Source organism: Panulirus ornatus, chromosome 18, assembly GCF_036320965.1.
Source record: "Panulirus ornatus isolate Po-2019 chromosome 18, ASM3632096v1, whole genome shotgun sequence".
NCBI classification, from domain to species: domain Eukaryota; kingdom Metazoa; phylum Arthropoda; class Malacostraca; order Decapoda; family Palinuridae; genus Panulirus; species Panulirus ornatus.
The window spans coordinates 24,381,183-24,525,361 of NC_092241.1; the positions used below are offsets into that span (position 1 = coordinate 24,381,183).

Sequence of the window (144,179 nt, forward strand, 5' to 3'; positions counted from 1 at the left end):
TTGGAGGTGGAAAGATGGAGTGAAAAAGATTTTGAGTGATTGGGGCCTGAACATGCAGGAGGGTGAAAGGCGTGCAAGGAATAGAGTGAATTGGAACGATGTGGTATACCAGGGTCGATGTGCTGTCAATGGATTGAACTAGGGCATGTGAAGCGTCTGGGGTACACCATGGAAAGTTCTGTGGGGCCTGGATGTGGAAAGGAGCTGTGGTTTCGGTGCATTATTACATGACAGCTAGAGACTGAGTGTGAATGAATGTGGCCTTTGTTGTCTTTTCCTAGAGCTACCTCGCACACATGAGGGGGGAGGGGGTTGTTATTTCACGTGTGGCGGGGTGGCGATGGAAATGAATATAGGCAGACAGTATGAATTATGTATGTGTGTATATATGTAAATGTCTGTGTGTGTATATATATGTAGAGGTTGAGATGTATAGGTATGTATATTTGCGTGTGTGGACGTGTATGTATAAACATGTGTATGTGGGTGGGTTGGGCCATTCTTTCATTTGTTTCCTTGCGCTACATAGCTAACGCGGGAGACAGCTACAAAGCAAGATAAATAAATAAATAAAATATTCTAGAGAAAAATGACTAAAACTGCTAGTTAATGATGTATTTTAGGTAATAAAGAATTCTCTTTCTAAATTAGAATATAATTCAATGAAAGGCTTCTTTACCTTAACTGATGACCTAAAACATACTGTAACACATTCAAGAGCTGACAGACAGCATAAGATATGAAGCAAAATGTCAGGAAAGAAATATGGAAGTGCGAGTGCAGTTAAATTTCTTAAGAATGGGGGTAATTGTGTCATTAAGTTGTTAGTTAGGCTTTTTATGTCCATATGAAGAATGATAAGGTGCCTGAGGAGTGGCAGAATGCATATATAGTACTATTGTACAAAGGCAAGGGGGATAAAGATGAGTGTTTAAAATATAGAGGTATAAGTCTGCTCAGTGTATCTGTATCTGGTAAGTTGTATGGGAGGCTCATGACCCAGAGCATGGCAGCATGCAGAGAGCATCAAGACCAGAGGGGATCAATGTGGTTTCAGGAGTGGTGAAGGATGTATGGATTAGCATTTATGGATCTAGAGAAAGAATACAATAGGTTGGATAGAAATTTATTGTGGAAACACGGTGTTGTATATGATGTGGGAGAAAAGCTATCAGTAGCGAGGAGTTTTTATCAGGAGAGTCCAGTGTGTGGCTCAGTAGGTAGGACAGGAGGGCCAGTACTTTCAAAAATAAATGTATCTTACTGAAAAGCTTATTTACCTTAGATATCCCTGGGGATAGGGGAGAAAGAATACTTCTCACACATTCCCTGCAAGTTGTAGAAGGCAACTAAAGGGGACGGGAGCGGGGGGATAGAAACCCTCATCTCCTTGTATTCTAACTTTTTAAAAGAGGAAACAGAAGAAGGAGTCATGTGGGGAGTGCTCATCCCCTTCAAAGGCTCAGATTGGGGTGTCTAAATGTGTGAGGATGTAACCAAGATGAGAAAAAAGGTGAGATAGGTAGTATGTTTGAGGAAAGAAACCTGAATGCTTTGGCTCTGAGTGAAACGGAGCCCAAGGGTAAAGGGGGAGAGTGGTTTGGGAATGTTTTCGGAGTAAAGTCAGGGTTTGTGAGAGGATAAGAGCAAGGGAAGGAGTAGCACTACACCTGAAGCAGGAGTTGTGGGAGTATGTGATAGAGTGTAAGAAAGTAAACTCTAGATTGATATGGGTAAAACTGAAAGTTGATGGAGAGAGATGGGTGATTATTGGTGCATATGCACCTGGGCATGAGAAGAAAGATCATGAGAGGCAAGTGTTTTGGGAGCAGCTGAGTGAGTGTGTTAGCAGCCTTGATGCACAAGACCAGGTTATAGTGATGGGTGATTTGAATGCAAAGGTGAGTAATGTGGCAGTTGAGGGAATAATTGGTGTAAATGGGGTGTTCAGTGTTGTAAATGGAAATGGTGAAGAGCTTGTAGATTTGCGTGCTGAAAAAGGACTGGTGATTGGGAGTACCTGGTTTAAAAAGAGAGATATACATAAGTATACGTACATAAGTAGGAGAGATAGCCAGAGAGTGTTATTGGATTATGTGTGAATTGATAGGCACGTGAAAGAGAGACTTTTGGATGTTAATGTGCTGATAGGGACAACTGGAGGGATGTCTGATCATTATCTTGTGGAGGCGAATGTGAAGATCTGTAGATGTTTTCAGAAAAGAAGAATGTTGGGGTGAAAAGAGTGGTAAGAGTAAGTGAGCTTGGTAAGGAGACTTGTGTGAGGAAGTACCAGGAGAAATTGAGTGCAGAATGGAAAAAGGTGAGCAAATGATGTAAGGGGAGTGGGGGAGGAATGGGATGTATTTAAGGAAGCAGTGATGAGTTGCGCAAAAGATGCCTGTGGCATGAGAAAGGAGGGAAGTGGGCAGATTAGAAAGGGTAGTGAGTGGTGGGATGAAGAAGTAAGATTGTTAGTGAAAGAGAATAGAGAGGCATTTGGATGATTTTTGAAGGGATATAGTGCAAATGACCGGGAGATGTATAAAAGAAGGAGGCAGGAGGTCAAGAGAAAGTTGCAAGAGGTGAAAAAGAGGGCAAATGAGAGTTGGGGTGAGAGAGTATCATTAAATTTCAGGGAGGATAAAAAGATGTTTTGGAAGGAGGTAAAAAAAGTGCATAAGACAAGAGAACAAATGGGAACATCAGTGAAGGGGGCTAATGGGGAGGTAATAATAAGTGGTGGTGAAGTGAGAAGGAGATGGAGTGAGTATTTTGAAGGTTTGCCGAATGTGTTTGATGATAGAGTGGCAGATATAGGGTGTTTTGGTAGAGATGGTGCGAGAAGTGAGAGAGTTAGGAAGAATGGTTTGGTAAACAGAGAAGAGGTAGTGGAAGCTCTGCAGAAGACGAAAATCAGCAAGGCGGCAGGTTTGGATGGTACTGCAATGGAATTTACTAAAAAAGAGGGTGACTGTGTTGTTGACTGGTTGGTAAGGATATTCAATGCACATATGGTTCATGGTGAAGAGCCTGAGGATTGGCAGAATGCATGCATAGTGCCACTGTACAAAGACAAAGGGGATAAAGGTGAGTGTTCACATTACAGAGGTATAAGTTAACTGTTGAGTATTCCCGGGAAATCATATGGGAGGGTATTGACTGAGAGGGTAAAGGCATGTACATAGTATCAAATTGGGGAAGAGCAGAGTGGTTTCAGAAGTGGGAGAGGATATGTGGATCAGGTGTTTGCTTTGATGAATGTATGTCAGAAAAACTTAAAAAACAGATGGATTTGTATGTAGCATTTATGGATCTGGAGAGGGGATATGATAGGGGTTTACAGAGATGCTTTTTGGAAGGTATTAAGAGTATATGGTGTGGGAGGTAAGTTGCTACAAGCAGCAAAAAGTATTTATCGAGGATGTAAGGCATGTGTACGAGTAGGAAGAGAGGAAAGTGATTGGTCACCAGTGAATGTCGGTTTGCAGCAGGGTGCGTGATGTATCCATGGTTGTTAAATCTGTTTATAGATGGGGTGGTTAGCAAAGTGAATGCAAGAGTTTTGGAGAGGGGGCAAGTAAGCTGTCAGTTGTGGATGAGAGGGCTTAGGAAGCGAGTCAGTTGTTGTTCGCTGATGATACAGCACTGGTGGCTGATTCAGGTGAGAAACTGCAGAGGTTGGTGACTGAGTTTGGTAAAGTGTGTGAGAGGAGAAAGTTAAGAGTAAATGTGAATAAGAGCAATGTTATCATGTTCAGTAGGGTTGAGTGGCAAGTTAATTGGGAGGTAAGTTTGAATGGAGAAAAACTGGAGGAAGTAAAGTGTTTTAGATATCTGGGAGTGGACTTAACAGCAGACAGAACCATGGAAGTGGAAGTGAGTCACAGGGTGGGTGAGGGGGTGAAGGTTCTGGGAGCACTGAAAAATACGTGGAAGGTGAGAACGTTATCAAGGAGCAAAAATGGGTAAGTTTGAAGAAATAGTGGTTCCAACAATGTTATATGGTTGCAAGACATGGGCTGTAGATAGCGTTGTGCGGAGGAGGGTGGATGTGTTGGAAATGAAATGCTTGAGGACAATATGTAGTGTGAGGTGGTTTGATCGACCAAGTAATGAAAGGGTAAGAAAGATGCGTGGTAATAAAAGAGTGCGGTTGAGAGAACAGGAGAGGGTGTATTGAAATGGTTTGGACACATGGAGAGAATGAGTGAGGAAAGATTGACCAAGAGGATATATATGTTAGAGGTGGAGGGAACATGGTGGAAAGATGGGATGAAAAAGATTTTGAGTGATCGTGGCCTGAATATACAGGAGGGTGAAAGGGTGCAAGGAATAGAGTGAATTGGAATGATGTGGTATAATGGGGTCGATGTACTGTCAATGGATTGAAGCAGAGCATGTGAAGCATCTGGGGTAAACCATGGAAAGGTCTGTGGGGCTTGGATGTGGAAAGGAAGCTGTGGTTTTGGTGCATTACACCCGACAGCTAGAGACTGAGTGTGAACGAATGTGACCTTTTTGTCTTTTCCGGGCGCTACCTCGCTGGAGGGAGGGAGGGGGGGGATGCTGTTTCCTGTGTGGTGGGGTAGCAATGGGAATGGATGAAGGCAGCAAGTGTGAATATGTACATGTGTATATATGTATATGTCTGTATATTTATATGTATGTATACATTAAAATGTAAATATATGTATATGTGCATGTATGGGCATTTATGTATATATATGTGTATATGAGTGGTTGGACCATTCTTCGTTTGTTTCCTTGTGCTACCTTGCTGACACAGGAAACAGTGATTAAGAATAATAAATGAATAAACAAATAAATATAACAATGAAAAACTTCTTTATCTTGCATGATAATCTAGAATAATCTACCATGCTTCATAGGGCCAACAGATAGTGCAAAATGCAAATCAAAATTGAATAAATGTACAGAATCAATTATTTCAAAGCTTAATTTTAGGACCTAAAATTCCCCAAAAATATTCACACCCTAGAATGATACTTAACAAAAAAAAATATGACCAGATCTGAGATTTTGAATGAAATTTAGAAAAATAGGAAATTATTTTTTTTTTTATTTTGCTTTGTCGCTGTCTCCCATGTTTGCGAGGTAGCACAAGGAAACAGACGAAAGAAATGGCCCAACCCAACCCCATACACATACATATACATACACGTCCACACACGCAAATATACGTACCTATACATCTCAATGTACACATATATATACACACACAGACACTTACATATATACCCATGCACACAATTCACACTGCCTTTATTCATTCCCATCGCCACCTCGCCACACATGGAATACCATAACCCTTCCCCCTCATGTGTGCGAGGTAGCGCTAGGAAAAGACAACAAAGGCCCCATTCGTTCACACTCAGTCTCTAGCTGTCAGGCAATAATGCCCGAAACCACAGCTCCCTTTCCACATCCAGGCCCCACACAACTTTCCATGGTTTACCCCAGATACTTCACATGCCCTGATTCAATCCACTGACAGCACATCAACCCCAGTATACCACATAGATCCAATTCACTCTATTCCTTGCCCGCCTTTCACCCTCCTGCATGTTCAGGCCCTGATCACTCAAAATCTTTTTCACTCCATCTTTCCACCTCCAATTTGGTCTCCCACTTCTCCTCGTTCCCTCCATCTCCGACACATATATCCTCTTGGTCAATCTTTCCTCACTCATTCTCTCCATGTGCCCAAACCATTTCAAAACACCCTCTTCTGCTCTCTAAACCACGCTCTTTTTATTTCCACACATCTCTCTTACCCTTACATTACTTACTCGATCAAACCACCTCACACCACACATTGTCCTCAAACATCTCATTTCCAGCACATCCACCCTCCTCCGCACAACTCTATCCATAGCACACGCCTTGCAACCATACAACATTGTTGGAACCACTATTCCTTCAAACATACCCATTTTTGCTTTCCGAGATAATGTTCTCGACTTCCAAACATTCTTCAAGGCCCCCAGAATTTTCGCCCCCTCCCCCACCCTATGATTCACTTCCGCTTCCATGGTTCCATCCGCTGCCAGATCCACTCCCAGATATCTAAAACACTTTACTTCCTCCAGTTTTTCTCCGTTCAAACTTACCTCCCAATTGACTCGACCCTCAACCCTACTGTACCTAATAACCATGCTCTTATTCACATTTACTCTTGACTTTCTTCTTTCACACACTTTACCAAACTCAGTCACCAGCTTCTGCAGTTTCTCACATGAATCAGCCACCAGCGCTGTATCATCAGCGAACAACAACTGTCTCACTTCCCAAGCTCTCTCATCCACAACAGACTTCATACTTGCCCCTCTTTCCAAAACTCTTGCATTCACCTCCCTAACAACCCATCCATAAACAAATTAAACAACCATGGAGACATCACACACCCCTGCCGCAAACCTACATTCACTGAGAACCAATCACTTTCCTCTCTTCCTACACGTACACATGCCTTACATCCTCGATAAAAACTTTTCACTGCTTCTAACAACTTGCCTCCCACACCATATATTCTTAATACCTTCCACAGAGCATCTCTATCAACTCTATCATATGCCTTCTCCAGATCCATAAATGCTACATACAAATCCATTTGCTTTTCTAAGTATTTCTCTCATACATTCTTCAAAGCAAACACCTGATCCACACATCCTCTACCACTTCTGAAACCACACTGCTCTTTCCCAATCTGATGCTCTGTACATGCCTTCACCCTCTCAATCAATACCCTTCCATATAATTTAGCAGGAATACTCAACAAACTTATACCTCTGTAATTTGAGCACTCACTCTTATCCCCTTTGCCTTTGTACAATGGCACTATGCACGCATTCCGCTAATCCTCAGGCACCTCACCATGAGTCATATATACATTAAATAACCTTACCAACCAGTCAACAATACAGTCACCCCCTTTTTTAATAGATTCCATTGCAATACCATCCAAACCTGAGGCTTTCATCTTCCGCAAAGCTTTTACTACCTCTTCTCTGTTTACCAAATCATTTTCCCTAACCCTCTCACTTTGCACACCACCTCGACGAAAACACCCTATATCTGCCACTCTATCATCAAACACATTCAACAAACCTTCAAAATACTCACTCCATCTCCTTCTCACATTACCACTACTCGTTATCACCTCCCCATTAGCGCCCTTCACTGAAGTTCCCATTTGCTCCCTTGTCTTACGCACTTTATTTACCTCCTTCCAGAACATCTTTTTATTCTCCCTAAAATTTAATGATACTCTCTCACCCCAACTCTCATTTGCCCTCTTTTTCACCTCTTGCACCTTTCTCTTGACCTCCTGTCTCTTTCTTTTATACATCTCCCACTCAATTGCATTTTCTCCCTGCAAAAATCGTCCAAATGCCTCTCTCTTCTCTTTCACTAATAATCTTACTTCTTCATCCCACCACTCACTACCCTTTCTAATCAACCCACCTCCCACGCTTCTCATGCCACAAGCATCTTTTGCGCAATCCATCACTGATTCCCAAAATATATCCCATTCCTCCCCCACTCCCCTTACTTCCATTGCTCTTACCTTTTTCCATTCTGTACTCAGTCTCTCCTGGTACTTCCTCACACAAGTCTCCTTCCCAAGCTCACTTACTCTCACCACCCTCTTCACCCCAACATTCACTCTTCTTTTCTGAAAACCCATACAAATCTTCATCTTAGCCTCCACAAGATAATGATCAGACATCCCTCCAGTTGCACCTCTCAGCACATTAACATCCAAAAGTCTCTCGCGCACCTGTCAATTAACACGTAATCCAATAACGCTCTCTGGCCATCTCTCCTACTTACATACGTATACTTATGTATATCTCGCTTTTTAAACCAGGTATTCCCAATCACCAGTCCTTTTTCAGCACATAAATCTACAAGCTCTTCACCATTTCCATTTACAACACTGAACACCCCATGTATACCAATTATTCCCTCAACTGCCACAATACAAAATTTGCACAATTTTTAAACCAAAACCCTTTTTCTTTTAAGAATGAAATATAGATTAATGAAAGGCTTCTTTAATCTAAATAATAATAATAATAAAAAAAAAATATTCTAGAATACTTCCTAAGGCCAACAACAAGTAATATGAAGCAAGTTATTATGAAATACATTCATTGTAATTTTTTGAAAGTTTGATTTCAGAACTTTTTCTTTCTTCATGTTGAAGGATCTGGTCATGGACAAAAATCCACATCAAGGTCAGGCCTTAATTGAAATACAGAGAGAATCATGAAATGGAAAAAACAAAGGAAAATATCTATGAATTTTTGAGAAAGTGGAAAGCCTGTCTTTTGAAACGTGCTAGATCATAGTTATTGGGAAAGACATGAGAGGGTAGAATTCCAGAGCTTCGATGTATAGGGAAAGAAGCAGGAATCAAAATGACCCACCCTTGAGTTGCTGATGACCACACAATAGTCATGTAATGCAACAGCTTGCCAAGTATTGCGTGGTCTAGTTTGCAGTGTGAGAACACAAGCAGCCAGCTTTTAGGAGCAAAAACCAAAGTAATACTTATAGAAGAGTGAACCAACATTGTGGCATAGGGCTAGTGGGGTCAAGTTTGGAAGTTGTCAAGTAAGGATGCAGAACTAGAACCATCCCAAATGTGAAAGCAGTACTCAATACAAGGAGTTTTTGAGAGAGAGATGGGCAGAAACTGTCTTGGAGGGATTAAACGTAAGATTATGTGTACCCCACTGAGATATCCTGTCCAAGACTGAGTTTATTGAGGAAGCTTTGTCAAGATGAAATGCAGATTGAGTAGGAGAAGAGGGAGCAGAATTGAAGGATGTGGATGAATGCAGTGTTGAGTCATCAGCATTTGAGTTCATTGGATTATTTGTGGAGGAAAGGAAATTGTTGAAAAAAAAAAATGTGTAGGGACAGGACAGAACCTTGAGGGACACTGCTGTTGATGGAGATAAGATTAGATGCTGAACTATCAACAACCACAGAGAAAGACTGGATAGAGAGGAAGATAGATATGGAGTTAAGTGAGGGAGGGAAGCCAAAAGAGGGGAGCTTAAAGATGAGGCCCATGAATCTTATCTAGCATGAAAAATGTGCTGTGCACTGAGATTTTAGAGCAAATCCAGCTTTTAAAGAATAATGACTAAAATAATTAAGGAAATTTTTCAGGCCTAAACATTTTTTCTTTTGAAATTCAAATATAAGTTAATGAAAGGTTTCTTTACTTTAAGTGATTACCTGAAACATCATAATTCTATGTAGGACTGACAGATGGTGTGTCAAACAAAACATTATGATTGACGTTATGTATCTAATCATTTCAAAATCAATATGACTAACTGGTTCCAAAACATAATTTTCTCCCTAGAATGTTATTCATCACAAAAAATATGACATATTGAGAAATGAAAGCACATGTATATTTCAAGAATGATAGTAGAAAATGCCAGCTAATGTTCACTCATGCCAGCATGAAGAACATTACATATGATACACTAGTTGGAAGAACTGTGATGCTCAAGTTGGATATGTGGTAAAAGAGGGCAGTACAAGAGCTGAGATGAAATGGGAAATGAAAAAGAGACTTCAATAAATTCTGTGGTAATGTTGACTGTGAAATGGAATTCAGTAGCCAGGAATGAAGGCTTTGTGCTGAGAGGTTTTGTGAAATTTACAAAGGAGTAAAGGCATGTGTACCCCAAGCCTCTAATACAGAGGGAATGGTAAGAAAGGGGAAGGAATGGTCCAATAAAAGATGTCACAAAGCAAAGGGTCTTCAAGGTAAGAAAAAAAGAGCAAAGTAATTTTGAAGGAGGGAAAAACTTCAAAACTATTCAGTAAATTTGTTAGTTAAGGAACAGCAAATAGCAGCAAACAGCAAGGGATTCTGAGGGAAAATTAGTTCAGGATGATGAACGATAGGTGAACTGATCAATAACTTCAAAATTGTTTTAACAATGGAAGACATCACAGCCCCAAAACCTGTGAAGTAGAATGGAGAGGGGGTTTTGGAAATCAATGAGATATCTAGAAACGATGTTAACAGAATAGTAGAAGGACAACCCATTCAAGGCTCATGGTCCTGATAAAATTATATCATATGTGCTACAGATGTGTAAAGATTTGCTTGATAGATTACCTGAATTATTTTTCAAGATGTCACTGGAGAAAGGCACAGTGCCAAGGGAATGGGAAATTGGCAAACATCATACTTATATAAAAGAAAGGAGACTGGGACCAGGTACTAACTAGAGAACGGTCTCACTAACAAGTTTGGTGTGGAAGGTTTTGGAGAGCACTATTAGAAAGCAAGTGGATGACCTTCCACAAAGAAGAAATTTCTTGAGTGAAAGACAGCTTCAGTAAACATTTCAACCAAAACTTGCAAATTAAAGTCATCGCAAGGTTATTGAAGAACTGGACAGCAAACTTCCCATTATACACAGACCACTGCTAATGTTGAAATAATAAAAATACTATATCAAAAAAGGAGCTGTGGTTTCGGTGCATTATTACATGACAGCTAGAGACTGAGTGTGAACGAATGGGGCCTTTGTTGTCTTTTCCTAGTGCTACCTCGCACACATGAGGGGGGAGGGGGTTGTTATTCCATGTGTGGCGAGGTGGCGATGGGAATAAATAAAGGCAGACGGTATGAATTATGTACATTTCCATATATGTATATGTCTGTGTGTGTATATATATGTATACATTGAGAAGTATAGGTATGTATATTTGCGTGTGTGGACGTGTATGTATATACATGTGTATGTGGGTGGGTTGGGCCATTCTTTCGTCTGTTTCCTTGCGCTACCTTGCTAATGCAGGAGACAGCGACAAAGCAAAATAAATAAATAAAATATTAAAAAAAGTGTTTCAATAAATGACCTAAACTTAAGTCATGAAACCTTTAATTTCATGAGCACTAATTTGACATTATGAGTATTTACTTCTCTCATCACTTAGCTTGATATTTACCATCTTGGTGATGTGCCCTTTGAGTTTCTGTTTGTTTTGTTTTCCATCTCTTTCCCCTTTGGTCCTTTTATGTAGTATCATTTATATATTGTCAACCAACCTATAGCTTTCCTTAAATCATTCATTAAATCATGTTCTCTCCTGTTTATGTATATTAATCTATTTCATTTATTATACTTTGTCGCTGTCTCCTGCGTTAGTGAGGGAGCGCAAGGAAACAGATGAAAGAATGGCCCAACCCACTCACATACACATGTATATACATACATGTCCACACCCACACATATACATACCTATACATTTCAACGTATACATACATATACATACACAGACATATACATGTATACACATGTACATAATTCATACTTGCTGCCTTTATTCATTCCCACTGCCATCCCGCCACACATGAAATGACACCCTCCTCCCTACCACATGCATGCAAGGTAGTGCTAGGAAAAGACAGCAAAGGCCACATTCGTTCACACTCGGTCTCTAGCTGTCATGTATAATGCACTGAAACCACAGCTCCCTTTCCACATCCGGGCCCCACAAAACTTTTCATGGTTTACCCAAGATGCTTTACATGCCCTGGTTCAATCCATTGACAGCACGTCGATCCCAGTATACCACACTGTTCTAATTGACTCTATTCCTTAAACGCCTTTCACCCTCCTGCGTATTAAGGCCCCAATTGCTCAAAATCTTTTCACCCCATCCTTCCACCTCCAATTTGGTCTTCCACTTCTCCTCGTTCTCTCCACCTCTGACAAATATATTCTCTGTCAATCTTTCCTCACTCATTCTCTCCATGTTTATACATATGTAAGTGATATCAAAATATTGAAAAATAATTTTTTTGTCTTCTGATCCTTTGATTCTACTCCTTTCAATGATATTAGCAAAATATCTTAATACAGTTTTCCTAACTCCTTTATCAGTGTTTGCTTGATATTACTATAAAAAGACTTGAGGCTAGTACTGCTCCTCATAGCACCTCTGATACATTTTTTTCAGGCATGGTTCAGTTTGCTAAAATTATATTCTGAATTTCTTTCAGAGAAAATTCTTAATCTATATTCCTACTTCACATTCAATGATTTTTCATTAACTCTATAATCATTCTGTGGTTTGACTTGTAAAATGCCTTAGTAAAGTCAAGAAAAACTATGTTCATCTTTTTCCTTGTATTAAGATTCACGGATGCTACTGTTATGAATCCCCGTCCTTTATGGACAGGAATTAGAGAAGACTCTTCTGCTAAGACCACCCCCTTGATGGAAATTCCCTGAGGGAATGGGCATCAGATAAATATAGATATATAGTCAGACAGATAGTGATGTGGCAGTAGTTGAGTATGCAGTTTCCCCTTGCCAAATCCATGCTGGCCTTCAATTCTGTATCATTCTATTTCCCTTTCAAATATCTTTTTTAAGTGATATGCCTAGGGTAGGGGAGAAAGAATTCTACCTCCATATTCCCTGTATGTTGAACAAGTGACTAAAGGGGCTACAGCAGGGGACTGGAAAACCCCTTTCCTGTATTTCAATTCTAAAGGATGGTACAGAAGGAGCCAAGCAGAGAGTGCTCATCCTCCTCAAAGGCTCAAGATAGGGTGTCTAAATGTGTCTGGATGTAAACAAGATGAGAAGAGTGGAGAGATAGGAAGCATGCTTGAGAAAAAAAAACCTGGATGTTCTGGCTCCAAGTGAAATAAAGCTCAAAGGTAAATGGGAGGAATACTTTGGAAATGTCTTTGGAGTAAGTCAGGGGATGGTGAGAAGTCAATAGCTATGGAAGGAGCAGCACTACTCTTGAAGCAGGAGTTGTGGAAATATGTGAAAGTGTTAGGAAGTAAATTCTAGACTGATATGGATAAAATGAAAGCTCATGGTGAGAGACAGGCGAGTATTAATGGTTATGCACCTGAGCATAAGAAAAATCATGAGAAGAAAGTGTTTTGGGAGCAGCTGAGTGAGTGTGTCGACAATTTTGATGTATAAGACCAGGTATCAGAGATGGGTGATTTGAATGCCAAGGTGTGTAATGTGGCAACTGATGGTGAAATTGGGCAACATCATGCCTTCAGTATTAGGAATGGCAATGGATAACAGCTTGTAGAGCTGTGTGCTGAATAAGGACTGGTGATTGGGAATACCTGATTGAAAAAGAACAACACACAACAGTATATGTATGTGAGTAGAAGAGATGATCAACGGGCATCATTGGATTACATATTAATTGACAGGCATGTAAAAGAAAGACTTTTGGGTGTAAATGAGCTGAATGGGTTGGCTGGTGGGATGTCTTATCACTATCTTGTGAAGGCAATAGTGAAGCTTTGTAGAGGTTCTCAGAAAAGAGGAAACAATGTCCATGAGAAGGGAGTGATGACAACAAGGGAGCTTGGAAATAAGACTTGTGTGAAGAAATACTAAGAGAGATAAAGTGTAGAATGGCAGAAGGTGTGAATAATGAAGCAAGGTAGTGGGTGAGGAATGAGAGGTATTTAGGGAAGCAATGCTTGCATGTGTGTGAGATGCACATGGCACGCAAAAGGCAGGCATATTAGAAAGGGTAGTGAGTGATAGGATGAAGAAGCAAAGTTGCTAGTGAAAGAGAAAAGAGAGGCATTTAGGCAGTACTGACTGGGAAGGAGCGCAATTAATTGGGGATGTAAAAGAGAGTGGCACAAGGTCAAGAGGAAAGTGCAGGGTTTGCAAAAAAGGGCATATGACAGTTGGGGTGAGTATCAGTAAACTTCAGAGAGAATAAAATGTTTTGGGAAGAAGTTAATAATGTATGAAAAACATGTGAACAAGTAAAAACATCAGAAGGGGGCAAAAGGGGAAGTGGTAATAGGTAATGATTAATTGAGGAGATGGGCTGAGTATTTTGAAGGATTGTTAAATAAGTGTGATGATAGAGTGGCAGATATAGGGTGTTTGGGTTATGGCGGTATCCTAAATGAGTCATGGAGAATGGTTTAGAGAAAAGACATGAGATGGTGAAAGCCTTACATACGATGAAATGTGATAAGACGGAGTTAATGGAATTGCAGTTAAATTTGTTAAGAAAGGGTGTCATTGTGTTGCCAATTGCTTGATAAGGATTTTCAATGTGTGAGGACTTGCAGAATACATGCATAGTGCTAATGTATAAAGGCAAATGCGATAAAGGTGAATGTTCAAACTAAATAGGTGTAAGTATGTTGAGTGTATCTGTTTAGTTGTATGGAGGTTATTGATTGAGAAGGTGAAGTCATATACAGAACATCAGATTGGGGAGAAGCTTTTAGGTTTCAGAAGTGGTAGGGGGTGTGTGGATCAGGTGTTTGCTTTAAAGAATGTGTGAGAAATATTTAGAGAAACAGATGAATTTGTACGTGTTATTTATGGAGTAGCATACGAGAGGGTTGATAGACATGCCTTGTGGAAGGTCTTAAGAATATAAGGTGTGAGGAAAGTTGTGAGAAATTGAGGGAAATATTTTAAGGGTGTATGGCATGTGTTTGAGGAATGGTTCCAAGTGAAGGTTGGTTTACCACAGGGGTTTGTAATGTCACCATAGTTGTTTCCTTTGTTTTTGGATGAGACAATGAGGGAGGTAAATGCAAGAGTCTTGGAGAGAGGAGTGAGTATGCAGTCTGTGGGGGATGAGAGGGCCTGGGTAGTGAGTCTGTTGTTGTTTGCTGATGATAAAACACTGGTGGCAGATTTCAATGAGAAACTGCAAATGTTGATGGCTGAGTCTGAAAGATTGTCTGAATGGAAAAAGTTGGGAGTAAATATGAATAAAAGCAAGGTTATTAGGTTTAGCAGGCTTGAGATAGGTTAATTGGGGTGTGAGTTTGAAAGTAGAAAACTTGGAGGAATAAAAGTGTTTTAGATACCTGGGAGTGGACATGGCAGTGAATAGAATCATGGAAGCAGGTATGAGTCATAAAGATGGGTAAGGAGGCAGAGGTTCTAGGAGCAGTGAAGAATGTGTGGAAAGGGAATGTTATCTAGGAGGGCAAAAATGGGTGTGTTTGAAGGTCTGGTAGTCCCACCAATATCATAATGATGCAAAGCATGGGCTGTAGATAAGGCTGTGGAGGGAAACGTGAATGTGTTGAAAATGAAATGTTTTGAGGACAATGTGTGGTGCGAGGTGGTTTGATTAAGTAATGAAAGGGTAAGAGAGTTCAGCAGTGATAAAAAGAGTGTGGCTGAGTGAGCTGAAAAGGGTGTGCTGAAATGGTTTGGACGTATGGAGAGAGTAGTGAGAAAAGGTTGACAAAGAGGATATATGTGTCAGGAGTGAAGGGAACAAGGAGATCAGGGAGACCAAACTGGACATGGAAAGATGGAATCAAAAAGATTTTGAGCACTTGGGGCCTGAACAAGTTGGAGGGTGAAAAGAATGCAAGATATAAATCAAATTGGAATGATGTGGCATACTGGGGTTGATATGCTGTCAGTGGACTGAACCAAGGCATGTGAAGTGTCTGAGGTAAACCTCAGAAAGGTCTGTGAGGTCCTGGTTGGGGAAAGGGAGCTGTGGTTTCAGTGCAGTACATGACAATCAGATATTTGATGTGAATGCATGTGGTCTTTCTTCGTCTATTCCAGACACTACCTCGCTAATGTGGGAAATGGTGATCAAGTATGAAAAAAAATCAAGCTGATTGGTCTAAACTATGATGATGTTTGCAAGACTATATCTAATCAGATGTGCTTTTGTCAACTTTGTCATTTTCAAGGAGATGGCTGGAATTTTATTTGGTCCTGGGGCTGAATTCTCTTTTAAGTTGATCTGTTGCCTTGTATGTGACATTTCCCAATATCTCAGTACCTATGACTGCATTTCCCTCCTGTTAATTAAACAGTTTATCATCTATCTAAGGCTTTTTGAGTGCTAAACACAAAAGAATAAGGGCCTCATTTGTGAACATGCCCTCTAGCTGTCACATGTAATGAAATGAAACTAGTGACCACCATCTACAGCCAAGCCCCACAGGATATCACTATTACTTGGTTTACACATGGTTTCATATAAAGATTACCAACTTACAACGTAGCTTTCAGTCTGGGCTCACAAGTCATATACATACTCAACTTTGATAACCCTTTTAGTGAAATATTACATATCATTTGTTGAACTAGCTTTCCTGTTAATCAAATACCCTGTTGGATGCAAATGAAATCCTTTGGAAGCATCATTAAAATATTATATTTCTAAAAATGACAAAATATTTCAAATGATGACCTTTCAATCACTAATAAAAAAGAAATAAAAAAGAATTAAATTCATGGGTACTAATACCATCTGACTTTACTGAGAAAAAAAAGACAAAATAATTCTATGAAATCAAAGAATAACTGGAATTCATAAAGAGAAACATGGCAAAGTCTTATAAAAACAATACTATATATGAGATATTCACACACTATGTTCATATACTGCCTACACTAATGCCAAGGTACATGGGATGGATGTGCTGTAGGTGCCAACTTGAAGTATCTTGCTGTGCGTTGTCCAGTGGCTGTTGCTCCTAACTGTTGAGAACCTCCCCCTGAGTTTCCTGCTTCTGTCTCAATAGCATCACCACGAAGGGTTGAGATACACTTCCAGATGTCCAGATAATTCGCTGAGGGCAAAGTATCTTATCAAGGATTTATGAAATTACTACTGAAAATAGCTGACAATAATACAGGTGATCTTATTCTTATGCCTATTTGCTTATCCCTTCAATGTGAAGTACATCAGGAATAATTGATAAACTGCCTCATCATTACCACATGTCTAATCTATAATTCAATAAAACCAGTGCCTACCATCATCCACTGCCATACCTTAAAGACTACTGTAATTCCAGGTTTTACCATAACTGCTTCACATGAACTAGTTCAGCCTTCTGACAATATGAAGCCCCCATATACCATGTTGATTCAATTCATTCTATCCCATGCACACCTCTCATCCTCCAGAACGTTCAGGCCCTAATACCCAAAAGCCTCCTTCTCCCCCGTCTTTCCGTCTCCTCCTCAGTCTCCCCAAAGTCAGGACCCTTTAAACTGGGAAAAAAGTATGAAAATAACCTGAAGGAAATATGCAGGATGTTACATAGAAATTCCAATTGGGTATTCACATAAAAATGCAAGGACAAATCAGATGATTAACTGTTTAACTAACATGATGAAAATGTACTTAGAGATACCAAGATATTGGTAGATGACATAATCAGAGCAATCAGAAAAAAATCAAGTTTGGGGCTAGATGGAATCCTTGTCAATGTGCAACTGTACAAGGGGGAAAGTAGTCAAACCCAATTACTGTATTAGCTCATTACAATTACACATATGAAAGTTGAATGCAGAGAAAGAGAACACACATTGTTTCTAAAGCCTTCAGATAAACTAGACCATAGGATGTGTCTAGAGAAAGTAGCTAAACATAACATTAAAGGTAATATGGGAAGATGAATCAGAGTTCTCATCTAACAGAAACTTAAAAGAAGTAGCAAACAGAACCATGCCTGAGAATGATGTTCTATGTGGGATACCACAAGGAATGACTGCTAGTCTCTTTAGTCTTTACAATAAAAATATAAGACATCAGCAGCAAAGTAAAAGAAAGAATTGAAAGGAGATTTGTAAATGACACGAGAACAAGCAAACTGATTGAATCAGAAGCTAATAAAAAAAAAGTAAAAAGACTTAGGCATGATTTATAAATCGGCAGCAGTAAACATGATGGAATTTCAAAATGACAGGTTTGAGAAAACAAACCATGGAACATGTGAGAATACCAGTACCTAATAAATGCCAATCAGAGAAAGCAATTGAAAGTATTACAAATGATAAAAAAGTATGCATCATCATGAATTAGAAAACCAAGAAAACCATAATTTGAGAACATATGGAGAAAATAGCATTATCAAGCTAAGTAATTTTACAAAATGAGAGAAACTATTAATAAAACTGTTTAATGTATACATAAGAAGCATCAACATAACCAAAGGAAATACAAAAAAATTAAAGAGAATTCAAAGGCACTTAACAAGCAAAACAGAGGGAATGGTAAATGTAAACTACCATGAAAGGTTGAAAGATGTGGAATTCTATAGCCCTCATTTTCTCTCATCCACTCTCTAGCTGTTGTGTAATTACCAATTTGTACTGAATGGGGAGGGAATTTTACACATGTGGGGCCCTATATTGTAAATATTCCGATCATATAACTTAAATATATGTATGCCATCTGCACTGACCATGTCCAATCATTTCAATCCATTCATCCACCAATCTTATACTATAAAAATCCTTCTTAAATCTTTTTTAACAACTTTCTTTGCTTAATCAAATGTTATATCACTTGGTTGCTCTATCTTTAAACCTCTCTAAGAATGTCTATGTCATTGATCTGTTTCATTGATCTCTATCAACTCTATCATGTGCCTTCTCCCGATCCATAAATGCTACATAGAAATCCATTTGTTTTTCTAAGTATTTCTCACACACATTCTTCAAAGCAAACACCTGATCCACACATCCTCTACCACTTCTGAAACCACACTGCTCTTCCCCAATCTGATGCTCTGTACATGCCTTCACCCCTCAATCAATACCCTCCCACATAATTTACCAGGAATACTCAACAAATTTATACCTCTGTAATTTGAGCACTCACTCTTATCCCCTTTGCCTTTGTACAATGGCACTATGCAAGCATTCTGCCAATCCTCAGGCACCTCACCATGAATCATACATACATTAAATAACCTTACCAACCAGTCAACAATACAGTCACCCCCTTTTTTTAATAAATTCCACTGCAATACCATCCAAACCTGCTGCCTTGCCGGCTTTCATCTTCCATAAAGCTTTTACTACCTCTTCTCTATTTAAATCAATTTAACAAAGAATAATAGAAAAAACAGAGCGTATCTGGTTCAAAAGACATTTTCCTTGAAAAGTCATCTATACTTGAAATGATAACATATGTGTTATAATGCTTCCACTGGCCGACATACACCACAAATTTTGATGCAAATTGTCATGAAACTTTTAACCTTGTAATCATATACATGTTTAATCACAGGAATTAATGACCCCTAAACAATATTTCAGCCTAAGAGCCATATCTGTCATTAAGAATATGTGACATAATGAGGGTTTGAAGAAAATAAATTTTCCAAAGAAAAAATGCACGTACGTGGTGGCTGATTCATGTGAGAAACTGCAGAAGCTGGTGACTGAGTTTGGTAAAGTGTGTGGAAGAAGAAAGTTAAGAGTAAATGTGAATAAGAGCAAGATTATTAGGTACAGTAGGGTTGAGGGTCAAGTCAATTGGGAGGTGAGTTTGAATGGAGAAAAACTGGAGGAAGTGAAGTGTTTTAGATATCTGGGAGTGGATCTGGCAGCGGATGGAACCATGGAAGCGGAAGTGGATCATAGGGTGGGGGAGGGGGCGAAAATTCTGGGGGCCTTGAAGAATGTGTGGAAGTCGAGAACATTATCTCGGAAAGCAAAAATGGGTATGTTTGAAGGAATAGTGGTTCCAACAATGTTGTATGGTTGCGAGGCGTGGGCTATGGATAGAGTTGTGCGCAGGAGGATGGATGTGCTGGAAATTAGATGTTTGAGGACAATGTGTGGTGTGAGGTGGTTTGATCGAGTGAGTAACGTAAGGGTAAGAGAGATGTGTGGAAATAAAAAGAGCGTGGTTGAGAGAGCAGAAGAGGGTGTTTTGAAGTGGTTTGGGCACATGGAGAGAATGAGTGAGGAAAGATTGACCAAGAGGATATATGTGTCGGAGGTGGAGGGAACGAGGAGAAGAGGGAGACCAAATTGGAGGTGGAAAGATGGAGTGAAAAAGATTTTGTGTGATCGGGGCCTGGACATGCAGGAGGGTGAAAGGAGGGCAAGGAATAGAGTGAATTGGAGTGATGTGGTATACCGGGGTTGACGTGCTGTCAGTGGATTGAATCAAGGCATGTGAAGCGTCTGGGGTAAACCATGGAAAGCTGTGTAGGTATGTATATTTGCATGTGTGGACGTATGTATATACATGTGTATGGGGGGGGGTTGGGCCATTTCTTTCGTCTGTTTCCTTGCGCTACCTCGCAGACGCGGGAGACAGCGACAAAGTATAATAAAAAAATAAAAACGTCTTAGTTCAGGGTAATTTCTTGGCCAAAAGACTTTTTGTTTCAAAATCGAAGTATATCATAATTAAGTCTTTTTTGCTTGAAGGGATAATGTAAAATATACCATAATGCTTCCTGTAAAGGACAGTTACCAAATAAATATGAAGCGAATTCTCATATTTTCAATCCTGTGATTATTCAAATTTAAAATTTGAAGACATAATGGCCCTTAAACAAAATTTCAGGCCCAGAGTCATGTTCACATTTGTTATAATGAAGCTTTTAAGCAAATCTATTTCCTGAATAAATATAGTAAAAAATACAGATGACAGTTCAGTAACATTCATGCAAAAAACATTTTGCTCAGAACTAAAATGTACTATTATGAAAGTCTTTTATACTGAAAATGATAGAGTTCACTGTTGGATGATGCTTCCTGTGGCCAACAGACACTAAAAATTAAGAAGCAAAATTCTTATGAATTCCATTATCAATATATTGCATAATTTCAAGACTTACCAGCCTTAGCTAAACATTTAGAGCCAAGGAAATGCATTCAGTAAGAGGAATAGGTGTCATACCGAAGTGTTGAAGAAAATCTATCTTCCAAAGCAAAGCAGTAAATTGCAAGTAAATGAACAAGTTCAAGGGATTTTTAGGCAATACAAGTCAATTGGGAGGTAAGTTTGAATGGAGAAAAACTGGAGGAAGTAAAGTGTTTTAGATATCTGGGAGTGGATCTGACAGCGGATGAAACCATGGAAGCGGAAGTAAATCATAGGGTGGGGGAGGGGGCGAAAATCCTGGGAGCCTTGAAGAATATGTGGAAGTCAAGAACATTATCTCGGAAAGCAAAAATGGCTATGTTTGAAGGAATAGTGGTTCCAACAATGTTGTATGGTTGCGAGGCGTGGGCTATGGATAGAGTTGTGCGCAGGAGGGTGGATGTGCTGGAAATGAGATGTTTGAGGACAATATGTGGTGTGAAGTGGTTTGATCGAGTAAGTAATGTAAGAGAGATGTGTGGGAATAAAAAAAGTGTGGTTGAGAGAGCAGAAAAGGGTGTTTTGAAATGGTTTGGGAACATGGAGAGAATGAGTGAGGAAAGATTGACCAAGAGGATATATGTGTCGGAGGTGGAGGGAACGAGGAGAAGTGGGAGACCAAATTGGAGGTGGAAAGATTGAGTGAAAAAGATTTTGAGTGATCGGGGCCTGAACATGCAGGAGGGTGAAAGGCGGGCAAAGAATAGAGTGAATTGGATCGATGTGGTATACCGGGGTCGACGTGCTGTCAATGGATTGAACTAGGGCATGTGAAGCGTCTGGGGTAAACCATGGAAAGTTCTGTGGGGCTTGGATGTGGAAAGGGAGCTGTGGTTTTGGGCATTATTGCATGACATCTGGAGACTGAGTGTGAGCGAATGGGGCCTTTGTTGTCTTTTCCTGGCGCTGCCTCGCACACATGAGGGGGGAGGGGGATGTTATTCCTTGTGTGGCGGGGTGGCGATGGGGGTGAGTAGGGGCAGACAGTGTGAATTGTGTACATGTGTGTATATGTGTGTGTCTGTATGTGTATATATGTGTGTACGTTGGGATGTGTGGGTGTGTATGTTTGTGTGTGTGGACGTGTGTGTGTGTGCATGTGTGTGGGGGTGGGTTGGGCCATTTCTTTTGTCTGTTTCCTTGCACTACCTCGCAGGCGTGGGAGACAGCGACAAAGCAAAATAAATAAATATAACATCTTTTTTGTTACAAAACTGTAATACAATATAATGAAAGTCTTCCACACTTGAAATCATAGGTAACAGGTAGTTGTTGGTAGGCAGCCAATGACCAGGGAGGTATATTACCAGCACTATCTGCCTGGGTATCAGAAGGGTTAGTGATGGCTGTGTAGTGAGCCAGCACTTCAGTGGTTGTCAAGTTGTACTCTTCTGACCCAGGTAGCTGTCTTTTTTTTCTACCTCACCCACACGTGCACTACAGGAATTTTGTCCACAAACATACAAAATCTCCTGGTCATACATAACACTTGTCAACACTTAACTCACACAGCTCATTCTTCGTAACTCCTTTTGGCAAACTGGTAGGAGCAATAGTAGGTACGAACATTTAGGTAGAAGCATTAAGTAGAAAATTAAGGAACAGTTGTAGGCAAGAACATTCTGTAGGAGCATTAGGTAGAAGTAGTTAGTTGAAACATTTGGTAGGAGCCTCTGCTAACACTGCACTAGACTTGCCTTCTGCCAGTGGCCTGTTAAGGGTGAGGCACTAAAGGCTGAGTGGCACTGGAGTTCACTAGTTATGGAAACTTTATTGCCTTGGTCACTCCCATGAGACAGTTACAGATTGGAATAGGCATCAGAGCTACACATAAATAGATAGATAGATAGATAGACAGATGAAGTAAAATATATCAAATGCTCCCACTAACTGAAAAATAGCAAATAAATATGAAGGAATTCTCACATCTTTTTTTAATCTGTACTCATTTAAATGCTTAATCTTAGGATTTAATGGCCTGTAAACAATACTTAAGCCCCCAAATCATATTCACCATGAAGACTAGGTGTTATACTGAGACTGTGAAAGAAATCTATTTTCTAAAAAGAGGAACTAATGCAAAAAAGAATTTTTGGTCAAAGATCTTTACTTCAAAATTGAAATATAATGTAATGAAAGTCCTCTATACTTGGCATGATAACATAAAATATGTTGCAATGCTTCCACTGGCTGACTGATAGCAAAAAAATCAGAATATTCTCATACAATTTTTCAATCCTTGGAATCATTTCAGTGCTTAATTACAAAACTTATTGGCCCCTAAAAAAATTTCAGCCCCAAAACTGAAGAATACATGTTATACTGATATTCTGTAGAAAATCAAATTTCAGACAGAATTACTGTTAAACAACATAAAGAGAATCTTCTATACTTGGCATAATAATGTAAAATATGTCATTATGCTTCCCACAGCCAACATATATGACATACATATATTGTTAATTCTCAGGAGATTTATTAGTCCTGCAATCATTTTCATGTTTAATTACAGGACTTAATAGCCCTTAAAGAATATTTCAGCCAGAGAAACATATCCAGCATGAATAATAGGTATGATACTGATGTTTTGAAGCAAGCCTATGGACCTGATGGCATCCATCCCCATGAAGTGAAAGAGAGTGCCTCCAAACTTGCACCTGTGCTTGCTCGTCTTTTCTGTTTCTTTGTAAAAACAAGAGCTTTTCCTTTTCCTTGGAAGCATGCATTGGTACACTCCATCCCAAAGAAGGGTAACCATTCTTATCCCTCTAACTCTCATCCAAAGTTGTCGAATCCCTCTTCAACTACCATATCTACAGATGTCTTGAATCTCACTCTTCTCTGATCACCAGCCTGGCTTCCATAAGGCAGGATGTACTGGTGATAGTCTTTCCTATCTCACTAATGTCTGGTCATCATCCCTGAAAAGTTTTGGGGAATCCAATGTAATTGTCCTTCATATATCCAAGGCTTTTGACATGGTGAGACACTGGGGTTTCATCTAAAAGCTCCTCTCTTTTGGCTTTCCTCCCTCACTTTTCCCCATCGTATTTAGCTTCCACTCATGTCAATCTATCTCTATGGTTCCTGATGGATCAGCCTCTTCCCCTTTTTCCACTAACAGTGGTCTTCCTCAAGGTTCTGTCCTATCTTCTACATTTTTTTTTCCTTTCTATCAATGATTTCCTTCCTTCTACAAATAACCACATGCACTCTTATACTGATGACTTAACACTAAATTCCTCCAAATCCTTCAATTCTGCTACTTATTCTCTCACTCAATCTGCATCTTGTTCCAACACAACCTTCTCAATAAACTCAAACTTGGAGTATTGCTATCACATCTGGGTTAGTTCTAGCTATGGATCTTTACTTGATAAAGTTGAGACAAAAGCATCCTGACTTATCAACTTGACCCACTTGCACTATGCCACAATGTTGGTTCACTTTCCTTCTTTCATAGGCATTACTTTCGTTTTTGGTTCTGAGACCTGGCTGCTTGTGTGCTTCACCCCTAGTTATACCATGTAATACTTGGCAAGTTGCAACTTCACATGATTACCGTGGCTGTCGGCAACTCAAGGTTGAACCATTTTGGAAATAGTTTCTTTACTTACACCTCGAAGCATTGGAACTCTCTACCATCTCATGTTTTTACCAATAACTATGTATGACCCAGAACTTTTTAATATGACAGGTTTTTCACTTCCTCCAAACTCTGTAAATACTTTTCCTAGTCTCTTCTTTTTCCCTTTCCTTAACCTCTTTACATTCCAATTAAGGTATAACTTTGATGTGGACTCTTTGTCTGTGACTGGAGCCTCCAACAAAAGAAAAAAAAGAAAAAAATCTATTTTTCTGAAGGAACATAGTAAAAATGTAGGTAATAGTTTTGAGTAATTATTTTTAAGAGAAAACACATTTTATTTCAAAACTGAATACAATGTAATGAAAGTCCTCTATACTTGATATAATAATGTAAAATATGTCATTATGCTTCCCACAGCCAACATATATGACATACATATATTGTTAATTCTCAGGAGATTTATTAGTCCTGCAATCATTTTCATGTTTAATTACAGGACTTATTACCCCAAAACAATATTTCCACTCTGGACTTGTAATGAGCATGAAAAACAGGCTTTATGCTGAGATTATCAAGCAAACCTTTTTTGAGAAAAATGCTGAAAATTGAAGGTAATAATTCTTTAGCACACAGAAATTGTCCTAAAATTGAATTATAATATAATGAAAGGTTTCTATACTCTAAACAATCAAGGAAAATATCTCATAATACTTTTCTGGCCGACAGTTATCGAATAAGTATAATACAAACGGTCCATGTCACATAATCTTTAAAACATATAATCACATAAATGTTTAGATATAGGAATCACTAACCCCAAAACAATATTTCCACTCTGGACTTGTAATGAGCATGAAAAACAGGCTTTATGCTGAGATTATCAAGCAAACCTTTTTTGAGAAAAATGCTGAAAATTGAAGGTAATAATTCTTTAGCACACAGAAATTGTCCTAAAATTGAATTATAATATAATGAAAGGTTTCTATACTCTAAACAATCAAGGAAAATATCTCATAATACTTTTCTGGCCGACAGTTATCGAATAAGTATAATACAAACGGTCCATGTCACATAATCTTTAAAACATATAATCACATAAATGTTTAGATATAGGAATCACTAACCCCAAAACAATATTTCCACTCTGGACTTGTAATGAGCATGAAAAACAGGCTTTATGCTGAGATTATCAAGCAAACCTTTTTTGAGAAAAATGCTGAAAATTGAAGGTAATAATTCTTTAGCACACAGAAATTGTCCTAAAATTGAATTATAATATAATGAAAGGTTTCTATACTCTAAACAATCAAGGAAAATATCTCATAATACTTTTCTGGCCGACAGTTATCGAATAAGTATAATACAAACGGTCCATGTCACATAATCTTTAAAACATATAATCACATAAATGTTTAGATATAGGAATCACTAACCCCAAAACAATATTTCCACTCTGGACTTGTAATGAGCATGAAAAACAGGCTTTATGCTGAGATTATCAAGCAAACCTTTTTTGAGAAAAATGCTGAAAATTGAAGGTAATAATTCTTTAGCACACAGAAATTGTCCTAAAATTGAATTATAATATAATGAAAGGTTGCTATACTCTAAATGATCATGGAAAATATCTCATAATACTTTTCTGGCCGACAGTTATCGAATAAGTATAATACAAACGGTCATGTCACATAATCTTTAAAACATATAATCACATAAATGTTTAGATATAGGAATCACTAACCCCAAACAATATTTCCACTCTGGACTTGTAATGAGCATGAAAAACAGGCTTTATGCTGAGATTATCAAGCAAACCTTTTTTGAGAAAAATGCTGAAAATTGAAGGTAATAATTCTTTAGCACACAGAAATTGTCCTAAAATTGAATTATAATATAATGAAAGGTTTCTATACTCTAAACAATCAAGGAAAATATCTCATAATACTTTTCTGGCCGACAGTTATCGAATAAGTATAATACAAACGGTCATGTCACATAATCTTTAAAACATATAATCACATAAATGTTTAGATATAGGAATCACTAACCCCAAACAATATTTCCACTCTGGACTTGTAATGAGCATGAAAAACAGGCTTTATGCTGAGATTATCAAGCAAACCTTTTTTGAGAAAAATGCTGAAAATTGAAGGTAATAATTCTTTAGCACACAGAAATTGTCCTAAAATTGAATTATAATATAATGAAAGGTTTCTATACTCTAAACAATCAAGGAAAATATCTCATAATGCTTCCTCCGACTGACAGATACCGGATAAATATGATGCGGTCACAAAGTATTCTAAACGTGACCAGCTAAATACATAGCTACAGGCCCCCAAACAATAATTCAACTAAGCATTCATACTGAGTTTGAAAAAAAAGCTTTATACTGACATCTTAAGCAAATCAATTCTGACAAGAAAAATGCAAAAATGAATGCAAGAGGATTTTTTTGTCCAAAAAAAATTTTCGTTTTAAAATTCAAATGTAACACAATGAAAGGCTTCTATGCTCCAAACAATAACTGAAAATGTCACATAATATCTCCTCTGGCAGACAGATACCCAATATATACGATGTGAATAGTAACAATATCTTTTAAATATGTAATCATGTAAATGGTTAAAAACAGAACATAATGGCCAGCACTAACTGCCTGGGTATCAAGAAGGTGATGGCAGTGGAGTAACCCAGCACTTCAGTGGTCATCAAGTTGCACTCCTCTGACCCAGGTAGCTGTCTTTTCTTTCTGCCTCACCTTTATTTGGACTGCTAGCATTCTGTCCACAATCATATAATCACTCCTTGTCATATATAACACTTAAGAACACAACTCAGTTCATGCTTCATAACTCTAGATTTTCCCAAGGAGAGCATTATATGCAACCCCTGTCTTTTGGTAAAATGGTAAGAGCAATAAATAAAAGTAGTAGGTGGGAACATCTAGGCAAGAGCATTAGGTAAAAATAGTAGGTAGGAATATTGGACAGAAACATTAAGTAAATGTAGTCATTATTAACATTCGGAGGGAGACTGCAAACACTGCACTAGAGTTACCCTCTGCCTGCTTAGGGTGAGGCACTAGATGCAAATATGCAGTAATGGAGTTCACTAGCTGTGGAAAGTATTGCCATGGCCACTCCCCTGAAGGAATTCCGGGTGGGGACGTGTCAGAGATACGGACTGATAGATAGAATTGCCCCAAAACAATATCTAAACCCGAGATTTGTTCTGAGCATGAAAAAGAGGCTTTTATACTTAGATTTTTAAACAAATCTATTTCATCACGAAAAATGCCACATATGGAAGGGTATATTCTGGGTAGTTTTTAGTCAATGGAGAATAATTTTGTTTCAAATTGAAATGAAACATATCAAAAGCCTTTTGTTCTCTAAACAATCATCGAAAAAATCTAAATTTTGGTTGCAGGACTTAATGTTCCACAAATGCTATTTCAATTCTGGATTCACAGACTGTTAAAATTGAACTATATCAAAAGTCTTTTGTTCTCTAAACAATCATCGAAAATATCTCATAATGCTTCCTCTGGTTGATAGATACCTTATAAATATGATACAAATATTCACAAAATATCTAAAATATATAATCATTCAAATGCTTAGTTACAGGAATTTATTGCCCCCAAACAATATTTCAACTGTGGATTCATATTGAGCAGGAAAAACAGGCTTTATACTGAGATTTTTCAGCATATCTATTCCATCAAGAAAAATGCCAAAGACTGAAGGTGTTTTAGTCCAAAAAAATTATTCTTTTAAAACTGAAAGATAATACAATGACAAGCATCTATACTCACAACAAGCATGGAAAATATCCCATAAATACCTCCTCCAACCAACAAATACCCAATAAATATGATGCAAAGGGTCACAAAATCTTTAAAGCATGTAATGATAGTTACAGAAATTAATGGCCCCCAAACAATAACAACTCTGGATTTGTATTGCACATGAAAAATATGCTTTGAATACTGAGATTTTCAAACAAATCTATTCCATCAAAAAATGCAAAAAACTGAAGGTAATATTGCTCAAGGTATAATTCAGTCCGTCCAAAAGAAAATTTTGTAGTTGAAAAATGCCGTAAAGAAAGGCTTCTATGCTGTAAAGAATCATGGAAAATATCTCAAACTGCTTTCTCTGGCTGACATATATCCAATAAACACTAAGCAAATAATCCCAAAATCTAAACAGGTGATCATATAAATGCTTAATCATGGGAAATACTGGCCTCAAAACAATATTCTAACCATGATCATGAAAAAAGTCTTTATTCTGAGATTTTTAACAAATCTATCCCTCAAAAAATGCCAGAAAATAGTATATAATGTAATGAAATATAACATAACAATACAATTTTTACATAAAAAAGTTTGTTTTAAAATGGAAATACAGGGTGAGTCAACATTCACCGTGCACCTCACATGGATGATGAGTATACTCAAAGAGTCTGTGTACAGTATTACTGATATATTTCCCAAATTTATTCAAGTTTGACAGATGTTTGAAATGGCAACCATGTGGCTGTAAAAACACATCTATTTATTTATTTTGCATTGTCGCTGTCTCTCGCATTAGTGAGGTAGCGCAAGGAAACAGACGAAAGAATGGCCCAACCCTCCCACACACACATGTATATACATACACGTCCACATACACAAATATACATACCTATACATCTCAACGTATACATATATATACACACACAGACATATACCTATATACACATGTACATAATTTATACTGTCTGCCTTTATTCATTCCCGTTGCCACCCTGCCACACATGAAATAACAACCCCCTCCCACCCCATGTGCGAGAGGTAGCGCTAGGAAAAGACAACAAAGGCCACATTCGTTCACACTCAGTCTCTAGCTGTCATGTAATAATGCACCAAAACCACAGCTCCCTTTCCACATCCAGGCCCCACAGAACTTTCCATGGTTTACCCCAGACACTTCACACTTTATCCTTGGGGATAGGGGTGAAAGAATACTTCCCACGCATTCCTCACGTGTCATAGAAGGCGACTAGAGGGGACGGGAGCGGGGTGCCAGAAATCCTCCCCTCCTTGTATTTTAACTTTCTAAAAATGGGAAACAGAAAGAGTCACGCGGGGAGTGCTCATCCTCCTCGTAGACTCAGATTGGGGTGTCTAAATGTGTGTGGATGTAACCAAGATGTGAAAAAAGGAGAGATAGGTAGTATGTTTGAGGAAAGGAACCTGGATGTTTTGGCTCTGAGTGAAACAAAGCTCAAGGGTAAAGGGGAAGAGTGGTTTCGGAATGTCTTGGGAGTAAAGTCAGGGGTTAGTGAGAGGACAAGAGCAAGGGAAGGAGTAGCAGTACTCCTGAAACAGGAGTTGTGGGAGTATGTGATAGAATGTAAGAAAGTTGATGGAGAGAGATGGGTGATTATTGGTGCATATGTACCTGGGCATGAGAAGAAAGATTACGAGAGGCAAGTGTTTTGGGAACAGCTGAATGAGTGTGTTAGTGGTTTTGATGCACAAGACCGGGTTATAGTGATGGGTGATTTGAATGCAAAGGTGAGTAATGTGGCAGTTGAGGGAATAACTGGTATACATGGGGTGTTTAGTGTTGTAAATGGAAATGGTGAAGAGCTTGTAGATTTATGTGCTGAAAAAGGACTGGTGATTCGGAATACCTGGTTTAAAAAGCGAGATATACGTAAGTATACGTATGTAAGTAGGAGAGATGGCCAGAGAGCGTTACTGGATTACGTGTTAATTGACAGGCGCGCGAAAGAGAGACTTTTGGATGTTAATGTGCTGAGAGGTGCAACTGGAGGGATGTCTGATCATTATCTTGTGGAGGCTAAGGTGAAGATTTGTATGGGTTTTCAGAAAAGAAGAGTGAATGTTGGGGTGAAGAGGGTGGTGAGAGTAAGTGAGCTTGGGAAGGAGACTTGTGTGAGGAAATACCAGGAGAGACTGAGTACAGAATGGAAAAAGGTGAGAACAATGGAAGTAAGGGGAGTGGGGGAGGAATGGGATGTATTTAGGGAATCAGTGATGGAGTGCGCAAAAGATGCTTGTGGCATGAGAAGCGTGGGAGGTGGCTTGATTAGAAAGGGTAGTGAGTGGTGGGATGAAGAAGTAAGATTATTAGTGAAAGAGAAGAGAGAGGCATTTGGACGATTTTTGCAGGGAAAAATGCAATTGAGTGGGAGATGTATAAAAGAAAGAGACAGGAGGTCAAGAGAAAGGTGCAAGAGGTGAAAAAGAGGGCAAATGAGAGTTGGGGTGAGAGAGTATCATTAAATTTTAGGGAGAATAAAAAGATGTTCTGGAAGGAGGTAAATAAAGTGCGTAAGACAAGGGAGCAAATGGGAACTTCAGTGAAGGGCCCTAATGGGGAGGTGATAACAAGTAGTGGTGATGTGAGAAGGAGATGAAGTGAGTATTTTGAAGGTTTGTTGAATGTGTTTGATGATAGAGTGGCAGATATAGGGTGTTTTGGTCAAGGTGGTGTGCAAAGTGAGAGGGTTAGGGAAAATGATTTGGTAAACAGAGAAGAGGTAGTAAAAGCTTTGCGGAAGATGAAAGCCGGCAAGGCAGCAGGTTTGGATGGTATTGCAGTGGAATCTATTAAAAAAGGGGGTGACTGTATTGTTGACTGGTTGGTAAGGCTATTTAATGTATATATGACTCATGGTGAGGTGCCTGAGGATTGGCAGAATGCTTGCATAGTGCCATTGTACAAAGGCAAAGGGGATAAGAGTGAATGCTCACATTACAGAGGTATAAGTTTGTTGACTATTCCTGGTAAATTATATGGGAGGGTATTGATTGAGAGGGTGAAGGCATGTACAGAGCATCAGATTGGGGAAGAGCAGTGTAGTTTCAGAAGTGGTAGAGGATGTGTGGATCAGGTGTTTGCTTTGAAGAATGTATGTGAGAAATACTTAGAAAAGCAAATGGATTTGTATGTAGCATTTATGGATCTGGAGAAGGCATATGATAGAATTGATAGAGATGCTCTGTGGAAGGTATTAAGAATATATGGTGTGGGAGGCAAGTTGTTAGAAGCAGTGAAAAGTTTTTATCGAGGATGTAAGGCATGTGTACGTGTGGGAAGAAGGAAAGTGATTGGTTCTCAGTGAATGTAAGTTTGCGGCAGGGGTGTGCGATGTCTCCATGGTTGTTTAATTTGTTTATGGATGGGGAAGTTAGGGAGGTGAATGCAAGAGTTTTGGAAAGAGGGGCAAGTATGAAGTCTGTTGTGGATGAGAGAGCTTGGGAAGTGAGTCAGTTGTTGTTCGCTGATGATGCAGCCCTGGTGGCTGATTCATGTGAGAAACTGCAGAAGCTGGTGACTGAGTTTGGTAAAGTGTGTGAAAGAAGAAAGTTAAGAGTAAATGTGAATAAAAGCAAGGTTATTAGGTACAGTAGGGTTGAGGGTCAAGTCAATTGGGAGGTAAGTTTGAATGGAGAAAAACTGGAGGAAGTAAAGTGTTTTAGATATCTGGGAGTGGATCTGGCAGCGGATGGAACCATGGAAGCGGAAGTGAATCATAGGGTGGGGGAGGGGGCGAAAATCTTGGGAGCCTTGAAGAATGTGTGGAAGTCGAGAACATTATCTCGGAAAGCAAAAATGGGTATGTTTGAAGGAATAGTGGTTCCAACAATGTTGTATGGTTGCGAGGCATGGGCTATGGATAGAGCTGTGCGCAGGAGGGTGGATGTGCTGGAAATGAGATGTTTGAGGACAATGTGTGGTGTGAGGTGGTTTGATCGAGTAAGTAATGTAAGGGTAAGAGAGATGTTTGGAAATAAAAAGAGCATGGTTGAGAGAGCAGAAGAGGGTGTTTTGAAATGGTTTGGGCACATGGAGAGAATGAGTGAGGAAAGATTGACAAAGAGGATATATGTGTCGGAGGTGGAGGGAACGAGAAGAAGTGGGAGACCAAATTGGAGGTAGAAAGATGGAGTGAAAAAGATTTTGAGTGATCTGGGCCTGAACATGCAGGAGGGTGAAAGGCGGGCAAGGAATAGAGTGAATTGGAGCAATGTGGCATACCGGGGTTGACGTGCTGTCAGTGGATTGAATCAGGGCATGTGAAGCGTCTGGGGTAAACCATGGAAAGTTGTGTGGGCCTGGATGAGGAGAGGGAGCTGTGGTTTCGGGCATTATTGCATGACAGCTAGAGACTGAGTGTGAACGAATGGGGCCTTTGTTGTCTTTTCCTAGCGCTACCTCGCACACATGAGGGGGGAGGGGGATGGTATTCCATATGTAGCAAGGTGGCGATGGGAATGAATAAAGGCAGACAGTGTGAATTGTGTGCATGGGTATACATGTATGTGTCTGTGTGTGTATATATATGTGTACATTGAGATGTATAGGTATGTATATTTGCGTGTGTGGACGTGTATGTATATAAATGTGTATGGGGGTGGGTTGGGCCATGTCTTTCGTCTGTTTCCTTGCGCTACCTCGCAAACGCGGGAGACAGCGACAAAGCAAAATAAATAAAAATAAATACTTCACACGTCCTGATTCAATCCATTGTCAGCACGTCGACCCGGTTTACCACATCGTTCCAATTCACTCTATTCCTTGCACGCCTTTCACCCTCCTGCATGTTCAGGCCCTGATCACTCAAAATCTATTTTACTCCATCTTTCCACCTCCAACTTGGTCTCCCACTTCTTGTTCCCTCCACCTCTGACACATATATCGTCTTTGTCAATCTTTCCTCTCTCATTCTCTCCATGTGACCAAACCATTTCAAAACACCCTCTTCTGCTCTCTCAACCACACTCTTTTCCTTACCACACATCTCTCTTACCTGTTCATTACTTACTCGATCAAACCACCTCACACCACATATTGTCCTCAAACATCTCATTTCCAGCACACCTACCCTCCTCCGCACAACTCTATCCACAGCCCATGCCTCGCAACCATACAACATTGTTGGAACCACTATTCCTTCAAACATACCCATATTTGCTTTCCAAGATAAAGTTCTCGACTTCCACACATTCTTCAACATATCTACGTGTCTTTATCTTGCTTGCAAAAACTTGTGACAAATAAATCACACAGATGTTCCTAATGAAATTTGCAATGTCTTGCTTCAATTCATGGAGAGTGTGAGCACTATCTTTGCAAATGGTGCCTTTCATTTCTCCTCACAGACAATAAATAGGTGAAAGACCTGGTAACCCGGGCAGCCAATTGTCCTTTGAAATTATTCTGTCCCTAAACACATTGCACTACAACAAAGAGTTGGAAGGGGGGGATCTTAATCACTGTGTGTGTGTCAAAAGTCAGGTACTCCATTGGTTGTAACAATTATACTGAGAATGTGGCAGTTTTACTGTTTGTAGTATGGGTGCACAATGACTCTTAGCTCATCCTGCATAACATAATGAAAGTCTTTTATACTTGAGAAGATGATGTAAAATATGTCATAATGCATCCCCTTGCTAACAGATACCAAAGAGATATGATGAGCATTCATCAGAATTTTTAATTCTACAATCATTTAAAAGTTTAATTACAGGAATTAATGGTCCCTTAACAATATTTCAGCCTCAGAGTTGTATGTAGCATGAAGAACAGGAGTTATACAAGTTGAGCATCCCTAATCCAAAAATCCAAAATCCTTCAAAATCCCAAACTTTTTGAGCAGTGACATGCAAAGCTCCAAACTCTGTTCTTCTGGCGATACATCTAATGCCCAAGTTTTACATTTAGTGCCTTAGCACATTTTTCAGTGACTTTTTGTATCTAGCACCAAACTTAGTGCTATTTCAATACATGAGGAAATTTGAACATTAATCAAAATATGTTAGTGATTTTGGAAGTTTCATCAAAAACTATTAAAAAAATGAGGAAAATAATACAAATATTGCACGTATCTTTAGTCATATGAACATTGTGATGTCAAAGCTTTGAAAAAGACAGAGTATGAAAAGCTTAAATGCAATACTAAGTATCAGGTATGGACTAAGAAAAAATGAAAACTGCTGTTATGATTATAAACTGCCTAAGGAAGTACTGAAAAACAATGGGTCATTGAAAGCATATGAGTCATCACAACCAGAACCAGGAGCCTCAAATAGACCACCACAGCCCTAGGAATAATGGTGAGTGTTTTGCTGTTAAAGCAGTCAGTCGTACCTAATATCAATAATTTGGCACATCAAAGAGCAGAAATAACTGGAAGAGCATTTTTTCCCTGTCAATTGAGCAAGTTAGGTGCCTTTTTAGCACTTTTTGGGAGTCAATCAAGTGCCATTTGAAATTTTGAGTTGGCATCTCTGGTGAGATGATGTTACAAGAGAAAAATTCCACACTTGATCTCACTTGCCCATGCCGGGCTCTGACACTATGTTGGTGCCAGTTTGTTACAAAGCATCGTCACCACTAGACCTATGTGCATTACTTACCATGTGTTTTGTTTATTCTCTGCTCTGTGGTACAGATATATTGTTAAAAATGTCAAAAAGGCCTGCAGATACCCCTATGGGGAACAGTGATAAGAAAAAGAGGAAGCATTTCTGTTTAGTTACAGAACAGAAAGTCAAGCTGTTGGAAAAACTGGAGAGAGGTGTAAGTGTGAAACATCTTACAAAAGAGTATGGTGTTCTAATGACCACCATCTGTGACATGAAGAAACGGAAGGATAAAATGTTGAAGTTCTAGGCTATGTGTATAAGGTGTATATGAAACATATATGGGTTTTGTGTTTAGACTTGGGTCCCATCCTCTAAGATATCTCACTGTGTATGTGCAAATATTCCAAAACATGAAAAAATCCAAAATCCAAAACACTTCTGGTCCCAAGCATTTCAGATAAGGGATACTCAACCTGTACTGAGTTTCTGAAGTAAATATATATTTAGAAGAAAAACAGCAACTTTTATGCCAAAAACATTTTGATTCAAAACTGAAATATGATGTAATGTAAGTCTTCTACAATCTATCCCTGACATATGACCAAGTTCTGTTCTGACTAAACGTTCACATCTTGATATAGACTTAAGTTGTATGTATATCAACATGGCATGTAGAATTAGTATACCTATACTCCATTCTTTTATCCTACTCAATATCTATCATGATTAATTCATTTTTTACTAACCAGCTTTATTGTGATTCTGTATTCTTTTTACCAGTTATCTAAGATTCTTTAGTTCATATTACATCATTATCATTTTTCACTTTATGCAAATTCTATTATGATTATCTCATTTTTGTTTACCCAGTTTTATGAACTGACTCTTTTTAAATCTCTCTCTAGTTTATCATAAAAAATTCTTTGGTTTATTTCTTCCCTTTTCTGTAGCTCCTTCGTCAGCACTTGCTGCTGCACCTGTGACTAGAATGTTGTGCAAACTGTATCTTCTTTTAAATCTACTGAACCAACCATGACATGCTGTGAATTTCTCAATGTAATCCTCACCCACTCGCTCCTTCAAAGTCTCAAAAAAGACTTCTACCCTTTGCCTAAATTCTTAGTAATCTAAGTGATACATATTTTTTAATTTGACCTTCCATTCACAATGTCAACAACTTTTCTAGTTTGTGGATGGGCTCTTATAGTTCCCTTTGTTATCATCGTAGACTTCGTACTTGCCAAAACTTTCACTGCTTCACGTATTTTCTCTTTTTCCTTTAAAATTGTGGAGACCATCGAATGGGACAACTGTAGATCATATGCCATCACATTAACTTTTTATCCTACTTCACACTGGGTGATTACCTTCATTTTCAATTCCAACACGAGTGTCTTCCTCGGTTTCTTATGCATGTAGCCATTAGCACTGATGGATGCCCGAACAAGCTTAATTCTTTTCTTTATGTGTATTCTTTAATTCAAGTTTTTTTCCGTATGTATACATGGCTGTAAGTCGCACAGATCATAAGTAGGTGATATACAGTATACTTAAAACAGTAACTATGCTGTAATGCATCCTTTAGCCAAAAGATGCCAATTTATATGAAAGGAATTCTCATGATGCTTTTTTTTTTCTTTTTTTTTTTTTTTTTTTTTTGCCGCTGTCTCCCGCGTTTGCGAGGTAGCGCAAGGAAACAGACGAAAGAAATGGCCCAACCCACCCCCATACACATGCCTTGATTCAATCCACTGACAGCACGTCAACCCCGGTATACCACATCGCTCCAATTCACTCTATTCTTTGCCCTCCTTTCACCCTCCTGCATGTTCAGGCCCCGATCACACAAAATCTTTTTCACTCCATCTTTCCACCTCCAATTTGGTCTCCCTCTTCTCCTCGTTCCCTCCACCTCCGACACATATATCCTCTTGGTCAATCTTTCCTCACTCATTCTCTCCATGTGGCCAAACCATTTCAAAACACCCTCTTCTGCTCTCTCAACTACGCTCTTTTTATTTCCACACATCTCTCTTACCCTTACTTTACTTACTCGATCAAACCACCTCACACCACACATTGTCCTCAAACATCTCATTTCCAGCACATCCATCCTCCTGCGCACAACTCTATCCATAGTCCACGCCTCGCAACCATACAACATTGTTGGAACCACTATTCCTTCAAACATACCCATTGTTGCTTTCCGAGATAATGTTCTCGACTTCCACACATTCTTCAAGGCCCCCAGAATTTTCGCCCCCTCCCCCACCCTATGATCCACTTCCACTTCCATGGTTCCATCCGCTGCCAGATCCACTCCCAGATATCTAAAACACTTCACTTCCTCCAGTTTTTCTCCATTCAAACTCACCTCCCAATTGAATTGACCCTCAACCCTACTGTACCTAATAACCTTGCTCTTATTCACATTTACTCTTAACTTTCTTCTTTCACACAATTTACCAAACTCAGTCACCAGCTTCTGCAGTTCCTCACATGAATCAGCCACCAGCGCTGTATCATCAGCGTACAACTGACTCACTTCCCAAGCTCTCTCATCTTTTTAATCTTACAATTATTCTGAGGTTTTAAAGCAAATCTATCTTCTGAAAATTCCAGACTTGTCACTAGACCACATTTTTGGCTCCATAATAGATGTTTTACTGACCTTTTGAAGGAAATCTATTTTTTGAGGAAAAATAGCAAAAACTATAAGGTAATTTTTAGGCTACAACACTTTTTGTTTCAAAATTGAACTATAATATAAAGAAAGTCTTCTATTGTTGAAATCCTACAATAAAATAAATCATAATGCTTCCTTTGGCCAAGATACCAAACAAATGTGAAGAGAATTCTCATGGAATCTTTCAATCCAGCAATCATTTACCTACCTACCTATATCTCTGATGTCTGTTCTCTCCAGGAACTCCCATCAAGAGGGTGGCCATTGTAAAAGTCTTCACTTATCCCTGTCCTTACATGCCTCCCTTGCATACACCATTCCATGCATTCTTCCACCCTTTCTTTCCCTTGAGTGCTCTTTCACTCCATTTCCCCATGTCACTGGTGGTCTTCCTCTCACATCAACCCGTTTCACTGTACTATCATATACTCTCCTTGTAAACTCCCCATCTTGCATTCTTTTCACATGCCCAAACCACCTCAAAGTTTATCATTTCATCCACTCCACCACAACAAAATTCATTCCCTTTGCATTCCCTGCCATACTACATCTCTCATACACCACCTCATTTCTTCATTCCAACTGGTCATTCCATATACGCCTCTTAAATAGCTCATTTCCACAACCTGGATTCCTGACTTCTGTGCCTCATTCCAAGTCAGGGTTGATAGGACTATACTGTCCCTTAAAACTTTCTTCACTCCTATACTTACACCTCTACTCTTCATCATTCTATTATGGGACCAAGTGACTTTCCTACCCTGTACTGCTCTCTCCCTTATCTCTCCTACTATAACACCACTACTATCAGTGCCGATATCTGTAATGCAGTTTAGAACACTTTATTCTTTCACTCTATATGGTTTTGCAAAATCTATCCTATCACTGTTTCTTTCTCAACACCATTAGTTTACCTCTATTCACATTTACCTTCAATCATCTATGCTTCCACATGTCATAAAACACACTTACAACCTTCTGCAACTCCTATTCATTCTCAGCAAACAATACAGTATCATCCCTCAACAGGCTTATCACTAACCACCATACCTCAACGCCTCACTCCGTCTCTGCACCTCCTTTCCCTAGGTTTGCTTTAACCTTTTTTTCACTCTAATTATATATATGTTAAAAAGTCACAGACATACATAGCCCTACCGCACACCTATAGGTATACCAAAACTTCTGCTCAACTCCCCATCCAATCTTATACAGGCATTTGCTAAGCTCTAGAAGGCTTTTACTCCATCCAAAAGTTGTCTCTCTACCCCATGTAGCATACCACTCGATTCTGTCATATGGTTTCTCAAGATCCATAAAACCTGCATGGAAAGCTTCTTACCTTTTGCTAGATACTTTTTCAGTTATTTTCACAACAAAAAACTGATACACACATTCCCTACATTTTGTAAAATCCCCTTTCTCCTCACTTATTCTGCATTTAGTCACTTCCATCACTATCAATCACCACTCTTTGATATACTTTTCCTGGTATAAACAAACTTATTCCCCTATAATGACTACATCCTTCACACCTTTTCCTTTGAATAAAGGAACAATAATAGCCTTCACTTACTTCTCAGGCACAATCTTCTCTTTCCATAATAAATAATATATCAAATGCATTCACTTTATCACACTTTCTCAACACTTCAGCATTCAACCATAATCCCACCCATCACAGGTGCTTTTCCTGCCTTCAGCCTTATTATCACCCTTTTTACCTCCCTTCTTTCTATAGGTCCATGCACTTGTATCCTTTTCCTTCCATACACCATACCTGTGCAAGTAACAACTGTTACCTCACCTTCTACATTCATCAGTTCTTCAAAATATTCTTTCCATCTTCCTTTCATTTCCTCATTTTGGTTCAGAAACTTCTAACATTAACATTTACACTCTTACATCCACCTTTTAGTTACAGGACTTAATGATCCCTGAATAATATTTCCGCCCCCGAATCACATCTAACATGAAGAATAGGTGCTACATAATGAGGTTTTCAAGCAAATTGATTTTCCGTGGAAAAACAGGAAATGCAGTTACTAACAGTTCAAGCAAATTTCTAGTTGAAAAAATCATTTTGTTTTGAAATAAAAATAAAATATAATGGAAGTCCCGTGTACTCTGAATTATAATGCATATTATCATTGCACTTTCTCTAGCCAAATGATACCAAAAAATATGAGAATGCTCATGATAATTTTTCAATATTCAAATCAATTCAATGCTTCATTACAGAACTTAATCACCCCTAACCAAATTTCAACCATAGTATCACATTCAGGGGGAAGAATAGATTCTGTATACAGTGAGGTTTTGAAACAAATCTATTTTCTAAAAAAAAAGATAATAGGTCAGGGTAATTCTTTGGTCAAAAAACTTTTTGTTTCAAGATTGAAATATACAGTAATGAAAGTCTTCTATATTTGAGACTGAAATATAAAGTAATGAAAGTCTTCTATATTTGAAGTGATTATGCAAAATATGTCATTATGCTTTCTCTCAGTGATAGATAGTATACCAAATAAATGTGAAGCAAATTCTCAGGACTTTTTTTTAAATCCTTTAACCAGTCTAAGAAATATAGCCAGCATGAAGAACAGATGCTATAATTAGCTTTTAAAGTAATTCCATTTCCAATGGAAATATGTAAGTAATATTCATGGTAATGTTTAGAACAAAAAACCTTTACTTTCAAAATTGAAATATAATGTAATGAAAGCATCCTGTACTTGAAATGATTTTGAAATATATGTAATGATTCCTCTGGTCAACAAACAGTAAATAAATATGAAGCAAATTTTTATAAATCTTATAAATCATTTTTCAATTCTGAAATTATTCAAACTTTTAATAATATGATTTAATGGATACTAAATATTATCAAAATCCTAAAACCATACTCAGCATAAAGAATAAGTAAGTGTAATTTTGAACGATATCTATTTTCCAAAGAAAAAATGCAGAGTAATTGTTTAGGAAAAAAACTGCTTCAAAATTGAAATGTAACATAATGACAGTCTGCTATACTTGAAATGACAATGCAAAATATATCACAATGGTTCTTGTGGCCTACAGATAACAAATAACTATGAAACGAATTCTCATGAATTTCTCAATCCTGTAATCAGTTAAATGTTTAATTTCTGGGTTTGGTGGGCCCTAAACAATATTTCAGCCCTAGAATTGTCATGATGATGAGATGCTACCCTGCTGTTCAGATCCAAATCTCATTTCAGAGGTAAATAGCAAAATTTGCAGGATCATAGTATTTTTTTGCCAAAAAAAATTCTGGTTTCAAAACCAAAATATCATTTACTGAAAGTCTTCTATACTTGAAGTGACAATGTAAAATATATCATAATGCTTCTTCTGGCCAAGAGATATCAAACAAATATAAAAAAAACTCTTGTAAAATTTTCAAATCTTACAATCACTTTAATGATTCATTTTTTTGTGAGTTAATGGCACCTAAATATTTCAGCCCTAGAATCATATTCAACATTAAGAATAACTGCTAAACTGAGGTTTAAAGCACATCATTTTTTGAAGAAAAACTGCAAAAAATTCAGAATAGCTCATGTTTATTTTTGAGTAAAAAGACTTTAAAATCAAATATTCTATTATCTATTTTGCTTTGTCGCTGTCTCCTGCGTTAGCAAGGTAGCACAAAGAAACAGACGAAAGAATGGCCGAACCCACTCACATACACATGTATATACATACACGTCCATACACGCAAATATACATACCTATACATCTCAATGTATACATACATATACACACACAGACATATACATATATACACATGTACATAATTCATACTGTCTGCCCTTATTCATTCCCATCGCTACCCTGCCACACATGAAATAACAACCCCCTACCCCCTCATGTGCACAAGGTAGCGCAGAGAAAAGACAACAAAGGCCCCATTCATTCACACTCAGTCTCTAGCTGTTATGTAATAATGCACCAAAACAACAGCTCCCTTTCCACATCCAGGCCCCACAGAACTTTCCATGGTTTACCCCAGACGCTTCACATGCCCTGGTTCAATCCATTGACAGCAGGTTGACCCCGGTTTACCACATCGTACCAATTCACTCTATTCCTTGCACGCCTTTCACCCTCCTGCATGTTCAGACCCCGATCACTCAAAATCTTTTTCACTCCATCTTTCCACCTCCAATGTGGTCTCCCACTTTGCCTCGTTCCCTCCACCTCTGACACATATATCCTCTTGGTCAATCTTTCCTCACTCATTCTCTCCATGTGACCAAATCATTTCAAAACACCCTCTTCCACTCTCTCAACCACACTCTTTTTATTACCACACATCTCTCTTACTCTATTATTACTTACTCGATCAAACCACCTCACACCACATATTGTCCTCAAACATCTCATTTCCAGCACATCCATCCTCCTGCGCAAAACTCCATCCATAGCCCACGCCTCGCAACCATTCAACATTGTTGGAACCACTATTCCTTCAAACATACCCATTTTACTTTCCGAGATAATGTTCTCGACTTCCACACATTCTTCAACACTCCCAGAATTTACGCCCCCTCCCCACCCTATGAGTCACTTCCATTTCCATGGTTCCATCTGCTGCCAAATCCACTCCCAGATATCTAAAACACTTCACTTCCTCCAGTTTTTCTCCATTCAAACTTATCTCCCAATTGGCTTGACCCTCAACCCTACTGTACCTAATAACCTTACTCTTATTCACATTTACTCTCAACTTTCTTCTTTCACACACTTTACCAAACTCAGTCACCAGCTTCTGCAGTTTCTCACATGAATCAGCCACCAGCGTTGTATCATCAGCGAATAACAACTGACTCACTTCCCAAGCTCTCTCATCCACAACAGACTGCATACTTGCCCCTCTTTCCAAAACCCTTGCATTCACCTCCCTAACAACCCCATCCATAAACAAATTAAACAACCGTGGAGATATCACACACCCCTGCCGCAAACCTACATTCACTGAGAACCAATCACTTTCCTCTCTTCCTACACATACACATGCCTTCCATCCTCGATAAAAACTTTTCACTGCTTCTAACAACTTGCCTTCCACACCATATATTCTTAATACCTTCCACAGAGCATCTCTATCAACTCTATCATATGCCTTCTCCAGATCCATAAATGCTACATACAAATCCATTTGCTTTTCTAAGTATTTCTCACATACATTCTTCAAAGCAAACACCTGATACCACACATCCTCTACCACTTCTGAAACCACACTGCTCTTCCCCAATCTGATGCTCTGTACATGCCTTCAACCTCTCAATCAATACCCTCCCATATAATTTCCCAGGAACACTCAATAAACTTTTACTTCTGTAATTTGAGCACTCACCTTTGTCCCATTTGCCTTTGTACAATGGCACTATGCAAGCATTTCGCCAATCTTCAGGCACCTCACCATGAATCATACATACATTAAATAACCTTACCAACCAGTCAACTCCATCCATGAATCAGTGCTGGTGGCTGATTCATGTGAGAAACTGCAGAAGCTGGTGACTGAGTTTGGTAAAGTGTGTGAAAGAAGAAAGTTAAGAGTAAATGTGAATAAGAGCAAGGTTATTAGGTACAGTAGGGTTGAGGGTCAAGTCAATTGGGAGGTAAGTTTGAATGGAGAGAGACTGCAGGAAGTAAAGTGTTTTAGATATCTGGGAGTGGATCTGGCAGCAGATGGAACCATGGAAGCGGAAGTGAATCATAGGGTGGGGGAGGGGCGAAAATCCTTGGAGCCTTGAAGAATGTGTGGAAGTCGAGAACATTATCTCAGAAAGCAAAAATGGGTATGTTTGAAGGAATAGTGGTTCCAACAATGTTGTATGGTTGCGAGGCATGGGCTATGGAGAGAGTTGTGCACAGGAGGGTGGATGTGCTGGAAATGAGATGTTTGAGGGCAATGTGTGGTGTGAGGTGGTTTGATCGAGTAAGTAATGTAAGGGTAAGAGAGATGTGTGGAAATAAAAAGAGTGTGGTTGAGAGAGCAGAAGAGGGTGTTTTGAAATGGTTTGGGCACATTCAGAGAATGAGTGAGGAAAGATTGACCAAGAGGATATATGTGTCAGAGGTGGAGGGAACGAGGAGAAGTGGGAGACCAAATTGGAGGTGGAAAGATGGAGTGAAAAAGATTTTGAGTGATTGGGGCCTGAACATGAAGGAGGGTGAAAGACTGGCAAGGAATAGAGTGAATTGGATCAATGTGGTATACCAGGGTTGACGTGCTGTCAGTGGATTGAATCAGGGCATGTGAAGCGTCTTGGGTAAACCATGGAAAGTTGTGTGGGGCCTGGATGTGGAAAGGGAGCTGTGGTTTCGGGCATTATTGCATGACAGCTAGAGACTGAGTGTGAACGAATGGGGCCTTTGTTGTCTTTTCCTAGCGCTACCTCACACACATGAGGGGGGAGGGGGATAGTATTCCATGTGTGGCGAGGTGGTGATGGGAATGAATAAAGGCAGACAGTGTGAATTGTGTGCATGGGTATATATGTATGTGTCTGTGTGTGTATATATATGTGTACATTGAGATGTATAGGTATGTATATTTGCGTGTGTGGACGTGTGTGTACATACATGTGTATGGGTGTGGGTCGGGCCATTTCTTTCGTCAGAGAATGGGGCCAGGTGAGGATATTCCCTCAAAGGCCCAGTTCTCTGTTCTTAACGCTACCTCAATAACGCGGGAAATGACGAGTAGTTTGAAAGAAAGAAAGAAATACATATATATATACATATATATATATATATATATATATATATATATATATATATATATATATATATATATATATATATATATATTTTTTTTTTTCAAACTATTCGCCATTTCCCGCATTAGCGAGGTAGCGTTAAGAACAGAGGACTGGGCCTTTTTTGGAATATCCTCACCTGGCCCCCTCTGTTCCTTCTTTTGGAAAAAAAAAAAAAGGAGAGGGGAGGATATCCAGCCCACCACTCCCTCCCCTTTTAGTCGCCTTCTACGACACGCAGGGAATACGTGGGAAGTATTCTTAATCCCCTATCCCCAAGGATAATATATATATATTTTTTTTTCTTTTTTTTTTTCTTTTTATACTTTGTCGCTGTCTCCCGCATTTGCGAGGTAGCGTAAGGAAACAGATGAAAGAAATGGCCCAACCCCACCCATACACATGTATATACATACGTCCACACACGCAAATATACATACCTACACAGCTTTCCATGGTTTACCCCAGACGCTTCACATGCCTTGATTCAATCCACCGACAGCATGTCAGCCCCGGTATACCACATCGCTCCAATTCACTCTATTCCTTGCCCTCCTTTCACCCTCCTGCATGTTCAGGCCCCGATCACACAAAATCTTTTTCACTCCATCTTTCCACCTCCAATTTGGTCTCCCTCTTCTCCTTGTTCCCTCCACCTCCGACACATATATCCTCTTGGTCAATCTTTCCTCACTCATCCTCTCCATGTGCCCAAACCACTTCAAAACACCCTCTTCTGCTCTCTCAACCACGCTCTTTTTATTTCCACACATCTCTCTTACCCTTACGTTACTCACTCGATCAAACCACCTCACACCACACATTGTCCTCAAACATCTCATTTCCAGCACATCCATCCTCCTGCGCACAGCTCTATCCATAGCCCACGCCTCGCAACCATACAACATTGTTGGAACCACTATTCCTTCAAACATACCCATTTTTGCTTTCCGAGATAATGTTCTCGACTTCCACACATTCTTCAAGGCTCCCAGAATTTTCGCCCCCTCCCCCACCCTATGATCCACTTCCGCTTCCATGGTTCCATCCGCTGCCAGATCCACTCCCAGATATCTAAAACACTTCACTTCCTCCAGTTTTTCTCCATTCAAACTCACCTCCCAATTGACTTGACCCTCAACCCTACTGTACCTAATAACCTTGCTCTTATTCACATTTACTCTTAACTTTCTTATTTCACACACTTTACCAAACTCAGTCACCAGCTTCTGCAGTTTCACACATGAATCAGCCACCAGCGCTGTGTCATCAGCGAACAACAACTGACTCACTTCCCAAGCTCTCTCATCCCCAACAGACTTCATACTTACCCCTCTTTCCAAAACTCTTGCATTTACCTCCCTAACAACCCCATCCATAAACAAATTAAACAACCATGGAGACATCACACACCCCTGCCGCAAACCTACATTCACTGAGAACCAATCACTTTCCTCTCTTCCTACACGTACACATGCCTTACATCCTCGATAAAAACTTTTCACTGCTTCTAACAACTTTCCTCCCACACCATATATTCTTAATACCTTCCACAGAGCATCTCTATCAACTCTATCATATGCCTTCTCCAGATCCATAAATGCTACATACAAATCCATTTGCTTTTCTAAGTATTTCTCACATACATTCTTCAAAGCAAACACCTGATCCACACATCCTCTACCACTTCTGAAACCACACTGCTCTTCCCCAATCTGATGCTCTGTACATGCCTTCACCCTCTCAATCAATACCCTCCCATATAATTTACCAGGGATACTCAACAAACTTATACCTCTGTAATTTGAGCACTCACTCTTATCCCCTTTGCCTTTGTACAATGGCACTATGCACGCATTCCGCCAATCCTCAGGCACCTCACCATGAGTCATACATACATTAAATAACCTTACCAACCAGTCAACAATACAGTCACCCCCTTTTTTAATAAATTCCACTGCAATACCATCCAAACCTGCTGCCTTGCCGGCTTTCATCTTCCGCAAAGCTTTCACTACCTCTTCTCTGTTTACCAAATCATTTTCCCTAACCCTCTCACTTTGCACACCACCTCGACCAAAACACCCCACATCTGCCACTCTATCATCAAACACATTCAACAAACCTTCGAAATACTCACTCCATCTCCTTCTCACATCACCACTACTTGTTATCACCTCCCCATTTCCGCCCTTCACTGAAGTTCCCATTTGCTCCCTTGTCTTACGCACTTTATTTACCTCCTTCCAGAACATCTTTTTATTCTCCCTAAAATTTAATGATACTCTCTCACCCCAACTCTCATTTGCCCTTTTTTTCACCTCTTGCACCTTTCTCTTGACCTCCTGTCTCTTTCTTTTATACATCTCCCACTCAGTTGCATTTTTTCCCTGCAAAAATCGTCCAAATGCCTCTCTCTTCTCTTTCACTAATACTCTTACTTCTTCATCCCACCACTCACTACCCTTTCTAATCAACCCACCTCCCACTCTTCTCATGCCACAAGCATCTTTTGCGCAATCCATCATTGATTCCCTAAATACATCCCATTCCTCCCCCACTCCCATTACTTCCATTGTTCTCACCTTTTTCCATTCTGTACTCAGTCTCTCCTGGTACTTCCTCACACAGGTCTCCTTCTCAAGCTCACTTACTCTCACCACCCTCTTCACCCCAACATTCACTCTTCTTTTCTGAAAACCCATACAAATCTTCACCTTAGCCTCCACAAGATAATGATCAGACATCCCTCCAGTTGCACGTCTCAGCACATTAACATCCAAAAGTCTCTCTTTCGCACGCCTGTCATTAACACGTAATCCAATAACGCTCTCTGGCCATCTCTCCTACTTACATAAGTATACTTATGTATATCTCGCTTTTTAAACCAGGTATTCCCAATCATCAGTCCTTTTTCAGCACATAAATCTACAAGCTCTTCACCATTTCCATTTACAACACTGAACACCCCATGTATAACAATTATTCCCTCAACTGCCACATTACTCACCTTTGCATTCAAATCACCCATCAATATAACCCGGTCTCGTGCATGAAAACCACTAACACACCCATTCAGCTGCTCCCAAAACACTTGCCTCTCTTGATCTTTCTTCTCATGCCCAGGTGCATAAGCACCAATAATCACCCACCTCTCTCCATCAACTTTCAGTTTTACCCATATTGATCAAGAATTTACTTTCTTACACTCTATCACATACTCCCACAACTCCTGTTTCAGGAGTATTGCTACTCCTTCCCTTGCTCTTGTCCTCTCACTAACCCCTGACTTTACTCCCCAGACATTCCCAAACCACTCTTCCCCTTTACCCTTGAGCTTCGTTTCACTCAGAGCCAAAACATCCAGGTTCCTTTCCTCAAACATACTACCTATCTCTCCTTTTTTCACATCTTGGTTACATCCACACACATTTAGGCACCCCACTCTGAGCCTTCGAGGAGGATGAGCACTCCCCGCGTGACTCCTTCTTCTGTTTCCCATTTTAGAAAGTTAATACAAGGAGGGGAGGATTTATATATATATATATATATATATATATATATATATATATATATATATATATATATATATATATATATATATATATTTTTTTTTTTTTTTCTTTGCTTTGTCGCTGTCTCCCGCGTTTGCGAGGTAGCGCAAGGAAACAGACGAAAGAAATGGCCCAACCCACCCCCATACACATGTATATACATACGTCCACACACGCAAATATACATACCTACACAGCTTTCCATGGATTACCCCAGATGCTTCACATGCCTTGATTCAATCCACTGACAGCACGTCAAACCCGGTATACCACATCGCTCCAATTCACTCTATTCCTTGCCCTCCTTTCACCCTCCTGCATGTTCGGGCCCCGATCACACAAAATCTTTTTCACTCCATCTTTCCACCTCCAATTTGGTCTCCCTCTTCTCCTCGTTCCCTCCACCTCCAACACGTATATCCTCTTGGTCAATCTTTCCTCACTCATTCTCTCCATGTGACCAAACCATTTCAAAACACCCTCTTCTGCTCTCTCAACCACGCTCTTTTTATTTCCACACATCTCTCTTACCCTTACGTTACTTACTCGATCAAACCACCTCACACCACACATTGTCCTCAAACATCTCATTTCCAGCACATCCATCCTCCTGCGCACAACTCTATCCATAGTCCACGCCTCACAACCATACAACATTGTTGGAACCACTATTCCTTCAAACATACCCATTTTTGCTTTCCGAGATAATGTTCTCGACTTCCACACATTCTTCAAGGCTCCCAGAATTTTCGCCCCCTCCCCCACCCTATGATCCACTTCCGCTTCCATGGTTCCATCCGCTGCCAGATCCACTCCTAGATATCTAAAACACTTCACTTCCTCCAGTTTTTCTCCATTCAAACTCACCTCCCAATTGACTTGACCCTCAACCCTACTGTACCTAATAACCTTGCTCTTATTCACATTTACTCTTAACTTTCTTGTTTCACACACTTTACCAAACTCAGTCACCAGCTATATATATATATATATATATATATATATATATATATATATATATATATGTATAGGGGATAGGGGAGAAAGAATACTTCCTACGCATTCCTCATGTGTCGTAGAAGGCAACTAAAGGGGACGGGAGCGGGGAGTCAGAAACCCTCCCCTCCTTGTATTTTAACTTTCTAAAAGGGGAAACAGAAGAAGGAGTCACGCGAGGAGTGCTCATCCTCCTCGAAGGCTCAGATTGGGGTGTCTAAATGTGTGTGGATGTAACCAAGATGAGAAAAAAGGAGAGATGGGTAGTATGTTTGAGGAAAGGAACCTGGATGTTTTGGCTCTGAGTGAAACGAAGCTCAAGGGTAAAGGGGAAGAGTGGTTTGGGAATGTCTTGGGAGTAAAGTCAGGGGTTAGTGAGAGGACAAGAGCAAGGGAAGGAGTAGCACTACTCCTGAATCAGGAGTTGTGGGAGTATGTGATAGAGTGTAAGAAAGTAAATTCTAGATTGATATGGGTAAAACTGAAAGTTGATGGAGAGAGATGGGTGATTATTGGTGCATATGCACCTGGGCATGAGAAGAAAGATCATGAGAGGCAAGTGTTTTGAGAGCAGCTGAATGAGTGTGTTAGTGGTTTTGATGCACGCGACTGGGTTATAGTAAAGGGTGATTTGAATGCAAAGGTGAGTAATGTGGCAGTTGAGGGAATAATTGGTATACATGGAGTGTTCAGTGTTGTAAATGGAAATGGTGAAGAGCTTGTAGATTTATGTGCTGAAAAAGGACCGGTGATTGGGAATACCTGGTTTAAAAAGCGAGATATACATAAGTATACATATGTAAGTAGGAGAGATGGCCAGAGAGCGTTATTGGATTATGTGTTAATTGATACACATGCGAAAGAGAGACTTTTGGATGTTAATGTGCTGAGAGGTGCAACTGGAGGGATGTCTGATCATTATCTTGTCGAGGCGAAGGTGAAGATTTGTGGGGGTTTTCAGAAAAGAAGAGAGAATGTTGGGGTGAAGAGAGTGGTGAGAGTAAGTGAGCTTGGGAAGGAGACTTGTGTGAGGAAGTACCAGGAGAGACTGAGTACAGAATGGAAAAAGGTGAGAACAAAGGAGGTAAGGGGAGTGGGGGGTTGGAATGGGATGTATTTAGGGAAGCAGTGATGGCTTGTGCAAAAGATGCTTGTGGCATGAGAAACGTGGGAAGTGGGTTGATTAGAAAAGGTAGTTAGTGGTGGGATGAAGAAGTAAGATTATTAGTGAAAGACAAGAGAGAGGCATTTGGACGATTTTTGCAGGGAAAAAATGCAAATGAGTGGGAGAGGTTTAAAGAAAGAGGCAGGAGGTCAAGAGAAAGGTGCAAGAGGTGAAAAAGAGGGCAGATGAGAGTTGGGGTGAGAGAGTATCATTAAATTTCAGGGAAAATAAAAAGATGTTTTGGAAGGAGGTCAATAAAGTGCGTAAGACAAGGGAGCAAATGGGAACTTCAGTGAAGGGGGCTAATGGGGAGGTGATAACAAGTAGTGTTGATGTTAGAAGGAGATGGAGTGAGTATTTTGAAGGTTTGTTGAATGTGTTTGATGATAGAGTGGCAGATATAGGGTGTTTTGGTCGAGGTGTGGTGCAAAGTGAGAGGGTTATGGAAAATGATTTGGTAAACAGAGAAAAAGTAGTAAAAGCTTTGCGGAAGATGAAAGCCGGCAAGGCAGCAGGTTTGGATGGTATTGCAGTGGAATTTATTAAAAAAGGAGGTGACTGTATTGTTGACTGGTTGGTAAGGTTATTTAATGTATGTATGATTAATAGTGAGGTGCCTCAGGATTGGCGGAATGCTTGCATAGTGCCATTGTACAAAGGCAAAGGGGATAAGAGTGAGTGCTCAAATTACAGAGGTATAAGTTTGTTGAGTATTCCTGGTAAATTATATGGGAGGGTATTGATTGAGAGGGTGAAGGCATGTACAGAGCATCAGATTGGGGAAGAGCAGTGTGGTTTCAGAAGTGGTAGAGGATGTGTGGATCAGGTGTTTGCTTTGAAGAATGTATGTGAGAAATACTTAGAAAAACAAATGGATTTGTATGTAGCATTTATGGATCTGGAGAAGGCATATGATAGAGTTGATAGATATGCTCTGAGGAAGGTTTTAAGGATATATGGTGTGGCAGGCAAGTTGTTAGAAGCAGTGAAAAGTTTTTATCGAGGCTGTAAGGCATGTGTACGTGTAGGAAGAGAGGAAAGTGATTGGTTCTCAGTGAATGTAGGTTTGCGGCAGGGGTGTGTGATGTCTCCGTGGTTGTTTAATTTGTTTATGGATAGGGTTGTTAGGGAGGTGAATGCAAGGGTTTTGGAAAGAGGGGAAAGGATGAAGTCTGTTGTGGATGAGAGAGCTTGGGAAGTGAGTCAGTTGTTGTTCGCTGATGATACAGCGCTGATGGCTGATTCATGTAAGAAACTGCAGAAGCTGGTGACTGAGTTTGGTAAAGTGTGTGAAAGAAGAAAGTTAAGAGTAAATGTGAATAAGAGCAAGGTCATTAGGTACAGTAGGGTTGAGGGTCAAGTCAATTGGGAGGTAAGTTTGAATGGAGAAAAACTGTTGGAAGTAAAGTGATCTGGGAGTGGATCTGGCAGCGGATGGAACCATGGAAGAGGAAGTGAATCATAGGGTGGGGGAGGGGGGGAAAATTCTGTGAGCCTTGAAGAATGTGTGGAAGTCGGGAACATTATCTCGGAAAGCAAAAATGGCTATGTTTGAAGGAATAGTGGTTCCAACAATGTTGTATGGTTACGAGGCGTGGGCTATGGATAGACTTGTGTGCAGGAGGGGGGATGTGCTGGAAATGAGATGTTTGAGGACAATATGTGGTGTGAGGTGGTTTGATCGAGTAAGTAATGTAAGGGTAAGAGAGACGTGTGGAAATAAAAACAGTGTGGTTGAGAGAGCGGAAGAGGGTGTTTTGAAATGGTTTGGGCACATGGAGAGAATGAGTGAGGAAAGATTGATCAAGAGGATATATGTGTCAGAGGTGGAGGGAACGAGGAGAAGTGGGAGACCAAATTGGAGATGGAAAGATGGAGTGAAAAAGATTTTGAGTGATCGGGGCCTGAAGATGCAGGAGGGTGAAAGGCATGCAAGGTATAGAGTGAATTGGAAAGATGTGGTATACTGGGGTCGACGTGCTGTCAATGGATTGAACCAGGGCATGTGAAGCGTCTGGGTTATACCATGGAAAGTTGTGTGCGGCCTGGATGTGGAAAGGGAGCTAAGGTTTCGGTGCAATATTACATGACAGCTAGAGACTGAGTGTGAACGAATGGGGCCTTTGGTGTCTTTTCCTAGTGCTACCTCGCACGTATGAGGGGGGAGGGGGTTGTTATTCCATGTGTGGCGAGGTGGCGATGGGAAAAAATAAAGGCAGACAGTGTGAATTGTGTGCATGGGTATATATGTATGTGTCTGTGTGTGTATATATATGTGTACATTGAGATGTATAGGTATGTATATTGTGCATTTGTGGACCATGAGTCATGCATACATTAAATAACCTTACCAACCAGTCAATAATACAGTCACCACCTTTTTTAATAAATTCCACTGCAATACCATCCAAATATATATATATATATATATATATATATATATATATATATATATATATATATATATATATATATATTTATTCATTTTGCTTTGTCGCTGTCTCCCGCGTTTCCGAGGTAGCGCAAGGAAACAGACGAAAGAAATGGCCAAACCCAACCCCATACACAATGTACACACACACACGCCCACACACGCAAATATACATACCTATACATCTCAATGTACACATATATATACACACACAGACACATACATATATACCCATGCACACAATTCACACTGTCTGCCCCTATTCACTCCCATCGCCACCTCGCCACACATGGAATACCATCCCCCTCCCCCCTCATGTGTGCGAGGTAGCACTAGGAAAAGACAACAAAGGCCCCATTCGTTCACACTCAGTCTCCAGCTGTCACGCAATAATGCCCGAAACCACAGCTCCCTTTCCACATCCAGGCCCCAAACAACTTTCCATGGTTTACCCCAGACGCTTCACATGCCCTGATTCAATCCACTGACAGCACGTCAACCCCGGTATACCACATCGATCCAATTCACTCTATTCCTTGCCCTCCTTTCACCCTCCTGCATGTTCAGGCCCCGATCACACAAAATCTTTTTCACTCCATCTTTCCAACTCCAATTTGGTCTCCCTCTTCTCCTCGTTCGCTCCACCTCCGACACATATATCCTCTTGGTCAATCTTTCCTCACTCATTCTCTCCATGTGCCCAAACCATTTCAAAACACCCTCTTCTGCTCTCTCAACCACGCTCTTTTTATTTCCACACATCTCTCTTACCCTTACATTACTTACTCGATCAAACCACCTCACACCACACATTGTCGTCAATCATCTCATTTCCAGCACATCCACCCTCCTGCGCACAACTCTATCCATAGCTCACGCCTCGCAACCATACAACATTGTTGGAACCACTATTCCTTCAAACATACCCATTTTTGCTTTCCGAGACAATGTTCTCGATTTCCACACATTCTTCAAGGCTCCCAGGATTTTCGCCCCCTCCCCCACCCTATGATTCACTTCCGCTTGCATGGTTCCATCCGCTGCCAGATCCACTCCCAGATATCTAAAACACCTTACTTCCTGCAGTCTCTCTCCATTCAAACTTACCTCCCAATTGACTTGACCCTCAACCCTACTGTGCCTAATAACCTTGCTCTTATTCACATTTACTCTTTACTTTCTTCTTTCACACACTTTACCAAACTCAGTCACCAGCTTCTGCAGTTTCTCACATGAATCAGCCACCAGCGCTGTATCAACAGCGAACAACAACTGACTCACTTCCCAAGCTCTCTCATCCACAACAGACTTCATACTTGCCCCTCTTTCCAAAACTCTTGTATTCACCTCCCTAACAACCCCATCCATAAACAAATTAAACAACCATGGAGACATCACACACCCCTGCCGCAAACCTACATTCACTGAGAACCAATCACTTTCCTCTCTTCCTACACGTACACATGCCTTACATCCTCGATAAAAACTTTTCACTGCTTCTAACAACTTGCCTCCCACACCATATATTCTTAATACCTTAATACCTTCCACAGAGTTTGGAGGTATTGCAGTGGAATTTATTAAAAAAAGGGGGTGACTATTCTTGACTGGTTGGTAAGGTTATTTAATGTATGTATGACTCATGGTGAGGTGCCTGAGGATTGGCGGAATGCGTGCATAGTGCCATTGTACAAAGGCAAAGGAGATAAGAGTGAGTGTTCAAATTACAGAGGCATAAGTTTGTTGAGTATTCCTGGTAAATTATATGGGAGGGTATTGATTGAGAGGGTGAAGACATGTACAGAGCATCAGACTGGGGAAGAGCAGTGTGGTTTCAGAAGTGGTAGAGGATGTGTGGATCAGGTGTTTGCTTTGAAGAATGAATATGAGAAATACTTAGAAAAGCAAATGGATTTGTATGCAGCATTTATGGATCTGGAGAAGGCATATGATAGAGTTGAGAGTAAGTGAGCTTGGGAAGGAGACTTGTGTGAGGAAGTACCAGGAGAGACTGAGTACAGAATGGAAAAAGGTGAGAAAAATGGAAGTAATGGAAGTGGGGGAGGAATGGGATGTATTTAGGGAATCAGTGATGGATTGCGCAAAAGATGCTTGTGGCATGAGAAGAGTGGGAGGTGGGTTGATTAAAAAGGGTAGTGAGTGGTGGGATGAAGAAGTAAGAGTATTAGTGAAAGAAAAGAGAGAGGCATTTGGACGATTTTTGCAGGGAAAAAATGAAATTGAGTGGGAGATGTATAAAAGAAAGAGACAGGAGGTCAAGAGAAAGGTGCAAGAGGTGAAAAAAAGGGCAAATGAGAGTTGGGGTGAGAGAGTATCATTAAATTTTAGGGAGAATAAAAAGATGTTCTGGAAGGAGGTAAATAAAGTGCGTAGACAAGGGAGCAAATGGGAACTTCAGTGAAGGGCGCAAATGGGGAGGTGATAACAAGTAGTGGTGATGTGAGAAGGAGATGAAGTGAGTATTTTGAAGGTTTGTTGAATGTGTTTGATGATAGAGTGGCAGATATAGGGTGTTTTGGTCGAGGTGGTGTGCAAAGTGAGAGGGTTAGGGAAAATGATTTGGTAAACAGAGAAGAGGTAGTAAAAGCTTTGCGGAAGATGAAAGCCGGCAAGGCAGCAGGTTTGGATGGTATTGCAGTGGAATTTATTAAAAAAGGGGGTGACTGTATTGTTGACTGGTTGGTAAGGTTATTTAATGTATGTATGACTCATGGTGAGGTGCCTGAGGATTGGCGGAATGCGTGCATAGTGCCATTGTATAAAGGCAAAGGGGATAAGAGTGAGTGCTCAAATTACAGAGGTATAAGTTTGTTGAGTATTCCTGGTAAATTATATGGGAGGATATTGATTGAGAGGGTGAAGGCATGTACAGAGCATCAGATTGGGGAAGAGCAGTGTGGTTTCAGAAGTGGTAGAGGATATGTGGATCAGGTGTTTGCTTTGAAGAATGTATGTGAGAAATACTTAGAAAAGCAAATGGATTTGTATGTAGCATTTATGGATCTGGAGAAGGCATATGATAGAGTTGATAGAGATGCTCTGTGGAAGGTATTAAGAATATATGGTGTGGGAGGAAAGTTGTTAGAAGCAATGAAAAGTTTTTATCGAGGATGTAAGGCATGTGTACGTGTAGGAAGAGAGGAAAGTGATTGGTTCTCAGTGAATGTAGGTTTGCGGCAGGGGTGTGTGATGTCTCCATGGTTGTTTAATTTGTTTATGGATGGGGTTATTAGGGAGGTGAATGCAAGAGTTTTGGAAAGAGGGGCAAGTATGAAGTCTGTTGGGGATGAGAGAGCTTGGGAAATGAGTCAGTTGTTGTTCGCTGATGATACAGCGCTGGTGGCTGATTCATGTGAGAAACTGCAGAAGCTGGTGACTGAGTTTGGTAAAGTGTGTGAAAGAAGAAAGTTAAGAGTAAATGTGAATAAGAGCAAGGTTATTAGGTACAGTAGTGTTGAGGGTCAAGTCAATTGGGAGGTGAGTTTGAATGGAGAAAAACTGGAGGAAGTGAAGTGTTTTAGATATGTGGGAGTGGATCTGGCAGCGGATGGAACCATGGAAGCGGAAGTGGATCATAGGGTGGGGGAGGGGGCGAAAATTCTGGGAGCCTTGAAGAATGTGTGGAAGTCGAGAACATTATCTCGGAAAGCAAAAATGGGTATGTCTGAAGGAATAGTGGTTCCAACAATGTTGTATGGTTGCGAGGCGTGGGCTATGGATAGAGTTGTGCGCAGGAGGATGGATGTGCTGGAAATGAGATGTTTGAGGACAATGTGTGGTGTGAGGTGGTTTGATCGAGTAAGTAACGTAAGGGAAAGAGAGATGTGTGGAAATAAAAAGAGCGTGGTTGAGAGAGCAGAAGAGGGTGTTTTGAAATGGGTCGGGCACATGGAGAGAATGAGTGAGGAAAGATTGACCAAGAGAATATATGTGTCGGAGGTGGAGGGAACGAGGAGAAGAGGGAGACCAAATTGGAGGTGGAAAGATGGAGTGAAAAAGATTTTGTGTGATCGGGGCCTGAACATGCAGGAGGGTGAAAGGAGGGCAAGGAATAGAGTGAATTGGAGCGATGTGGTATACCGGGGTTGACGTGCTGTCAGTGGATTGAATCAAGGCATGTGAAGCGTCTGGGGTAAACCATGGAAAGCTGTGTAGGTACGTATATTTGCGTGTGTGGACGTATGTATATACATGTGTATGGGGGGGGTTGGGCCATTTCTTTCGTCTGTTTCCTTGCGCTACCTCGCAAACGCGGGAGACAGCAACAAAGTATAATAAAAAAAAAAAATATATTACTTCCCACACATTCCTCATGTGTCGTAGAAGGCGACTAAAGGGGACGGGAGAAGGGGGCCAGAAACCCTCCCCTCCTTGTATTTTAACTTTCTAAAATGGGAAACATAAGAAGGAGTCACGCGAGGAGTGCTCATCCTCCTCGAAGGCTCAGATTGGGGTGTCTAAATGGTGTGGATGTAACCAAGATGAGAAACAAGGAGAGATAGGTAGTATGTTTGAGGAAAGGAACCTGGATGTTTTGGCTCTGAGTGAAACGAAGCTAAAGGGTAAAGGGGAAGAGTGGTTTGGGAATGTCTTGGGAATAAAGTCAGGGGTTAGTGAGAGGACAAGAGCAAGCGAAGGAGTTGCACTACTCCTGAATCAGGAGTTGTGGGAGTATGTGATAGAGTGTAAGAAAGTAAATTCTAGATTAATATGGGTAAAACTGAAAGTTGATGGAGAGAGATGGGTGATTACTGCTGCATATGCACCTGGGCATGAGAAGAAAGATCATGAGAGGCAAATGTTTTGGGAGCAGCTGAATGAGTGTGTTAGTGGTTTTGATGCACGAGACCGGGTTATAGTGATGGGTGATTTGAATGCAAAGGTGAGCAATGTGGCAGTTGAGGGAATAATTGGTATACATGGAGTGTTCAGTGTTGTAAATGGAAATGGTGAAGAGCTTGTAGATTTATGTGCTGAAAAAGGACTGGTGATTGGGAATACCCGGTTTAAAAAGCGAGATATACATAAGTATACATATGTAAGTAGGAGAGATGGCCAGAGAGTGTTATTGGATTACGTGTTAATTGATAGATGCACAAAAGAGAGACTTTTGGATGTTAATGTGCTGAGAGGTGCAACTGGAGGGATGTCTGATCATTATCTTGTGGAAGCGAAGGTGAAGATTTGTGGGCATTTTCAGAAAAGAAGAGAGAATGTTGGGGTGAGGAGAGTGGTGAGAGTAAGTGAGCTTGGGAAGGAGACTTGTGTGAGGAAGTACCAGGAGAGACTGAGTACAGAATGGGAAAAGGTGAGAACAAAGGAGGTAAGAGGAGTGGGGGAGAAATGGGATGTATTTAGGGAAGCAGTGATGGCTTGCACAAAAGATGCTTGTGGCATGAGAAGCATGGGAGGTGGGTTGATTAGAAAAGGTAGTGAGTGGTGGGATGAAGAAGTAAGAATATTAGTGAAAGAGAAGAGAGAGGCATTTGAACGATTTTTGCAGGGAAAAAATGCAAATGAGTAGGAGAGGTATAAAAGAAAGAGGCGGGAGGTCAAGAGAAAGGTGCAAGAGGTGAAAAAGAGGGCAAATGAGAGTTGGGGTGAGAGAGTATCATTAAATTTCAGGGAGAATAAAAAGATGTTCTGGAAGGAGGTAAATAAAGTGCGTAAGACAAGGGAGCAAATGGGAACTTCAGTGAAGAGGGCAAATGGGGAGGTGATAAGAAGTAGTGGTGATGTTAGAGGGAGATGGAGTGAGTATTTTGAAGGTTTGTTGAATGTGTTTGATGATAGAGTGGCAGATGTGGGGTGTCTTGGTCGAGGTGGTGTGCAAAGTGAGAGGGTTAGGGACAATGATTTGGTAAATAGAGAAGAGGTAGTAAAAGCTTTACGGAAGATGAAAGCCAGCAAAGCAGCAGGTGTGGATGGTATTGCAGTGGAATTTATTAAAAAAGGGGGTGACTGTGTTGTTGACTGGTTGGTAAGGTTATTTAATGTATGTATGATTAATGGTGAGGTGCCTGAGGATTGGCCGAATGCTTGCATAGTGCCATTGTACAAAGGCAAAGGGGATAAGAGTGAGTGCTCAAATTACAGAGGTATAAGTTTGTTGAGTATTCCTGGTAAATTATATGGGAGGGTATTGATTGAGAGGGTGAAGGCATGTACAGAGCATCAGATTGGGGAAGAGCAGTGTGGTTTCAGAAGTGGTAGAGGATGTGTGGATCAGGTGTTTGCTTTGAAGAATGTATGCGAGAAATACTTAGAAAAACAAATAGATTTGTATGTAGCATTTATGGATCTGGAGAAGGCATATGATAGAGTTGATAGAGATGCTCTGTGGAAGGTATTAAGAATATATGGTGAGGGAGGCAAGTTGTTAGAAGCAGTGAAAAGTTTTTATCGAGGATGTAAGGCATGTGTACGTGAATGAAGAGAGGAAAGTGATTGGTTCTCAGTGAATGTAGGTTTGCGGCAGGGGTGTGTGATGTCTCCATGGTTGTTTAATTTGTTTATGGATGGGGTTGTTAGGGAGGTGAATGCAAGAGTTTTGGAAAGAGGGGCAAGTATGCAGTCTGTTGTGAATGAGAGAGCTTGGGAAGTGAGTCAGTTGTTTTTCGCTGATGATACAGCGCCGGTGGCTGATTCATGTAAGAAACTGCAGAAGCTGGTGACTGAGTTTGGTAAAGTGTGTGAAAGAAGAAAGTTAAGAGTAAATGTGAATAAGAGCAAGGTTATTAGGTACAGTAGGGTTAAGGGTCAAGTCAATTGGGAGGTGAGTTTGAATGGAGAAAAACTGGAGGAAGTGAAGTGTTTTAGATATCTGGGAGTGGATCTGGCAGCGGATGGAAACATGGAAGCGGAAGTGGATCATAGGGTGGGGGAGGGGGCGAAAATTCTGGGGGCTTTGAAGAATGTGTGGAAGTCGAGAACATTATCTCGGAAAGCAAAAATGGGTATGTTTGAAGGAATAGTGGCTCCAACAATGTTGTATGGTTGCGAGGCGTGGGCTATGGATAGAGTTGTGCACAGGAGGATGGATGTGCTGGAAATGAGATGTTTGAGGACAATGTGTGGTGTGAGGTGGTTTGATCGAGTGAGTAACGTAAGGGTAAGAGAGATGTGTGGAAATAAAAAAGAGCGTGGTTGAGAGAGCAGAAGAGGGTGTTTTGAAGTGGTTTGGGCACATGGAGAGGATGAGTGAGGAAAGATTGACCAAGAGGATATATGTGTCGGAGGTGGAGGGAGCAAGGAGAAGAGGGAGACCAAATTGGAGGTGGAAAGATGGAGTGAAAAAGATTTTGTGTGATCGGGGCCTGAACATGCAGGAGGGTGAAAGGAGGGCAAGGAATAGAGTAAATTGGAGCGATGTGGTATACCGGGGTTGACGTGCTGTCAGTGGATTGAATCAAGGCATGTGAAGCGTCTGGGGTAAACCATGGAAAGCTGTGTAGGTATGTATATTTGCGTGTGTGGACGTATGTATATACATGTGTATGGGTGGGGTTGGGCCATTTCTTTCGTCTGTTTCCTTGCGCTACCTCGCAAACGCGGGAGACAGCGACAAAGTATAAAAAAAAAAAAATATATATATATATATATATATATATATATATATATATATATATATATATATATATATATATATATATATATCATCCATGGGGATAGGGGAGAAAGAATACTTCCCATGTATTCCCTGCGTGTCGTAGAAGGCGACTAAAAGGGGAGGGAGTGGGGGGATGGAAATCCTCCCCTCTTGTTTTTTTTTTTTTTTTAATTTTCCAAAAGAAGGAACAGAGAATTGGGCCAGGTGAGGGTATTCCCTCAAGGCCCAGTCCTCTGTTCTTAACGCTATCTCGCTAATGCGGGAAATGGCGAAGTTTGAAAAAAAAAAGATATATATATATATATATATATATATATATATATATATATATATATATATATATATATATATTTTTTTTTTTTTTTTTTATACTTTGTCGCTGTCTCCCGCGTTTGCGAGGTAGCGCAAGGAAACAGACGAAAGAAATGGCCCAACCCCCCCCATACACATGTACATACACACGTCCACACACACAAATATACATACCTACACAGCTTTCCATGGTTTACCCCGGACGCTTCACATGCCTTGATTCAATCCACTGACAGCACGTCAACCCCTGTATACCACATCGCTCCAATTCACTCTATTCCTTGCCCTCCTTTCACCCTCCTGCATGTTCAGGCCCCAATCACACAAAATCTTTTTCACTCCATCTTTCCACCTCCAATTTGGTCTCCCTCTTCTCCTCGTTCCCTCCACCTCCGACACATATATCCTCTTGGTCAATCTTTCCTCACTCATTCTCTCCATGTGCCCAAACCATTTTAAAACACCCTCTTCTGCTCTCTCAACCACGCTCTTTTTATTTCCACACATCTCTCTTACCCTTACGTTACTTACTCGATCAAACCACCTCACACCACACATTATCCTCAAACATCTCATTTCCAGCACATCCATCCTCCTGCGCACAACTCTATCCATAGCCCACGCCTCGCAACCATACAACATTGTTGGAACTACTATTCCTTCAAACATACCCATTTTTGCTTTCCGGGATAATGTTCTCGACTTCCACACATTTTTCAAGGCTCCCAAAATTTTCGCCCCCTCCCCCACCCTATGATCCACTTCCGCTTCCATGGTTCCATCCGCTGACAGATCCACTCCCAGATATCTAAAACACTTCACTTCCTCCAGTTTTTCACCATTCAAACTCACCTCCCAATTGACTTGACCCTCAACCCTACTGTACCTAATAACCTTGCTCTTATTCACATTTACTCTTAACTTTCTTCTTCCACACACTTTACCAAACTCCGTCACCAGCTTCTGCAGTTTCTCACATGAATCCGCCACCAGCGCTGTATCATCAGCGAACAACAACTGACTCACTTCCCAAGCTCTCTCATCCCCAACAGACTTCATACTTGCCCCTCTTTCCAAGACTCTTGCATATATATATATATATATATATATATATATATATATATATATATATATATATATATATATATATACACCAAGACATATACATATATACACATGTAGATAATTCATAATGTCTGGCCTTATTCATTCCTGTCGCCACCCCGCCACACATGAAATGATCGCCCCCTCCCCCCGCATTTGCGTGAGGTAGCACTAGGAAAAAACAACAAAGGCCATATTCGTTCACACTCAGTCTCTTGCTGTCATGTACAATTCACCACAACCACAGGCCCCACAAAACCTTCCATGGTTTACCCCAGATGCTTCACATGCCTTGGTTCAATCCATTGACAGCACGTCGACCCCAGTATACCACATCATTCCAATTCACTCTATTCCTTGTGTGCCTTTCACCCTCCTGCATGTTCAGGCCCCGATCACACAAAATCTTTTTCACTCCATCTTTCCACCTCCAATTTGGTCTCCCACTTCTCCTCGTTCCCTCCACCTCCGACACATATATCCTCTTTGTCAATCTTTCCTCACTCATTCTCTCCATGTGGCCAAACCATTTCAAAACACCCTCTTCTGCTCTCTCAACCACACTCGTTTTATTACCACACATCTCTCATCCTTTTATTACTTACTCGATCAAACCACCTCACACCACATATTGTCCTCAAACATCTTATTTCTAGCACAGCCACCTTCCCACAACTCTATCTATAGTCCAAGCCTCGCAACCATATAACCTTGTTGGAACTACTATTCCTTTAAACATACCCATTTTTGCTTTCCAAGATAACATTCTCGACTTACACACATTTTTCAATGCTCCCAGAACATTCGCCCCCTTCCCCACCCTATGGTTCACTTCTGCTTCCATGGTTCCATCTGCTGATAAATCCACTCCCAGGTATCTAAAACACTTCACTTCCTCCAGTTTTTCTCCATTCAAACTTACCTCCCAATTAACTTACCCCTCAACCCTATTGTACCTAATAATGTTGCTGTTATTCACATATATATATATACTATCCCTGGGGATAGTGGAGAAAGAATACTTCCTACGTATTTCCTGCACACTGTAAAAAGTGACTAAAAGGAGAGGGAGTGGGGGCTAGACATCCTCCCCTCCAGTTTTTACTTTTCCAAAAGAAGGAACAGAGAAGGGAGCCAAGTCAGAATTTTCCCTCTTAGCCTCAATCCTCTTCTTAACGCTATCTTGCTAATGCAGGAATTGGCAAATATATATGAAAGTATGCTTTTATCTATAGTATATCATACTTAATTGCTGTTTCCCTTGACAACGAGGTAGCACCAGGAAACAGACGAAGAATGGCCCATTTACCCACATATACATGTACATAACGCCCACATACGCACACATACATGCAGCAGGAGGTCAAGAGGAAGGTGCAATAGCTGAAAAAGAGGGCAAATGAGAGTTGGGGTAAAAAAGTATCAAACTTTAGGGAGAAAAAAATGTTTTGGAAGGAGGTAAATAACATAAGTACTAGGAGAACAAATGGGAACATCAGTGAAGTGGGCAAATGGGTAGGTAATAACAAGTAGTGATGAAGTGAAAAGGAGATGGAGAGAGTATTTTGAAGGTTTGTTGAATGTGTTTGATGATAAGAGTGGCAGATATAGGGTGTTTTGGTCAGGGTGGTGTATGAAGTGAGAGAGTCAGGGAGAATGGCTTGATAAGAAGAGAAGAGGTACAGAAAGCTTTGCGGAAGATGAAAGCCGGTGGGTTTGGATGGTACTGCAATGGAATCTATTAGAAAAGGGGAGCACTGTGTTGTTGATTGGTTGGTAAGGATATTCAGTGTATGTATGTATCATGGTGAAGCACCTGAGGACTGGCAAAATGCATGCATAGTGCCATTGTTTAAAGGCAAAGGGGATAAAGGTGTGTGTTCAAACTACAGAAGCATAAGTTTGTTAAGTATTCCTGGGAAATTATATGGGAGGGTATTGATTGAGAGGGTAAAGGCATGTACAGAGCATCAGATTGGGGAAGAGCAGTGTGGTTTCAAAAGTGATAGAGGATGTGTGGATCAGGTGTTTGCTTTGAAGAAAATACTTAGAAAAACAGATAGCTTTGTATGTAGCATTTATGGATCTGAAGAAGGCATATGATAGGATCAACAGAGATGCTTTGGGAAAGGATTTAAGAGTATATGGTGTGGGAGGTAAGTCGCCAGAAGTAGTGAAAAGTTTTTACCAAGGAAGTAAAGCATGTGCACGAGTAGGAAGATAGGAGAGTGATAGGTTCCCAGTGAATGTTGGCTTGTGGCAGGGGTGGGTGATGTCCTCCATGGTTAAGTTGTTTATGGATGGGGTGGTTAGGGGGGTAAATGCAAGAGTTTTAGAAAGAGGGGTGAGTATGCAGTCTGTTGTGGATGAGAGGGCCTGGGAAGTGAGTCAGATGTTGTTTGCTGATGATACAGCTTTGGGGGCTGATTTGGGTAAGAAACTGCAGAGGTTGGTGACTGAGTTTGGTAAAGTGTAAGATAGGAAAAAGTTGAAAGTAAATGTGAATAAGAGCAAGGTCATTAGGTTCAGTAGAGGCTTCAAGGGAACCAAGGGTGTTTCATGTTTGTACTGTTGTCGAGATCTCAGGTTTGTCTGTAGGTTGTATCATCGTTACCTTCAAGTCTCTGCCACACTTTTTGGGCTTCTTCCTTTAGGTATGAGCTGACTGTAAATGTCACACAGCTTAGGCACCAAAACACCAGGGTCCATTCTTTTTTACAGTTCTACTTTATCTTGGATCAATATGGACTGGTATTTAGTAACATTTGACACCACAACTGATGCTCTCATATGTCTTAGAAGCCATGACTAGGGTTAAATTTAAGCAAAATAAGCCTGGCAGTCTAATGGCTGCGGTAATTTCAAGTTTCCTCATGTAATTTTGTCTGGACTAAAGGAGGTGCTGAGCCATCAGTTGCCGAATATTCGGTGGTGTACCTGTAACTACCTATCTGTACAATATGGTAGGAAATTCTACACCCTCTGGGTTCCATTTCTTGAACTTTCTTTACTGTTATAAAGCTTTCTAAACTTATGTGTACTCTCTGCATTCATAGTCTACTCAGCTCATTCATTCATTCATCCCCAACTCAAATGTCATATCATGACTGGAAAAACCATGCAATAACAAAAAGTTATGATTATCAGGAAAAATATTCAAGAGGATTCGTACAATTTTTCCACTCTCATATGCCATGTTTAACCCAACTTTGTCCACATTTCACTTACTCAAGAATAAATTCTTCCCAATACATATCCACCAACTTAAAATATAATCTTAGTTCAAAGGAACATCAAAGATTTCACAACCATACCTTTCCAGAGGCGAACACAACCATCATCTCCAGAAGACGCAAGAATAGTGCCTGTCACATTCCAGCAAACACGCCACACAGTAGACCCATGGTCATCAAACTGTCCTACTTGGCGTACTTCAAAGGAGGATAAACTGCTTTGGTTCTGTGTCAAATCTTGCCTGTGGAAATAATAAAAGATTCATCTATAGTATACATGACTGTATAAATGGAAATAAAAAAGGGTTGACTAACAACAAAAAGATACCTTTGACCCTTTGAAGCACATTCTTTATGCTAGACTCCTTAATAGCCATCCACCATATGGGGCACTTAGAATGGTCGTAGCAAGTGTACCACATTCAAATTTTGAGAGAAAAAATGTCAAATTTTAAGAAAGTAAACATCCATAACACTGACACAGACTGATAAACTTTGATGAATTTGATCTTTATTCTGTGGTATTTGGTTACAGAATATTGAAATGATAAAAGAGAAAAGACAATATCTTCCAACACTACACAACAATAATAAGCAAGCCCAGCATTCCTTTTTTGCTTTAATTCTTTATTTTCTTTCTTTTCCACTGCTCTACATTCCACTTTCTCTTTTAATAAAGCCTGATACATAAACTACACTGCATTTCAGCATCACTTATTTTCTACACTTAAACTAGAGAATTATTGAAAAAAAATAGCAAGCATAATCACAGTACAAATGGACAAACACAAGTGATGGGTGTAAGACTGGCTTAGGTGGCTTGGTATGATACTCATTGGCTAAAATGATTGGTTTGGTACTCATTGGCTATAACAGTCACAGCCCTGCTGCTGTGAAGCTCACTAGTCCTACCTCTGGTGGGCTTCATGCTGGTTTGCTCCTGAATATTGCATTTCTTAACCAAGCACATGGTTGATAATCTGCACTAAAACCACTAAAATTCCAACAGACAATGATGAGCTAGGTATAAAGTGCACTGCCACTGGAAAGAAGAAGGCCAAGCAATTTTGGCATCAGAGAAAATGGACTTTAGGCTAATGGTTTGCTCATCAATGTCTACAAAGCTGTTTGAAATACATCAATGAGGTAGGCAAACATGTGACTAATAATGAACAGGTGTTACCAGGCTACGCCTCCTTGAGATTACACCACCTGCAAAAAGTCACCTTTGGCGAGGCTGCATCATTGTAAAATTTCATCAAAGCAAACTTCAGTCAAATGGGATCTACATACCCTTGCAACTGGAAGCAGTGCAGCCTTGGGCTGCAGGATCCTTTAGAAAGAGGTCCTAAGTAACACTAGGACTCTTTCATAGAAACTGAATGTGGGGTACTTAGATAAAAAAAAAAAAATCAGGAACATAAAATAACTATAATTTGTCCAGAGGAGCGATACAAAAAAAACTATTCAAAAATGCCTGCTGTAATCATCAAACAAACCACAAATTCTTGTGCTCCCCTTTTTGACACTGAGCTGCCAAGATCCCACTGCTCAGTTGTCACACGTTCACAAAAGGTGTCAGGAGGTGACCTAACCCTTAAAGTATGATGTTCCACAAGTACTTACAGGGAGACTTGTTTTATCAATCATGCTTTCTATTAAATGTCATTTTAAAAAAATAATGTTCTGGGTTAAATTTCAATAAAATACCATGATATAAAGGGGGTACACAATGTCCAACTATGATAGCTGGCTGGGATCATCAGCTAAACCCCAAAATATCTTATCTACTTACACTATGTCGCAGGAGAAATGTCCAGGTGGAAACGCATACTACATCTTCCAACTTTAATGATCTCTAGGTACCTGAGATCATTGCAGTCTAATTACAGTTGCAGATGAAATACAGCACTTATACAAGCTCCTTGGGATTGAGAGAATAATTTTCCTCAAATGTGGTCAGAAAAATTAAGACTGTATAGCAAGCATAGTTTGCCCAGGGTGAATGTCCATACAGCATACGTACTTAAACTTAACTGGATAACTAGCAAATTCATGCCCTTATCTACTCACTCCTGTAAGGGACTGAAGGGCTTCTGACCAACAGGCCACAGACCTTTAGACTCATAATAAGCAGAAGTTTCTACAACTACAAATACAGAGAATGGCAGAATGCCACTGTTCACTGATATAATCACTCACCACCATTATCCCTTTTCATAACTTCTATATTACTGGCATAACCTTCCCCACAACAATAACATATTTCCTGGAAACATATCACTCTGGCAGCCAGCATTTTCTACCCTGTCAATGAAATAGAGGAATTACTGACAAGGGTGTGTGGGGGGGTAGTCACTGTGCATCTGGAAAATACCTTGGTGTATCTACTGATGGGAGCCAGAGAAGACTAGCTTTTTATAGTATACAAGTATCAATAATATAGAATATTTCTCCAAAAATAACTAATGCAGGCAATAATTTATCAGTGAATTTTCACCTAAATATTCTGCTCTGAGTGAAGATGATGGATGCGAGGGGGTTGTTGCTGCTGTTGTATGTTTACCTCTTACTAACAAGTTGTACATTTGTAGTGGCCTTAGCAAACAAATTTTTTGTTAATCAAGAAATACTAAACAGTGTGCTTAATGACAGCCTGCATCACTGCCCAGCAATTGGGTTGAATTTCTACAAATGCAACATATGTCATCAACCAGCGAATGAGTGAGATTTAATGCAAAAGGGTTAATAATGAAACCTCAAAAAATAAGATTCATGATTTTACATAAACCAAAAAATAAGATTCGTGATTTTACATAAAGTTGTAACTAAAGCACAAAGTAAAATGTAAACCACTCTGTAAACAGTTTAGCTAAAACTCAAAGTATTTTGTTAGCTTCCCAATAAACTGGCAAGAAAAGATAATGTTTACCTTTCAAGGAACAGGGGTTTTCATCACAAGAAACAAACAATAAGTGAAACACAAAATCTCCCAATCCACTGATCAAGGAAGGAGTTTTAAGCAACATGACAGAGAAAGATCCAAACATGAACAGGATCCTAACATGAAGTTGGCCTTTGGCAACTGTAAACCTGAATGTTGAATGCTCCTGCTGGCTGATGTAGATTCTGGATACCAATGGTTTTCAGAATAACCCAGTTTCATAAGCATTAAGCACTTCTGGTTTTCAATCATTGTCCTCAATAATTTTTCCAAGCTCAACAAGAAAGAGATCTGCTGCTTTGTGGTCATCTGATGCAGAATTCACTGTAAACTTTATATGAAGGTCAAAGTACTTTCTAAAATCAAACCAGTCACTACAAAATAAAATTACTTTGGATGGTTCTCCTTTCTTGTCACACATGGCTGTCTCCAATTTTTGTGACCTTTCACAAATAACTGGGCTAATGAGTGGTGCCCCTTTCTGACTCTGACCTTTGATACATGTGTTCAACAGAGTTTGTTTTATTTACCTAAACATCCTGCACTGACACCCTTTTGGTGGTAAGGCTAGCACTAACCACAGTAGTAACACGTGCCCTGATGCTATCTTTGTTTTCCTGATGACAAAAAATAAATTCAATTACACTGTATTTCCAACCAAATATGTTCATGTGAGCACCACCATAGATGTGGTTCAGTATCTCAATTTTCTTAGTTAAAGTCATAGTTTCACATTTCTTCTCAATTCTTTTTCTCTTCTTAGCACTTCCATCAGGACTACTAATGTGGTTGTGGTACAGCTTCCAAAAACTTATCATGGCAGGTATAAGAACAACAAGCTGCAGCACAAATACAGCTACGCTGTGTCTAGTTTCCATGTAATTATCAATTCATAATTATCTATTTTTACTGTATGAGGAAGAAGTTATAAGCTCATGATGCCCCATCTCTTAAACATTCTCTAATATCAAACACCTTAATTTTACATATTTTGTCTACATTAGCTATATCCTTAGTCATTCTATTCCATTCATCCACTACTCTCATACTATAAAAGTATGTCTAAATCTTTTTAACACTTTTCTTGCTTAATTTTATGTTATGACCTCTAGGTGCTCTATTCTAAAATCTCTTGAAGAATTCTTCATTGTCCACATCATTGCTCTCTTTCAAAACATACCTCACTCTTCTCCCATCAAAGGTGTACAAATTAAAAACCTATAACCTTTCCCTAATATTCAACTCTCTTAATTCTGGTATCATCTTTGCTGACCCACTCTGAAAATTTTCTCTAAGCTCTTTGTGCTTCTTTTGGTGCAGTAACAAAACTTGAGTACCACATTCATGTTTTGGACTTATTTAGGATATGAACACCTTCATAAACATTTCTTTATCCACATACTCTAAAGCTATTTCAATATTTGCCAGCAGACAGTTTGTCTCTCTAATCATTCTTCTAACATAGGACTCTGGTGACAGTTTAGGGATGATGTCATCTCCTAAGTCCTTCACACAAAGAATCCTGAAGCTAATTTCTTGTTAGATAATAATGATGTTGAGGGCTTTCACTGTATCCTATCTTCATCACTTCACATTTGCTCAGATTCATTATCATCAATCAAGTACAGTCACTTAACTAAAGACATGAAGGTTCACAGGTAAACTCATGGCTCTCATAATCTAATCATGATTATATCAGAACTGCTCTGAATCGTGAGCAAAACTAAGTGCCTTGCTCTGGTAACAGAGCTGAGCTGGTGATGGTGAGGAGGTGAATGCTACAGACTTACCAGTGCTACCTCATGCAACGCAGCTGCATCCCATGTGCTGTGGAGCTCCAGTGCAAGATATGCCCCTGACTGACTTCAGTGTTAGGTAAGTGGGTCAATCTTTCGTTAACAGGACTCTGTTGTACATATGCCATCAGGACCTGGTGGGTTCATCATACATGAACATTCCTGTGTCCTAGAGATTGTTTCAGTCCTCTTTCAATGATTTACTGCAATATTTCACCAACTCCAACCTGGTTTTAATGCATCCCAGGTAGGTTAAGTTAGGTGTGTTTGGTTAGGTCACTTTATATATTTGATTCACTTAAACCATGCACATATGTTGCACCTATCCCGAGTATATCACTTCCACATGCTACAGTTCACAGCACAGCAGATTATGTATTAATTGATAGGTGCGTAAAAGAGAGACTTTTGGATGTAAATGTAATGAGGGGCAGTTGGTGGAATGTCTGATCACCATCTTATGGAGGCGAGGGTGAAGATTTGTAGGGGTTTTTGAAAAAGAGAAGAGAGTGGTGAAAGTAAGCAAGCATGGAATGGAGACTTGCACAAAGAAATACCAGGTGAGATTGGGTGTGGAATGGCAGAAGGCGAGAGCAAATGAATTGAGGGGGAGTGGGTGAGGAATGGGAAGTATTTAGGGATGCAGTGATGAAATGTGCAAGAGATGCAAGTGGCATGCATAAGGCGTGAGATGGGCAGATCAAAAAGGGTAGAGAGAGGTAAGATGAAGAAGTAAAGTTGCTAGTGAAAGAGAAAAGAATGACATTTGGTTGGTACCTACAAGAAAGGAGTGCAATTGATTGGGAGATATATAAGAGAAAATGGCAGGAGGTTAAGAAGAGGGTGCAGGGGTAGAGAAAGAGGGCAAATGAGAGCTGGGGTGAGAGTAGCATTAAACTTTTTGTAGAATAAAAAGATGCTTTGGAAGCAGGTAAACAATGTGCAAAACAAAAGAGAACAAATGGGAATATCAATGAAAGGGGCAAAAGGGGAAATGGTAATGAGTAGTGATGGAGTGAAGAGGAGATGGAGTGAGAATTTTGAAGGATTACTAATGTGTTTGATGACAGAGTGGCAGATGTAAGGTGTTTTGGTCAAGGTGGTATGCAAAGTGAGAGTCACAGAGAGTGGTATGGCGAATAGAGAAGAGGTGGTGAAAGCCTTGCAGAAGATGAAATCCAGCAATGCAACGAGAATAGGTGGTATTGCAGTTGAATATATTGAGAAAGGGAGTGACTGTGTTGTTGACTGGTTGGTAAGAATATTCATGGTACATATGGATCACTGTATAAAGGCAAAGGGTAAAAACGTAAGTGTTCAAACTAGAGAGGGATGTTTGTCGAGTATACCTGGATAATGGCATGGGAGGGTACAGATTGAGAGGGTGAAAGTATGTACTGAGTATCAGAGTGGAGAGTAGCAGTATGGTTTCTGAAGTAGTAGAGGTTGTGTGGATCAGGTCTTTGCTTTGAAGAATGTGTGTGAGAAACACTTAGAAAAAGAGATGGATTTGTATTCGACATTTATGGATCTGGAAAAGGCATATGATAGGGTTGATAGAGATGCTTTGTGGAAGGTTTTAAGAGTATATGGTGTGGAATGTAAGCTGCTAGAAGCAGAGAAGTTTTTATCAAAAGAGCAACAATTGTGTACAAGTAGGAAGAGAGGAGAGTCATTGGTTCCCCGTGAAGGTTGGTCTAAGGCAGGGGTGTGTGATGTACCCATGGTTGTTTAATTTGTTTATGGATGGGGTGGTTAGGGAGGTAAATGCAAGATTTTTGGAGAGAGGGGCAAGTATGCAGTGCAGTATGACATTTATGGATCTGGAAAAGGCATATGATAGGGTTGATAGAAATGCTTTGTGGAAGGTTTTAAGAGTATATGGTGTGGAATGTAAGCTGCTAGAAGTAGAGAAGTTTTTATCAAAGGAGCAATGCATGTGTACAGGTAGGAAGAGAGGAGAGTAATTGGTTCCCCGTGAGGGTTGGTCTAAAGCAGGGGTGTGTGATGTACACATGGTTGTTTAATTTGTTTATGGATGGGGTGGTTAGGGAGGTAAATGCAAGATTTTTGGAGAGAGGAGCAAGTATGCAGTCTTGGTGATGAGAGGGCCTGGGAAGTGAGTTAGTTGTTGTTCACTGATGATGCAGCACTGGTGGCTGATTCGAGTGAGAAATGGCAAAAGTTGGTGACCGGGTTTGGAAAAGAGCGAGAAAGGAGAAAGTTGAGAGTAAATGTGAATAAGAACAAGGTTATTAGGTTCAGCAGGGTTGAGGGACAAGTTAACTGGGATGTAAGTTTGAGCGGAGAAAAACTGGAGGAAGTGAAGTGTTTTAGACATCTGGGAGTAACCTTTCCAATGAAATGGAACCATGGAAGCGGAAGTGAGTCATAGGGCGGGGGAGGGGTCAAAGGTTCTGGGAGCGATGATGAATGTGTGGAAGGAAAGAGCATTATCTTGGAGAGCAAAAATGGGTATGTTTGAAGGAAAAGTAGTTCCAACAATATCATATGGTTGTAAGGAGGAGGGTGGACGTATTGGAAATAATATATTTGAGGACAATATGTGGTGTGAAGTGGGTTGATTCAGTAAGTAATGAAAGGGTAAGAGAGATGTGTGAATACAAAAAGAGTGTGATTGAGAGAGCAGAAGAGGGTGTGTTGAGATGGTTTGGACATATGGAGGGAATTTGTCTCCATTCAAACTTACATCCCAATTAACTTGTCCCTCAACCCTACTGAACCTAATAACCTTCCTCTTGTTCACATTTACTCTCAAGTTTCTCCTTTCACATACTTTTCCAAACTCGGTCACCAACTTCTGCAGTTTCTCACTCGAATCAGCCACCAGACCTGTATCATCGGTGAACAACAAATGACTCACTTCCCAGGTCATCTCATCCTCAACAGACTGCATACTTGCCCCTCTCTCCAAAACTCTTGCATTCACCTCCCTAACAACCCTATCCATAAACAAAGTAAACAACCAAGGGGACATCACACACCCTGGCCGCAGAATGACATTCAGTGGGAACCAATCATTCTCCTCTCTCCCTACTTGTGCATATGCCTTACATCCTTGATAACAACTTTTCACTGCTTCTAGTAACTTACTACCACTCTATATGCTCTTAAAACCTTCCACAAAGCATCTCTATCAAACCTATCATATGTCTTCTTCAGATCCATAAATGCTACATACAAATCCATTTGTTTTTCTAAGTATTTCTCACATACATTCTTCAAAGCAAACACCTGATCCACACATCCTCTACCACTTCTGAAACCACACTGCTCTTCCCCAATCTGATGATCTGTACATGCCTTTACCCTCTGGATCAATACCCCCCCATATAATTTCCCAGGAATACTCAACAAACTTAAGTATGCATTCCACCGATCCTTAGGCACTTCACCATGATCCATACATACACTGAATATTCTTATCAAACAATCAACAACACAGTCACCCCTTTATCAATAAATTCCACTGCAATGCCATCCAAACCTGCCACCTGCCAGATTTCATCTTCCACAAAGCTTTCACTACCTTGTCTCTTTTACCAAACCATTCTCTATGACCTTCTCGCTTTGCACACCACCCCGGCCAAAACACCCTACATCTGCCACTCTATCATCAAACACATTCAACAAACCTTCAAAATACCCACTCCATCTCCTTCTCACTTCATCACTACTTGTTATTACCAATCCACTTGCCCCTTCAATGATGTTTTATTACCTCTCCATTTGCCCCCTTCACCAATGTTCCCATCTGTTCTCTTGTTTTATGCAGGTTATTTACCTCCTTCCAAAGCATCTTTTTATCCTCCCTATATTTTTATGATACTCTCTCACCCCTAATTCTCATTTGCCCCCTTTTTCACCTCACTGCATCTTTCTCTTGACCTCCTGCTGCTTTCTTTTATACATTTCCCAGTCATTTGCACTACTTCCCTACAAGTATTATCTAAATGCTTCTCTCTTCTCTTTCACTAACAACCTTACTTCTTCATCCCACCACTCACTACCCTTTCAATCTGCCAACCTCCCAATCTTCTCATGCCATATGCATCTTTTGCACAAGCCATCAATACTTCCCTAAATACATCCCATTCCTCCTCCACTCCCCTCACCTCATTTGCTCTCACCTTTTACCATACTGCACTCAATCTCTCCTGGTACTTCCTCACACAAGGCTCCTTTCCAAGCTCACTTACTCTCACCACTCTCTTCTCCCTAACATTCTCTCTTCTTTTCTGGAAACCTCTACAAATCTTCACCTTTGCCTCCACAAGATAGTGATCAGAAATACCTCCAGCTGCCCCTCTCAGCAAATTAAAATCCAAAAGTACCTCTCTTTTACACGCCTATCAATTAACATGTAATCTAATAACTCCCTTTGACCATCTCTCCTACTCACATATATATATAGCTATGTATATCTCTTTTTAAACCAGGTATTCCCAACCACCAGTCCTTTTTCAGCATACAAATCCACAAGCTCTTCACCATTTCCATTTACAACATTGAATACCCCATGTACACCAATTATACACTCGACTCCCACAGCACTCATCTTCACATTTAAATCACCCATCACTATAACCCGGTCTCGTGCATCAAAGCTGCTAACACACTCTCTCAGCTACTCCAAAAAACACTTACCTCTCATGATTTTTCTTCTCATGACCAGGTGCATAGGCACCAATATTTACCCATCTCTCTCCATCCACTTTCAGTTTTACTCACATCAATCTGGAATTTACTTTCTTACACTCTATCACATACTTCCACAACTCCTGCTTCAGGAGTAGCGCTACTCCTTCCTTTGCTCTTGTCCTCTCACCAATCCCTGACTTTACTCCCAAGATATTCCCAAACCACTCCTCCCCTTTACCATTGAACTTTGCTTCACTGACAGCCCAAACATCCAGGTTTCCTTCCTCAAACACAGTACCGATCTCTCCTTTCTTATCATCTTGGTTACATCCACATACATTCAGACACCCCAATCCGAGCCTTCAAGGAGGATGAGCGCTCCTGGCTTCACTCCTTCTTCTCTTTCCCTTTTTAGAAATTTAGACACAAGGAGGGGGGTTTCCAGCCCATCATACCCATCCCCTTTAGTCACTTTCTAAAACGTGGGGAAAACGCAAACATCCTTAAATAATATTAATACAGTAAAATCAATCTAAAAATGAAACTTTAAATTACATGCCATTATATTTTTTCATTATTATACCTAGGCACTGTCTCCTGCATTAGTGAGGTACTGCAAGGAAACCCACCCACATACACATTTTTTTTTTTTTTTTTTTTATACTTTGTCGCTGTCTCCCGCGTTTGCGAGGTAGCGCAAGGAAACAGACGAAAGAAATGGCCCAACCCCCCCCCATACACATGTATATACATACGTCCACACACGCAAATATACATACCTACACAGCTTTCTATGGCTTACCCCAGACGCTTCACATGCCTTGATTCAATCCACTGACAGCACGTCAACCCCGGTATACCACCTCGCTCCAATTCACTCTATTCCTTGCCCTCCTTTCACCCTCCTGCATGTTCAGGCCCCGATCACACAAAATCTTTTTCACTCCATCTTTCCACCTCCAATTTGGTCTCCCTCCTCTCCTTGTTCCCTCCACCTCCGACATATATATCCTCTTGGTCAATCTTTCCTCACTCATCCTCTCCATGTGCCCAAACCACTTCAAAACACCCTCTTCTGCTCTCTCAACCACGCTCTTTTTATTTCCACACATCTCTCTCACCCTTACGTTACTCACTCGATCAAACCACCTCACACCACACATTGTCCTCAAACATCTCATTTCCAGCACATCCATCCTCCTGCGCACAACTCTATCCACAGCCCACGCCTCGCAACCATACAACATGTATAGACATAAATACCCACACATACCTACACACTTCACATGGCCTGGTTCAATCCAATGACAGCATGTGGACCCTGGTATACCACATTGTTCCAATTCACTCTATTCCTTGCACACCTTTCAACCTCCTCTATGTTCAGGCCCCATTCACCATAATCTTTTTCACTCTATCCCACTTCTCATTCCCTCCACCTCTGACACATATATCCTCTTTGTCAATCTTTCCTCACTCATTCTCTCCATGCAATCAAACCATTTTAATACACCCTCTTATGCTCTCTCAACCACACTCTTTTTATTGCCATACATCTCTCTAACCCTTTCATTACTTACTCAATCAAACCACTTCTGAAACCACACTGCTCTTCCCCAATCTGATGCTCTGTGCATGCCTTCACCCTCTCAATCAATACCCTCCCATATAATTTCAAAGGAATAATCAACACACTTATACCTCTGTAATTTAAGCACTCATCTTTATCCCCTTTGCCTTTGTACCATGGCACTATGCAAGCATTCTGCCAATCCTCAGGCACCTCACCATGAGTCATACATACATTAAATAACCTTACCAACCAGTCAACAACACAGTCACCCCTTTTTAATATATTCCACTGCGATACCATCCAAACCCGCTGCCTTGCTGGCTTTCATCTTCCACAAAGCTTTTACTACTTCTCTGTTTACCAAATCATTCTTCCTAACCTTCTCACTATGCACATCACCTAGACCAAAGCACCCTATATCTGCCACTCTATCATCAAACACCTTCAACAAACCTTCAAAATACTCACTCCATCTCCTTCTCGCATCACAACTACTTGTTATCACCTTCCCATTAGCCCACTTCACTGATGTTCCCATTTGTTCTCTTGTCTTACGCACTTTATTTACCTACTTTATGAAACATCTTTATATTCCCCCTAAAATCTAATGCTACTCTCTCACCCCAACTCTCAATTGCCCTCTTTTTCACCTCTTGCACCTTTCTCTTGACCTCTTGCCTCTTTCTTTTATACATCTCCCACTCATTTGCATTATTTCCCTGCAAATATCATCCAAATGCCTCTCTCTCTTCTCTTTCATTAATAATCTTACTTCTTCATCCCACCACTCACTACCCTTTCTAATCTGCCCACCTCCCACGCTTCTCATGCCACAAGCATCTTTTACGCAGTCCGTCACTACTTCCCTAAATACATGCCATTCCTCCCCCACTCCCCTTACATCCTTTGTTCTCACCCTGTTCCATTCTGTAATCAGTCTCTCCTGGTACTTCCTCACACAAGTCTCCTTCCCAAGCTCACTTACTCTCACCACTCTCTTCACCCCAACATTCTATCTTCTTTTCTGAATACCTCAACAAATCTTCACCTTCGCATCCACAAGATAATGATCAGACATCCCTTAAGTTGCACCTCTGAACATATTAACATCCAAAAATCTCTCTTTCACGTGCCTATCAATTAACACATAATCCAATAACGCTTTCTGGCCATCTCTCCTACTTACATATGTATACTTATGTATATCTCTCTTTTTAAACCAGGTATTCCCAATCACCATTCCTTTTTCAGCGCACAAATCTACAAGCTCTTCACCATTTCCATTTACAACACTGAACACCCCATGTAAACTAATTATTCCCTCAACTGCCACATTACTCACCTTTGCATTCAAATCACCCATCACTATAACCCGATCTCGAGCATCAAAACTACTAACACACTCATTCAGCTGCTCCCAAAACACTTGCCTCTCATGATCTTTCTTCTCATGCCCAGGTGCATATGCACCAATAATCACCCATCTCTCTCCATCAACTTTCAGTTTTACCCATATCAATCTAGAATTTACTTTCTTACACTCTATCACATACTCCCACAACTCCTGATTCAGGAGTAGTGCTACTCCTTCCCTTGCACTTGTCCTCTCACTGACCCATGACTTTACTCCCAAGACATTCCCAAACCACTCTTCCCCTTTTCCCTTGAGCTTCAATTCACTCAGAGCCAAAACATCCAGGTTCCTTTCCTCAAAAATACTACCTATCTCTCCTTTTTTCTCATCTTGGTTACATCCACACACATTTAGACACCCCAATCTGAGCCTTCGAGGAGGAGGAGCACTCCCTGCATGACTCATTCTTCTGTTTCCCCTTTTAGAAAGTTAAAATACAAGGAGGGGAGGGTTTCTGGCCCCCCGCTCCCATCCCCTTTAGTTGCCTTCTATGACACGTGAGGAATGAGTGGGAAGTATTCTTTCTCCCCTATCCCCCGGGATAGGGCAAATGAGAGTTGGGGTGAGAGAGTATCATTAAATTTCAAGGAGAATAAAAAGATGTTTTGGAAGGAGGTAAATAAAGTGTGCAAGACTAGGGAGCAAATGGGAACTTCAGTGAAGAGGGCTAATGGGGAGGTGATAACAAGTAGTGGTGATGTGAGATAGAGTGAGTATTTTGAAGGTTTGTTGAATGTGTTTGATGATAGAGTGGCAGATATAGGGTGTTTTGGTCAGGGTGGTGTGCAAAGTGAGAGGGTTAGGGAAAATGATTTGGTAAACAAAGAAGTGGAGGTAAAAGCTTTGCGGATGATGAAAGCCAGCAAGGCAGCAGGTTTGAATGGTATTGCAGTGGAATTTATTAAAAAAGGTGGTGACTGTATTGTTGACTGGTTGATAAGGTTATTTAATGTATGTATGATTCATGGTGAGGTGCCTGAGGATTGGCGGAATGCTTGCATAGTGCCATTGTACAAAGGCAAAGGGGATAAGAGTGAGTGCTCAAATTACAGAGGTATAAGTTTGCTGAGTATTCCTGGTAAATTATATGGGAGGGTATTGATTGATAGGGTGAACGCATGTACAGAGCATGAGATTGGGGAAGAGCAGTGTGGTTTCAGAAGTGGTAGAGGATGTGTGGATCAGGGGTTTGCTTTGAAGAATGTATGTGAGAAATACTTAGAGAAGCAAATGGATTTGTATGTAGCATTTATGGATCTGGAAAAGGCATATGATAGAGTTGATAGAGATGCTCTGTGGAAGGTTTTAAGAATATATGGTGTGGGAGGTAAGTTGTTAGAAGCAGGGAAAAGTTTTTATCGAGGATGTAAGGCATGTGCACGTGTAGGAAGAGAGGAAAGTGATTGATTCTCAGTGAATGTAGGTTTGCAGCAGGGGTGTGTGATGTCTCCATGGTTGTTTAATTTGTTTATGGATGGGGTTGTTAGGGAGTTGAATGCAAGAGTTTTGGAAAGAGGGGCAAGTATGCAGTATGTTGGAGATGAGAGAGCTTGGGAAGTGAGTCAGTTGTTGTTCGCTGATGATACAGCGCTGGTGGCTGATTCATGTGAGAAACTGCAGAAGCTGGTGACTGAGTTTGGTAAAGTGTGTGAAATAAGAAAGTTGAGAGTAAATGTGAATAAGAGTAAGGTTATTAGGTACAGTAGGGTTGAGGGTCAAGTCAACTGGGAGGTAAGTTTCAATAGAGAAAAACTGGAGGAAGTGAAGTGTTTTAGATATCTGGGAGTGGATTTGGCAGCGGATGGAACCATGGAAGCAAAAGTGAATCATAGGGTGGGGGAGGGGGCGAAAATTCTGGGAGCCTTGAAGAATGTGTGGAAGTCGAGAACATTATCTCCGAAAGCAAAAATGAGTATGTTTGAAGGAATAGTGGTTCCAACAATGTTGTATGGTTGCGAGGTGTGGGCTATGGATAGAGGTGTGCACAGGAGGGCGGATGTGCTGGAAATGAGATGTTTGAGGACAACATGTAGTGTGAGGTGGTTTGATCGAGTAAGTAAGAATAGGGTAAGAGAGATATGTGGTAATAAAAAGAGTGTGGTTGAGAGAGCAGAAGATGGTGTTTTCAAATGGTTTGGTCACATGTAGAGAATAAGTGAGGAAAGATTGACCAAGGGGATGTATGTAGTAGGGTTGAGGGTCAAGTCAATTGGGAGGTAAGTTTGAATGGAGAAAAACTAGAGGAAGTAAAGTGTTTTAGATATCTGGGAGTGGATCTGGCAGCAGATGGAACCATGGAAGCGGAAGTGAATCATAGGGTGGGGGAGGGGGCGAAAATCCTGGGAGCCTTGAAGAATGTGTGGAAGTCGAGAACATTATCTCGGAAAGCAAAAATGGGTATGTTTGAAGGAATAGTGGTTCCAACAATGTTGTATGGTTGCGAGGCATGGGCTATGGATAGAGTTGTGTGCAGGAGGGTGGATGTGCTGGAAATGAGATGTTTGAGGACAATGTGTGGTGTGAGGTGGTTTGATCGAGTAAGTAATGTAAGGGTAAGAAAGATGTGTGGAAATAAAAAGAGCGTGGTTGAGAGAGCAGAAGAGGGTGTTTTGAAATGGTTTGGGCACATGGAGAGAATGAGTGAGGAAAGACTGACCAAGAGGATATACGTGTCGGAGGTGGAGGGAACGAGGAGAAGTGGGAGACCAAATTGGAGGTGGAAAGATGGAGTGAAAAAGATTTTGAGTGATCGGGGCCTGAACATGCACGGAGGGTGAAAGGTGGGCAAGGAATAGAGTGAATTGGATCGATGTGGTATACCGGGGTTGACGTGCTGTCAGTGGATTGAATCAGGGCATGTGAAGCATCTGGGGTAAACCATGGAAAGTTGTGTGGGGCCTGGATGTGGAAAGGGAGCTGTGGTTTCGGCCATTATTGCATGATAGCTAGAGACTGAGTGTGAACGAATGTGGCCTTTGTTATCTTTTCCTAGCACTACCTCGCACACATGAGGGGGGAGGGGGATGGTATTCCATGTGTGGCGAGGTGGCGATGGGAATGAATAAAGGCAGACAGTGTGAATTGTGTGCATGGGTATATATGTATGTGTCTGTGTGTGTATATATATGTGTACACTGAGATGTGTAGGTATGTATATTTGCATGAGTGGACGTGTGTGTATATACATGTGTATGGGGATGGGTTGGGCCATTTCTTTCTTCTGTTTCCTTGCGCTACCTCTCAAATGTGGGACCCAGCGACAAAGCAAAATAAAATAAATAAAATATATATATATATATATATATATATATATATATATATATATATATATATATATATATATATATATATCAGATTGGGGAAGAGCAGTGTGGTTTCAGAAGTGGTAGAGGATGTGTGGATCAGGTGTTTGCTTTGAAGAATGTATGTGAGAAATACTTAGAAAAGCAAATGGATTTGTATGTAGCATTTATGGATCTGGAGAAGGCATATGATAGAGTTGATAGAGATGCTCTGTGGAAGGTATTAAGAATATATGGTGTGGGAGGGAAGTTGTTAGAAGCAGTGAAAAGTTTTTATCGAGGATGTAAGGCATGTGTACGTGTAGGAAGAGAGGAAAGTGATTGGTTCTCAGTGAATGTAGGTTTGCGGCAGGGGTGTGTGATGTCTCCATGGTTGTTTAATTTGTTTATGGATGGGGTTGTTAGGGAGGTAAATGCAAGGGTTTTGGAAAGAGGGGCAAGTATGAAGTCTGTTGGGGATGAGAGAGCTTGGGAAGTGAGTCAGTTGTTGTTCGCTGATGATACAGCGCTGGTGGCTGATTCATGTGAGAAACTGCAGAAGCTGGTGACTGAGTTTGGTAAAGTGTGTGGAAGAAGAAAGTTAAGAGTAAATGTGAATAAGAGCAAGGTTATTAGGTACAGTAGGGTTGAGGGTCAAGTCAATTGGGAGGTGAGTTTGAATGGAGAAAAACTGGAGGAAGTGAAGTGTTTCAGATATCTGGGAGTGGATCTGGCAGCGGATGGAACCATGGAAGCGGAAGTGGATCATAGGGTGGGGGAGGGGGCGAAAATCCTGGGGGCCTTGAAGAATGTGTGGAAGTCGAGAACATTATCTCGGAAAGCAAAAATGGGTATGTTTGAAGGAATAGTGGTTCCAACAATGTTGTATGGTTGCGAGGCGTGGGCTATGGATAGAGTTGTGCGCAGGAGGATAGATGTGCTGGAGATGAGATGTTTGAGGACAATGTGTGGTGTGAGGTGGTTTGATCGAGTGAGTAACGTAAGGGTAAGAGAGATGTGTGGAAATAAAAAGAGCGTGGTTGAGAGAGCAGAAGAGGGTGTTTTGAAGTGGTTTGGGCACATGGAGAGGATGAGTGAGGAAAGATTGACCAAGAGGATATATGTGTCGGAGGTGGAGGGAACGAGGAGAAGAGGGAGACCAAATTGGAGGTGGAAAGATGGAGTGAAAAAGATTTTGTGTGATCGGGGCCTGAACATGCAGGAGGGTGAAAGGAGGGCAAGGAATAGAGTGAATTGGAGCGATGTGGTATACCGGGGTTGACGTGCTGTCAGTGGATTGAAGCAGGGCATGTGAAGCGTCTGGGGTAAACCATGGAAAGCTGTGTAGGTATGTATATTTGCAGTGTGTGGACGTATGTATATACATGTGTATGGGGGGGGGGGGGTTGGGCCATTTCTTTCGTCTGTTTCCTTGCGCTACCTCGCAAACGCGGGAGACAGCGACAAAGTATAATAAAAATATAAAATATATATATATATATCATATGCCTATCATACATGTATATATACATATATATATATATATATATATATATATATATATATATATATATATATATATATATATATATCACGTTTATGAGATGGCAATGACAAGGGTATTCAGTTGCCTGTGCCATCTCAGGAAACCTAAAAATAAAGATCTTACATGAACAATGTAACAAGAGACAGTAAATATAAAAAATTTGCTACATGAGCCTTGTTGTTCAACCTTTTTAGCTTCTTTTAACCTGAAGAATAATACTCACTTGAGGGGTTTAAGTGCTAAAATCCTGACATCCTTTGAGGCAATACCCAAGAGATGATAAGACCGGCCAAGGTTGGGAGCAAAGGCAAGATCATGCACAGGCTCTGTCACGGTCACTGAGGTCTCCACTTTGGTCCACTTGTGAGTACCAGCAGAGAACTCATAGATGAACACCTTTCCACCAGAGGTTGGATCAGGGTCATCACTGCCTACTGCAATCATAGGTGCATAAAGCCTGAAAATGTTTAGATAATGTGATACATGTAGGGCTAATTCGCAGGTCATATTCTTGTACTATAAGGATCACAGGGAAATTGAGCTAACACATGAACTGGTTAATACTTTGTCACATGTTTGATTCTATCACTTACGACAGTGGAGAACTGCTATCTATCTATATCTCTGATGCCTGTTTCCAAATGGAACTCCCTCAAGGGGGTGGTCATGGCAGTAGTCTCCATAACTAGTGAACTCCAGTGCCAATTCTTAGCTTTTAGTGCCTCACCCATAACAGGCCACTGGCAGAGGGCAACTTTAATGCAGAGTTTACAGAGGCTCCTACATAATGTTCCTATAGACTACTACCTAATTCTACTGCCTAATGTTCCAACCAACTCCTTCTACCTAATGTTTATACCTAATGCTCCTGCCTAAATGCTTCTGCCTACCACCTCCAAATATTGCTCCTACCATTTTGCCAAAAAGGCAGGGTAAGTGCAGGTACTCACTGCAAGAAAATCTAGAGTTATGAAGAATAACTCAAATAATATATATGACAAGGACAGATTGTATGTTTATGGACAGACTGCCAGTATTCAATGTGTGGGTGAGAAAGAAAGATAAAACAGCTACCTGGGTCAGAAGAGTACAACTTAACAACCACAGAAGCACTCGCTCACCATAAAGCCATTTCTAACCCTCCTAATACCCAGGTGGGTAATATAGCTGATGTGCATCATACAAAATGGTTACAGCAAGCAAAGCTAAGCATAAGGATTAAATACAATCTTTTCCTTTTAATACATCAAGCACAATATAGGATAACATGGAGTTTCTATCCCAGAAATGACTCTATCATGAAAGTAACATCAAACCATTCAATGATAAATTGTACACATCATAAATTTATTTTTGCAAGTTTTCTATAACATTACATAGAAACAAAACATTTTTCTTTATGTAACTGTGCTGGTACACCAGGTCCCTTACACATGAGTGCCTGAATCATTTGAGAGTGTGAATTATGATCAATATATCCAATAACCAAGGCAAAAAATCCAAACAACCAGTTGCCCATCCAAATTTACTACATGAACTACTTTCAGCCGTGTGATGAGGCCTCCTAGGCAGCTAGCACCATCTATGGTGTGCCATGACTAGTTTCACTATGCTGCATGTGTTAATGCTGTCATTCTCCATTCACTTGTGATATCTGTAGGTCGTGAGTTACAAGTGTGCTGACCTTTACTGTGAACCTTAAGACTCGTTGCTGAAAAACTATTGTCATGAGTTACTGGTGACCGGCTATTTCTTTCTCGAGTACTACATCTCGCACCAAAAACAAGCACATGCCACTTAATCTAGAAGTGAAGTAATGCATAATTAAGAGACACGAACAGCAAAAGACTGACAGAAACTGGTAAGGTTCATGGACTAACCAGCTCAACTGTGAGCAGTGTTCTTATGAATGAAGAGAAAATCAAAGAACACTGAGAATGAGAACTAGAAATGTGGTGAGTGAGTGACTGATGAGCAAAAACAGTGCCTAATGTGATTGTAAAGAGAACATTAAAAAGTGACAGGCCAGCTGTCCCAACACCAGCCAGCATCTCCTAGTTTTTAATGAGTGAAGAAATGTTTCATCGTTTTGTAAGCCTGTATTTATTTATTACACTTAATTGCCGTTACCCACATCAGCAAGGTAGAGCAAAGAAACAAACGGGGAATGGCCCAACCCACCCGCATACAAATATATATATACACTTCAAAGTATACATAAATATACATACACAGACATATACATATATATACTCATGCACATATTCATACATGCTGCCTTCATCCATTCCCATCGCCACCCTGCCACACATGAAATAGCATCCCCTCCCTCCAGCGAGGTAGCACCAGGTAGAAAGGCCACATTCATTCACACTCAGCCTCTAGCTGTCATGTGTAATGCAACGAAACCACAGCTCCCTTCCCACATCCAGGCCCCACAGACCTTTCCATGGTTTACCCCAGATGCTTCAAGTGGCCTGGTTCATTCCATTGACAGCACCTCGCCCCGGTATACCACATCATTCCAATTCATTCTATTCCTTGCACGCCTTTCATCCTCCTGTATGTTCAGGCCCCAGTCTCTCAAAATCTTTTTCACTCCATCCTTCCACCTCCAATTTGGCCTCCTCCTTGTCCTTCTTCCCTCAACCTTCGACACATAAATCCTCTTTGTCAATCTTTCTACACACATTCTCTCCATGTGTCCAAACCATTTCAACACACCCTCTTATGCTCTCTTAACCACACTCTTTTTATCACCACACATCTCTCTTACCCTTTCATTACTTACTTGATCATACCACCTCACACCACATATTGTCCTCAAACATTTCATTTCCAACACATCCACCCCCCTCCACACAACCCTATCTATAGCCCATGCTTGCAACCATATAACACTGTTGGAACTACTATTCCTTCAAGCACCCATTTTTGCTCTCCGAGATAACGTTCTCCCCTTCCACACATTCTTCAATGCTGCTAGAACCTTCATCTCCTCCCCCATCCTGTGAATCAATTCCATGGTTCCATCCACTGCTAAATCCACTCCCAGATATCTAAAACACTTCACTTCCTCTAGTATTTCTCCATTCAAACTTACCTCCCAAACAACTTGCCCGTCAACCCTACTGAACCTAATAACCTTGCTGTTATTCACATATACTCTCAGCTTTCTTCTTTCAAACACTTTACCAAACTCAGTCGCCAACTTCTGCAGTTTCTCATCCATATCAGCCACCAGTGCTGTATCATCAGCAAACAACAACTGACTCACTTCCCAAGCCCTCTCACAACAGACTGCATACTTGCCCCTCTCTCCAAAAACTCTTGCTTTCACCTCCCTAACAACCCCATCCATAAACAATTTAAACAACCATGGAGACATCACGCACCCCTTCCACAAACCTACATTCACTGGGAACCAATCACTTTCCTCTCTTCCTACTCGTACACATGCCTTACATCCTTGGAAAAACTTTTCACTAATTCTACCAACTTACCTCCCACACTATATATTCTTAATACCTTCCACAAAGCATCTCTATCGACCCTATCATATGCCTTCTCCAGATCAATAAATGCTACATACAAATCCATCTGTTTTTCTAAGTATTTCTCACATACATTCGTCAAAGCAAACACCTGATCCACACATCACATCCTCTACTACTTCTGAAACCACACTGGTCTTCCCCAATCTGATGCTCTGTACATGACTTCACCCTCTCAATCAATACTCTCCCATATAATTTCCCAGAAATGCTCAACAAACTCATGCCTCTGTAATTTGAACACTCACCTTTATCCCCTTTGCCTTTGTACAATGGCATTATAAATGAATTCCACCAAGCCTCAGGCACTTCACCATGATCCATACATACAGTGAATATCCTTACCAACCATATATACATATATATTAGTATATGCTCGGAGCAGGTTTACTCTAATGAACACAGAAATGAATATGATAGCATATCTAGAGTTATCAATCCCCTTTCTTATGTTCTCTAACTTTCTCAGTTTTATTCTAACATTAGGTAGGTGCTCAAACACCAGTTGTCTGTAGTCCATCATTCAATACATTCAAACTTTCGCCTTCACAGAGGCATCATCAGGAATCTACAAATACAGAAAAATACTGCCTTACAAAATTTGGATAAAAAAAGTAAAATGCTGATAAAATATATAAACACAGAACATAATACATAAAAGTAAGGGAAACACTAAACAATCTCATGAAGGGAAGTACAATCTAAAAAGCAAATAGAAAACTTACAGTAGAGGAAAAACACAAAAGAGCAATATTACAAAAGAAAGTCCATCACTAAATATACTAAGAAGAGCCAAGCGAGACCGTTATTGTCCAGACGCAGAACTGAGGTCAGGTTGGGCTTGTCTGATTCTCTTGCACCTCGTAATGTTGGACTGTTCCTGACACCCAGCTAAGAGTAGGACTGCTTTCCTTATGCCCTATTGGTGGACCATCAGAGCTGTATGGTAGTGGTCATGTTTGGCTGTATGTTGATGACAGGTGCTTTCTCTCTAATGTGAATATCTTTTACTACCTGTAGTCTCCTTCAATCACTGCAACTGGTAATGATTTTGGTGTTATTCACTAAAATCTCCCTTATTAATCTCGTACCATGCTTTTGTTCATGATGCTGTTTGATTCCACCTTCCTGTAGGTGAAGCGAGAGGCAACAGCTCAGGGTACAGGTTGTATGCCCAATGTAGTTTATGTGGTAGGGCTGACAGTCACCAATATTGCATCAGTATTCATATACCATATCGGTACGATTCAAACTTCCAGAGCAACCTACCATATTGTTGTTCATGATGAGTGAGCATGTTTTTGGATTGTTGTAGAATATCATCAGACTGATATCCTTGTCTTCTTCAACTGCTTTGCAGTTTCTGGCCACAATATCCCTCACAACCTTCTCATCCTTTTGATATGATGTAAATGTGTTCCTGTAGTAAACATTAATGCTGTCATGGAGGTTGTCTGTTAGCTATAAGATGTTGCTCTAGCATGTCATTCACATTGATATCAAATTCAGTATTTGAATATCCATTGTTAATCAACATTTGCCGGACATGTCGAAGTTCTTGGAGTAGAAGTTGCCAGGTTGAGCACATCTTGATTGCTCTTCTCATCTATGCAAGAATGACACTCCTCTTGTAATTTTGAGTGCATTCATTTTTTCCATTCATGCATTTACCTTAGATGGTGGGCTTTCTGTAAACATCAGTGATGAAAGGTCCTGTTGTTGCACTTCCTATTACATCTAAGAAAGGAATCTTACCATTATTATTCAGCTCTGCTGTAAATTGTAAGCCTGAAGTTTCTTGGAATGGGTTATGAAAGCTTTCCAGTGAGTTTAACTTATCAATGCAGATGAAAATGTCTTCTATGTTTTTTTTTTTTTTTTTTTTTTGCCGCTGTCTCCCGCGTTTGCGAGGTAGCGCAAGGAAACAGACGAAAGAAATGGCCCAACCCACCCCCATACACATGTATATACATACGCCCACACACGCAAATATACATACCTACACAGCTTTCCATGGTTTACCCAGACGCTTCACATGCTTTGATTCAATCCACTGACAGCACGTCAACCCCGGTATACCACATCGCTCCAATTCACTCTATTCCTTGCCCTCCTTTCACCCTCCTGCATGTTCAGGCCCCGATCACACAAAATCTTTTTCACTCCATCTTTCCACCTCCAATTTGGTCTCCCTCTTCTCCTCGTTCCCTCCACCTCTGACACATATATCCTCTTGGTCAATCTTTCCTCACTCATTCTCTCCATGTGCCCAAACCATTTCAAAACACCCTCTTCTGCTCTCTCAACCACGCTCTTTTTATTTCCACACATCTCTCTTACCCTTACGTTACTTACTCGATCAAACCACCTCACACCACACATTGTCCTCAAACATCTCATTTCCAGCACATCCATCCTCCTGCGCATAACTCTATCCATAGCCCACGCCTCGCAACCATACAACATTGTTGGAACCACTATTCCTTCAAACATACCCATTTTTGCTTTCCGAGATAATGTTCTCGACTTCCACACATTCTTCAAGGCTCCCAGAATTTTCGCCCCCTCCCCCACCCTATGATCCAATTCCGCTTCCATGGTTCCATCCGCTGCCAGATCCACTCCCAGATATCTAAAACACTTCACTTCCTCCAGTTTTTTTCCATTCAAACTCACCTCCCAATTGACTTGACCCTCAACCCTACTGTACCTAATAACCTTGCTCTTATTCATATTCTATGTATCTGCAGTAAATCTAGGGTGTCATCCTCTCAATCTGCAGTTCCGCAGTTTCAACATATGACATAAATGCCTGTGCAAAGAGAACCCCCAGGGGGAACCCTATGGCAATTCCTTCCACTTGCTGATAAAGCTTGCCTTGCAGACATATGAAACGTGCTTCCATGGTGCAGGCATGTAACATTTCTCTTAATATATTTCTGGGCATCTTCAGGGAGGTAAGATATGGTGTTGGTAAGCATAATCTAGGAGTATGTCGATGGTCTTCTTCACAGGTACATTTGTGAAGAAAGACACCACATCCAGGGAAGCTGTGATGCCCTGTGGTTCTATATTCCTAAGGATGTCAATAAAATCCTCAATCGATTATAGGGAGAAAATTGTTGAGATGTTTGGTGAGATCAATTGGTTTGGCTCCTTTGGCTTACCGATGGTTGGTGAAGGGTTTTGGGAGATGATCAGCCTTAGAGGATTTCCCAACTTGTGTGTTTTGACATTTCCATAGAAATATCCTGGTTCAAAGTCGCCCTTTACAAGATCAAGTATGATGTCATCCTTCACAGCATTCGCAGCCATAATTAAAGAGTTAAGGCAATTTTTGAGTCTATCTGTGGGGTTTCTCAAAATGCTTTGAAATTTTGTTGGATCTTCAGGAATGGTCGCACATTTCTCTAATTGATCATTACGTTCAAGGATGAAGTAAGTGTTAGACTTGTCCACACCTCTGACAATGATCCTCTCATTATCATTGCTTTAGATATTCTTTATACTATTATAATTGCTGAAGGCAATGTAGTGAAAGCTTTGCGGAAGATGAAAGCCGGCAGGGCAGCAGGTTTGGATGGTATTGCAGTGGAATTTATTAAAAAAGGGGGTGACTATATTGTTGACTGGTTGGTAAGGTTATTTAATGTATGTATGACTCATGGTGAGGTGCCTGAGGATTGGCGCATAGTGCCATTGTACAAAGGCAAAGGGGATAAGAGTGAGTGCTCAAATTACAGAGGTATAAGTTTGTTGAGTATTCCTGGTAAATTATATGGGAGGGTATTGATTGAGAGGGTGAAGGCATGTACAGAGCATCAGATTGGGGAAGAGCAGTGTGGTTTCAGAAGTGGTAGAGGATGTGTGGATCAGGTGTTTGCTTTGAAGAATGTATGTGAGAAATACTTAGAAAAGCAAATGGATTTGTATGTAGCATTTATGGATCTGGAGAAGGCATATGATAGAATTGATAGAGATGCTCTGTGGAAGGTATTAAGAATATATGGTGTGGGAGGAAAGTTGTTAGAAGCAGTGAAAAGTTTTTATCGAGGATGTAAGGCATGTGTACGTGTAGGAAGAGAGGAAAGTGATTGGTTCTCAGTGAATGTAGGTTTGCGGCAGGGGTGTGTGATGTCTCCATGGTTGTTTAATTTGTTTATGGATGGGGTTGTTAGGGAGGTAAATGCAAGAGTTTTGGAAAGAGGGGCAAGTATGAAGTCTGTTGGGGATGAGAGAGCTTGGGAAGTGAGTCAGTTGTTGTTCGCTGATGATACAGCGCTGGTGGCTGATTCATGTGAGAAACTGCAGAAGCTGGTGACTGAGTTTGGTAAAGTGTGTGGAAGAAGAAAGTTAAGAGTAAATGTGAATAAGAGCAAGGTTATTAGGTACAGTAGGGTTGAGGGTCAAGTCAATTGGGAGGTGAGTTTGAATGGAGAAAAACTGGAGGAAGTGAAGTGTTTTAGATATCTGGGAGTGGATCTGGCAGCGGATGGAACCATGCAAGCGGAAGTGGATCATAGGGTGGGGGAGGGGGCGAAAATTCTGGGGGCCTTGAAGAATGTGTGGAAGTCGAGAACATTATCTCGGAAAGCAAAAATGGGTATGTTTGAAGGAATAGTGGTTCCAACAATGTTGTATGGTTGCGAGGCGTGGGCTATGGATAGAGTTGTGCGCAGGAGGATGGATGTGCTGGAAATGAGATGTTTGAGGACAATGTGTGGTGTGAGGTGGTTTGATCGAGTGAGTAACGTAAGGGTAAGAGAGATGTGTGGAAATAAAAAGAGCGTGGTTGAGAGAGCAGAAGAGGGTGTTTTGAAGTGGTTTGGGCACATGGAGAGAATGAGTGAGGAAAGATTGACCAAGAGGATATATGTGTCGGAGGTGGAGGGAACGAGGAGAAGAGGGAGACCAAATTGGAGGTGGAAAGATGGAGTGAAAAAGATTTTCTGTGATCGGGGCCTGAACATGCAGGAGGGTGAAAGGAGGGCAAGGAATAGAGTGATTTGGAGCGATGTGGTATACCGGGGTTGATGTGCTGTCAGTGGATTGAATCAAGGCATGTGAAGCGTCTGGGGTAAACCATGGAAAGCTGTGTAGGTATGTATATTTGCGTGTGTTTACGTATGTATATACATGTGTATGGGGGGGGGTTGGGCCATTTCTTTCGTCTGTTTCCTTGCGCTACCTCGCAAACGCGGGAGACAGCGACAAAGTATAAAAAAAAAAAAAAAAAAAAAAAAAAAAATTGCTGAAGGCAACATTCAGATTAAATGACTTAAGCAACCTAGAGAGCAACATAAAATCATCACTAAATGGGAGAACAAAAAGATTCTTGGTATCTCGGGAGGTTTGGGGTTAACTCTATGAAATGATGTCTTTGCCAATGTCAACTTAACAGATCTATCAATGAAAGACCTACGATACTCTAACTTGGATTCAATAAAACATATCTCCTCAAACTTATCATCAATAAATTCTGGACAGCATATACATAAAGCCCTAAGGAACGTTGATTGGAATGATGGTTATTCAACTCTGTCATGCCGATATGAATAATACTGAATATAAGAACAAACATTGGTGGGTTTTCTGTATATACTGAACTTAAACATGTTTCTATCCCTATGGACCATGGCATCTAAATATGTTAACATACAATTTCATTCTCCACTTCCAACGTAGATTTGATAGAAACTGATTTAAGTAAAGGAAGAAATGTTTGTAAATTTTTGTTTGTTGACCAAACACAAAGAACATCATCTCCATTTCTAAATTAGTAATTTTGTTTCAAAATATTTCATGTAAAGATTAATACCGGTGATAAAGTGTTACCCATCATCATACTAAATTTTGGAGAAAAATTCCTCCATTGGATTGAGATACACAGTCTTTTATACACAATTTTATCAATTCAAGACACAGAATTTGAAACAAGTAATTCCAGATTATTCTTGGAAGCAATCAACCGGAACTTTTGTGAACAAGGATGACACATCAAAACTTACCAGTTTGAAATCAAAATCAACCTGGATATTATCAAGCTTGTTAATTAAATCTACATTGTTCATGATATAAGAATCTGATATCTTACCAAATAGTGGGCTTAATAAAGAAACTATTTTGATAACTTATACATATGACTGAGCTCCCTTAACTCACTGTGGGTCTTGCTGGTAGTTTGGCTTGTGTGTTTTGATAAGTCTATACATATATGGTAATGAAGGGGACAATGATGATAATCTTTTGATGAGAGAATCATTACCTTTCTACAATAACTTCAGTTGTTTATAAAAGTGAGAATCAACAGCTTCTAGGGGATTTCTACTCAATTTAAAGTATGTTGTATCATCACATAAAACATCATTCATTTTAGACAATTAATTAACTTTGTCCACATCACAACTGTGCTAGCCTTATCTGCTCCATTCATAAGTAATTCACTGTATTTATTCAAATTGTTAACAACACTGATGAATCTTTTTGGATCTATTCTGATGGGACTTCCCCTTCCAGCAGCCCCTTCTAAGAGTAATTATTGGCACCTAAACAAAGTTGACTGGAATAACTTAAATAACTTCTTTTCTGACTTTCCTTGGTAAATTACTGTCTCTCATGTGGTGATGCTTCTGTCTATGCCAAATGCATAGTAAAGGTTATTCTTGCTGGAATAGAAGCATTTATTCCCTCTTCCTCGGAGATGATGGCTTCATCCAATCCATGGTTCAACTGTTTCTGAGGCCATTCAAAATCAGGCATATTGGGTTTGGAAAAACTCTCCTTCCTCTGGGTCCCATTCAGCTTTTATCACTGCTTATAATCACTGCAAGCACATCATCCATGAGGCATAGTGTTCCTTTATTCAAAGGAAGTGTGATAACCTTCTCTCATCATCCACTGATAGGTCTTTCTGGTCTTTAGCTAAGGGCATCTCTAACAACTTCTGTCACTCTTCTATTCTGATGGTACTATAGCTGTCTCTCTTGCAGAAAAACAACTCTCTTTGGTTCCCATTTCTCCTCTAACTCCACCTTGGATGACTCTAACATTCCTTCACCTCAAAAGCTCTTCTTTCTCTGGACACAAGCAAGGTTTATGGTCCTGATGGCATCCATCCCCTCATACTGAAAGAGTGGGCCTCTGAATGTGCACCTGTGCTTGCTCATCTGTTTCATTTCTGCTTGAAAAACAAAACTTTTCCTTCCTGGAAACATGCATTGATACATCCCATCACTATGAAGTGTGACCATTCTCATCCCTCTAACTATTGTACTGTTGCTTTGACATTCATCATTTCCAAAGTCTTTGAATTCCTCCTTAACTCCCATACCCTTAAACATCTAAAAAAAATCAAAGGGTTCTCTCTGATCACCAGTATGGCTTTCATAAAGTGAAATCCACCCGTGACATTCTTTCCTATTTAACTTATTTCTGTTTATCCCTGAAAGAATTTGGGAGTCATGTAGTTGCCCTTGACATATCTAAGGCTTTTGACAAGGTGTGACATCAGGGTCTTATTTCTAAGCTCCCCACTTTTGGTTTCCCTCCCTCACTTTGCTCTTTCAAATCTAGCTTCCTTTCCAGCAGATCTATCTCTCTGGTTGTTGATGAATCAGTCTCCCCCCTTTTCTTCATCAATGGCGGTGTCCCTCAAGTTTCTCTCCTGTCCCCTGCACTTTTTCTCCATTTTTTCAATGATTTCCTCTCCTCCACAAATAATCCAAAGCACTCACATGCTGACAACTCAATACTGCACTCATCCACATCCTTCAATTCTACTCCTCTTCTCTCACTGGATCAGCATCTCGTCTTGACACAGCATCCTCAATAAACTCAGACTTAGACAGGATATCTCTGCGAGTACACATAATCTAGTTAAGTTTAATGTCTCTAAGACTCAATTTCTACTCATCTCTATCAAAAACTCCTCACAACTCTCATCTGTCCTTTGATGATTCTGAAATTCCACCTCATGACTCAAAGAACATGATTGGAATTTCTGTAACATCCACTCTTTCTTGGAAACCCCACATTACAGAAATAGCTAAGTCTGCCTCTAAGAAACTGGGTGTCCTGTTTAGATGTTCAAACTTCTCTTCTGAACAGCTGCTGTTTATACGAGGGTTTGTTTGATTTTTGTATGGCGTACTGCTCTCACATTTGGGGTGGTTCTAGCTCTGTATCCTTACCTGAAAGAGTTGAGTTGAAAATGGTTTGACTTATAAACTGTCCCAGGCTAAATTCCAAACTTGACCCTCCTGCCCTATACTGCAATGTTGGTTCTCTTTCCCTTTCCTATAGGTATCACTTTGGTTTTTGGTCCCAAGAGCTGGGTGCTTGTGTGCCCCCACCACTAGCTAGACCACATAATACTTGCTAAGCTGCTGCATCACATGATTATAGTGTGGCTATCAGCAACTCAAGGGTGGGCCATTTTGATACCTACTTCTTTCCCTATATGTCTAAGCTTTGAAACTCTCTATGTTCTCATGTCTTTTCTAATAACTATGACCTGGCACATTTCAAAAGACAAATATTTCACATCCTCCAAATTTCGTAAATACTTTCCCTTGTCTTTTCTTTTTCCATTTCATAACTCTTTATATTTCAGTTACGGCCTGGCCTTGATGTGGACTTTTGTCTGTAACTGGAGCCTCCAGCATAAAAAAGAGAAAAAAAAATCTGGTTTTGACAAACTTTTTTTTTTTTTTTTTTTTTTTTTTTTTATACCTCGTCGCTGTCTCCCGCGGTTGCGAGGTAGCGCAAGGAAACAGACGAAAGAAATGGCCCAACCCTCCCATACACATGTACATACACACGTCCACACACGCAAATATACATACCTACACAGCTTTCCATGGTTTACCCCGGACGCCTCACATGCCTTGATTCAATCCACTGACAGCACGTCAACCCCTGTATACCACATCGCTCCAATTCACTCTATTCCTTGCCCTCCTTTCACCCTCCTGCATGTTCAGGCCCCGATCACACAAAATCCTTTTCACTCCATCTTTCCACCTCCAATTTGGTCTCCCTCTTCTCCTCGTTCCCTCCACCTCCGACACATATATCCTCTTGGTCAATCTTTCCTCACTCATTCTCTCCATGTGCCCAAACCATTTCAAAACACCCTCTTCTGCTCTCTCAACCACGCTCTTTTTATTTCCACACATCTCTCTTACCCTTACGTTACTTACTCGATCAAACCACCTCACACCACACATTGTCCTCAAACATCTCATTTCCAGCACCTCCATCCTCCTGCGCACAACTCTATCCATAGCCCACGCCTCGCAACCATACAACATTGTTGGAACCACTATTCCTTCAAACATACCCATTTTTGCTTTCCGAGATAATGTTCTCGACTTCCACACATTTTTCAAGGCTCCCAAAATTTTCGCTCCCTCCCCCACCCTATGATCCACTTCCGCTTCCATGGTTCCATCCGCTGACAGATCCACTCCCAGATATCTAAAACACTTCACTTCCTCCAGTTTTTCTCCATTCAAACTCACCTCCCAATTGACTTGACAAACTTGTATACTCTAAATCTTTACAAATGTTTACTCCATCCATCAATAATTCACTGTACTTTTCCAAATTATGGAACAATCTTGCAATATCAACACAGTTAACATCTTTGTTTGAGCAAGCAAAACTTATACCATAACCTAGGAACAGAAAGAATCTTTGTCAAGTTGTTTATTAGAAAGCTTCCTCACAAAGGAAGGGTTTGTATACTTACTCCAATCGCTGTCCTCAATAAGGTGGGCTAACTTCCAATTCAGTTTCCTTTGAAGACTATCATATCACTGTCTTCAATAAGGTGGGCTAACTCCCAGTTCAGTTTCCTTTGAAGACTATTACAATCACTTCTTAACCTATCATAGCAATAGTCCAACATACGGTTCTTCCACTATGTAAATACAGCTATCTGAAAGAAGTGTTTCTTCTATCTTGAAAGGTGAAAGGCCTCCTCCATCTCAGGCCTTCATTAGTTCAATGTATTTCTTCAAAATAATTTTTTAAAATTCATCAAATGGGCTACCAGACATCAACAACAACCACTGCAGCAGGATGGATCTAGGAAGCATTTGTTTATCGAGGCATCTCTTAAGGAATTCCACTTGTAAATTTAGATTGTGGGCCTTCATTAACGATTTGGAATAAGTAGCAGGGAAGAGGGAAACACCAGGCAAGCTTGTAGAAAAGTAGTGGAAGAGACATGTGGTATCCATGTTGCAATAGGACACATGCACCACTGTAACCCATTACAACATGAACACCACATGGCTATCAACCCGATCCACACCTCCTCTACAGCTTCTGAAACCACATTGCTCCTCCCCAGTCTGATGCTCTGTACATACCTTCACCCTCTCAATCAATACCCTCCCATACAATTTACCAATTATACTCAACAAACTTATGCCCCTGTAGTCTGAATACTCACCTTTATCCCCTTTTCCTTCATACAGTGGCACTATACATGCATTCTGTCAATCATGAGACACCTCACCATGGTCCATGCATGCACTGAATATCCTTACCAACCAATCAACAACACAGTCACTCACTTTCTTAATAAACACATCTGCAATACCATCCACTCCCACCATACCATCCACTCCCGCCACCTTGCTGCACCTCATCTTCCGCAAGGCTTCCACAACCTCTTCTCTTTTCACCAAACCACTGTCTATGACTCTCTCTCACTTCGCATACCACCTCAACCGAAACACCCTACATCTGCCATTCAATCACCAAACACATTTAACAAGAAGTAAGAAGGAAGAGTTCCTGAATCAAAAGGAGGAAATGAAAGGAAGATGGAAAGAGTATTTTGAAGAACTGATGAATGTGTGAGAAGGTAAGGCAGCAGTTCTTACATGCACTTTTTTTTATGTTGAAGGCTTCTGTCTCAGACATCAGACCACATCAAGGCCAGGCCATAACTGAAAGACTTATAAAGAGAATCATGAAAGGGAAAAACAAAGACAAGGGAAAATATCTATGAATTTTGGAGGAAAAGAAAAACCTGTCATTTTTATGAATTTTGGAAGAAAAGAAAACCTGTCTTTAAAAATGTGCCATGGAAAAGACATGAGAAGGGAAAGAGTTCCAAAGCTTCAATGTGTAGGGAAACAAACAGTTATCAAAACGGCCCACCCTTGACTTGTCGATGGCCACACAGTAATCATGTGAAGCAACAGCATGTCGAGTATTGCATGGTCTACCTAGTGGTGGGAGCACACAAGCATTCAGCTCTTGGGACCAAAAACCAAAGCAATACATAAAGAAGAGGGGAAAGTGAACCAACATTGCAGTACAGGACAAGAGGGGTCAAGTTTGTAAGTTGGCCAGGGTAGTTTATAAATCAAACCGCTTTTGACTCAAATCTGCCATGTAAGGATGTACAGCTAGAACCACCACATATGTAAGAGCAGTACTCTATACAAGGAAGGATTAATTCTGTATAAACAGAGCAACTTTTCAGAAGAAAAGAAGTTTTGATACCTACACAGGACACCCAGTTTCCTAGAGGCAAACTTAGCTATTCCTGTAATGTGGGGTTTCCAAGAAAGTGTGGATGTTAGAGCAAACAAAGTATGTTCACTGAATCAAGGAGTGGAATTACAGAGCCATCAAAGGAGGGATGAGAGCAGTGAGGAGTTTTTAATCATGAGACAGATGAAACTGGGTCCTGGAGGCATTAAATCTAATTAGATTTTGTCTACCCCACTGAGATATTCTATCGAAGCCTGAGTTTATTGACGAAGCTGTGTCAAGACAAGATGCAGATTGAGTGAGAGAAGGAGCAAAACTGAAGGATGTGAAGGAATGCAGTGCTCGGTCATCAGCATATGAGTGCATTTAACTATCTGTGGAGGAGAGGGAATTGTTGATAAAAAGGAGAAAAAGTGTAAGGGACACAACAGAACCTTGAAGGACATTGCTTTTGATGAAGAGAAGTGTGGAGGCTAATCTATCAACAACCAGAGACTGATCAGCAAGAGAGGAGGCTAGATATGAAGGGGCAAAGTGAGGGAAAGAAGTCAAAAGAGGAGAGCTTAGAGATGAGACCCAAATGCCACACCCTATAAAAAACTTTGGATATATCAAGGGCAAGTAAACATGACTCTCGAAAAATCTTTCAGAGGTGATGACCAAACAGTACTACGATAGAATTTCACCTTACGAAAGCCATATAGGTGATCAGAGAGAAGACTAATTTTCAAAGCATCTAAGGATATGGGAGTTGAGGAGGGATTCAAAGACTTTGGAAATGGCAGACGTCAAAGCTATAAGACAATAGTTAGAGGGGTTAGAACGGTCACCCTTCTTGGGGATGGGATGCACAAATGCATGCTTGTGAGAGGAAGAAAAAGTTTTGGTTTCTAAGCAGAAATGGAACAGATGAGCAAGCACAGGTACAAATTCAGATGCACACCATTTCAGTACATGGGGATGGATACCATCAGGACCATAAGCCTTATGTGTCCAGAGAGAGAAGTGCTTTTTGGACAGTCTAAAAAGAGATAACAGGGAGGGGCAAAGGAATAGCAAGAGGGGCATCAGAGAGTGAAGGAATGTTAAAGTCATCCAAGGTGGAGTTGGAGAATTGGGAACCAATGAGAATTGCTTTGTCTATGGTAGAGACAGCTATAGTACCATCAGAGCAGAAAACTGAGGGAAAGGTAGAGTGACAGAAGTTCTGAGAGATGCTCTTATCTAAAGACTAGAAAGACCTATCAAGGGGAGGTCATTGTACTTCCTTTGAATAAAGGAACACTTTGCCTCATGCTTGCACTGATTATGGGCAGTGATAAAAGCTGAATGAAAGCCAGAGGAAAGAGAATTTTTCTGAGCCCAATATGACTGATTCCCTGCCTGAATGGCCTCAGAATAGGAATGGCTGAACCATGGACTGGATGACTAGGTCATCATGGAATAAGAGGGAATAAATGCTTCCATTCATGCAAGAGTAATCTCTACTATGCATTTGGTGGAGACAGAACCATCACCACATAAAACACAGTAATTTACCCAAGGACAGTCAGAAAAGAAGTTACATAAGTTATTCCAGTCAGCTTTGTTGAGGTGCTACTATTTTCACTTAGAAGGGGCTGCTGGAAGGGGAGGTGCTATCAGAATAGATACATTTATGAGAGCGTGATCAGATGAACCAACTGGAAGTGAGATTGCATGGAAGACGGAATAAAATGGATTAAAGTGCATTGGCTTATACCAAAAAGGGAAATAAACAGGACAATAATAAAGTTGAAGGTAGGACAGGCACTTAGACTGGATGGGATTACAGCAGAAATGTTGAAGTATAGAGGAGCAAATGCAACAGAAAGAATGCATTTGATATGTAATTTAGCACAGAAACAAAAGGTTGTACATGAGAATAGGGTCAAAGCTGTTATTGTTCCTTTATTCAAAGGAAAAGATGTTAAGGATTTATTTATCTATTATTTTGCTTTGTCGCTGTCTCCCGCGTTTGCGAGGTAGCGCAAGGAAACAGACAAAAGAAATGGCCCAACCCATCCCCATACACATGTATATACATACACGTCCACACACGCAAATATACATACCCATACATCTCAATGTACACATATATATACACACACACAGACACATACATATATACACATGCACACAATTCACACTGTCTGCCTTTATTCATTCCCATCGCCACCTCGCCACACATGGAATAACATCCCCTCCCCCCTCATGTGTGCGAGGTAGCGCTAGGAAAAGACAACAAAGGCCCCATTCGTTCACACTTAGTCTCTAGCTGTCATGCAATAATGTCCGAAACCACAGCTCCCTTTCCACATCCAGGCCCAACAGAACTTTCCATGGTTTACCCCTGACGCTTCACATGCCCTGATTCAATCCATTGACAGCACGTTGACCCCGGTATACCACATCAATCCAATTCACTCTATTCCTTGCCCGTCTTTCACCCTCCTGCATGTTCAGGCCCCGATCACTCTAAATCTTTTTCACTCCATCTTTCCACCTCCAATTTCGTCTCCCACTTCTCCTCGTTCCCTCCACCTCCGACACATATATCCTCTTGGTCAATCTTTCCTCACTCATTCTCTCCATGTGCCTAAACCATTTCAAAACACCCTCTTCTGCTCTCTCAACCATGCTCTTTTTATTTCCACACATCTCTCTTACCCTTACATTACTTACTCGATCAAACCACCTCACACCACACATTGTCCTCAAACATCTCATTCCAGCAGATCCACCCTCCTGCGCACAACTCTATCCATAGCCCACGCCTCGCAACCATACAACATTGTTGGAGCCACTATTCCTTCAAACATACCCATTTTTGCTTTCCGAGATAATGTTCTCGACTTCCACACATTCTTCAAGGCTCCCAGGATTTTCGTCCCCTCCCACACCCTATGATTCACTTCCGCTTCCATGGTTCCATCCGCTGCCAGATCCACTCCCAGATATCTAAAACACTTTACTTCCTCCAGTTTTTCTCCATTCAAACTTACCTCCAAATTGACTTGTCCCTCAACCCTACTGTACCTAATAACCTTGCTCTTATTCACATTTACTCTTAACTTTCTTCTTTCACACACTTTACCAAATTCAGTCACCAGCTTCTGCAGTTTCTCACATGAATCAGCCACCAGCGCTGTATCATCAGTGAACAACAACTGACTCACTTCCCAAGCTCTCTCATCCCCAACAGACTTCATACTTGCCCCTCTTTCCAAAACTCTTGCACTCACCTCCCTAACAACCCCATCCATAAACAAATTAAACAACCATGGAGACATCACACACCCCTGCCGCAGACCTACATTCACTGAGAGCCAATCACTTTCCTCTCTTCCTACACGTATACATGCCTTACATTCTCGATAAAAACTTTCACTGCTTCTAACAACTTGCCTCCCACACCATATATTCTTAGTACCTTCTGCAGAGCATCTCTATCAACTCTATCATATGCCTTCTCCAGATCCATAAATGCTACATACAAATCCATTTGCTTTTCTAAGTATTTCTCACATACATTCTTCAAAGCATACACCTGATCCACACATCCTCTACCACTTCTGAAACCACACTGCTCTTCCCCAATCTGATGCTCTGTACATGCCTTCACCCTCTCAATCAATACCCTCCCATATAATTTACCAGGAATACTCAACAAACTTATACCTCTGTAATTTGAGCACTCACTCTTATCCCCTTTGCCTTTGTACAATGGCACTATGCATGCATTCCGCCAATCCTCAGGCACCTCACCATGAGTCATACATACATTAAATAACCTTACAAACCAGTCAACAATACAGTCACCCCTTTTTTAATAAATTCCACTGCAATACCATCCAAACCCGCTGCCTTGCCGGCTTTCATCCTCCGCAAAGCTTTTACTACCTCTTCTCTGTTTACCAAATCATTTTCCCTAACCCTCTCACTTTGCATGCCACCTCAACCAAAACACCCTATATCTGCCACTCTTTCATCAAACACATTCAACAAACCTTCAAAATACTCACTCCATCTCCTTCTCACATCACCACTACTTGTTATCAACCTCCCCATTTGCCCCCTTCACTGAAGTTCCCATTTGCTCCCTTGTCTTACGCACTTTATTTACCTCCTTCCAGAACATCTTTTTATTTTCCCTAATATTTAATGATCCTCTCTCCCCCCAACTTTCATTTGCCCTCTTTTTCACCTCTTGCACCTTTCTCTTGACCTCCTGTCTCTTTCTTTTATACATCTCCCACTCATTTGCATTTTTTCCCTGCAAAAATTGTCCAAATGCCTCTCTCTTCTCTTTCATTAATAATCTTACTTCTTCATCCCACCACTCACTACCCTTTCTAATTAAGTATGTTAAGTATACTAGGAAAAGTGAATGTGAGTGTTGACTGGTAGAGTAATGGAAGTGAGTGAATGCAGAATAAGTGAGAAGCAAGGAGTTTTTGGAAAGGCATGGATATGTGGACCAGATTTTTGCAGTGATAATAACTGTGATAAATTATCCAGCAAAAGGTAAGATACTGTATGCAGATTTTATGGATCTAGAGAAAGTTTATGACAGAGTTGAGTGGGATGCTGTATGGGATGTATCAAGGATATATGAGGTTGGGAGACAACTGGTGGATGATGTGAAAGCCTTCTATAGAGGAGCAATTGCATATGTAAGAGTGAATGGAGAGTTGAACAAAAGTTTAGGTATGCAGGTGGGTGTGAGGCAGGTCTGTGTAATGTCACCATCGCATTTTAACATATGTATGGATGAAGTAATATGAGTGTGTGATGTCACCACAGTGGTTCAATTTGTTTATGAATGAATGGGGTGGTGGCTAAGTAAATGCAAGAGTCTTGAAGAGAGAGGCAGGTATGCAGTATGTGTGGGATAAAAAGACCTGGAAAATGAGTTTGTTTGCTGATGATACATCACTGGTGGGAGATTCGAATAAGAAACTGCAGACATTGGTGACTGAGTTAGAATAGTGTTTGAAAGGAGGAAGTTGAGTAAATGTGAATAAAAGCAAGGTCATTAGGTTTAGCAGGGATGAGGTACAGGTTAGCTGGGTTGTGAGCTTGAATAAAGAAAAACTGGAGGAAGTGAAGTGTTTAGATACCTGGGAGTGGATATGGCAGAGAATGGATCCATGGAAGCAGATGTGAGTCATAGGGTGGGGGGGGGTGCAAAGTTTCTGGGAGCACTGAAGAATGTGCGGAAAGACAGAATATTATCTGAAGGGCAAATATGGGTATGTTTAAAGGAATAATAATCCCGACAATATCATATGGATGCAAGGTATGGGCTATAGGTAAGGCTGTGTGGAGGAGGGTGGATGTGCTGGAAATGAAATGTCTGAGGACAATATGTTGTATGATGTGGTTTAATCAAGCAAGTAATGAAAGGGGAAGAGAGATTTGTGATGATAAAAAGTATGTGGTTGAGAGAGCTGAAGAGGGTATGCTGAAACAGTTTGGACATATGGAGAGACTAAACAAGGAAAGGTTGTTAAAGAGGATATATAGACAAGAAATGGATGAAATAAGGAGAATGAGAATAAGGAAACCAAATTGGAGATAGAAGGATGGAGTGAAAAAGATTTTGTGTGATTGGGGCCTGGACATGAAGGAGGGTGAAAAGTGTGCACTGAATAAAGTGAATTCAAACAATGTGGTATACTGGGGTTGACATGATGTCAATGGACTGAACTAAGGCATGTGAAGCATCCAAGGTAAACCTGTGGGGCCCGGTTGTGGATAATGAGCTGTGGTTTCAGTGCATTATACATGACAACAAGACAATGGATGTGAGAAGATGCAACCCTTCATCTGTTCCTGGTGCTACCTTGCTTATGTAGGAAATGATGATCATATATGAATGGAGAAAAACTGAAGGAAGTAAAGTGTTTTAAGACATCTGAAAGTGGATTTGGCAGTGGATAAAACCAAGGAAGCGGAAGTGAGTCACAGGGTGGGGGAGAGGGCGAAGATTCTGGGAGCGTTGAAGAATGTGTGGAAGGCATCGTGCCACTGCATAAAGGCAAAGGGGATAAAGGTGAGTGTTTAGATTACAGAGGTATAAGTTTGTTGAGTATTCCTGGGAAATTATATGGGAGGGTGTTGATTGAGAGGGTGAAGGCATGTACAGAACATCAAACTGGGGAAGAGCAGTGTGGTTTCAGAAGTGGTAGAGGATGTGTGGATCAGGTGTATGCTTTGAAGAATGTGTGTGAGAAATACTTAGAAAAACAGATGGATTTGTATGTAGCATTTATGGATCTGGAGAAGGCATATGATAGACTTGATAGAGATACTCTGTGGAAGATACCAAGAGTATATGATATGGGAGGTAAGTTGCTAGAAGCAGTGAAAATTTTTTATCGAGGATGCAAGGCATGTGTATGAGAAGGAAGAGAGGAAAGTCATTGGTTCCAGGGAATGTTGATTTGTGGCAGGAGTGCGTGATGTCTCCTTGGTTGTTTAGTTTGTTTATGGATGGGGTTGTTAGGGAGGTGAATGTAAGAGTTATGGAGAGAGGGGCAAGTATGCAGTCTGTTGTGGATGAGAGGGCTTGGGAAGTGAGTCAGTTGTTGTTCGCTGATGATACAGCACTTGTGGCTGATTAAGGTGAGAAACTGCAGAAGTAGGTGACTGAGTTTGGTAAATTGTGTAAAAGAAGAAAGCTGAGAGTAAATATGAAGAAGAGCAAGGTTATTGGGTTCAGTAGGGTTGAGGACAAGTCAATTGGGAGGTAAGTTTGAATGGAGAAAAACTAGAGGAAGTGAAGTAATTTAGATATCTGGGAGTGGATTTGACAGCAGATGGAACTATGGAAGTGGAAGTGAGTCACAGGGTGGGGAGGGGGTGAAGGTTCTGGGAGCACTGAAGAATGTGTGGAAGGCGAAAACATTATCTTGGAGAGCAAAAATGTGTATGTTTGAAGGAACAGTGGTTCCAACAATATTATATGGTTGTGAGGCATGGGATATAGATAGGGATGTGTGGAGGAGGGTGGGTGTTAAAAATGAGATGTTTGAGGACAATAGGTGGTGTGAAGTGGTTTGATCGAGTAAATAATGAAAGGGTAAGAGAGATGTGTGGTAACGAAAAGAGTGTGGTTGGGAGAGCAGAAGAGAGTGTATTGAAGTGCTTTTGGTCACATGGAGGGAATGAGTGAGGAAAGATTGACGAAGAGGATACACGTGTCAGAGGTGGAGGGAAGAAGTGGGAGACCAAATTGGAGGTGGAAGGATGGAGTGAAAAAACTTTGAGCGATTGGGGCCTGAACATACAGGAGGGTGAAAAGTGTTCAAGGAATAGCGCAAATAGGAATGATGTGGTATACCAGGGTTGATGTGCTATCAATGGATTGAACCAGGGAATGTGAGGGTAAACCATGGAAAGTTTTGTGGGGCCTGGATGTGGAAAGGGAGCTGTGGTTTCGGTGCATTACACATGACAGCTAGAGACTGAGTGTGAACGAATGTGGCCTTTGTTGTCTTTTCCTAGTGTTACCTCGCATGCAAGCGAGGGAAGGGGGGTGCCATTTCATGTGTGGTGGGGTGGTGACGGAAATGGATGATGGCAGCAAGTATAAATATGCACACATGTATACATAAGTATACTTATGTAAGTATACTTATGTAAGTATACTTATGTAAGTATACTTATGTAAGTATACTTATGTAAGTATACTTATGTAAGTATACTTATGTAAGTATACTTATGTAAGTATACTTATGTAAGTATACTTATGTAAGTATACTTATGTAAGTATACTTATGTAAGTATACTTATGTAAGTATACTTATGTAAGTATACTTATGTAAGTATACTTATGTAAGTATACTTATGTAAGTATACTTATGTAAGTATACTTATGTAAGTATACTTATGTAAGTATACTTATGTAAGTATACTTATGTAAGTATACTTATGTAAGTATACTTATGTAAGTATACTTATGTAAGTATACTTATGTAAGTATACTTATGTAAGTATACTTATGTAAGTATACTTATGTAAGTATACTTATGTAAGTATACTTATGTAAGTATACTTATGTAAGTATACTTATGTAAGTATACTTATGTAAGTATACTTATGTAAGTATACTTATGTAAGTATACTTATGTAAGTATACTTATGTAAGTATACTTATGTAAGTATACTTATGTAAGTATACTTATGTAAGTATACTTATGTAAGTATACTTATGTAAGTATACTTATGTAAGTATACTTATGTAAGTATACTTATGTAAGTATACTTATGTAAGTATACTTATGTAAGTATACTTATGTAAGTATACTTATGTAAGTATACTTATGTAAGTATACTTATGTAAGTATACTTATGTAAGTATACTTATGTAAGTATACTTATGTAAGTATACTTATGTAAGTATACTTATGTAAGTATACTTATGTAAGTATACTTATGTAAGTATACTTATGTAAGTATACTTATGTAAGTATACTTATGTAAGTATACTTATGTAAGTATACTTATGTAAGTATACTTATGTAAGTATACTTATGTAAGTATACTTATGTAAGTATACTTATGTAAGTATACTTATGTAAGTATACTTATGTAAGTATACTTATGTAAGTATACTTATGTAAGTATACTTATGTAAGTATACTTATGTAAGTATACTTATGTAAGTATACTTATGTAAGTATACTTATGTAAGTATACTTATGTAAGTATACTTATGTAAGTATACTTATGTAAGTATACTTATGTAAGTATACTTATGTAAGTATACTTATGTAAGTATACTTATGTAAGTATACTTATGTAAGTATACTTATGTAAGTATACTTATGTAAGTATACTTATGTAAGTATACTTATGTAAGTATACTTATGTAAGTATACTTATGTAAGTATACTTATGTAAGTATACTTATGTAAGTATACTTATGTAAGTATACTTATGTAAGTATACTTATGTAAGTATACTTATGTAAGTATACTTATGTAAGTATACTTATGTAAGTATACTTATGTAAGTATACTTATGTAAGTATACTTATGTAAGTATACTTATGTAAGTATACTTATGTAAGTAGGAGAGATGGCCAGAGAGCGTTATTGGATTACGTGTTAATTGGACAGGCATGCGAAAGAGAGACTTTTGGATGTTAATGTGCTGAGAGGTGCAACTGGAGGGAAGTCTAGACATTATCTGTGGAGGCTAAGGTGAAGATTTGTATGGGTTTTCAGAAAAGAAGAGTGAATGTTGGGGTGAAGAGGGTGGTGAGAGTAAGTGACTTGAGAAGGAGACCTGTGTGAGGAAAGTACCAGGAGAGACTGAGTACCGAAATGGAAAAAGGTGAGAACAATGGAAGTAAGGGGAGTGGGGGAGGAAAATGGGATGTATTTAGGGAATCAGTGATGGATTGCGCAAAAGATGCTTGTGGCATGAGAAAAAGTGGGAGGTGGGTTGATTAGAAAGGGTAGTGAGTGGTGGGATGAAGAAGTAAGAGTATTAGTGAAAGAGAAGATAGAGGCATTTGGACGATTTTTGCAGGAAAAATGCAATAGAGTGGGAGATGTATAAAAGAAAGAGACAGGAGGTCAAGAGAAAGGTGCAAGAGGTGAAAAAAAAGGGCAAACAGAGTTTGGTGTGAGAGAGTATCATTAAATTTTAGGGAGAATAAAAAGATGTTCTGGAAGAGGTAAATAAAGTGCGTAAGACAAGGGAGCAATTTGGGACTTCGGTGAAGGGCGCAAGTGGGGAGGTGATAACAAGTAGTGGTGATGTGAGAAAGAGATGGAGTGAGTATTTTGAAGGTTTGTTGAATGTGTTTGATGATAGAGTGGCAGATATAGGATGTTTTGGTCGAGGTGGTGTGCAAAGTGAGAGGGTTAGGGAAAATGATTTGGTAAACAGAGAAGAGGTAGTGAAAGCTTTGCGGAAGATGAAAGCCGGCAAGGCAGCGGGTTTGGATGGTATTGCAGTGGAATTTATTAAAAAAGGGGGTGACTGTATTGTTGACTGGTGGTATTGTTATTTAATGTATGTATGACTCATGGTGAGGTGCTGAGGATTGGCGGAATGCGTGCATAGTGCCATTGTACAAAGGCAAAGGGGATAAGAGTGAGTGCTCAAATTACAGAGGTATAAGTTTGTTGAGTATTCCTGGTAAATTATATGGGAGGGTTTTGATTGAGAGGGTGAAGGCATGTACAGAACATCAAACTGGGGAAGAGCAGTGTGGTTTCAGAAGTGGTAGAGGATGTGTGGATCAGGTGTTTGCTTTGAAGAATGTGTGGAAGGCATCGTGCCACTGCATAAAGGCAAAGGGGATAAGAGTGAGTGCTCAAATTACAGAGGTATAAGTTTGTTGAGTATTCCTGGTAAATTATATGGGAGGGTTTTGATTGAGAGGGTGAAGGCATGTACAGAACATCAAACTGGGGAAGAGCAGTGTGGTTTCAGAAGTGGTAGAGGATGTGTGGATCAGGTGTTTGCTTTGAAGAATGTGTGGAAGGCATCGTGCCACTGCATAAAGGCAAAGGGGATAAGAGTGAGTGCTCAAATTACAGAGGTATAAGTTTGTTGAGTATTCCTGGTAAATTATATGGGAGGGTTTTGATTGAGAGGGTGAAGGCATGTACAGAACATCAAACTGGGGAAGAGCAGTGTGGTTTCAGAAGTGGTAGAGGATGTGTGGATCAGGTGTTTGCTTTGAAGAATGTGTGGAAGGCATCGTGCCACTGCATAAAGGCAAAGGGGATAAGAGTGAGTGCTCAAATTACAGAGGTATAAGTTTGTTGAGTATTCCTGGTAAATTATATGGGAGGGTTTTGATTGAGAGGGTGAAGGCATGTACAGAACATCAAACTGGGGAAGAGCAGTGTGGTTTCAGAAGTGGTAGAGGATGTGTGGATCAGGTGTTTGCTTTGAAGAATGTGTGGAAGGCATCGTGCCACTGCATAAAGGCAAAGGGGATAAGAGTGAGTGCTCAAATTACAGAGGTATAAGTTTGTTGAGTATTCCTGGTAAATTATATGGGAGGGTTTTGATTGAGAGGGTGAAGGCATGTACAGAACATCAAACTGGGGAAGAGCAATGTTGTTTCAGGAGTGGCAGAGGATGTGTTGAGCAGGTGTTTGCTTTGAAAAACTTGGAAGAACTACTTAGAGAAAGAGAAGAATTTGTATTTGGCATTTATGGACCTAAGATACCTTGTGCAAGGTTTCTGCATATGATGTGAAAGAAATGAGGTGGATCCACAGAAGAGTTTTCATTGGGAGAGTAAAATATGCATGCCAGTAGGAGAGGGAGAATGAGTGGTTCCGAGTGAAGGTGGGCCTGCATCAAGGGAGCATGAAGGCACAATGGCTGCTTAATCTGTTCTGGGACAGGATGATAAGGAAAGTGAATGCATGGCTCTTAGAGAGAGGGGTTGATTCACAGTATGCTGGGAAAAGGGGAGGAACGGAAGGTTATTCAGTTGTTATTTGCAGATGATGTGGTTCCGTTGGTAGACTTGAGCAAGAAGCTTTAGAAACTGGTGAAAATGCTATGGACAATATATGAGATTAGGAGCTTGAAATTTAGTGAGAATAAAAGCAAGACAATGAGGTTTAACAGAGGGGGTGAAATAAGATGGGTTGAGTGTGAGTATGAAAGGGGAGAGCCTGGAGGAAGTGAAGAGTTTTAAATACCAAGGTGGACATGGCAAATGATGGAGCCATGGGAACTAAAGTGAGTCATAAGGCAGAATAGAGGACAAAGACCCTAGGTGCATTAAAAAATGTGTGGATGGGTAGGTCATTGCCTGTTAGGGCAAAGATGGGCATATCTGAAGGTATACTACTCATTTGATGTTGCTTGGATGCAAGTCTTGGGTCATGAATGTAAAAGAACAGAGGAGGGAGAATGTAATTATTTGTTTGTAGTTACCTAATATACATTAAGAGAAGAGACTCTACACTCACAGAACTTTGTCCCCTTGCACAGACCATTCCAACCATCTAATACCCTTACACTAAACCAGCATTTCTTTACATTTGTCTTGACCAGCCTTTTCCTCAGCTTCTGATCATGGCCTGTGGTAACTAATGTACTGCAACTCATGAAGAACTATTTACTGTTAATGTCATCCACCTGATTTAGGAACTTATACACTGTTATCAGGTCACCCCTCTCATTCTCTCCTCTATGGTGGACAGTTGTGGAACCCTCAAACTTTCATCATTGCTCAGCTCTCTTAATTCAGGCACTATCTTGTTTGCTTTTCACTGAACCCTCTTTAATCATGTATTTGTACTCCTTTTATGCACAGCAGTCATGCCTGAAAGGCATAGTCCAGCTTCGGTCTATGTTGTAAATGGCTTAACAAACATTTTCTTATCCATATACTTGACAGCGATTCTAAAATTTGGCAACATACAGTTAACTTCTCTCACAGTTCTCTTGCTGTGTTGCTCTGGCATCCCCTACATCTCTTTTACACACTGATTCCTGCAGCTCCTTTCCCATCAGGCAATAATCACACTGGAGACTTCATCCTCATTACCTTGTACTTACTTGGACTGAATCTCATCACCCATTTATCAGACCAACTTTGAAGTCTGTCCAGGTCCCTGTGAGCTTAAGCAAATTGTGTCATTCTTTATTTTTCTCATGAACTTTGCATCATCTGCAAACATATTTTGAGAGGTGTCTAGTCTTTCAGGAAACTTATTTACATACACCAAGAATAGCAGTGGGCCTAAGATCAAGCCCTGCAGCAAGCCACTTGTAACCAATTTGAAGAACATGCCTCTTACCTGCAACCTTTATGGTCATCAGCAAGACAGAACTGAAATTCAATGTAATTCGCAGGTCTCCTATCTTGAATATAGGAAGGCACACTTGGCCTTTTCTGGAGGACATTTTTGGAACCATCTATTCTTCTAGTGTCACACTGAAAGTATTTTGAAAGGCCTAGCAAGTGTCTCTGTACATTCCTTAAACGAATGTAAGGAGACTTCATCAGGCCCATGAACCATATATGGATCAAGATGTTCAAAAGCACAATTTGTCAATCAGTATACTTTCTATGATTTAATCCCCCCACCAACTTTCTCACACTGGTTAGTATTATCCTCTACTGTAAAATCTCTTTGTAATTCACTATTGAACTCCTCATATATTTCCTCATCTTTAGGAGTTCTTACCTCACACTTTCTTACTATATTCACCCATTCTTTAACTGAAAGTTTGCTCCAAATGAACTTAAGGTACCTTAAGCTTAGGGTAGTCTTTCATGTTGTCCACAATGCCCAATTCAAAACTGTCACTGTACATCTCTGAGCTCTCTCACTTTTTGGCATTTAATCTTTGATCCAGGCTTCCTCCACTTCATTCTCCATCCTCTTTCAGTGTGCTGAAAATGAAATGCCTGAGGGCTGTATGTAGTATGAGGAGAGGTAGTCATGTAACTAATGACAGAGTGGAGCAAGGTGTGGTAGGAAGAAAAACATGATCGAAAAAGCTGACAGGTGTATGCTAAAATGGTTTGAACATATGGAGGACAGATAAGGAAGACCTGACAAAGAGGATCTACATGGCAGAAGCAGAGAAATCAAGAGTGAGGAAAATAAAGTGATGGAAATATAGAGTGAAGAAGTTTTCAGGTCCCTGGGCCTGAACACTTAAGAGGAAGAGAGGTGGCAAGGGATGGACCAAAAAGAGGGATGGACCCAATAGGGACAATGTGGTATGCGTATGTATGTGTATGAATGTGTGTGAGGGAGGGGGTCTATATCGATGGGCTCAGCAAGGGTGTATAAAATGGTTTGGGGAACCAAGGAATATTGGTCTGTGAGGCTTACCTGTGGATAGTAGGGTGTTGTTTTGATGCAATACACATGGCAGCTAGAGAGAAGATGAGAAAAAATGAGACTATTGTTTCATCTGTTCTTGATGCTACCTTGCTGGAGCAGAAAACAGTGGTTAACATTCCTGACTGTGATGCATTCATGAGCCGCCCATTGTTGAGTACATATCTTCGAATCTTGGTTGTGGCAGTCGGTCCACAGTCAACCCAACTGTTCGTCCACCCTTAGGGGTTGGTCTTGATAAAATGGGTACCTACTCAGCCTATGGGATATATATATATATATATATATATATATATATATATTTTCCCTGGGGATAGGGGAGAAAGAATACTTCTCACGTATTCCCTGCGTGTCGTAGAAGGCGACTCAAAGGGAAGGGAGCGGGGGGCTGGAAATCCTCCCCTCTCGTTTTTTTTTTTTTTTTTTTTTTTTTTTTTTTTCCAAAAGAAGGAACAGAGAAGAGGGCCTGGTGAGGATATTCCCTCAAAGGCCCAGTCCTCTGTTCTTAACGCTACCTCGCTATCGCGGGAAATGGCGAATAGTATGGATGGATGGAAAAATATATATATATATATATATATATATATATATATATATATATATATATATATATATATATATAGGGAAAATGATTTGGTAAACAGAGAAGAGGTAGTAAAAGCTTTGCGGAAGATGAAAGCCGGCAAGGCAGCAGGTTTGGATGGTATTGCAGTGGAATTTATTAAGAAAGGGGGTGACTGTATTGTTGACTGGTTGGTAAGGTTATTTAATGTATGTATGACTCATGGTGAGGAGCCTGAGGATTGGCGGAATGCGTGCATAGTGCCATTGTACAAAGGCAAAGGGGATAAGAGTGAGTGCTCAAATTACAGAGGTATAAGTTTGTTGAGTATTCCTGGTAAATTATATGGGAGGGTATTGATTGAGAGGGTGAAGGCATGTACAGAGCATCAGATTGGGGAAGAGCAGTGCGGTTTCAGAAGTGGTAGAGGATGTGTGGATCAGGTGTATGCTTTGAAGAATGTATGTGAGAAATACTTAGAAAAGCAAATGGATTTGTATGTAGCATTTATGGATCTGGAGAAGGCATATGATAGAGTTGATAGAGATGCTCTGTGGAAGGTATTAAGAATATATGGTGTGGGAGGCAAGTTGTTAGAAGCAGTGAAAAGTTTTTATCGAGGATGTAAGGCATGTGTACGTGTAGGAAGAGAGGAAAGTGATTGGTTCTCAGTGAATGTAGGTTTGCGGCAGGGGTGTGTGATGTCTCCATGGTTGTTTAATTTGTTTATGGATGGGGTTGTAAAGGAGGTAAATGCAAGAGTCCTGGAAAGAGGGGCAAGTATGAAGTCTGTTGGGGATGAGAGAGCTTGGGAAGTGAGTCAATTGTTGTTCGCTGATGATACAGCGCTGGTGGCTGATTCATGTGAGAAACTGCAGAAGCTGGTGACTGAGTTTGGTAAAGTGTGTGGAAGAAGAAAGTTGAGAGTAAATGTGAATAAGAGCAAGGTTATTAGGTACAGTAGGGGTGAGGGTCAAGTCAATTGGGAGGTGAGTTTGAATGGAGAAAAACTGGAGGAAGTGAAGTGTTTTAGATATCTGGGAGTGGATCTGTCAGCGGATGGAACCATGGAAGCGGAAGTGGATCATAGGGTGGGGGAGGGGGCGAAAATTTTGGGAGCCTTGAAAAATGTGTGGAAGTCGAGAACATTATCTCGGAAAGCAAAAATGGGTATGTTTGAGGGAATAGTGGTTCCAACAATGCTGTATGGTTGCGAGGCGTGGGCTATGGATAGAGATGTGCGCAGGAGGATGGATGTGCTGGAAATGAGATGTTTGAGGACAATGTGTGGTGTGAGGTGGTTTGATCGAGTAAGTAACGTAAGGGTAAGAGAGATGTGTGGAAATAAAAAGAGCGTGGTTGAGAGAGCAGAAGAGGGTGTTTTGAAATGGTTTGGGCACATGGAGAGAATGAGTGAGGAGAGATTGACCAAGAGGATATATATGTCGGAGGTGGAGGGAACGAGGAGAAGAGGGAGACCAAATTGGAGGTGGAAAGATGGAGTGAAAAAGATTTTGTGTGATCGGGGCCTGAACATGTAGGAGGGTGAAAGGAGGGCAAGAAATAGAGTGAATTGGAGTCATGTGGTATACAGGGGTTGACGTGCTGTCAGTGGATTGAAGCAAGGCATGTGAAGCGTCTGGGGTAAACCATGGAAAGCTGTGTAGGTATGTATATTTGCGTGTGTGGACGTGTGTATGTACATGTGTATGGGGGGGGGTTGGGCCATTTCTTTCGTCTGTTTCCTTGCGCTACCTCGCAAACGCGGGAGACAGCGACAAAGTATAAAAAAAAAAAAAAAAAAAAAAAAAAAAATATATATATATATATTTCTTTTTTTTTTTTTTTTTTTTTTTTATACTTTGTCGCTGTCTCCCGCGTTTGCGAGGTAGCGCAAGGAAACAGATGAAAGAAATGGCCCAACCCCCCCCATACACATGTACATACACACGTCCACACACGGAAATATACATACCTACACAGCTTTCCATGGTTTACCCCGGACGCTTCACATGCCTTGATTCAATCCACTGACAGCACGTCAACCCCTGTATACCACATCGCTCCAATTCACTCTATTCCTTGCCCTCCTTTCACCCTCCTGCATGTTCAGGCCCCGATCACACAAAATCCTTTTCACTCCATCTTTCCACCTCCAATTTGGTCTCCCTCTTCTCCTCGTTCCCTCCACCTCCGACACATATATCCTCTTGGTCAATCTTTCCTCACTCATTCTCTCCATGTGCCCAAACCATTTCAAAACACCCTCTTCTGCTCTCTCAACCACGCTCTTTTTATTTCCACACATCTCTCTTACCCTTACGTTACTTACTCGATCAAACCACCTCACACCACACATTGTCCTCAAACATCTCATTTCCAGCACATCCATCCTCCTGCGCACAACTCTATCCATAGCCCACGCCTCGCAACCATACAACATTGTTGGAACTACTGTTCCTTCAAACATACCCATTTTTGCTTTCCGGGATAATGTTCTCGACTTCCACACATTTTTCAAGGCTCCCAAAATTTTCGCCCCCTCCCCCACCCTATGATCCACTTCCGCTTCCATGGTTCCATCCGCTGACAGATCCACTCCCAGATATCTAAAACACTTCACTTCCTCCAGTTTTTCTCCATTCAAACTCACCTCCCAATTGACTTGACCCTCACCCCTACTGTACCTAATAACCTTGCTCTTATTCACATTTACTCTCAACTTTCTTCTTCCACACACTTTACCAAACTCCGTCACCAGCTTCTGCAGTTTCTCACATGAATCCGCCACCAGCACTGTATCATCAGCGAACAACAACTGACTCACTTCCCAAGCTCTCTCATCCCCAACAGACTTCATACTTGCCCCTCTTTCCAAGACTCTTGCATTTACCTCCCTAACAACCCCATCCATAAACAAATTAAACAACCATGGAGACATCACACACCCCTGCCGCAAACCTACATTCACTGAAAACCAATCACTTTCCTCTCTTCCTACACGTATATATTTTTTTTTTTTTTTTTTTTTTTTAACTATTCGCCATTTCCCGCGTTAGCGAGGTAGCATTAAGAACAGAGGACTGGGCCTTTGAGGGAATACCCTCACCTGGCCCAATTCTCTGTTCCTTCTTTTGGGGAAAAAAAAAAAAAAAAAAAAAAACGAGAGGGGAGGATTTCCAGCCCCCCGCTCCCTCCCCTTTTAGTCGATAGGGGATTAAGTATTCTTAATCCCCTATCCCCAGGATGACGAGGTATAAAAAAAAAAAAAAAAAAAAAAAAAAAAAAAAAATCCCTGGGGATAGGGGAGAAAGAATACTTCCCACGTATTCCCTGCGTGTCGTAGAAGGCGACTAAAAGGGAAGGGAGCGGGGGGCTGGAAATCCTCCCCTCTCGTTTTTTTTTTTTTTTTTTAATTTTCCAAAAGAAGGAACAGAGAAGGGGGCCAGGTGAGGATATTCCCTCAAAGGCCCAGTCCTCTGTTCTTAACGCTACCTCGCTATCGCGGGAAATGGCGAATAGTAAGAAAAAAAAAATATATATATATATATATATATATATATATATATATATATATATATCTTTTTCTTTTCTTTCATACTATTCGCCATTTCCCGCATTAGCGAGGTAGCGTTAAGAACAGAGGACTGGGCCTTTGAGGGATTATCCTCACTTGGCCCCCTTCTCTGTTCCTTCTTTTGGAAAAAAAAAAAAAAAAAAAAAAAAAAAAAAAAAAAAAAAAAAAATGAGAGGGGAGGATTTCCAGCCACCCGCTCCCTTCCCTTTTAGTCGCCTTCTACGACACGCAGGGAATACGTGGGAAGTATTCTTTCTCCCCTATCCCTAGGGATAGGGGAGAATTACTCGACTAATTGGTGTAATGTTAGGCTTGGACCACAGATTCTTATTCAGCACGCTTGATAGCATCTATGCAGAAATTTCCAATAAAATCCATGATTTTAAAAAAATCTAGAAAATTGCATTTTGCTCAGATTTTCAAGGTCATTGATTACTTAACTACCATAAGGATTAATATATAAACAGAAATTTTCATTCAAATCCGAAGAACTTGAAAATCTGAGCACTGCACTTTGCTGAAATTTTCAAGTTTCTCAGACTTTAACTGCCATATTACCAACACTTGCATTCAAATTATCCATTACTATTACCCGATCTCTTGCATAAAAACTACCTTATTGTACAGAATATATTTTTGGGGGGTGGCATATTTTTTTCTCTTAGATATAATGGGATTACATTATTGCTATGCTTTGTTGCTTTTGGTAATATGTGGAGAACCTTTACCTGTTGTTACAATGGGAGGTATGTAACTTATAGAAGGGTGATGATCAAGTACTCTGATCTGATATATATATATATATATTTTTTTTTTTTTATACTTTGTCGCTGTCTCCCGCGTTTGCGAGGTAGCGCAAGGAAACAGACAAAAGAAATGGCCTAACCCGCCCCCATACACATGTATATACATACGTCCACACACGCAAATATACATACCTACACAGCTTTCCATGGTTTACCCCAGACGCTTCACATGCCTTGATTCAATCCACTGACAGCACGTCAACCCCGGTATACCACATCGCTCCAATTCACTCTATTCCTTGCCCTCCTTTCACCCTCCTGCATGTTCAGGCCCCGATCACAAAAAAATCTTTTTTCACTCCATCTTTCCACCTCTAATTTGGTCTCCCTCTTCTCCTTGCTCCCTCCACCTCCGACACATATATCCTCTTGGTCAATCTTTCCTCACTCATCCTCTCCATGTGCCCAAACCACTTCAAAACACCCTCTTCTGCTCTCTCAACCACGCTCTTTTTATTTCCACACATCTCTCTTACCCTTACGTTACTCACTCGATCAAACCACCTCACACCACACATTGTCCTCAAACATCTCATTTCCAGCACATCCATCCTCCTGCGCACAACTCTATCCATAGCCCACGCCTCGCAACCATACAACATTGTTGGAACCACTATTCCTTCAAACATACCCATTTTTGCTTTCCGAGATAATGTTCTCGACTTCCACACATTCTTCAAGGCCCCCAGAATTTTCGCCCCCTCCCCCACCCTATGATCCACTTCCGCTTCCATGTTTCCATCCGCTGCCAGATCCACTCCCAGATATCTAAAACACTTCACTTCCTCCAGTTTTTCTCCATTCAAACTCACCTCCCAATTGACTTGACCCTCAACCCTACTGTACCTAATAACCTTGCTCTTATTCACATTTACTCTTAACTTTCTTCTTTCACACACTTTACCAAACTTAGTCACCAGCTTCTGCAGTTTCTCACATGAATCAGCCACCAGCGCTGTATCATCAGCGAACAACAACTGACTCACTTCCCAAGCTCTCTCATCCCCAACAGACTTCATACTTGCCCCTCTTTCCAAAACTCTTGCATTCACCTCCCTAACAACCCCATCCATAAACAAATTAAACAACCATGGAGACATCACACACCCCTGCCGCAAACCTACATTCACTGAGAACCAATCACTTTCCTCTCTTCCTACACGTACATATGCCTTACATCCTCGATAAAAACTTTTCACTGCTTTTAACAACTTGCCTCCCACACCATATATTCTTAATACCTTCCACAGAGCATCTCTATCAACTCTATCATATGCCTTCTCCAGATCCATAAATGCTACATACAAATCCATTTGCTTTTCTAAGTATTTCTCACATAAATTCTTCAAAGCAAACACCTGATCCACACATCCTCTACCACTTCTGAAACCACACTGCTCTTCCCCAATCTGATGCTCTGTACATGCCTTCACCCTCTCAATCAATACCCTCCCATATAATTTACCAGGAATACTCAACAAACTTATACCTCTGTAATTTGAGCACTCACTCTTATCCCCTTTGCCTTTGTACAATGGCACTATGCACGCATTCCGCCAATCCTCAGGCACCTCACCATGGGTCATACATACATTAAATAACCTTACCAACCAGTCAACAATACAGTCACCCCCTTTTTTAATAAATTCCACTGCAATACCATCCAAACCTGCTGCCTTGCCGGCTTTCATCTTCTGCAAAGCTTTTACTACCTCTTCTCTGTTTACCAAATCATTTTCCCTAACCCTCGCACTTTGCACACCACCTCGACCAAAACACCCTATATCTGCCACTCTATCATCAAACACATTCAACAAACCTTCAAAATACTCACTCCATCTCCTTCTCACATCACCACTACTTGTTATCACCTCCCCATTTGCGCCCTTCACTGAAGTTCCCATTTGCTCCCTTGTCTTACGCACTTTATTTACCTCCTTCCAGAACATCTTTTTATTCTCCCTAAAATTTAATGATATATATATATACATTTTTCATACTATTCGCCATTTCCCGCGATAGCGAGGTAGCGTTAAGAACAGAGGACTGGGCCTTTGAGGGAATAACCTCACCTGGCCCCCTTCTCTGTTCCTTCTTTTGGAAAATTAAAAAAAAAAACGAGAGGGGAGGATTTCCAGCCCCCCGGTCCCTTCCCTTTTAGTCGCCTTCTACGACACGCAGGGAATACGTGGGAAGTATTCTTTCTCCCCTATCCCCAGGGATAATATATATACATATATATATATATATATATATATATATATATATATATATATATATATATATATATATATATATATATATATAATAGGGGAGAAAGAATACTTCCCACGTATTCCTTGCATGTCATAGAAGGCAACAAAAGGGGAGGAAGCAGGGGTCTAGAAATCCTCACCTCCAGTTTATAATTTTCCAAAAGAAGGAACAGAGAAGTGGGCCAAGTGACAATATTCCCTCTAAGGCTCACTCCTCTATTCTTAACACTACCTCACTAGTGTGGGATAAGGCAAATATACATGAAAAAAGAAGAGCAGTGTGGTTTCAGAAGTGGTAGAGGATGTGTGGATCAGGCGTTTGCTTTGAAGAATGTATGTGAAAAATACTTAGAAAAGCAAATGGATTTGTATGTAGCACTTATGAATTTAGAGAAGGCATATGATAGAGTTGATAGAGATGTTCTGTGGAAGGCATTAAGAACATATGGTGTGGGAGGCAAGTTGTTAGAAGCAGTGAAAAGTTTTTATTGAGGATGTAAGGCAAGTGTACGTGTAGGAAGGGAGGAAAACGATTGGTTCTCAGTGAATGTTGGTGTGCAGCAGGGGTGTGTGATGTCTCCATGGCTGTTTAATTTATTTATGGATGGGGTTGTTAGGGAGGTGAATGCAAGAGTTTTGGAAAGAGGGGCAAGTATGCAGGTTGTTGTGGATGAGAGAGCTTGGGAAGTGAGTCAGTTGTTGTTCGCTGATGATACAGCACTGGTGGCTGATTCGTGTGAGAAACTGCAGAAGCTAGTGACTGAGTTTGGGAAAGTGTGTGAAAGAAGAAAGCTGAGAGTAAATGTGAATAAGAGCAATGTTATTAGGTACAGTAGGGTTGAGGGACACAAGTCAATTGGGAGGTAAATTTGAATAGGGAAAAACTGGAGGAAGTGAAGTGCTTTAGATATCTGGGAGTGGATTTGGCAGTGGATGGTACAATGGAAGCGGAAGTGAATCATAGGGTGGGGTAGGGGGCGATAATTCTGGGAGCATTGAGGAGTGTGTGGAAATCAAGAACATTATCTCGGAAAGCAAAAGTGGGTATGTTTGAAGGAATAGTGGATCCAACAACATTATATGGTTGCGAGGCGTGGGTTATGGATAGAGTTGTGCGGAGGAGGGTGGATGTGTTGGAAATAAGATGTTTGAGGACAATATGTGGTGCGAGATGGTTTGATCGAGTAAGTAATGTAACAGTAAGAGAGATGTGTGGTAATAAAAAGAATGTGGTTGAGAGAGCAGAAAAGGGTGTGTTGAAATGGTTTGGTCACATGGAGAGAATGAGTGAGGAAAGATTGACCAAGAGGATATATGTGTCAGAGGTGGAGGGAACGAGGAGACGTGGGAGACGAAATTGGAGGTGGAAAGATGGAGTGAAAAAGATTTTGAGTGATCGGGGCCTGAACATGCAGGACGGTGAAAGGCGTGCAAGGAATAGAGTGAATTGGAATGATGTGGTATACCAGGGTCGACGTGCTGTCAATGGATTGAACCAGGGCATGTGAAGCGTCTGGGGTAAACCATGGAAAGTTGTGTGGGGCCTGGATAGGAAAGGGAGCTGTGGTTTCGGTGCATTATTACATGACAGCTTGAGACTGAATGTGACCGAAAGTGGCCCTTGTTGTCTTTTCCTAGCGCTACCTCGCGCACATTTCGGGGGAGGGGGTTGTTATTTTCATGTGTAGTGGGGTGGCGATAGGAATGAATAAAGGCAGACGGTATGAATTATGTGCATGTGTATATATGTATATGTCTGAGTGCGTATACATATCTATATGTTGAGATGTATAGGTATGTATATATTGCGTGTGTGGATGTGTATGTATATACATGTATATGTGGGTGGGTTGGGCCATTCTTTCATCTGTTTCCTTGCGCTACCTCGCAGACGCGGGAGACAGCGACAAAGCAAAATAAATAATAAAATATATATATATATATATATATATATATATATATTTTCCTATGAGTCTACAGGGAAAATGAAACACGATAAGTTCCCAAGTGCACTTTCGTGTAATAATCACATCATCAGGGGAGACACAAGAGAGATGATGAGGTGATTATTACACAAAAGTGCACTTAGGAACTTATTGTGTTTCATTTTCCCCATGGACTCATAGGAATATCTTGATCAAGCGCAAAATTGTGATCCAACCCAATATATATATATATCTATCATTTATTTTGCTTTGTCGCTCTCTCCCGCGTTAGCGAGGTAGCGCAAGGAAAAAGACGAAAGAACGGCCCAACCCACCCATATACACATGTATATACATATACATCCACACACGCAAATATACATACCTATACATCTCAACGTATACATATATATACACATACAGACATATACATATATATACATGTACATAATTCATGCTGTCTGCCTTTATTCATTTCCATCGCCACCTCGCCACACAAGGAATAACAACACCCTCCCACCTCATGTGTGCGAGGTAGCGCTAGGAAAAGACAACAAAGGCCACATTTGTTCACACTCAATCTCTAGCTGTTATGTACCAATGCACCGAAACCACAGCTACCTTTCCACATCCAGGCCCCACAGAACTTTCCATGGTTTACCCCAGATGCTTCACATGCCCTGGTTCAATCCACTGACAGCACGTCGACCCCGGGATACCACATCGTTCCAATTCACTCTATTACTTGCACGCCTTTCACCCTCCTGCAAGTTAAGGTCCCAATCATTCAAAATCTTTTTCACTCCATCTTTCCACCTCCAATTTGGTCTCCCACTTCTCCTCGTTCCCTCCATCTCTGACACCTATATCCTTTTGGTCAATCTTTCCTCACTCATTCTCTCCATGTGACCAAACCATTTCAAAACAACCTCTTCTCCTCTCTCAACCACACTCTTTTTATTACCACATATCTCTCTTACCCTATTATTACTTGCTCGATCAAACAATCTCACAAAACATATTATCCTCAAACATCTCATTTCCAGCACATCCACCCTCCTCCGCACAACTCTATCCATAGCCCACGCCTCGCAACCATACAACATTGTTGGAACCACTATTCCTTCAAACATACCCATTTTTGCTTTCCGAGATAATGTTCTCGACTTCCACACATTCTTCAACGCTCCCAGAATTATCGCCCCCTCCCCCACCCTATGATTCACTTCTGCTTCCATGGTTCCATCCACTGCCAAATCCACTCCCAGATAAATAAAACACTTCACTTCCTCCAGTTTTTATCCATTCAAACTTACCTCCCAAATGACTTGACCCTCAACTATACTGTACCTTGCTCTTATTCACATTTACTCTCAGCTTTCTTCTTTCACACACTTTACCAAACTCAGTCACCAGCTTCTGCAGTTTCTCACATGAATCAGCCACCAGCACTGTATCATCAGTAAACAACATCTCATTTGCTTCCCAAGCCCTCTCATCCACAACAGACTGCATACTTGCCCTTCTTTCCAAAAGTCTCGAATTCACCTCCCTAACAACCCCATCCATAAACAAACTGAACAACCATGGAGACATCACACACCCCTGCCGCACACCTACTTTCACTGAGAACCAATCACTTTCCTCTCTTCCTACACGTACACATGCCATACATCCTCAATAAAAACTATACACTGCTTCTAACAACTTGCCTCCCACACCATATATTCTTAATACCTTCCACAGAGCATCTCTATCAACTCTATCATATGCCTTCTCCAGATCCATAAATGCTACATACAAATCCATTTGCTTTTCTAAGTATTTCTCACATACATTCTTCAAAGCAAATACCTGATCCACACATCCTCTACCACTTCTGAAACCATACTGCTCTTCCCCAATCTGATGCTCTGTACATGCCTTCACCCTCTCAATCAATACCCTCCCATATAATTTACCAGGAATACTCAACAAACTTATACCTCTGTAATTTGAGCACTCACTCTTATCCCCTTTGCCTTTGTACAATGGCACTATGCAAGCATTCTGCCAATCCTCAGGCACCTCACCATGAGTCATACATACATTAAATAACCTTACCAACCAGTAAACAATATAGTCACCCCCTTCTTTCATAAATTACACTGCAAAACCATCCAAACCCGCTGCCTTGCCGCCTTTCATCTTCCGCAAAGCTTTCATTACCTCTCCTCTGTTTACCAAATCATTTTCCCTAACCCTCTCACTTTGCACATCACCTCGACCAAAACACCCTATCATCAAACACTATATCATCAAACACATTCAACAAACCTTCAAAACACTCACTCCATCTCCTTCTCACATCACCACTACTTGTTATCACCTCCCCATTAGCCCCCTTCACTGAAGTTCCCATTTGCTCCCTTGTCTTACACATTTTATTTACCTCCTTCCAAAACATATTTTTATTCTCCCTAAAATTTAGTGATACTCTCTCAACCCAACTCTCATTTGCCCTCTTTTTCACCTCTTGCACCTTTTTCTCGACCTCCTGCCTCTTTCTTTTATACATCTCCCACTCATTTACATTATTTCCCTGCAAAAATCGTCCAAATGTCTCTCTCTTCTCTTTCACTAATAATCTTACTTCTTCATCACACCTCTCACGCTTCTCATGCCACCACAAGCATCTTTTGCGCAAGCTATCACTGCTTCCCTGAATACATCCCATTCCTCCCCCACTCCCCTTACGTCTTTTGTTCTCACCTTTTTCCATTCTATACTCAGTCTCTCCTGGTACTTCCTCACACAAGTCTCCTTCCCAAGCTCACTTACTCTCAACACTCTTTTCACCCCAAAATTCTCTTTTCTTTTCTGAAAACCTCTACAAATGTTTACCTTCGCCTCCACAAGATAACGATCAGACATCCCTCCAGTTGCACCTCTCAGCACATTAACATCCAAAAGTCTCTCTTTCGCACACCTATCAATTAACACGTAATCTAATAACGCTCTCTGGCCATCTCTCCTACTTACATATGTATACTTATGTATATCACTCTTTTTAAACCAGGTGTTCCCAATCACCAGTCCTTTTTCAGCACATAAATCTACAAGCTCTTCACCATTTCCATTTACAACACTGAACACCCCATGTACACAAATTATTCCCTCAACTGACACATTACTCACCTTTGCATTCAAATCACCCATCACTATAACCCGGTCTTGTGCATTTAAACTACTAACACACTCACTCAGCTGCTCCCAAAACACTTGCCTCTCATGACCTTTCTTCTCATGCCCAGGTGCATGTGCACCAACAATCACCCATCTCACTCCATCGACTTTCAGTTTTACCCATATCAATCTAGAGTTTACTCTCATACACTCTATCACATACTCCCACAACTCCTGTTTCAGAAGTAGTGCTACTCCTTCCCTTGCTCTTGTCCTCTCACTAACCCCTGACTTTACTCGCAAGACATTCCCAAACCACTCTTCCACTTCACCCTTGAGCTTCGTTTCACTCAGAGCCAAAACATCCAGGTTCCTTTCCTCAAACATACTACCTATCTCTCCTTTTCTCTCATCTTGGTTACATCCACACACATTTAGACACCCCAATCTGAGCCTTCGAGGAGGATGAGCACTCCTCGCATGACTACTTCTTCTATTTCCCCTTTTAGAAAATTAAAATACAAGGAGGGGAGGGTTTCCAGCCCCCCGCTCCCATCCCCTTTAGTCGCCTTCTACTAAACGTGAGGAATGCGTGGGAAGTATGTATATATATATATATATATATATATATATATATATATATATATATATATATATATATATATATATATATATATATATATATATATATATATATTATCCCTGGGGATGGGGGAGAAAGAATACTTCCCACATATTCCCTGCGTGTCGTAGAAGGCGACTAAAAGGGAAGGGAGAAGGGGGCTGGAAATCCTCCCCTCTGTTTTTTTTTTTCTTTTTTTTTTTTTTCCCCAAAAGCAGGAACAGAGAAGGGGGCCAGGTGAGGATGTTCCCTCAAAGGTCCAGTCCTCTGTTCTTAACGCTACCTTGCTAACGCGGGAAATGGCGAATAGTATGAAAAAAAAAAAAAAAATATATATATATATATATATGGCATGAGAAGAGTGGGAGGTGGGTTGATTAGAAAGGGTAGTGAGTGGTGGGATGAAGAAGTAAGAGTATTAGTGAAAGAGAAGAGAGAGGCATTTGGACGATTTTTGCAGGGAAAAAATGCAATTAAGTGGGAGATGTATAAAAGAAAGAGACAGGAGGTCAAGAGAAAGGTGCAAGAGGTGAAAAAAAGGGCAAATGAGAGTTGGGGTGAGAGAGTATCATTAAATTTTAGGGAGAATAAAAAGATGTTCTGGAAGGAGGTAAATAAAGTGCGTAAGACAAGGGAGCAAATGGGAACTTCAGTGAAGGGCGCAAATGGGGAGGTGATAACAAGTAGTGGTGATGTGAGAAGGAGATGGAGTGAGTATTTTGAAGGTTTGTTGAATGTGTTTGATGATAGAGTGGCAGATATAGGGTGTTTTGGTCGAGGTGGTGTGCAAAGTGAGAGGGTTAGGGAAAATGATTTGGTAAACAGAGAAGAGGTAGTGAAAGCTTTGCGGAAGATGAAAGCCGGCAAGGCAGCAGGTTTGGATGGTATTGCAGTGGAATCTATTAAAAAAGGGGGTGACTGTATTGTTGACTGGTTGGTAAGGTTATTTAATGTATGTATGACTCATGGTGAGGTGCCTGAGGATTGGCGTTTGCGAGGTAGCGCAAGGAAACAGACGAAAGAAATGGCCCAACCCACCCCCATACACATGTATATACATACGTCCACACACGCAAATATACATACCTAAACAGCTTTCCATGGTTTACCCCAGACGCCTCATATGCCTTGATTCAATCCACTGACAGCACGTCAACCCCGGTATACCACATCGATCCAATTCACTCTATTCCTTGCCCTCCTTTCACCCTCCTGCATGTTCAGGCCCCGATCACACAAAATCTTTTTCACTCCATCTTTCCACCTCCAATTTGGTCTCCCTCTTCTCCTCGTTCCCACCACCTCCGACACATATATTCTCTTGGTCAATCTTTCCTCACTCATTCTCTCCATGTGCCCGAACCATTTCAAAACACCCTCTTCTGCTCTCTCAACCACGCTCTTTTTATTTCCACACATCTCTCTTACCCTTACGTTACTTACTCGATCAAACCACCTCACACCACACATTGTCCTCAAACATCTTATTTCCAGCACATCCATCCTCCTGCGCACAACTCTATCCATAGCCCACGCCTCGCAACCATACAACATTGTTGGAACCACTATTCCTTCAAACATACACATTTTTGCTTTCCGAGATAATGTTCTCGACTTCCACACATTCTTCAAGGCTCCCAGAATTTTCACCCCCTCCCCCACCCTATGATCCACTTCCGCTTCCATGGTTCCATCCGCTGCCAGATCCACTCCCAGATATCTAAAACACTTCACTTCCTCCAGTTTTTCTCCATTCAAACTCACCTCCCAATTGACTTGACCCTCAACCCTACTGTACCTAATAACCTTGCTCTTATTCACATTTACTCTTAACTTTCTTCTTTCACACACTTTACCAAACTCAGTCACCAGCTTCTGCAGTTTCTCACATGAATCAGCCACCAGCGCTGTATCATCAGCGAACAACAACTGACTCACTTCCCAAGCTCTCTCATCCCCAACAGACTTCATACTTGCCCCTCTTTCCAAAACTCTTGAATTCACCTCCCTAACAACCCCATCCATAAACAAATTAAACAACCATGGAGACATCACACACCCCTGCCGCAAACCTACATTCACTGAGAACCAATCACTTTCCTCTCTTCCTACACGTACACATGCCTTACATCCTCGATAAAAACTTTTCACTGCTTCTAACAACTTTCCTCCCACACCATATATTCTTAATACCTTCCACAGAGCATCTCTATCAACTCTATCATATGCCTTCTCCAGATCCAAAAATGCTACATACAAATCCATTTGCTTTTCTAAGTATTTCTCACATACATTCTTCAAAGCAAACACCTGATCCACCCATCCTCTACCACTTCTGAAACCACACCGCTCTTCCCCAATCTGATGCTCTGTACATGCCTTCACCCTCTCAATCAATATCCTCCCATATAATTTACCGGGAATACTCAACAAACTTATACCTCTGTAATTTGAGCACTCACTCTTATCCCCTTTGCCTTTGTACAATGGCACTATGCACTCATTCCGCCAATCCTCAGGCACCTCATCATGAGTCATACATACATTAAATAACCTTACCAACCAGTCAACAATACAGTCACCCCCTTTTTTGAAAAATTCCACTGCAATACCATCCAAACCTGCTGCCTTGCCAGCTTTCATCTTCCGCAAAGCTTTTACTACCTCTTTTCTGTTTATCAAATCATTTTCCCTAACCCTCTCACTTTGCACACAATCTCGACCAAAACACCCTATATCTGCCACTCTATCATCAAACACATTCAACAAACCTTCAAAATACTCACTCCATCTCCTTCTCACATCACCACTACTTGTTATCACCTCCCCATTTGCGCCCTTCACTGAAGTTCCCATTTGCTCCCTTGTCTTACGCACTTTATTTACCTCCTTCCAGAACATCTTTTTATTCTCCCTAAAATTTAATGATACTCTCTCACCCCAACTCTCATTTGCCCTTTTTTTCACCTCTTGCACCTTTCTCTTGACCTCCTGTCTCTTTCTTTTATACATCTCCCACTCAATTGCATTTTTTCCCTGCAAAAATCATCCAAATGCCCCTCTCTTCTCTTACACTAATACTCTTACTTCTTCATCCCACCACTCACTACCCTTTCTAATCAACCCACCTCCCACTCTTCTCATGCCACAAGCATCTTTTGCGCAATCCATCACTGATTCCCTAAATACATCCCATTCCTCCCCCACCCCCCTTACTTCCATTGTTTTCACCTTTTTCCATTCTGTACTCAGTCTCTCCTGGTACTTCCTCACACAAGTCTCCTTCCCAAGCTCACTTACTCTCACCACCCTCTTCACCCCAACATTCACTCCTCTTTTCTGAAAACCCATACAAATCTTCACCTTAGCCTCCACAAGATAATGATCAGACATCCCTCCAGTTGCACCTCTCAGCACATTAATATCCAAAAGTCTCTCTTTCGCGCACCTGTCAATTAACACGTAATCCAATAACGCTCTCTGGCCATCTCTCCTACTTACATAAGTATACTTATGTATATCTCCCTTTTTAAACCAGGTATTCCCAATCATCAGTCCTTTTTCAGCACATAAATCTACAAGCTCTTCACCATTTCCATTTACAACACTGAACACCCCATGTATACCAATTATTCCCTCAACTGCCACATTACTCACCTTTGCATTCAAATCACCCATCACTATAACCCGGTCTCGTGCATCAAAACCACTAACACACTCATTCAGCTGCTCCCAAAACACTTGCCTCTCATGATCTTTCTTCTCATGCCCAGGTGCATATGCACCAATAATCACCCATCTCTCTCCATCAACTTTCAGTTTTACCCATATTAAGCGAGAATTTACTTTCTTACATTCTATCACATACTCCCACAACTCCTGTTTCAGGAGTATTGCTACTCCTTCCCTTGCTCTTGTCTTCTCACTAACCCCTGACTTTACTCCCAAGACATTCCCAAACCACTCTTCCCCTTTACCCTTGAGCTTCCTTTCACTCAGAGCCAAAACATCCAGGTTCCTTTCCTCAAACATACTACCTATCTCTCCTTTTTTCACATTTTGGTTACATCCACACACATTTAGGCACCCTAATCTGAGCCTTCGAGGAGGATGAGCACTCCCCGCGTGACTCCTTCTTCTGTTTCCCATTTTAGAAAGTTAAAAAAATACAAGGAGGGGAGGATTTTTTGGCCCCCAGCTCCCGTCCCCACTAGTCGCTTTCTACGACACGCTAGGAATGCGTGGGAAGTATTCTTTTTTTTTTTTTTTTTTCCCAAAAGAAGGAACGGAGAAGAGGGCCAGGTGAGGATATTCCCTCAAGGGCCCAGCCCTCTGTTCTTAACGCTACCTTGCTATCGCGGGAAATGGCGAATAGTATGAAGTAAGTAAGAAGAAGTATATATATATATATATATATATATATATATATATATATATATATATCTATATATATATATATATATATATATATATATATATATATATATATATATATATATATACACACACACACATACACACGCACATATATACACACACACACATACATATATATACATATGAAAAATGTAAGACACAATTTAGAAAACTGAAACTTCTAGCTTGAAATGAAATGAAAAAAATGGATGTCACATAATGGTTCAACCTCTGGCTTTGGAAAAAGGAAATGTATAATTTATTTACACAAACGTCAATAGTAGATCTCATCAATTTGACCACTGTAATCATTAAGCTTCAATGTCTAAGCTACATTTTTTCCAATTTCACTATTTTCTTGACAAAGCACCATGTATGAAAACTACCACTCCAGTAACACAACTATAAACACTTACTTCCCCTTTAAAAAAGTTCTGGGGAAGTCTGTCTCGATACACTGCGGGACACTCTACCACCTGTCGAGGTTTGTGTTGCAATGGTTCTTGGTTCACAACCGTAGTAGCATCACTGGTGGGCCAAGGTAGTTCCGTTGGCGAAGAGGAGCTCATGAAACATGTCGGAAAGCATGCTACTATATATATATATATATATATATATATATATATATATATATATATATATATATATATAGTAGGTAATATATATATAGGAGGTAAATATATATATAGGAGGTAAATAAAGTGCGTAAGACAAGGGAGCAAATGGGAACTTCAGTGAAGGGCGCAAATGGGGAGGTGATAACAAGTAGTGGTGATGTGAGAAGGAGATGGAGTGAGTATTTTGAAGGTTTGTTAAATGTGTTTGATGATAGAGTGGCAGATATAGGGTGTTTTGGTCGAGGTGGTGTGCAAAGTGAGAGGGTTAGGGAAAATGATTTGGTAAACAGAGAAGAGGTAGTGAAAGCTTTGCGGAAGATGAAAGCCGGCAAGGCAGCAGGTTTGGATGGTATTGCAGTGGAATTTATTAAAAAAGGGGGTGACTGTATTGTTGACTGGTTGGTAAGGTTATTCAATGTATGTATGACTCATGGTGAGGTGCCTGAGGATTGGCGGAATGCGTGCATAGTGCCATTGTACAAAGGCAAAGGGGATAAGAGTGAGTGCTCAAATTACAGAGGTATAAGTTTGCTGAGTATTCCTGGAAAAATTATATGGGAGGGTATTGATTGAGAGGGTGAAGGCATGTACAGAGCATCAGATTGGGGAAGAGCAGTGTGGTTTCAGAAGTGGTAGAGGATGTGTGGATCAGGTGTTTGCTTTGAAGAATTTATGTGAGAAATACTTAGAAAAGCAAATGGATTTGTATGTAGCATTTATGGATCTGGAGAAGGCATATGATAGAGTTGATAGAGATGCTCTGTGGAAGGTATTAAGAATATATGGTGTGGGAGGAAAGTTGTTAGAAGCAGTGGAAAGTTTTTATCGAGGATGTAAGGCATGTGTACGTGTAGGAAGAGAGGAAAGTGACTGGTTCTCAGTGAATGTAGGTTTACGGCAGGGGTGTGTGATGTCTCCATGGTTGTTTAATTTGTTTATGGATGGGGTTGTTAGGGAGGTAAATGCAAGAGTTTTGGAAAGAGGGGCAAGTATGAAGTCTGTTGGGGATGAGAGAGCTTGGGAAGTGAGTCAGTTGTTGTTCGCTGATGATACAGCGCTGGTGGCTGATTCATGTGAGAAACTGCAGAAGCTGGTGACTGAGTTTGGTAAAGTGTGTGGAAGAAGAAAGTTAAGAGTAAATGTGAATAAGAGCAAGGTTATTAGGGACAGTAGGGTTGAGGGTCAAGTCAACTGGGAGGTGAGTTTGAATGGAGAAAAACTGGAGGAAGTGAAGTGTTTTAGATATCTGGGAGTGGATCTGGCAGCGGATGGAACCATGCAAGCGGAAGTGGATCATAGGGTGGGGGAGGGGGCGAAAATTCTGGGGCCCTTGAAGAATGTGTGGAAGTCGAGAACACTATCTCGGAAAGCAAAAATGGGTATGTTTGAGGGAATAGTGGTTCCAACAATGTTGTATGGTTGCGAGGCGTGGGCTATGGATAGAGTTGTGCGCAGGAGGATGGATGTGCTGGAAATAAGATGTTTGAGGACAATGTGTGGTGTGAGGTGGTTTGATCGAGTGAGTAACGTAAGGGTAAGAGAGATGTGTGGAAATAAAAAGAGCGTGGTTGAGAGAGCAGAAGAGGGTGTTTTGAAGTGGTTTGGGCACATGGAGAGAATGAGTGAGGAAAGATTGACCAAGAGGATATATGTGTCGGAGATGGAGGGAACGAGAAGAGGGAGACCAAATTGGAGGTGGAAAGATGGAGTGAAAAAGATTTTCTGTGATCGGGGCCTGAACATGCAGGAGGGTGAAAGGAGGGCAAGGAATAGAGTGAATTGGAGCGATGTGGTATACCGGGGTTGACGTGCTGTCAGTGGATTGAATCAAGGCATGTGAAGCGTCTGGGTTAAACCATGGAAAGCTGTGTAGGTATGTATATTTGCGTGTGTGGACGTATGTATATACATGTGTATGGGGGGGGGGTTGGACCATTTCTTTCGTCTGTTTCCTTGCGCTACCTCGCAAACGCGGGAGACAGCGACAAAGTATAATAAATAAAATATAAGCAAGGGAAATGGAAGCAAGGGGAGTGGGGGAGGAATGGGATGTATTTAGGGAATCAGTGATGGATTGCGCAAAAGATGCTTGTGGCATGAGAAGAGTGGGAGGTGGGTTGATTAGAAAGGGTAGTGAGTGGTGGGATGAAGAAGTAAGAGTATTAGTGAAAGAGAAGAGAGAGGCATTTGGACGATTTTTGCAGGGAAAAAATGCAATTGAGTGGGAGATGTATAAAAGAAAGAGACAGGAGGTCAAGAGAAAGGTGCAAGAGGTGAAAAAAAGGGCAAATGAGAGTTGGGGTGAGAGAGTATCATTAAATTTTAGGGAGAATAAAAAGATGTTCTGGATGGAGGTAAATAAAGTGAGTAAGACAAGGGAGCAAATGGGAACTTCAGTGAAGGGCGCAAATGGGGAGGTGATAACAAGTAGTGGTGATGTGAGAAGGAGATGGAGTGAGTATTTTGAAGGTTTGTTGAATGTGTTTGATGATAGAGTGGCAGATATAGGGTGTTTTGGTCGAGGTGGTGTGCAAAGTGAGAGGGTTAGGGAAAATGATTTGGTAAACAGAGAAGAGGTAGTGAAAGCTTTGCGGAAGATGAAAGCCGGCAAGGCAGCAGGTTTGGATGGTATTGCAGTGGAATTTATTAAAAAAGGGGGTGACTGTATTGTTGACTGGTTGGTAAGGTTATTTAATGTATGTATGACTCATGGTGAGGTGCCTGAGGATTGGCGGAATGCGTGCATAGTGCCATTGTACAAAGGCAAAGGGGATAAGAGTGAATGCTCAAATTACAGAGGTATAAGTTTGTTGAGTATTCCTGGTAAATTATATGGGAGGGTATTGATTGAGAGGGTGAAGGCATGTACAGAGCATCAGATTGGGGAAGAGCAGTGTGGTTTCAGAAGTGGTATAGGATGTGTGGATCAGGTGTTTGCTTTGAAGAATGTATGTGAGAAATACTTAGAAAAGCAAATGGATTTGTATGTAGCATTTATGGATCTGGAGAAGGCATATGATAGAGTTGATAGAGATGCTCTGTGGAAGGTATTAAGAATATATGGTGTGGGAGGAAAGTTGTTAGAAGCAGTGAAAAGTTTTTATCGAGGATGTAAGGCATGTGTACGTGTAGGAAGAGAGGAAAGTGATTGGTTCTCAGTGAATGTAGGTTTGCGGCAGGGGTGTGTGATGTCTCCATGGTTGTTTAATTTGTTTATGGGTGGGGTTGTTAGGGAGGTAAATGCAAGAGTTTTGGAAAGAGGGGCAAGTATGAAGTCTGTTGGGGATGAGAGAGCTTGGGAAGTGAGTCAGTTGTTGTTCGCTGATGATACAGCGCTGGTGGCTGATTCATGTGAGAAACTGCAGAAGCTGGTGACTGAGTTTGGTAAAGTGTGTGGAAGAAGAAAGTTAAGAGTAAATGTGAATAAGAGCAAGGTTATTAGGTACAGTAGGGTTGAGGATCAAGTCAATTGGGAGGTGAGTTTGAATGGAGAAAAACTGGAGGAAGTGAAGTGTTTTAGATATCTGGGAGTGGATCTGGCAGCGGATGGAACCATGGAAGCGGAAGTGGATCATAGGGTGGGGGAGGGGGCGAAAATTCAGGGGGCCTTGAAGAATGTGTGGAAGTCGAGAACATTATCTCGGAAAGCAAAAATGGGTATGTTTGAAGGAATAGTGGTTCCAACAATGTTGTATGGTTGCGAGGCGTGGGCTATGGATAGAGTTGTGCGCAGGAGGATGGATGTGCTGGAAATGAGATGTTTGAGGACAATGTGTGGTGTGAGGTGGTTTGATCGAGTGAGTAACGTAAGGGTAAGAGAGATGTGTGGAAATAAAAAGAGCGTGGTTGAGAGAGCAGAAGAGGGTGTTTTGAAGTGGCTTGGGCACATGGAGAGAATGAGTGAGGAAAGATTGACCAAGAGGATATATGTGTCGGAGGTGGAGGGAACGAGGAGAAGAGGGAGACCAAATTGGACGTGGAAAGATGGAGTGAAAAAGATTTTGTGTGATCGGGGCCTGAACATGCAGGAGGGTGAAAGGAGGACAAGGAATAGAGTGAATTGGAGCGATGTGGTATACCGGGGTTGACGTGCTGTCAGTGGATTGAATCAAGGCATGTGAAGCGTCTGGGGTAAACCATGGAAAGCTGTGTAGGTATGTATATTTGCTTGTGTGGACGTATGTATATACATGTGGATGGGGGGGGTTGGGCCATTTCTTTCGTCTGTTTCCCTGCGCTACCTCGCAAACGCGGGAGACAGCGACAAAGTAAAAAAAAAAAAAAAAAAAAAAAAAAAAAATATATATATAAGTATAAGTTTGTTGAGTATTCCTGGTAAATTATATGGGAGGGTATTGATCGAGAGGGTGAAGGCATGTACAGAGCATCAGATTGGGGAAGAGCAGTGCGGTTTCAGAAGTGGTAGAGGATGTGTGGATCAGGTGTTTGCTTTGAAGAATGTATGTGAGAAATACTTAGAAAAGCAAATGGATTTGTATGTAGCATTTATGGATCTGGAGAAGGCATATGATAGAGTTGATAGAGATGCTCTGTGGAAGGTATTAAGAATATATGGTGTGGGAGGCAAGTTGTTAGAAGCAGTGAAAAGTTTTTATCGAGGATGTAAGGCATGTGTACGTGTAGGAAGAGAGGAAAGTGATTGGTTCTCAGTGAATGTAGGTTTGCGGCAGGGGTGTGTGATGTCTCCATGGTTGTTTAATTTGTTTATGGATGGGGTTGTAAGGGAGGTAAATGCAAGAGTCCTGGAAAGAGGGGCAAGTATGAAGTCTGTTGGGGATGAGAGAGCTTGGGAAGTGAGTCAGTTGTTGTTCGCTGATGATACAGCGCTGGTGGCTGATTCATGTGAGAAACTGCAGAAGCTGGTGACTGAGTTTGGTAAAGTGTGTGGAAGAAGAAAGTTGAGAGTAAATGTGAATAAGAGCAAGGTTATTAGGTACAGTAGGGGTGAGGGTCAAGTCAATTGGGAGGTGAGTTTGAATGGAGAAAAACTGGAGGAAGTGAAGTGTTTTAGATATCTGGGAGTGGATCTGTCAGCGGATGGAACCATGGAAGCGGAAGTGGATCATAGGGTGGGGGAGGGGGCGAAAATTTTGGGAGCCTTGAAAAATGTGTGGAAGTCGAGAACATTATCTCGGAAAGCGAAAATGGGTATGTTTGAGGGAATAGTGGTTCCAACAATGTTGTATGGTTGCGAGGCGTGGGCTATGGATAGAGATGTGCGCAGGAGGATGGATGTGCTGGAAATGAGATGTTTGAGGACAATGTGTGGTGTGAGGTGGTTTGATCGAGTAAGTAACGTAAGGGTAAGAGAGATGTGTGGAAATAAAAAGAGCGTGGTTGAGAGAGCAGAAGAGGGTGTTTTGAAATGGTTTGGGCACATGGAGAGAATGAGTGAGGAGAGATTGACCAAGAGGATATATGTGTCGGAGGTGGAGGGAACGAGGAGAAGAGGGAGACCAAATTGGAGGTGGAAAGATGGAGTGAAAAAGATTTTGTGTGATCGGGGCCTGAACATGCAGGAGGGTGAAAGGAGGGCAAGGAATAGAGTGAATTGGAGTCATGTGGTATACAGGGGTTGACGTGCTGTCAGTGGATTGAATCAAGGCATGTGAAGCGTCTGGGGTAAACCATGGAAAGCTGTGTAGGTATGTATATTTGCGTGTGTGGACGTGTGTATGTACATGTGTATGGGGGGGGGGGTTGGGCCATTTCTTTCGTCTGTTTCCTTGCGCTACCTCGCAAACGCGGGAGACAGCGACAAAGTATAAAAAAAAAAAAAAAAAAAAAATATATATATATATATATATATATATATATATATATATATATATATATATATATATATATATTATCCCTGGGGATAGGGGATTAAGAATACTTCCCACGTATTCCCTGCGTGTCGTAGAAGGCGACTAAAAGGGAGGGAGCGGGGGGCTGGAAATCCTCCCCTCTTGTTTTTTTTTTTTTCTTTTTAATTTTCCAAAAGAAGTAACAGAGTGGGGCCAGGTGAGGATATCTCACAAAGGCCCAGTCCTCTGTTCTTAACGCTACCTCGCTATCGCGGGAAATGGCGAATAGTTTGAAAGAAAGAAAAAAAAAATATATATATATATATATATATATATATATATATATATATATATATATATATTTTTCTTTCTTTTCTTTCGTACTATTCGCCATTTCCCGCAATAGCGAGGTAGCGTTAAGAACAGAGGACTGGGCCTTTGAGAGAATATCCTCACCTGGCCACCTTCTCTGTTCCTTCTTTTGGAAAATTGAAAAAAACGAGAGGGGAGGATTTCCAGCAACCCGCTCCCTCCCCTTTTAGTCGCCTTCTACGACACGCAGGGAATACGTGGGAAGAATTCTTTCTCCCCTATTCCCAGGGATATATATATATATATATATATATATATATATATATATATATATATATATATATATATATATATATATATATATATATTTTTTTTTTTTTTTTTTTTTTTTTTTTTTTTATACCTCGTCGCTGTCTCCCGCGTTTGCGAGGTAGCGCAAGGAAACAGACGAAAGAAATGGCCCAACCCCCCCCATACACATGTACATACATACGTCCACACACGCAAATATACATACCTACACAGCTTTCCATGGTTTACCCCGGACGCTTCACATGCCTTGATTCAATCCACTGGCAGCACGTCAACCCCTGTATACCACATCGCTCCAATTCACTCTATTCCTTGCCCTCCTTTCACCCTCCTGCATGTTCAGGCCCCGATCACACAAAATCCTTTTCACTCCATCTTTCCACCTCCAATTTGGTCTCCCTCTTCTCCTCGTTCCCTCCACCTCCGACACATATATCCTCTTGGTCAATCTTTCCTCACTCATTCTCTCCATGTGCCCAAACCACTTCAAAACACACCTTAATACCTTAATATATATATATATATATATATATATATATATATATATATATATATATATATATATATATATATATTTTTTTTTTTTTTTCAAACTATTCGCCATTTCCCGCGTTAGCGAGGTAGCGTTAAGAACAGAGAACTGGGCCACTGAGGGAATATCCTCACCTGGCCCCCTTCTCTGTTCCTTCTTTTGGAAAATTAAAAAAAATTGAGAGGGGAGGATTTCCAGCCCCCCGCTCCCTCCCCTTTTAGTCGCCTTCTACGACACGCAGGGAATACATGGGAAGTATTCTTTCTCCCCTATCCCCAGGGATATATATATATATATATATATATATATATATATATATATATATATATATATATATATATATATATATATATTATATATATATATTATACATATTATATTTTGCTTTGTCGCTGTCTCCCGCGTTTGCGAGGTAGCGCAAGGAATTAGACGAAAGAAATGGCCCAACCCACCCCCATACACATGTATATACATACACGTCCCCACACGTAAATATACATACCCATACACCTCAATGTACACATATATATACACACACAGACATATATATATATATATATATATATATATATATATATTTTTTTTTTTTTTTTGCTTTGTCGCTGTCTCCCGCGTTTGCGAGGTAGCGCAAGGAAACAGACGAAGAAATGGCCCAACCCACCCCCATACACATGTATATATATACGTCCACACACGCAAAATATACATACCTACGCAGCTTTCCATGGTTTACCCCAGATGCTTCACATGCCCTGATTCAATCCACTGACAGCACGTCAACCCCGGTATACCACATCGATCCAATTCACTCTATTCCTTGCCCTCCTTTCACCCTCCTGCATGTTCAGGCCCCGATCACACAAAATCTTTTTCACTCCATCTTTCCACCTCCAATTTAGTCTCCCTCTTCTCCTCGTTCCCTCCACCTCCGACACATATATCCTCTTGGTCAATCTTTCCTCACTCATTCTCTCCATGTGCCCAAACCACTTCAAAACACCCTCTTCTGCTCTCTCAACCACGCTCTTTTTATTTCCACACATCTCTCTTACCCTTACGTTACTCACTCGATCAAACCACCTCACACCACACATTGTCCTCAAACATCTCATTTCCAGCACATCCATCCTCCTGCGCACAACTCTATCCATAGCCCACACCTCGCAACCATACAACATTGTTGGAACCACTATTCCTTCAAACATACACATTTTTGCTTTCCGAGATAATGTTCTCGACTTCCACACATTCTTCAAGGCCCCCAGAATTTTCGCCCCTTCCCCCACCCTATGATCCACTTCCGCTTCCATGGTTCCATCCGCCGCCAGATCCACTCCCAGATATCTAAAACACTTTACTTCCTCCAGTTTTTCTCCATTCAAACTCACCTCCCAATTGACTTGACCCCCAACCCTACTGTACCTAATAACCTTGCTCATATTCACATTTACTCTTAACTTTCTTCTTTCACACACTTTACCAAACTCAGTCACCAGCTTCTGCAGTTTCTCACATGAATCAGCCATCAGCGCTGTATCATCAGCGAACAACAACTGACTCACTTCCCAAGCTCTCTCATCCCCAACAGACTTCATACTTGCCCCTCTTTCCAAAACTCTTGCATTCACCTCCCTAACAACCCCATCCATAAACAAATTAAACAACCATGGAGACATCACACACCCCTACCACAAAACTACATTCACTGAGAACCAATCACTTTCCTCTCTTCCTACACGGACACATGCCTTACATCCTCGATAAAAACTTTTCACTGCTTCTAACAACTTTCCTCCCACACCATATATTCTTAATACCTTCCACAGAGCATCTCTATCAACTTATATATACATGTATAAAATTCATACTTTTTTTTTTTTTTTTTTTTGCTTTGTCGCTGTCTCCCGCGTTTGCGAGGTAGCGCAAGGAAACAGACGAAAGAAATGGCCCAACCCACCCCCATACACATGTATATAAATACGTCCACACACGCAAATATACATACCTACACAACTTTCCATGGTTTACCCCAGATGCTTCACATGCCTTGATTCAATCCACTGACAGCACGTCAACCCCGGTATACCACATCGCTCCAATTCACTCTATTCCTTGCCCTCCTTTCACCCTCCTGCATGTTCAGGCCCCGATCACACAAAATCTTTTTCACTCCATCTTTCCACATTCAATTTGGTCTCCCACTTCTCCTAGTTCCCTCCACTTCCGACACATATATCCTCTTGGTCAATCTTTCCTCACTCATTCCCTCCATGTGCCCAAACCATTTCAAAACACCCTCTTCTGCTCTCTCAACCAAGCTCTTTTTATTTCCACACATCTCTCTTACCCTTACGTTACTTACTCGATCAAACCACCTCACACCACACATTGTCCTGAAACATCTCATTTCCAGAACATCCATCCTCCTGCGCACAACTCTATCCATAGCCCACGCCTCGCAACCATACAACATTGTTGGAACCACTATTCCTTCAAACATACCCATTTTTGCTTTCCGAGATAATGTTCTCGACTTCCACACATTCTTCAAGGCTCCCAGAATTTTCGCCCCCTCCCCCACCCTATGATCCACTTCCGCTTCCATGGTTCCATCCGCTGCCAGATCCACTCCCAGATATCTAAAACACTTCACTTCCTCCAGTTTTTCTCCATTCAAACTCACCTCCCAATTGACTTGACCCTCAACCCTACTGTACCTAATAACCTTGCTCTTATTCACATTTACTCTCAACTTTCTTCTCTCACACGCTTTACCAAACTCAGTCACCAGCTTCTGCAGTTTCTCACATGAATCAGCCACCAACGCTGTATCATCAGCGCACAACAACTGACTCACTTCCCAAGCTCTCTTATCCACAACAGACTGCATACTTGCCCCTCTTTCCAAAACTCTTGCATTCACCTCCCCAACAACCCCATCCATAAACAAATTAAACAACCATGGAGACATCACACACCCCTGCCACAAACCTACATTCACTGAGAACCAATCACTTTCCTCTCTTCCTACACGTACACATGCCTTACATCCTCGATAAAAGCTTTTCACTGCTTCTAACAACTTGCCTCCCATGCCATATATTCTTAATACCTTCCACAGAGCATCTCTATCAACTCTCATACGCCTTCTCCAGATCCTTCAATGCTACATACAAATCCATTTGCTTTTCTAAGTATTTAATACATACATTCTTCAAACCAAACACCTGATCCTCTACCACTTCTGAAACCACACTGCTCTTCCCCAGTCTGATGCTCTGTCCATGCCTTCACCCTCTCAATCAATACCCTCCCATATAATTTACCAGGAATACTCAACAAACGTATACCTCTGTAATTTGAGCACTCACCTTTGTCCCCTTTGCTTTGTACAGTGGCACTATGCATGCATTCCGCCAATCCTCAGGCACCTCACCATGAGTCATACATACATTAAAAATCTTACCAACCAGTCAATAATACAGTCACCCCCTTTTTTAATAAATTCCACTGCCATACCATCCAAACCTGCTGCCTTGCCGGCTTTCATCTTCCGCAAAGCTTTTACTACCTCTTCTCTGTTTACCAAATCATTTTCCCTGACCCTCTCACTTTGCACACCACCTCGACCAAAACACCCTGTTTCTGCCACTCTATCATCAAACACATTCAACAAACCTTCAAAATACTCACTCCATCTCCTCACATCACCACTACTTGTTATCACCTCCCCATTAGCCCCCTTCACTGAGGTTCCCATTTGTTCCCTTGTCTTATGCACTTTATTTACCTCCTTCCAAAACATCTTTTCATTCTCCCTAAAATTTAATGATACTCTCTCACCCCAACTCTCATTTGCCCTCTTTTTCACCTCTTTCACCTTTTCACCTTTCTCTTGACCTCCTGCCTCTTTCTTTTATACATCTCCCACTTATTTGCATTATTTCCCTGCAAAAATCGTCCAAATGCCTCTCTCTTCTGTTTCACTAATAATCTTACTTCTTCATCCCACCATTCACTACCCTTTCTAATCAGCCCACCTCCCACGCTTCTCATGCCACAAGCATCTTTTGCGCAAGCCATCACTGCTTCCCTAAATACAACCCATCCCTCCCCCACTCCCCTTACCTCCTTTGTTCTCACCTTTTTCCATTCTGTACTCAGTCTCTCCTGGTACTTCCTCAAACAAGTCTCCTTCCCAAGCTCACTTACTCTCACCACTCTCTTCACCCCAACATTTTCCCTTCTTTAATGAAAACCTTTACAAATCTTCACCTTCACCTCCACAAGATAATGATCAGACATCCCCCCAGTTGCACCTCTGAGCACATTAACATCCAAAAGTCTCTCTTTCACATGCCTATCAATTAACATATAATCCAATAACGCTCTCTGGCCATCTCTCCTACTTACATATGTATATTTATGTATATCTCTCTTTTTAAACCAGGTATTCCCAATCACCATTCCTTTTTCAGCACATAAATGTACAAGCTCTTCACCATTTCCATTTACAACACTGAACACCCCATGTATACCAATTATTCTCTCAACTGCCACGTTGCGCACCTTTGCATTCAAATCACCCATCACTATAACCCAGTCTCGTACTTCAAAACTACTAACACATTCATTCAGCTGCTCCCAAAACACTTGCCTCTCATGATCTTTCTTCTCATGCCCAGGTGCATATGCACCACTAATCACCCATATATACCCATATATACGTTGAGATGTATAGGTATGTATATATGCGCGTGTGGACGTGTATGTATATACATATGTATGTGGGTCGGTTGGGCTATTCTTTCGTGTGTTTCCTTACGCTACCTTGCTAACGCGGGAGACAGCGACAAAGTATAATAGATAAATATAAATAAATATATCTCATGCTCTATACATGCCTTCACCCTCTTAATCAATACCTTCCCATATAATTTCCCAGGAATTCTCAACAAACTTATACTTCTGTAATTCGAGCACTCACCTTTATCCCCTTTGCCTTTGTACAATGGCGCTATGCAAGCATTCCACCAATCCTCAGGCACCTCACCATGAATCATACATACATTAAATTACCCTTCCAACCAGTCAACACTACAGTCACCCCCATTTTTGATAAATTCCACTGCAGTACCATCCAAACCCACTGCCTTTCCGGCTTTCATCTTCCGCAAAGCTTTTACTACCTCCTCTCTGTTGACCAAATCATTCTCCCTAACCCTCCCACCTTGCACACCACCTCGACCAAAACACCTTATATCTGCCACTCTATCATCAAACACATTCACCAAACCTTCAAAATACTCACTCCATCTCCTTCTCACATCACCAATACTTGTTATAACCTCCCCATTAGCCCCCTTCACTGAAGTTCCCATTTGTTCCCTCGTCTTATGCACTTTATTTACCTCCTTCCAAAACATCCTTTTATTATCACCAGAATTTAATGATATTCTCTCACCCCAACTCTCATTTGCCCTCTTTTTCACCTCTTGGACCTTTCTCTTGACCTTCTCTACTTTTTTTTTTATGCATTTCCTAGTCATTTGCATTATTTTTCTGCAAAAATTGTCCAAATGCCTCTCTCTTCTCTTTCAATAATAATCTTACTTCTTTATCCCACTACTTTTTCTAATCTGCCCACCTCCCATGCTTCTCATGCCACAGGCATCTTTTGTGTAAACTATCACTGCTTACCTAAATTTATCCCATACCTCACCCACTCCAGAATTGGTAGAGGATGAGTGGATCAGGTTTTTGCTTGAACATTGTATGTGAGAAATACTTAGAAAAGGAAATGGATTTCCATGTAGCATTTATGGATCTGGAGAAGGCATATGATAGAGTTGATAGAGATGCTCTGTGGAAGGTATTAAGAATATATGATGTGAGAGGCAAGTTGTTGGAATCAGTGAAAAGTTTTTATCGAGGATGTAGGTCTTGTGTACGAGTAAGAAGAGAGGAAAGTGATTGGTTCTCAGTGAATATCGGTTTGCAACAGGGGTGGGTGATGTGTCCATGGTTGTTTAATTTGTTTATGGATGGGGTTGTTAGGGAGATGAATGGAAGTTTTGGAAAGAGGGGCAAGTATGCAGTCTGTTGTGGATGAGAGAGCTTGGGAAGTGAGTCAGTTGTTGTTCGCTGATGATACAGTGCTGGTGGCTGATTCATATGAGAAACTGCAGAAGCTGGTGACTGAGTTTGGTAAAGTGTGTGAAAGAAGAAAGCTGTGAGTGAATGTTAATAAGAGCAAGGTTATTAGGTACAGTAGGGTTGAGGGATAAGTCAATTGTGAGGTAAGTTTGAATGAAGAAAAATGGAGGAAGTGAAGAGTTTTAGATATCTGGGAGTGGATCTGGCAGCAGATGGAACCATAGAAGCAGAAGTGAATCATAGGGTGGGGGAGGGGGTGAAAGTTCTGGGAGCATTGAAGAATGTGTGGGTCGAGAACGTTAAATGGGTAAAAAAGTATGTTTGAAGAAATAGTTGTTCCAACAATGTTATATGGTTGCAAGGCCTGTGCTATAGATAGAGTTGCGCGGAGGAGGGTGGATGTGTTGGAAATGAGATGTTTGAGGACACTATTTAGTGTGAGGTGGTTTGATTGAGTAAGTTATGAAAGGGTAAGGGAGATGTGTGGTAATAAAAAGAGTGTGGTTGAGAGAGCCAAAGAAGGTTTTTTGAAATGGTTTGGTTACATGGAGAGAATGAGTGAGGAAAGATTGACAAAGTGGATATATGTGTCAGAGGTGGAGGGAATGAGGTGAAGTGGGAGACCAGATTGGAGGTGGAAAGGTGGAGTGAAAAAGATTTTGAGTGATTGGGGCCTGAACATGCAGGAGGGCGAAAGGCGTACAAGGAATAGAGTGAATTGGAATTATGTGGTATACTGGGGTTGACATGCTGTCAATGGATTGAACCAGGGCGTGTGAAGCGTCTGGTGTAAACCATGGAGAGGTTTGTGAGGCCTGGATGTGGAAAGGGAGCTGTGGTTTCGGTGCATTATATATGACAGCTAGAGACTGAGTGTGAACGAATGTGGCCTTTGTAGTCTTTTCCTAGCGCTACCTCGCGCACATGCACAGGGAGGCGAGGTGGCAATGGGAATGAATAAGGGCAAACAGTATGAATTATGTATATGTATATATATGTACATGTCTGTATGTGTATATATATGTATACGTTGAGATGTATAGGTATGTATATGTGCATGTGTGGATGTGTATGTATATACATGTGTATGTGGGTGGGTTGGGCCATTCTTTCGTCTGTTTCCTTGCGCTACCTTGCTAACGTGGGAGACAGCGACAAAGTATAATAAATATATATGAATAAATATATCTGATGCTCTATACATGCCTTCACCCTCTCAATCAATACCCTCCCATATAATTTCCCAGGAATAATCAACAAACTTATACTTCTGTAATTTGAGCACTCACCTTTATCCCCTTTGCCTTTGTACAATGGCGCTATGCAAGCATTCTGCCAATCCTCAGGTACCTTACAATGAGATATGCATAGATTAGATAACCTTACCAACCAGTCAACAACACAGTCATCCCCTTTTTTAATAGATACCACTGCAGTACCATCCAAACCTGCTGCCTTGCCAGCTTTCATCTTGGGGATAGGGGTGAAAGAATACTTCCCACACATTCCTCGCGTGTCGTAGAAGGCGACTAGAGGGGACGGTAGCGGGGAGCCAGAAATCCTCCCCTCCTTGTACTTTTTTTTAACTTTCTAAAATGGGAAACAGAAGAAGGAGTCACGCGGGGAGTGCTCATCCTCCTCGAAGGCTCAGACTGGGGTGTCTAAATGTGTGTGGATGTAACCAAGATGTGAAAAAAGGAGAGATAGGTAGTATGTTTGAGGAAAGGAACCTGGATGTTTTGGCTCTGAGTGAAACGAAGCTCTAGGGTAAAGGGGAAGAGTGGTTTGGGAATGTCTTGGGAGTAAAGTCAGGGGTTAGTGAGAGGACAAGAGCAAGGGAAGGAGTAGCAGTACTCCTGAAACAGGAGTTGTGGGAGTATGTGATAGAATGTAAGAAAGTAAATTCTCGATTAATATGGATAAAACTGAAAGTTGATGGAGAGAGATGGGTGATTATTGGTGCATATGCACCTGGGCATGAGAAGAAAGATCATGAGAGGCAAGTGTTTTGGGAGCAGCTGAATGAGTGTGTTAGTGGTCTTGATGCACGAGACCGGGTTATAGTGATGGGTGATTTGAATGCAAAGGTGAGTAATATGGCAGTTGAGGGAATAATTGGTATACATGGGGTGTTCAGTGTTGTAAATGGAAATGGTGAAGAGCTTGTAGATTTATGTGCTGAAAAAGGACTGGTGATTGGGAATACCTGGTTTAAAAAGCGAGATATACATAAGTATACTTATGTAAGTAGGAGAGATGGCCAGAGAGGGTTATTGGATTACGTGTTAATTGACAGGCGCGCGAAAGAGAGACTTTTGGATGTTAATGTGCTGAGAGGTGCAACTATAGGGATGTCTGATCATTATCTTGTGGAGGCTAAGG

General features: G+C 40.8%; 1 protein-coding gene across 1 annotated transcript; it reads right to left on the minus strand.

The window, feature by feature from the left end:
- Window positions 1-16,203: 16,203 nt before the first annotated feature.
- Window positions 16,204-88,663, minus strand: LOC139754932 (nucleoporin SEH1-like). The gene is made up of 5 exons (XM_071672751.1): window positions 88,516-88,663; window positions 83,226-83,235; window positions 82,018-82,251; window positions 64,660-64,820; window positions 16,204-16,645 (listed from the first exon to the last, which is right to left on the minus strand). Exons 1-5 carry the CDS (start codon window positions 88,661-88,663, stop codon window positions 16,467-16,469), a joined length of 732 nt encoding a protein of 243 aa, XP_071528852.1. The 3' UTR covers window positions 16,204-16,466.
- Between the last annotated feature and the right edge of the window lie 55,516 nt (window positions 88,664-144,179).

Coding starts and splice junctions, on each gene's coding strand:
- LOC139754932 (XM_071672751.1), bottom strand. CDS start 88,663: ATGGCTGCGAATGCTGTGAAGGATGACATCATACTTGATCTTGTAAAG. Junction 64,821..82,017: donor TTAGCACTTAAACCCCTCAA/GTGAGTATTATT, acceptor TTATTTCCACAG/GCAAGATTTGACACAGAACC. Junction 16,646..64,659: donor TTGTGTTCGCCTCTGGAAAG/GTATGGTTGTGA, acceptor CTTTGCCCTCAG/CGAATTATCTGGACATCTGG.